Here is a 144,179-nt window from a genome sequence, read left to right on the forward strand (position 1 = left end):
GTAAAAGACGAAGGCCAGGACCCAGCAGTCCCCGCATCCACCAAACGCGGAGCGTAGAGAGGTGGCGACCTCCGGGCGGCGGAGTGGGAGGTGCGGAGACCGAAAACACTGCAGTGCGCGAGCGCGGGCAGGGCTGGGCGGCCGTGACCGCTTTCCTCGCCCGCCACGCCCAGCGGCGGCCTCTTTAAGTAGCGGAGCCGCAGGCGGGTCCCTCTGGCATTCACGTGACTCGGTGTTGCTGGCTCGCTCGCGGAAGTGGTCCTACCTTTGCGGCCGGCGCGGGGTCTCCGGGCGCCCTGCGGGGCAGGCACACTGGGCCATCCGGCTTCCGGCCGCCGGGATGGTGCAGCTGTACAACCTGCACCCGTTCGGGTCGCAGCAGGTAGTGCCCTGCAAGCTGGAGCCGGAGCGGTTCTGCGGCGGGGGGCGTGACGCGCTTTTCGTGGCGGCGGGCTGCAAGGTGGAGGCGTTCACCGTGGCCGGCCAGGAGCTGTGCCAGCCGCGGTGTGCCTTCTCCACTCTGGGCCGGGTGCTGCGCCTGGCCTACAGCGAGGCGGGTGAGTAACCGGGAGAGCCAGCGGCCGCCTGGGGCCCGGCTCGGGGCCTCCTACTAGCGGACCGAGCATCCGGGCTGCAGTTCTAGCTGGGGATGGGACTTCTTGCTTCCCGGAACGTGCCGGGTGATCTTCCTGGGTCTGGCCGCTGATTGCTTGAAGTCGCGTTGAGCTCTATGGTTGTCCTGGCAAGCACAGCGTCTGTGGGGGAGCAGACGCTGACTTCTCCTCTTCATCATCGTTTATGGCAGAAAGGCCTCTGGCTGGATTTCACTCATCTCGGATACTTAAGCAAACAACAACAGAAAACTCTTCAGTGCGGAAGATTTCAAAGACTTACAAAAAACGTAGGAATAGGGAGACTAGTGGTGTATCCTGAACCGCCAAGTACTCCCAGCTTAAACAATTATCCCAACTCATGGCTAGTCCCTTCACATCTACACCTCCATCCACTTCCGGTCGTTTTTTGAAAGCTGACATTATGTGTTGATTTTTTGTTTATTTTATTTTATTTGAGACGGAGTCTCGCTCTTGGTGCCCAGGCTGGAGTGCAATGGCGCGATTTCGGCTCACCGCAACCTTCCCCTCGCAGGTTCAAGCGATTCTCCTGTCAGCCTCCCCAGTAGCTAGCTGGGATTACAGGCATGCGCCACCACGCCCGGCTAATTCTGTATTTTTAGTAGAGACAGGGTTTGTCTATGTTGGTGAGGCTGGTCTCGAACTCCCGACCTCAGGTGATCTACCTGCCTCGGCCTCCCAAAGTGCTGGGATTACAGGCGTGAGCCACCATGCCCGGCCATGTGTTGATTTTTAAATATATATAAGTAGAACTGAAGTTTTAGACTGCCCCCCTCTCTTTCCCTAAACAGCTGTAAGAGTAACCATTACTCTTTCCCACCAGAAATGTGAAGCAATACCAAGTAAATACCATGTGGGTGAACCCTATTTTAGAAAAATCCAGTATTTAAAACTAGATGCCTTTCAGCTTACAGAACAATTTACCATAGAATTTCTGTAACTAATACACTTACCTTTGATTCATACTTTATAAGATGGGTGTAAAGTGCAGTATTTACCGTGCAAAAGCTGGTGGCTGTGGTATTAATGGACAGCTTGAACCTGGAAGATTGGAGGTCGCTCTCTAATTCCTACTTCGCAGCTGGTTCGGTGTGAGTTTATAGAAACCTTGTGGTCTGAGTTTGTGTTAAAAAAAAAAAAAGTTGAATTAATATGTCAGTGATATCCAGACACTAGGATTTTGTGGATCAATTAAAAACTGTGGGGCAGCCATACATAGATAGTGTCTGACTGTCAAATGAATACATATGCAGGCATACCTTGTTTTTTTGCACTGCACTTTGTTGTACTTTGCAGATACTGCGGGTTTTTGTTTTGTTTTGTTTTGTTTTTCTTAACAGATCGGAAGTTTGTGGCAACCCATGTGGAGCAAATCTACCAGTTCTATTTTCACACTGCATGTGCTCACTAATATCTCTGTGTCACATTTTGGTAATTCTTGGCAATAGTTCAAGCTTTTTCATTATTATATCTGTTATGGTGAACAGCAATCTTTGATGTTACTATTGTAACAGTTTTGAGATGCCATGAACTGTGCCCATGTAAGATGGTGAACTTAATTGATATGTGTTGTATGTGTTCTGACTACTGCTCTGATCGTCTCTGCCTCTCCTGGGGCTTCCCCGTTCCCTGAGACACAACAATATTGAAATCAGGCCAATTAACTACCCCGCAATGTCTTGTAAGTGTTCAAGTGAAACTTGCATGTCTCTCACTTTAAATCAAAGGCTGGAAATGGTTAAGCTTAGTGAGGAAGGAAGGCATGTCAGAAGCTGAGATAGGCCGCTCTGTAGGCCTCTTGCACCAAAAACTTAGCCAAGTTGTGACTGCAAAGGAAAAGTTCTTGAAATTAAAAGTGTTACTCCAGTGAACACAAATGATTAGAAAACCTTATTGCTGATGGGAAAAAACTTTGGTTCTTGGTAGAAGATCAAACCAGCCATAATGCTCCCTTAAGCCTGGGCTTACTCCAGAGCAAGGCCCTCTCTTCAATTCTGTGAAGGCTGAGAGAGGTAAGGAAGCTGCAGAAGAAAATTTTAAAACTAACAGAGCTCAGCTCATGATATTTAAGGGAAGAAGCTTTCTCCATAATATAAAAATGCAAGGTGAAGTAGCAAGTGATGATGTCTGCAGCAAGTTATCCAGAAGTCCAGAAGATCTAGTTAAGATGATTTGATGGAGGCAGCTATGCTAAACAACAGATTTTCAATGTAGATAAAACAGTCTTAAATTGGAAGAAGATGCCAGCTAGGTAGGACTTTCTTGGATAGAGAGGAGAAGATAATGGCTGGCTTTAAAGAACAGGCTGACTCTTGTTAGAGGGGTAATGCAGCTGGTGACTAAGTTGAGGCCAGTGCTCATTTACCATTCTGAAAATCATAGGGCCCTTTTAAAAATTATGCTAAATCTACTCTGCCTGTGCTTTAGAAGTGAAACAAATCTGGATGACAGCACAGCTGTTACAGCATTGTTTACTGAATATTTTAAGCCCACTGTTTTGATCTACTGCTCAGAAAACAAGATTCCTTTCGATTGCTGCACATTGACAATGCACCTAGTCCCCCAAGACCTCTGATGGAGATGTGGAAGAAGGAGATTCATGTTGTTTTCATACCTGCTAACACAGCATCTATTTTGCAGCCCATGGATCAAGTAGTAATTTTGACTTCCAAGTCTCATTATTAAAGAAGTGCATTTGGTAAGGCTATAACTGCCACAGATAGTGATTCTTTGGATGGATTTGGGCAAAATAAATTGAAAACCATCTGAAAAGATCTCACCCATTCTAGATGCCATTAAAACCATTCAGGGTTCATAGAAGGAGGTCAGATATCAACATTAACAGAAATTTGGAAGTAGTCGATTCCACCCCTCATGGATGATTTTGAGGGGTTCAAGACGTCAGTGGATGAAGAGGTAGGAGAAATAGCAAGAAAGCTAGAATTAGAAGTGGACTCTGAAGATGTGTTGGAATTTCTGCAATCTTATGATCAAACTTGAATGAATGAGTTGCTTCTTATGGATGAACAAAGAAAGTGGTTTCTTGAAATGGAATCTGTTTCTGTTGAAGATGCTGTGAATATTGTTGAAATGAAAACAAATGATTTAGAATATTCCATAAACTTAGTTGATAGAGCAGTTGACAAGGTCTAAGAAGATTGTCTTTAATTTTGAAGTTCTACTGTAGGTAAAATGCTATTAAATAGCATTGCATGCTACAGAGAAATATTTTGTGAATGGAAGTGTCAATTGATGGAGCAAACTTCATTGTCTTATTTTAAGGATTTGCCATAGTCATCCCAGCTTCCAGTGACCACCACCTTGATCAGTCAGCAGCCATCAGCATTGGCGCAAGACCCTTCACCAGCAAAAAGATTATGTCACTAAAGGCTTGGATGATTGCTCTCATTTTTTAGCAATAAAGTATTTTTAGTTAAGGTACATACATTGTTTTGCTTTTTGTTTGTTTTTTTTAAGGTATAATGCAATTTCACACCTAATAGACTATAACCTAGTTCAAATATAACTTTTATGTGCACTGAGAAACCAAAAAATTTATGTGATTCTTTTTATTGCATTATTTGCTTTATTGCAATGGTCTGGAAGCAATCCTCCAATATCTCTGGGATATGCCTGTGTTTAAAAGAGAAAAAAATGAAAAGCCCTGCTATTTACCGTCATCATTTATAAAAGAAAAAGAGAACTTAACATCAAACACTGGATATCTTTAGCTTTGTGAGCAACTTACTCTGCTGTCATTTTTTTGTTTGTTTGTTTGTTTGTTTGCCTAATGACAACATCAGGGGGGCCTTCACTGGGCCACAGACCTATTTGAAAACCACTCATTAACTCTTTAAGTTCCCTTTCAGCAGGAATATTCCAATTTTGGTATTTCTTATAAAATCTGTCTTTAAGAGTCATACCTGTTAGAATATTGGTAGTTTTCTCTATGCTCCCCCTTTTAAGGCATAAGAGTTCTTACTTTCAAGAGTTCTATTGAGTTGCAAACTCACCAGTTTCAAGTGTGTGTGTGTGTGTGTGTGTGTGTGTGTGTCAGAGACAGAGAGAGACAGAGACAGAGAAAGACAGACAGACAGGCATACACACAGACACAATATGTTTACATGATTTGCTTCATTCTTCCAAGTGGATGTTTATTTTAGAATTTGAAGTGGCAGGTATTATGTAAACTTCTAACTTTCTTCCCTATCAGATCTTTGGATGGCCACTACCTATGCATATGAGTTACTTGGGGAGTTTCAAAAAATCCCCGTGCCTGGGCCACACCCTCAATACAGTAAGAGTTTCCCTGCAGTGAGGCCAGCATTGGGGAGAGTCAGATATTTAGCCAGGATTGAGAACCACTGACCTAGAGCTGCACTGGCTGCAGGAGACCGTGAGTAGCACTGTAGCCTCATTAATGAGGCCTTGAAGAATAAAGATGTTTTTATAATCCAGTTGGCTGCCTTACAGCAGGTTCAGGAGTCATGTGAGATGGAATTAGCATCACGGGTCATGTAGCTCAAGGGAAAGTTTCAGTCCATAGCTTGAACTTCAACCCCTGGGTACAGCTCCAATTAATCTACCCATAAATGAACATAAATAGGGCTGACTTTGGTTATGCTGATGTCCAAATAACTTGTTTTCCACTTCTCAGCTTTTCCCTTTTGGCCCCTTCCTTCCATTCACAGTAACTGGGACATGAGGATTCCTGCTCAGTGCCCAGCATCCTCCTCTGTAGCAAGTCTCCTCATCAAAAATGGAAAGAATCTTATGTCAGCCATCTGTATTTACTAAAAATGCTTTTCAGGTCTCAAGCAGAAAACATTTTCAGGTTAAAAAAAAAATCTCAAATTAGCTGAAAGTTTTTAAAATAAAATTGGGGAGCTATTAGGGAGAAAATAGGTAGAAATTTTGAAGGATAGGGGCCCCTGATATCATCATCGATAAGGGAAAATTAGGCTTTGTGTGTGATATGGTTTGGCTGTGTCCCTACCTGAAGTCTCATCTTGAATTGTAATCCTCATAATTCCCACGTGTCAAGGGTGGGACCAGGTGGAGGTAATTTGATCATGGGAGCAGTTTCCCCCATGCTGTTCTCATGAAGATCTGATGATTTTTAAGTATCTGGCATTTCCCCAGCTCACACTTATTCTCTGTACTGCCACCCTGTGAAGAGGTGCCTTCTGCCATGATTATGAGTTTCCTGAGGTCTCCCTAGCCATGTGGAATTGTAAGTCAATTAAACCTATTTTCTTTATTACTGGTCTCAGGTATTTGCTTATAGCAATAATGTGAAAATGGACTAATGCAGTGTGTAAAGCAAAGAAGAGGAGAGACATGAGAACAGCCCACTCTTGAAAGAGAAAGACCTGATGGCCAGGGTCAAGTGCTGTGTGGGGTCCTTTGGTGGTAAACACTTGTTAATGGGGTATCTAGTGGTGGTGGGGCATAGAGGACACAAGACCACAAGGCTGTCATTGCCTGGCCTTTAGCACAAGTGTACTAAACCAGCCTCAGCCCATCTACCCTCCCCAAGCCCTACTTTCTCTCAATTTTCCTGAAGTCTTAAAACATATTTTGATACCTTATAAATTATTTCTGCCTTCTGATGTCAGTTCTGTCATAGCAGTACAACCTTTAATCTGGTATTACTGTTAGCCATGTTTGTGATCTTGCTATAAGAGGGAAAGTTTACTTATTTTTAAAAATCAATAATTCTAAGCTCAAGAATAAAAATGGGAATGATTTTTCAGTTTACTTAATAAAGAAAGAAGCTGAGCCTAGACTACATGGTGAAACCCTGTTTATACATATAAATATATACACACATATACAAAAATTAGCCAGGTGTGATGGGTCACACCTGTAGTTCCAGCTACTTGGGAGGCAGAAGTAGAAGGATCACTTAAGCCTGGGAGGTGGAGGTTGCAGTGAGCCAAGACAACTTGGGCAACAGAGCAAGACACTGTCTAAAAAAAATGTTTAAAAGGTAAAATGAGGCACTGTACACATAGTGCTTAAAAATATTTAGTTCCCTTCTCTTGTAAAGGGTTATAACTTCCACAGACTCCTGTAGACTTGTTTCTCCCTTCTATCAGTTTGGGAAATAGCATTATTGGGCAAAGAACATAAACTTTTGTGCTAAACAGATCTAGGTTTGAGTCCTAGTTTCCTAATTTGTTGGTTGTGTTGCCTTAGGCAAGTTATTTTGCTTGTATGTGCTTCAGATTCCTGATGTATAAAATGAGGAGGGAGATAAATATATCTTGAAGGGCTGTTGTGAGGATTAACTGAAGAAACTCTAAAGCTCTGATCATAAGGATTGTCAGGTAGGCACACTTAGCAAGTGCTGGATTATTTAAAGACCAAGTCATTAATCTGGAAAAACACAAGACCACATGGGCACTAGGTACAATTTGCAGACTATCAACATTAGTTAATATACGAATTTTATAGGTGAAATAGACATGTACAGGTACATGAATAAAAAGGTTTATTGTAATTAAGTATTCTTAGTTTTAAAATGTATTTAATAACTTGAATATGATACCAAAAGTATAGGCAACAGAAGAAAAATAGGTAAACTGGACTTTATCAAAATTAAAGACGTGTATCAGAAGACTCTTATGAACAGATTGAAAAGATAACATGGAATGGGAGAAAATATTTGCAAATCATATATCTCATAAGGGATTAATGTATAGAATATATATAATAAAGAACTCTTACAACTCAACAACAACCAAAAAAACTTGATTGAAGAATGGGCTAAGGACTTAAATAGACATTTCTCCAAAGAAGAAGATATGTAAATGTCAAAAAACATATGAAAAGATGCTCAACATCACTGATCATTAGGGAAATGCAAATCCAAACCACACTGAGATAGCACCTCACACTCATTAGGATGCCTGTTATCAATAAAAAAAAAAAAAAAATTAGCAAGTGTTAGGAAGAATTTGGAGAAATTGGAACCCTTGTACATTGCTGGTAGGGATCTAAAATAACACAGCCTCTGTGGAAAACAATTTGGCAATTTCTCAAAACATTAAACATAGAATTACCATATGATCCAGCAATTCCACTTCTGGGTGTATACCCAAAATAACTGAAAACAGGGACTTGAATGGATACATGTATACCAATGTTTGTAGCAACATTATTCCCAAGAGCCAAAAGGTGAAAACAGTCCAAGGATCCATTGACAGGTTAATGAGTGGGTAAATTGTATAAACATATGGTAGAGTATTATTTGGCTTTTAAAAGCAATGAAATTCTGATGCATGCCACAACCTGGATAAATCTTGTAGAAATTATTCTAAGTGATATAAGCCAGACACAAAAGGAAAAATACAGTATGGTTCAACTTATATGAGGTACCTGGAGTAGTCAAATTCATAGAGATAGAAAGTATAATGGTGGTCTCGTCCTGGGGAGAGGGAGGAATAGGAAGTTATTGTTTAATGGGTACAGAGTTTTTTAGTTGATGAAAAAGTTACAGAGATGGATGGTAGTGATGGTTACAGAGCAACGAGAAGATACCAGTGCCACTGATCTGTAGACTTAAAAATGGTGAGAATAATACATTTTGTGTTTTGTGTATTATACTACAATTTAAAAATTTTTAATTTATTTACTGGGAGAATTTTAGGAAGATGGAGGCCTCAACTTTATCCCAACGCTGTCCAAACTGCTTCTCTGTAAAAGTGAACAAACTTAGGGCACCTGTAGGATCTCTAGGCATTCTACCAAGATTCCAGGGACAGAACAGGTTCAGGCTCCATGTCTGTGGCATAAAAAGAACCATCATCGGGAGAAAGCTTGCTACCTCTAGAAGACAGGATCATTTTGGAGGAGCGGGCCTAGTCAGCCCAGTGAATGTCCACAGAAAGGGGCAGCACCTGCTTGCTTGCCTCATAAGTACATGAGAAGTAAATGTAATGGCAGCATTTCAATTTCAATTCATTGGAAAAGGGCCGATTTGCTTAATAGTGTTAATATAATAGAGTCTACATTTGGAAGAACTGAAGTTAGATCCTCTGACTTATCCCCCTTCCTTACTCACAAAATTCTGAAGATTAAAAAAATATGTTTTTTTAATCTTTAGATTTAATCCACTAAAATAGAAGGAAATGTAGGGGGCATATTTATGTAATTTGGAGGACATGGATAGGAACTCAGAAGGCAAAGAGGAAAAGATACTTATAGTACTAAATAAAAATGTTAAGGTAAAAGATGTCATCAGCAAAGTCAAAATCAGACAATAGACTACGCAAAACTATTTACTATTTATGGATGACAAAAGGTTAACATTCCTTTTAAGCAGAGAGCTACAGTTCCATGATAAGAAAAACAAATCAGCAACTTAGTAAAAATTGGACAGCATGCAGAAGAGAAACTATACATGGTTGATAAACATAGGAAAAGATGGCCAGCTTTATAAAAAGATCTGGGAAATGTAAATTATAATAACCATGAGAGTCCATGTTTCTCCCATTGTGTAGAGTCAGTCCTAGTAAGAATATGAGGAAACAGGCATGTGTAAGCAGTCCTGCTGGTGACATGAATTTCTATTATCTAATTGATAGTAATCTGACAATATTGAAATTTAAAATGCTCATGTCCTTTGGCCCAACATTCTCACTTTTGGGAATCTGTACCATTGAAATAAATCCCTCAGTAAATAAATATATAGATACAGGCCTGTGTATTACTATGAAGCATAGTGGCAAAAAAAAAAAAAAAACAAGCAAACAAACAAACAAAAAAATCCTGGACATATATTTGAATGTTTATCAGTAGGGGAATTGTTGAATAAATTATGCCTATGTATATATGGGATGTTGAACATACTGAAAAGGATGTTAGATATCCATGTGTCAGCCTGAAGGGAGAGAGTTATTAATAATTTTTTGAAGTTGCAGATTGTTAGATATATTTAATGTGATTACATTTTAGTTTTTGTTTGTTTTTAAAAAAGACAAAATAGCGCTCTGTGATCTCTGTTTATAAGAGAGAAAGGTGTTCAAAGGCACATACCAGGCTGCATGTTAACATTGGGTCCTCAAAGGGGAGATGGTTATGCTTTTCATTTTGCATCTCTTTACCACTTTACCCTTTTGACATCTCATGACCAATGTATGTTACTTTTATAAGTTAAAACTTATACAATCAACAATTTAGAGAAAATTAACTTGGATTTGTATTTTCTTTGCATTTCCAACTTTATCTTGTTTCTCAGACTTGTGATTTTTTGGAAGGAGAGGGTTTGAAGTCTAAGTTCAACTCCTGAGAGTTCCTTAATGTATACCTAATCTTAATGTCACAGTAGTAGTAAACTCTGTCAATTAGAGCTTTGTTGGAACTACAGATTTAGAGCTACAGTGAACACTTAATATAATGAATAAAATGTTATGTGGACAATTAATGGGTTGTCTTAAGACACTAAAATGGGGAAAGATTGCATTTCAGAACCTCAAAGCCTAATGTCAGTATGTCAGTTAAAAATACACCTAAGATTTTATTACTTAGGGTTTTATTCTATTCAATCTTTTTTTTTTTGTTTTTTTTGAGATGGAGTTTCGCTCTTGTTGCCCAGGCTGGAATGCAGTCGCATGATCTCTGCTCACTGCAACCTCTGCCTCCTGGTTTCAAGCGATTCTCCTGCCTCAGCCTCCCGAGTAGCTGAGATTACAGGCATATGCCAGTAATCCACACTTGACTAATTTTGTATTTTTAGTAGAGACAGGGTTTCTCTATGTTGATCAGCCTGATCTCGAACTCCTGACCTCAGATGATCTGCCTGCCTTGGCCTCCCAAAGTGCTGGGATTACAGGCGTGAGCCACTGCTCCCGGCCTCTATTCAATCTTTAATTCGACCATTTGTGTTAGAATTCATTAATAGTACTCATGTCAGCAAGGGAGGTGGTTGTATTTCTAATCACAAATTCTAAGTAAAGTCTTTATTTCTTCTCAGGAGATTATCTGGTAGCAATTGAAGAGAAAAACAAAGCTACATTTCTACGTGCTTATGTGAACTGGAGAAATAAAAGGACTGAAAACTCTCGTGTGTGTATCCGAATGATTGGGCATAATGTGGAGGGACCCTTCAGTGGAGCTTTCAGAGACCAGATGTACATTGTTGAAATGCCACTTTCAGAGGCCCCCTTGTGCATTTCCTGTTGCCCTGTGAAAGGAGACCTTCTTGTTGGCTGCACGAATAAATTAGTCTTATTTAGTTTGAAGTACCAGATCATTGATGAGGAATTCTCACTATTGGACTTTGAACGTTCTTTAGTTATACACATAGATAATATCACTCCTGTCGAGATTTCTTTTTGTGTTGGATATGTTGCTGTCATGTCAGACTTAGAAGTCTTAATCCTAAAACTGGAGTCGGGCCCTAAAAATGGAGAGAAAGTTCACCACCATCCACATAAGACCAACGATCAAATGAGACGGACAGAAGAAGGTAAATAATGAATTTGACTTGCTTTCCTTTTTAGGAATAGGGAAAGCCTTCACCTTTGGCAGTCTGAAGGGCCATGGTATATATTAGGCCTGACCATATTATTTATAGATTTCATTATTCCTATTTCATGGGAGTTGGGTTTATGATCTGGCTGTCCATGTCTTACTTTGTGGCATGTAAATATATTTGTCAGTGGAAGTAATGGAACAACCACTGCTAGATGAGGAATTTCTAGTTCTGGTCCTCATATTTACTAGTTGAATGACCTTGGGTTAATTATGCCATCTCTGAGTTTCAATATCCTCATGTGTAAAATGGGGAAGAAAGTACCTATCCTGTTGTACTTTATCAGTTGTTGTGGAGATTAAATGAGCAAGCATTAAGACTTCACAGCCATAGTGCCTTGTAAATATTTTAATATTTAAATAATTTTATAAATAAAATTATTATAGATCTATTTAATTGGTGAGAGGATGTTATGAAATCTAATTTTCATTCAAACAGAACTCTTAAATTTTGTTTTTTGAAGGCATCAGTAATGAAATTTCACAGCTTGAGTCAGATTTTGTTATCTGCCAGAAGCCCCTGGAACTTCTTGGTGAAAAAAGTGAACAGTCTGGATTATCTGTTACACTGGAGTCTACGGGATTAGCTGATGACAAAAGAAAATATTCCCACTTTCAGCACCTGCTCTATAGGTATGATAGAGCTTTTTATTTACCAGCATTTAATGTGTGTGTGTATATATATATATATATATATATGCCTGCTTAAAGTACATGGAAGTTACATTTTTCCCTTTCTCTGTCTTTTTAAACCCACAGACGTTTTGCTCCTGATATTTCATCCTATGTCTTGTCTGATGACATCAAGTTGCATTCCCTCCAGCTGCTGCCCATTTACCAGACTGGTAAGCATGACAGTGCAGGAGTGTGACAGTACAGCAAGGTGAAGATGCTCTGTCTGGGCTGGAAGTGGAGACCCATGTGGGTAATACATTTGGTTCTTCCACTGAGTCTCCCTGTGGCTTTTGACAAAGTTCTTAGCCAATACCTGGGAGTACTAGAAAGGGAAGTCATACCTGCTAGGAGAAGCCATGGAGAGGGCATGACAGACTGAACTTATTTCCCTTTTTGAAATGGCCTATGGGCCCAAAAAGTTAGAGGAGAGGTATGTCTGGGTTTTAGCTAGGTATTTGGCAAAGCTTCTTATGATGGCCTTGTGAACAAGGTGTGAAAATGTGGAATGAATGGGAAATAATTTAGAGCAGTGGTTGTCAACCCTGCTACACATTGGACTTATGCTTTTAAAAAATATCGATACACCTGAATGCTTTTAAAAAATATCGATGCTCAGGCTCTACACGCAGGATATCAGTTACAGGGCCTGGGCATTAGTATTTTTTAAAAGCTCCTGAAGAGTCTAATGAGCACCACGATTGAGAATCACTAATAGGGCCTGCACTCACTTCTGACCTGATTAACATCTTTAGATGTTACCTAGAGAAAGATACAAATATTATTCTGATTAAATGTCTTTCTAACCCTCATTTATTTTTTTCTTTCTTTTGGTAAATATTTATAGAGTACCTACTGTGTTGGGCATTGTGCTGAATACTAGGGAACTAACAGAGTGAAGCAGTTGCTGTTACTGAGCTAATTGTCTAATGGGGGAAGGGAGACAGTTGAATATTGGGAGACTCACAGTTCCACCCTGAAATGAGTGATCTGTTGTAAACCTCCTTATGAGATCCTATAACAAAAGACCCTGACCTCATCTTGAGGTCAGAGAAGGCTTCCTGAGAAAGAGGATCTGAAGAGTAAATTGGACTGACTTGGGAATAGGGGTTGGTGTAGGGAAGGGGAAGAAGTGAAGAGAGCCTTCCAGACAGAAGCAGCAGCAAAAGCTCTGTGGTAGAGGAAGAATCACGTTTGAGAAACTTAGAGAAGCAAAACTAAGGGACGGCAATGAGACAGGGCTGGAGACCAGACAGGGCCAATAACCATATTAGAGGATCAGCTAAAGATCCAGTGAGCTTCCCATAGCACTTGGAATAAAAACTCCAAATCCATTCTGTGACCTACATGACCTTAATTCTGAGCCCATCTTGTCCCAGTCACCCTGCTTACTGTTTTTCATCCATAGTGGTGTTTCCTTCTGCCTTAGGCAAGCCACATGCACTCTTATCTAAGACCTATTATTCTCACTTCTTGTGCTTAGAGTGTACTTCCCTCAGATCTTGTGTGACTGGTGCATTTAAGTCATTCAGTTCACAACTGAAGTGTAACCTCATCATGGAGGACTTCTCTGACCTCTCAATTTAAAATCCCCTTTCTCCTATCACACTGGAGTTTACTTGTTCACTCTACATCTCAATCCTCATCACTAGAATGAAGGCTCTGTGAAAGCAGTTACACTATCTTGTATACTGTTGTATCCCTAGAATCTCGAACAGCACCACTTAGTAGATACCTAATGAATATTGACTGAATAGACAAATGAATGGATGGGTGGTATGTATTTGAGCTGGGCCCTAATGGATGAGTAGAATTTTTAGAAGATGGAGATTTCTGTAGGATATTACATAATGGGAACCAACATTACATGAGTGTAAAATTATCATGTGTATTTGGAGATTAGTGAACAGTTCTCTTTGACCATACCACAGATGTGTGGGAAAAAAAAGAATAAGAAAAAAACTGGACATTTGGCTTTTAGCCAAATATGGAGAGTTCAGAATTGGACTTCTGCTGTTAATTGGTATCCCTGAAGGGTGTCAGTCAGCGTACTTGTTAAACAACTTTGGTTATGAAAAACTACACCTACATGTAGATATAAAATAGTGCAGTGAACCCCCATGTACCCATCAAACAGCTTCAGTAGTGTTATTGTATGCTGCATTATTCTGATGCGCATCCCAGAGTTCATATCATTTCATCCATAAAATAGTTTAACATATGTCTCTATATATTCTTTTACTTAAACCCAGAATGCTATTTCCCATTAAAAAAAATTTGTTGATATCACCAGATATTCAGTAAGGGTTTACATTTCTCTGCTTGACTAAAAAACTACTACAATTCATTTGTTTGAATCATATTCCAAATAAAGTTCATACATTGCAATTGATTGCTACGTCTTTTATGCTCTTTTAATATATAGACTTTCCCTCTACTCTCTTTCTTTGCATCTTATTTAACAAGAAGTTAGACTCTTTACTGTAAAATTTCCCACAATCTGAATTTTACTAATTGAATCCTTGCAGTGTCATTTAACATGTTTCTGTATCCACTGTATTTCCATGTGAGTTGGTAGATGGAAATCTGTGCTGCCCAGTATGGTAGCCATTGGTCAGATGCTGCTATTGAGCACTTGAAATATGACTAGTGTGAATTGAGATATGGCATAAGTATAAAATGCACATTTGATTTTGAAGACTTAGTACAAAAATACATACAGTATCATTAATTTTTTTGTTTATTGCTTCTTGAAATGGTAATATTTTTGGTATGTTGGGTTAATACAGTGTAATTAAAATTTTGCCTGTTCCTTTTGACTATTTAAAATGTGATTACTAGAAATCTTTAAATTACAGATGTGGCTCACATATTTCTATCGACATTGCTGGTCTATACTCAGGCTTGCTCAGATTATTTATTATTATTGTTGTTTTTTTTTTTTTTGAAACACAAGTAGTGTCGAGCTCTGCCAGTGGACTCTTTTTGTGATATTAACAGCCATTGATGATCATTACATAGATCTGTTAATTTAGTAGGGGTTGCACAATGCTGATATTCTAATTATATTACTCCTTTTTTTACTTCTTATCGGCATTCTTCTGTAAAGAGCAACTTCCCATCTGCAACTCTTTGGTTACCCGCTGATAAGAGTTTGCATAGCAAAGTCAAGATATGATTATTTCCCATTATTTACTGGTTTCATGGTGTTTTACTTCTTTCATTTTTGCATGCAGGTCCTCTTACTTCTGATGGAAAAAATTTGTCTCAGCAAAGAGAATTGCTGAGTCTCTTTTGCTTTTTCTCATTACCTCATGTGGGCTATCTCTACATGGTTGTGAAATCTGTTGAATTGATGTCGGTCTACCAGTATCCTGAGAAGTCTCAGCAGGCAGTACTCACGCCACAATTTTTGCATGTCATTACAAGGTACTGTTACAGGGTCACTTGCTGGCCTGTGAGTTGCTTATTTTTCTGTAAATTTTTGAGGTGCTGCCTAAATCTTTGAGAATTGTGTGAACTAGCATAGAGTACTATAAATTCATGAGTTACATGTCATTGTAAGTCTGTCTTTTGATGACCCATACCTGCCTTTTCAATGTCAAAATTTAGACACTGGTTTTGTCTTTGCTTTGTTTCCTTAGACTGGTTGGGGATCCCTGTAAGTTCTTCATAAAGGAAGACTTTTGTAGAGAATCTTAATGAAAAGTCAATGGGGCCAGTCAGAGCATCTCTTTAAGTTTCTTTTTAGATTTCCTATTTTTTTTTCTCACTGCTACCTTATTTTTCCAGTATAAATTGAGTTATATTATAATGGTTTAGAACTGTGAAGGGGCCAGAGAGATGATCTGATTCTCTCCTTGATTAGCACAGATGGGGAAGTAGTTACATAGAGGTTAGAATTGGCCAAAGTCATGGGCTAATTGGTGGCAGATGTGTTGAGTTGCCTTCCCTTATTATGCTGGCGTGTAAACTGGGTTCATAAGCAGTAGCTTGATCTCATTTCCTTTTAATCTCAATAGCACATGATGGTTTTGGTTTTATTTCCTCTTTTTTGAGCTTAGATTATGTTCAGGGCACTGCCTTGTGACCTCTGACCAAGCAACTGTGAATAAGATACACTAATCACTTTCTAAATCAACAATATAAGAGAAGGTTAGAGAGACGTGCAAGGGTCAGAGACACTAGGAGATTTGTGAAAAATGTCTTAAAACCTCATGAAAGTGCAGTAGGCACTGGGAGGAGGGAAATTACATCTGGCTAAGTTGTATGGGGAAGTTGTGGATAGCTGACTGTGTTTGAAGTGAAGCATGAAAGCTAGCTAGAATTTTGGTAGATGAAGATTGGAAGAGATGTGCATTACAGATTGAAGGAAGACTATAAACAAAAACTGTATCAAGTTTTTAGCAACATCCAAAAATTAATTGCACAGGACAGAGATTCCCCCCACCACTGAGTGGTGGTATCAGAATCTCTAGCAGGTGCTGGAGTTTATTTCAAACTGCATAGAACCCATCCGGAGATTCTGATGTCCACTCTTAGTGGTTGTGCTCCTCTCTCCACCTGATTTCTGGCTTAAAGAGAGATGCTGCTGATGGGATTGTGTTTCATAAGTGAACAATGTGGAGGTAGCTAGTCTTTCCAATTTCCAAAGTATTGTGTAGTGATGCTCTTTAAATATAAAGAAGCTGAAAAGTAGAGAGGTGGTGAAAATAGTGCTTGAGAGAGAGCTCAAGAATTTGAAAATTAAACTAAGGACTTTTTTAAAGTTTTGACCAGAAAAAATGATGTGATCAGAACATTGCTTTAGGAAAATTAATGGTGGCTGTTGTGGAAGATGGATTGAACATAGAAAAATAAGCTATTGGAATAGTTCAGGCAAGGATATTACGGGGTGGTATTTAGGCAGTGTAGTGGTAATGAAAGGAGAAGGGAGGATGCATAGGAGAGGCGTCAGCGGGAAAGTTAAAAGACTGGTCTGATGGGATAATGGGTATGTAGGAGGCATGAAAAATTCCACCAAGGTTTTGAGTCTGCTTTTATGAAAGAATGGAGGCTGGCGAAATGTGGAGCAAAAGAAATGTTTGGTTTAGACATTTGAGATTGAGATGCTTATAGATTATCAAGAGATAATGCTAAGTAGGCTTTTGGACACATAGAACTGTAGATTAAGATAAAGAGGAAAACTTAGAAGTTTTATTACCATCAAAAAAAAAAAGAGTTAATTATTAAAGTAGTGAACCTGACCCCAGGAGTGTATAGACAGTGAAAAGTTAAAGAACTAAACTCCGGTGAAGGTCTTGTTCAGTAAGCAAGAGTAGAAAGAGAAAGATCTTTAAGGATGCAGAAGAGTCTACGAAAATATGCCATCTCAGAAACCAAGGAAAAAGAGAGGGAGAAGGAAGAAATAAAAATACTAATTTCTGTCCCATCATATAGATATAAAAGACTATCCATCTTTTTCCCATCTTATTGAACATATGTGAAGTACACTGAGAATTTAGTGAGTAGACCTACTAAATCTATTGCCCCATCTCTCATATATAAGTTATGAACAAATTTGGAGTATAGAGTCCTGAAAGCATTATATTATGAGTTTGAATGGACTTTTAATTCATGGGTTTTGACTGCCTCCGGATAGGAAATTTTTGAGCTTTTCTTATTATCAGCACTAAAGGAGACTGACATCATTAACTTGACTGTGAAACCCTTGGACATTAGAATAGCAGTTGCTTTATGTAAATTCAGATTCTTAATAAGAATCTACACTCTTGGGCCGGGTGCGGTGACTCACGCCTGTAATCCCAGCACTTTGGGAGGCCGAGACGGGTGGATCATGAGGTCAAGAGATCGAGACCATCCTGGTCAACATGGTGAAACCCCGTCTCTACTACAAATACAAAAATTAGCTGGGCATGGTGGCGCACGCCTGTAGTCCCAGCTACTTGGGAGGCTGAGGCAGGAGAACTGCTTGAACCCAGGAGACGGAGGTTGCGGTGAGCCGAGATCGCGCCATTGCACTCCAGCCTGGGTAACAAGAGTGAAACTCCGTCTCAAAAAAAAAAAAAAAAGAATCTACACTCTTATTTTTTAAATCTTACATTCTTACATTGTTGAACTCATTTTTACATCATTTTTTTTTTTAAGACAGAGTTTCGGTCTTGTTGCCCAGGCTAGAGTGCAATGGTGTGGTCTTGGCTCACTGCAACCTCTGCCTCCCGGGTTCAAGTGATTTCCTGCCTCTGTCTCCCAAGTAGCTGGGATTACAGGCACCTGCCACCATACCTGGCTAATGTTTTTGTATTTGTAGTAGAGACAGTTTCACCATGGTGGCCAAGCTGGTCTCCAACTCCTGACCTCAGGTGATCCACCCGCCTTGGCCTCCCAAAGTGTTGGGATTACAGGTGTGAGCCACCGTGCCTGGCCCATCTTTTTTATTTTACCCAGTAGATTAATGTTTTAAAAATATCTTATCCTATAAGGTGGTCTTTGAAAGTTTCTTGAAGATTAGTGTATTTATACACCTAAAGAAAGCAATAGGGTTTTTTTTTAAGAAGCAAAGAACAAAATAAAATCATGTAAAATGCCAACTTTATGGAAATGTATAAGTTAGGAAAGCTCCCCACCATGAAATCCTATTCTTCTAGAGTTAACCACATCAAGACTTTTTTTTTTTTTTTACAATGCCTTATTTTTTACAGAAATTGATCACACTCTGTCCACTGTTCAGCAACTTGCTGTTTTATATAGCAGTATGTCGTGGACATCTTACCATGCCAGCACATTTCAGTTTACTTTATTATTTCTCTTGTATGTACTTCTGCCTAGAATTCCAACAGTAGCCAACAGGCTGGATTCCTATAGGTAAGTCAGGGAACCCTGCCTTTTTATCTCTAGAATCTACGGTCATTTGTTTTTGTGGTCATAGCTATTTCCAGCTGTTCTTCTGGTCCCGCTGCAGGTGATTTTTTGCTTCCCTGTCTCTCAGTTTACTTCCCAAGGTTGCTAACTCGACTCCAGATTTGTAAGTGGTGGTACTACTGTCCCAGTTATTATCAGGACTCCGAAGATCATTTCCTAGAACTTTTCAGAAATAGAGATGGCAGTGGGCTGCCATCCAGGCATCTGTTGTGCACTTACTGTGGAGTCCCTAGGTCCTTTTTGTATGCAGAAGCAACCTGGAGTTGTGGAAAGAGGTAGAAGAGTGTGAGGGGTCAGGAGACCTGGGATCTAATTGGCTCTGCTCTCCAGAGAGGCGGTGGACCAGTCATGAACCTTTCATGCCCCAATCTTTAAAACAAATTGCTGGACTAGTAATTCTGAAGATGCCTTCAGATGGTCTGTCATTTTCAATTTGACCATTGGATTTGAGTTTGCATAGTCTGCGTTGTCCAGTATAATCCAGGATGGATTTCATCATGAGGTGGGTGAGAAAGAACAACAGTTAAGAAATGGATTTTAATCCTGGTTTTGATAGACACTCATCTGTACCTTGGGCAGGTACTAGGGACATCATTTGTCTGTAAAATGAAGATATTGACCCAGATCCATGGTTCCTAACTAGGGATGCACATCAGAGTCACATAGGGAGTTTTGTAGAAATATATACTTCTAGATTCAGCCCTTAGAGATTGTGATTCACTAGGGGTGTTATGGGGACTAGTTATATATTTTTAAAAACACACCACAGGGATTGTGAGGCATTCCTCTTATTGAGAAGCAGATAACCTTGGCAACGTTTGACAAATATTTGAGTCTTCTGCCACCCCTGCCATTGCCCTGTTTGCCTATGAAGCCCTCTCTACTGTGGGCATGTTGGTTCTTGGCCTCACTTTGCTCAGCAGCCTATGTCTTCCTCCTCAGTAACAACCTGCAGTGTTTCACTGTGCGGTGCAGTGCGGCAGCAGCTCGTGAGGAGGACCCGTACATGGACACCACCCTGAAGGTAAGAACTGGTTTATGAAGACAGTGAAACCTTAAGATCACAAAGGAGCACATGAATGCTCGTAGATTTGCCCTCAGTCCTAAGCTAGGCAAGAACAAAAGATCTTAAGGTTGTCTAATGTATTGAATTAGAACTTTTGGATATAAAATAGAAATTCGTGGCTTAGTTGATAGTTTTTAAGATTGCTTTGCGAACATTTCACTCCGAATTGATTTAGTGCATAGTTTTTAAAGTTTGGTAAAGAATATAAAAAGTGTGAACTGAGAGCAGTTCACGACTATAGTATGCTATAATTTTATTTATTTATTTTTATTTTAACTTTTAATATTTTCGAGGCAGGGTCTTGCTCTGTCACCCAGGCTGGAGTGCAGTGGCACAGTCATGGCTCAGTGTAGCCTTGAACTCTTGGGCTCAATGATCTTCCCACCTCAGCCCCTCAAGTAGCTGGGACTAAAGGTGTGCACCACCATGCCCAGATATTTATTTATCTATCTATTTTTAGTAAGAAGTAATGTGCTTAGTCCCTTAAAAAAAAAATACTCTTGGCCACAAAATAAATGCAGACATTATTATGTTGAGATTCTGTGTTTTCTGACTTTAAATTTCTGTTCTCAGAAATGTACTGATCATTTACCTTATATTCATCTATGTTATTTTACTTCTGAAGTATAAGCTATTTGAATTGTATATTCGTTAGGAGTATACATGCTGCAAGAAGCTCCTAAATCATGATGCTCTGTATTTCAGAAGTTGGTTTATATCTGCCTGGATCCTGGAATACCTTTTTCCAAAAAAAATAAGCCTTCAATAATGATGGTTGTCTTAACAAACCAGTCCTGACCTAGTGCCTAATGTGTCTGAGGTACTCTTTCACAGTCACTGTTGCCCAGATTGTGTTATATGATAGTGTTTTATGGAAAGCATGGCCTCTGAGTTCCTAGTGACCCTTTTTAATGGCCTGCCTGTGGTTTTCTGTTGTTGACCAGGCTTATGGCCTGCTCTTAGCCTCTTGGGAAACTACAACCACAGATTTCCTGTGCCTTTGTTTGTATAAGATATACACATGGCCTTTCCAGAGATTATTTTAAAATCAGGGTTATTTCCTTTGTAAAAATAGAAAGATAACAGATTAAAAATACAAAACTTCCTTCTTTGTCCTCTTCTTTCTTTTCCTTGCCTTTTCAAACCTCAGAAAGACATAGGCTTATATAGGGGTGATGGTGCAATTTCAAGTACCTAATAGATTGAAGTAGGATCAATATGCACTTGGAAAGAAAAAAATTCCATGTATTTTCAGAGTCTTATAAATGCAGAGGGAAGGAACAAGGAAGAGACGAAGGGGAGGGATAAGGAGAGGTGGGCATCTGGTGGGGGTATGCCCCCCTTGAGGCCAGTGGAGGTAGGAGGGGGAGGGATAATCACACCTCACGGTTCCTCCTTTCTTGTGACTCCACCAGTTCTGAAGCCCTAGATGCCAGTTAAACAAGTGCACATTTAGCCCACTTGCTGACTCAAGCTTTAGAGCTGTGATGTCTGAAAAAAGTTTCACAATCTGAGAGTCTGGTTGAAAGTGCATGTGGTCTGTCTGCTTTTCCTCTGAGATTCTGGCTCCTCAGCACTAGCCAAGCCACCTTAACTATTTTTACATGGAGGTAACAATGAGTGTGACCTCAGAATCAAAACAGCATGCATGGACAAGAAGGCAGGGTCCTGGCAGCAGCTCCCAGAATAGAGCTCTTCCATTAGTTTTCTTATCCATTCTGCTTGAATTAATGGTCCTTTACAAGAGCAGAAGGCTGGCTCCTCTAGTTTTTCTGCATGCCCCAGCCTGTCAGCCATTCCAGGTACTGTTCATACCTAAGAGGCTAATAGTCAGGGGCCATTGGAACATACAAGCATTTCTTTCACACACGCATCCACAAAGAAACCATTTTATTTACTCTATAAGCAGTAGAATATCCTTTCATAGTGTCTGCTTTTGCCTAAAACCCATTTGGGCATACCCCTAACCATCCTGCTACTAATGGGGGTTTCCCTAGGTGGCCGGGTACCAGCTTCCTCTCCTGGAGGTATCTGTGGAGCCACTCTGTAGGGCACACATAGAAGTTCCTGCAGCTGTGGGACCCTCTTTCTGCATTTATTCAATCAATAAATAACTGAGTTTATTGGCTGAGTAGCTCTATAGAATACATATTGGTTACATAGGTTTGGATAACCTCCTCTATTAAGAATAGGAATTTGGCTTGGTTGTTTTTGTTGTTGTTATTTTTTTTGGGTGGGGGCGGTGGTCAGGGGATGGTGGGAGCAAAAGAGATTTTATCAATAAACTGGTTTTTGAAGATTAAATTGCATGTACCTTTATTCCTTGCTTAAATTTGTGATTTTCCTTTACTAGGCTTGCCCACCTGTTAGTATGGATGTCTGTGCTTTAAGAATACAGCTTTTCATAGGCTTGAAAGCCATCTGTCACTTTAAAAACCACATCATACTTTTGACTAAAGCAGACCCTGAGACGATTCCAGAGAGAAGAGGGTCACCCAAGAGGCTTCTGTAAGCAACCCCTTGCCCCAGGCATTCCTGCCAGTTTCTGGAATGAATTGTAACTGGTATATTTTGTGTTTACCTTTTCTTAAATCATAACTTGTAATGATCAAATGGCTTTTTGTTTGTTTGTTTGTTTTTTCAAATGGCTTTTATGTGGTAGTCTTTTTCAAGAGAAAGAAAAGAAAAAAAGGTTCTAACAACCTTTGTAATGTACTTTATAACTGACCTGGAAACTTTTAGGAGAAAATGGATTATAAAATAGTTTCAGTAAAAATCAATGATGTTTTAGATTAGTGAAAGGACATACTCTTCTGTATAATAAATGGGATTGACCGAGCCTATAATACTAATTCAAACTATGGGACTTTTTGCTGTCTTTCTTCTTTGACCCTTTCAGTAGTTACATTTTTATCCAAAAATTATTTTCTGATACTACAAAAGAAATTAATAATGTATGTCTTACCTTAAAGCACATTTATGATCTATAGATATGTGCTGATCTATCTGAAAATAAAGTTGAATTTTGATAACATTCATCTCTTGTTATCTGTTAGGTTTTCCGCTTTCCCATTGTTTAGAATAGAATGTTTAAGTCCAGACTAATTATGCTTCTATTTGATGTTTTCTTAGTGGTAGAGAATGCAATCCATTTCTCTAAGGAAAATTTAATCAAGAAAGAAATCTCTTCAGGGAGAGAAGCATATAGTGTATTTCAAATCCAACATAGGTTTTTTTTTGAGATGGAATCTTGCTCTGTAGCCCAGGCTGGAGTGCAGTGGCACGATCTAGGCTCACTGCAACCTTCACCTCCCGGGTTCCAGTTCAAGCAATTCTCCTACCTCAGCCTCCCAAGTAGCTGGGATTACAGGCATAAGCCACCATACCCAGCTAATTTTTGTATTTTTTAGTAGAGATGGGATTTCACCACGTTGGCCAGTCTGGTCTTGAACTCCTGACCTTGTGATCCGCCCACCTCGGCCTCCCAAAGTGCTGGGATTACAGGTGTGAGCCACTGTGCCCGGCCCAACATAGGTTATTTTTAACATAAATTTTTACTTTTTTAAATTGTTAGTGGCTGTGCTTTGTTGCATGAACAGGAATCAGAGGTTGACTTTGGTAACTGATCACTTTGAGTGTACACAGTGTGGTCTGGGGCTGAGTGATCCTGAAATCTTTCTGGCGAGAGGAAAAGTAGTTTGTAGTCTTGCACATTTGACATTCTAATAGTATAATTTTTAAATGATCTTTTAAAATTTCTAATTCATTTGAAAATTCATTTGATAAACAATTTTAAAAGAATATACACTAAAGAAAATGCATCACATAGTGAAAGTAAGAGATACGATATTGCTTTAAGCAGACTTCACAGTTTTATGTGTCTTCAGCATATTCTCAGCAGCCATGATGTTGCTTCTGCTTAGATTTATGGCTTAGGGCATGCTAGATACATGAAGGCCAAGTGCAGAAAAGACCTGGGCATAGGCATTTTCGCAGCCAAGGATCTTTTCTTTTTGATAGGACTTGCCTGTTCTTTGAACTTCTTGCTCATTTTAGAATACTTGTGGAGTGAATTGGAAGGAATTGGTTTATCGTTATATGATAACTACAGAATATTAAATGCAGTAAGCCTATGTAGTATTGTGAACTAATTTCCATAAAAATGAAGTGTACAGTTAATCACTGAAGAAAATAGTAAATGAAAATGATTTCAGTTATTTTATATCCAATATTTACCATTTACAACTACCATTTATTAATCATGTCATTTTAAAATTCTTGTCCTTTGTTTTGCTTTTAGTTCTAGAAAAGATGCCAGTGTTAAGATCAAAATACCTCCTGTAGCTGAGGCTGGGTGGAATTTGTATATTGTGAATACGATCTCACCAGTGCAACTATACAAAGAGATGGTACTCTTCAAACTTCTGATTCTTATTTGTAGATATTTAGAGTGAAATTATGATCAGAAAATGATTACAATTATCATACATTCAGGATGCCACAGCCATTCAGCTTCCTGGCTTTGTGTGACAGTGGAGTGTGTATCTTTCTCTGCCTCTCCATTTTTACAGCTTCTGACATCCAAGGAACCAGTAAGACTCCCTTATTCATACTCACTCTCCTAAGAGGATCGATTGGCCAATCTAAACATAGTCTTTGACCTTAATTTTGAATCCTAGCAAAGACAACTAAGAAATGGAACAAAAAAAAAAAAATCTAGGATCATCTATCCCTGTCCCACTCTTCTTACTTAGAAATACCAGCAGATTGTCCCAGGGCACTACAGCTACTTCAGCATTGTTCTGTGGGGAGGGACCCAGAGTGAGCATCCTCATTCCTGATCTAAGCAGTGATAGCTTCCTACTCATCCCTGGCAATTATTTTAACCCTTTATTTTGAAACAATTTCAAACTTACAGAAAAGTTACAAGAATAAGTATATTCTTCCTAGCACTTTAGGAGGCTGAGGCAGGTGGATTGCTTAAGGCCAGGAGTTTGAGACTAGCCTTGGTAACATAGTGAGATCCCATCTGTACAAAAAATAAAAAAATTAGCCAGTTGTGGTGGCACATACCTATAGTCCTCACTACTTGGGAAGCTAAGATGGGAAGATCACTTGAGCCCAGGAGTTTAAGGCTACAGTGAGCTGTGATTGTACCACTGGACTCCAGCTTGGGTGACACAGCAAGATCCTTACTCTTTTGACTGTTTTTTAAAAAAGAAGAATATTCTGTATATTCCCATTCCCCACACAGATTTCCCCACAATCAACATTTTACCCTATTTGCTTCTGTCTCTTTCTCTTTTATGCACTCTGTGCTTTCTGTACACATATGTACACTGTTTTCTGATTCTTCGGGAGGTAAACTGCATATGTCACAGTCTTTTGCCCCTAAGTACTTCAGTATATATTTTCTAAGAATCGGGATACTCACTTGCACTACTACAGTACAGTAGTAGGCCTCAATTAGTTTAATATCGACACAGTGCTTTATCTGATTTATGATTCATAGTCTAATTCTGTCAACTGACCCACTGGTTTAATAGCATTTCCCCTCCTCCAGTTCAAAACCTAGTCTAGGATCAGGTAGTGTGTTTAACTAGGATGTCTCTTTAGCCTCCTTGAAGCTAGAATATTTCTGTAGCCTTTCATTATATTTTATGACATGGGCATTTTTGAAAACTATATAATTTTCTCCTCTCCTTTTATTTTGAGAGTATTCCTTATTTAGGGTTTGATTTTTTTTTTAATGGTTAGATTCAGGATTATGCATTTTCAGCCAGAATATTGCATTGGTGATTTTTGTGTTAAGGGCATCACATCTGGAGGCACATGCTGTTCATCTGCCCCTCTTTGGTCATATTAATTTTGATCATCAGGTCAAGGTGTTGCCTGATTTGTCCCTGCCAGTAATTTAATGCCAATTATTATATCAGCTGTGCCCTGTCTTTTCAGTGTTGCTGAACTGAAAGTCTTCATTTAGATGATTTGACTACTAGAGTCTGAATATATTGATTGAGTCAGACTAGCTCAAGATAATTTTTACGAGCCCTCTGTGAGTTGTGGAAATAGATGTAGTAGAACCTAAACTTACCAACTGAAACTAAAATAAGGGAAGAATATTCAGGCTAAATTTGAGAAAGAATTAAATCACAACTTTTTAAACTATTTTAAATATTAATATGTTCACTAGTCTTATTGAGATCAAGTTGTTGCTAAGTTAACAGTATTATTAGTATTACAATATTATTTGGACCTCTCTAATGATTAGAGCTGTTTAACAGGGTAGTATTTATAATCCTGTATGTATTCAACTGGCTTTTAGATGGTGGGAGAAAAAGCCCTTCGGCTAAGCCCTTGTCAGAATGTTAAATAACTACTTTGTTTACTTTTAAGGTTGAGTATGTCCAAATGTTAACTTTACTAGCAAAATATATAAATGTTATTAAGAACTGAGGAACTTTTGGGAGTCTCTCTTCAGCAACATTAGTGTTTGTCTTTTTTGTTTTAGATAGACTATAGCAATACCTATAAAACTGCCAAAACCCAGAGCTGCATTCACCTTCTCAGTGAGGCTCATCTGTTAGTGCGAGCTGCCCTGATGGATGCCAGTCAACTGGAACCTGGAGAGAAAGCAGAGCTTTTGGAAGCATTTAAGGAAAGCTGTGGGCACCTTGGGGACTGTTACAGCAGGTGGGTGACACCTCTTGCAACCTTGTTACAGAAGCCATCTTGAACTTTGGGTGCACTTGTTTGCTTTTCCATCTCTGATAAATGGAGGAATGCCTGAGGTGAGGTAGTTCATTTATTCACTTCTTCCACAAGCATGTATTGAGCACATATGCTGTTAGGTACTGTGCTAGGCTTCCATACAAAAATGAATGTGACCCATTTCCTGCTTCCAGGGAGTCATGGTTTAGAAGATGAGCAGTAAGTCTCAAGTTTGTGATTTTCCCACCACTTAACTTAGGACTTTGACATTTTTCTCAGGCTTTGAAAATCCCTGATATAGCTGTATGACTAGTCTATTGTCTGTTAGCTTAAGGGAGAGGTGCCAGTTAGACAGTCTGTGATTTTAATCTTAGTAGTCAGTGCTTTTATGATGTCAGAAAGGGACACTAGTATGAATAGTGTTTTTATTTTTGAGAGTAACGTTTACAAATTTTTTTGCATATGATTGTTTTCAGACTTACTTGATCCACATGAATGATTAAAAATTAATAAAACAGACTTTTCCTCCTAGAAACACCTTTATTTTAGAGTCTGATCATGAACACTAGAAATTGTTGTTTTCATTTCTATCGTAAGCAGGCAAAAAGAAACTGCATGAATTAGAACTTTGTAAAATAAAACTTAGGAGTTTGTTTCAGTTACTAATGGCAGTAGAAAAGCATTTTGGAATTTCTGTCTTCTGGAAAGCATGATATATTCTATTATAGAATGTGTTAGATATCCAGGTTTAAAAATTACAAATTTGACTATGCGTGGTGGCTCTCACCTGGAATCCCAGCACTTTGGGAGGCTGAGGTAGGATGGTCACTTGAGGTCAGGAGTTTGAGATCAGTCTGGGCAACATAATGAGACCCTGTCTTTAAAAAAAAAAATGACAAAATTTGAGATTTAAAAAATTTCCTTCCCTTTAGGCTTGACTCCCAGCATTCTCATCTCACCTTGCCATACTATAAGATGTCTGGTTTGTCTATGGCTGAAGTTCTGGGCCGCATGGACTGGACAGTAGAAGATGGATTACAGAAATATGAGAAGGGATTAATCTTTTATATTAATCATTCACTTTATGAAAACCTGGATGAAGAATTAAGTGAAGTGATTATGGTTTTCTATTTTATATCTAATATTTTTAACTTTTCATTTTAGCGATTTATTTTATATAGTACTGTTTATAAATCAGGTTCCAAATATTTTTCTTCTTTGATATTATTCTTTTTCTAAAAAAGAAATGCACCCTTTTCTACATTAATGAAGATGGTAGTATAGCTTGGAAAAGAACTTACGGGTAATCTTCTCATGCTTTCTCATTATACAGACAGGGACATATGGTCTGTTGTAGTCTCAACACCTGCCCAGTGACAGCAGCACGTCCTCAGAAGAGGTACACAGAATGCGGGCCTTGCCTTCCATCTTCTCAGCTGTAGTGCTTCCCGAAACCCTAGTTGTCCCTTACTCCAAGTGTCCAAAACTTCACTTACAAAACTCTGGCCTTATCCCAGTGACCTTAAGATATTATTAAGGATTGTTTTTAGGACTGGGCAGAGTAGCTAATATCTGTAATTCCAACACTTTGGGAGGTTGAAGTGGGAAGATCACTTGAGACCAGAAATTTGAAACCAGCCTAGGCAATATAGCAAGACACTATCTCTACAGAGAATTAAAAAATTAGTTGGGCTTAATGGCATGCACCTGTAGTTCCACTACTCAGGAGGCTGAGGCAGGAGGATTGTTGGAGCCCAGGAGTTTGAGGCTGCAGGGAGCCACAGTTAGACCACTGCATTCCATCCTGGGCAATACAGAAAAACCCTGTCTTAGAGAGAAAAGAAAAGATTATTTTTAACCCCTCATGTATTTTAAACATAGTTGGATGCAAATATGCCAAATTGGAAATTGTGGTGTCAAATGTTGTAAGGTTTTGAGAGAAATGAAGTTTTCTCATATAAATTACTTAATTGGGTATATTTTGAACTAAGTAGTTTCTGTGATGGATTTTTGTTGTAAATTAATCAGATATTTATTTTCTTCTGAAGTGTTAAAATTAGAAATGCTGGTCATATTTTCATTGCTTTTTCTTCATTATAATCGGCAAAGAGATCACTTCAGGTTATCTCAGGCCTCTCATGTATCAGTATCAGTTTTGTCTTTTTAAAATTAAAACATAATCCTATAACTTTATCTTACTTGGAATGTTTGTATCTTGGCTTTTTGCACATATATGTTTTGTTGATTTTGTGGCTTTCTTCTGTCTGACTGACCTTTTATTCCTTTTATTTCTTCATGCTCACCAAAGGAATTAGCAGCAAAAGTGGTTCAGATGTTTTATGTGGCTGAGCCAAAGCAAGTGCCCCATATTCTCTGTAGTCCTTCTATGAAGAATATTAATCCTTTAACTGCCATGAGCTATCTAAGGAAGCTGGATACTTCTGGGTTTTCATCAATCTTATTGACATTGACCAAGGCAGCAGTGGCTCTGAAAATGGGAGATCTTGACATGCACAGAAATGAAATGAAAAGCCATTCAGAGGTATGGTGCCCTGCCCAGTGTTAACAGAAGGCTGAAATAGGACCCTGGTAATCCTGACGTGTTTAGCTGTCTTCTGGCTTCTTTCTAGTTCATATGTTCTTAGATGTAATGGAAAATAGACGGTATTAGAAACAAAGTGATCCAAGTGGGACTTTGGATCTGGCAAAATAAAAAGAAATAAGATTGATAAATGGCAGCAGTGGATATCCAAGCACTTCAGCTTAGTGTCAGGTGTGTTCAGAGCACTGAGCTTGATACTGAAGAACAGGCTCTGCTCCAAAGGGATGATGGGCATGAGGGATATGGTGTGTGTACTGAAAAAGAACCAAGTAATATATATTTAAATACAGAAAAGGGGATATTAGCCATGAGCTTTAGGAGTCTAGTAGTTGCAGGAATAGCCCCCACTTGGTAAGATCACAGATGATTTTATGTAGCATTGGACATTTGAATGCTGTACCAAGAAAGACAGGCTTTCCCTTGGAAAAGAGGTCATTTAGGGACACTACCAAAGGTGTTCATCATTTAAGGGAAGAAAATAAGAGGTAGTGTAATTGAACACTTATTATTTACCAGGGCTATGCTAAACTCCTTGCATATATTATTTAATTCTTAACAATGATGCTACAAGGTAGAAGCTGTTATACAGATGAGACACAGAGAGGTTAAGGAACTCATCAGGATCACACAGCTGGTGAGTGGTACAGCCAGAATTGAACCAGGCAGCCTGACTTCAGAACCTGTGCTCCTGCACTGTTTTGTTGCCAGATTGTGCCAAAGCCCACAGTATGACCTGGGTTGCTAAAAAAGGAAGAACATAAGTGTTTTATTGCCGAACAAATGACATGGACAGGCTTTGTTATGATGAGAGCAAATCAACATTGGGATGTCTTCTGTTTCGAAGGGTGGAATTCTAGAAAAATGAATTTGCTCTTCATAATTTTGAAAATAACTTAAGATATATTAATCATCGCTCAGAATCTGTGGGAGATTGGTTTCAGAACTCTCTACAGATACCAAAATCCGCAGAAGCTCAAGTTCCTTATATGAAGTGGCATAGTATTTGCATATTACCTATTTACCTTCTCCAGTATACTTCAGATCATCTACCTTACTTATAATACCTAATATAATGTCAACTGCTGTGAACATAGTTGTTAATACTGCATTGTTTAGGGAATAGTGAAAAAAAAATCTATACATGTTCAGAACAGAAGCAGTTTTTTTTATTTTTTTGAGATAGAGCCTCATTCTATGGCTCAGGCTGGAGCGCAATGACATGATCTCGGCTCACTGCAACCTCCGCTTCCTGGGTTCAAGCGATTCTCCTGCCTCAGCCTCCCAAGTAGCTGTGATTAGAGGCACGCACCAACATGCCTGGCTAATTTTTGTATTTTTCATAGAGACAGAGTTTCACCATATTGGCCAAGCTGGTCTTGAACTCCTGACCTCAAGTGATCTGCCTGCCTCAGCCTCCCAAAATGCTGAGATTACAGCCATGAGCTACTGTGCCCAGCCATCCTGAATATTTTTGATCTGTGGTTGGTTGACTCCATGGATGTGGAACCCACGGATACAGAGGATTGACTCTATTTTCAAATCAACTAGACCTAAATATAAAGCTCTCTACAAAAAATAGGACATCTTGAGTCTTAGTTAAATATTAGTAACTTTTGCCCCCTTTTTTTTTTGAGATGGAGTTTTGCTCTTGTTGCCCAGGCTGGAGTACAATGGTATGATCTCAGCTCCTCACAACCTCTGCCTTCTGGGTTCAAGCAATTCTCCTGCCTCAGCCTCCCCAGTAGCTGGGATTACAGGCATGTGCCACCACACCTAGCTAATTTTGTATTTTTAGTAGAGACGGAGTTTCTTCATGTTGGTCAGGCTGGTCTCGAGCTCCCGACCTCAGGTGATCCACCTGGTTTGGCATCCCAAAGTGTTGGGATTACAGGCATGAGCTACTGCACCTGACCAGTACCTTCTATAAGACAGTCAGTGGTGTCTTTGCATAAGAACTAGCCTTTAGTCAAAGGCTAAAGAAAAAATTGTGATTAAATTATTAATAGCTTAACCATGCATTGTGAATGCACTAGCATGTTTAGTATTTCTAAGAGGGACAGTCTAAATATAATGTACCTTTTGTTTCCAAATTTCTTTTTTATCTGAAGTTGAAGTTGGTATGTGGCTTCATTCTGGAACCTCGGCTGTTGATTCAACAGAAAAAGGGACAGATTGTTCCAACCGAGCTTGCACTTTACCTAAAGGAGACTCAGCCTGGATTGCTTGTGGCTTCAGTTCTGGGCTTGCAGAAGAACAACAAAATTGGAATTGAAGAAGCAGATTCCTTTTTTAAGGTTTGCCACTTTGAAAATGTGATTTTTCTGGATTGCCTCATAATATTGGTGGTGGAGAGGGACAGAATAAGAGAAGTGAGTTTTTCATTTGTTTGTTTATTGAAAAAACAGAAATACATAATCAGTTCATAAGATAAAAGTACAAATTAAAAGACTATATCTGGAGAAAGTTTATTTGTACAATCTAGAATCTGTTTCCTTTTAAAATGTCTAAATTTGCTTTTGCCATGGCACTAATGCTAATGGTAAATTATTAATTACATGACCCACGTGATAATATGATATTTATTCAGCCCAGCTGTTGCTTTATCAGTGCTATATTTGTAACATATAGGCTTCTTTTACTGTTTTCAAGGTGCTTTGTGCTAAGGATGAAGATACAATTCCTCAGCTCTTGGTAGACTTTTGGGAAGCTCAGATAGTGGCATGTCTCCCAGATGTGTTACTTCAGGAACTCTTTTTCAAGCTCACATCACAGTACATCTGGAGATTGTCTAAGAGGCAGCCTCCCGACACCACACCGTTAAGAACCTCAGAGGATCTGGTAAGATAATGGAATAATACATTAAATTTAACGCATACATTGCCCATCACAAAAACGTACCTTCTTATTTTTAATAACTTATTATAAAAATCTAACCTAGTTTTCTATTACCAGGTATCTTATTTACACAGGAGTTAAAAATACACGTAAAATTGTCTATGACTGAAGTGGCCTACATTTTAAATAATTTTGCACTCTAAAGAATGTCAGCCAGGTGCTGTGGCTCATGCCTGTAATCCCAGCACTTTGGGAGGCGAGGCAGGTGGATTACCTGAGGTCAAGAGTTTGAGACCAGCCTGGCCAACATGGTGAAACCTAAAAATATAAAAAATTAGCTGGGTATGGTGGCATGCGTCTATATAGTCCCAGCTGCTCAGAAGTTGAGGCATGAGAATTGCTTGAACCCAGGAGTTGGAGATTTCAGTGAGCCAAAATTGCGCACTGCACTCCAGCCTGGGCGACAGAATGAGACCCTGTCTCAAAAAAAAAAAAAAAAAGTAATGTCCCCTACTTATCTACTTATTAATGTCCCTCAATTACTTGCAGTGGTAGCTCAGTTGCTAAAGCATGGAGGAAGGGATTTCTTCCAGAACATCACCACATCTGTGTCCTTCCTCAGCAGAGGATAATTAAGTAGAACATAAGAGAGAAGACATCTGCAGACCTCCTTGGTAGGAGAGGAACTGCAGAAGGCTGTGGGAGGGAGACTTCCTTAGTGGGCCTCCATTTCCTGTCAGTTGCACATACGGCAGCTGTTCTGTGGCACGAGGCAGCCAGTAACAACTCTTTGTACCCTTCTTTCTATCCTTCTTGCTCCCAGCCCATTTCTCTCCCAGCTTGTTAGCCATGACTAATAAGGATTAAGTGGAAAAGTTACCAGCTTTTTGAATGAGAGGGGCTTCTTGGGAGTTGTCCTGAGAATTTATGGAAGATTTTGCCTTCTAAAGAAAGTAGTATTAATAAAAATTATTTCCAATATTCTTTTTAGGTATAACTGGCTTAAATGCAGTATTGCTCTTTTTGCTGGAAAGTGCCTCTTTGGAGTATTTAAATTTTAATGTTTAGTGTAGAAGCAAGCAAGACCAAAGTATTTTCCAGGGGAACACATTCTAAAAAAAAACTTTCCTTTCCATTCCCAGGGAAGTGTGTACCTAATTCTATGACATGGCAGAGAATGAATGATTGCTTGCTCTTTGTGGAATGGATAAGCAAGCTTTTGTTGTTGTTATATTTTGTTTATGAGAAATTCTTTTATGTTTTAGATAAATGCCTGTAGTCATTATGGCTTAATTTATCCATGGGTTCACGTCTTAATATCCTCTGATTCATTAGCTGATAAAAATTACACAGAAGATCTTTCAAAACTACAGGTAAGTAAAAATACCCATTTTTCTTGTGAAAATGCATATTACAATATAGTGTAAGATTTAAATTTGGTGAGACCCCAGGTGTCCTGTTAATCTGGAATGTAGAATTTTGGGGGACAAAATTTATAGTTAGGATTACTCAGGAGACTTGGAGGGAATTCCTGCCTCTTCCTGAAACTGATGATGGATTGGACACCTATGCGGAGCGGCGATTTCGTTGCAGGTGGATGGATGAACTTCACCAAGTCTCCTGGCTGCTTTCCTCATTTTCAGGATGTACTTGAAAACACTTTGTGAAATGAAAGTGTGGCAGATGTTTAGTAGTGTTTTTATTGCTGTGGTTTGTTTTTGTTAGCGTTGACTTACACATTTTAGGCCTTTAACCCAAGCCAGGCACTGCTATGTCTCTTATAAGAAACAGGTCAAAGTCGTCCATTTATCTAGTTCCTGAAAAGGATTTTTCAAAAATGAATGGGATGATTAGAAAATGTGGATCACCCTTTAATAATTCTGACTGCAACAGTGCTTTGACTGGCAGTGAGAAATGAAGTCCTCATTTGACTTGGTGGATCAGGCTGGGCTACATGAGCGTATGATTTTATTTAACGTACTTCCTTGGCCCAAAGACCAAATGTAATTCCCAAATCTGTTTTCTTTGGTCTTCCCAGTGTAGTTGCTAACATATAAAAATTAAGATTTCCTATTAAGAATTCTGAGTACTTGAGTTCAAGTCACTCTTGAAAAATTCAGCAGAACTGTTAACCCGAGGCCCTCATTGCTCTGACCTGAGGGTTGGGGCTGACCTGCAGCCCCTCCTTGGGCAGTGCTCACACTGTCCTCCCGCACAGTTATCATCTTTGTGTCATCCTGACCCAAATGCTGGGTGTCTGTTTTCCTTAATCACAGCTGCCCTCGTGCATCTCATCATTTAATTGGCCTCCTTAGGCTTTTGAATTTGCAATGCCTCATTTACACTATGGGAACTGGTACAAGTGTGGTTGTTACTTAATGTCAAATTGGGAAGGGGGCTTAGAGGATGGAAGCCGAAGAGGCCATATTGCTTATACTCAGCCTTCAGGTGGGGCTGTGGTGTTGCCAGAGATGGCATTTTTTATGCGCTTCTTAAAAAAATAACCAAAGAAGATTCTTCTTGTCTCTTGTCTCTAGTACCATTGTGATACAAAGGCTTCTGAGGGCCTAGCCTCAGATTTTGTTCATTTCACAAATATTGCTTGAGCATGTTCTGTAGATGTTATGGGCAGCATTGGATAAGACAGGTGGAGCCTTCCTAGAACATATATACTAATTACATATTTAAAATTGTAATTGGAATAAATGCTATTATATTTTCCCTCATAAAGCTTTAAAGCATATTTCTATTTTCTTGAAAAAGTATAATTCAGTGATCTTTTAAAATTTGTTTTAAAATATTTTAAAAGGGTACATTCTTTCTGGGAATCTTTGCTATTAAAGGAGAAACGTAGTCTGCCTAAACTTTTATAATTTTTTTTTTTTAAGAGACAGAGTCTCACTCTATTGCCCAGACGGGAGTGCTATGGCAATCATGGCTCACTGTAACCTTGAACTCCTGGGTTCAAGCAATCGTCTCACCTCGGCTTCCCAAAGTTCTGGGATTACAGGTGTAATCCACTGCACCTGACCTTATTTTCAAACTTCTTGATTACATGAATAAAACTAAGTAAAAGTTCATGGGTAGTAGAAGTTATGACTAGTTTCATTTTAGTCATGATTTGGTACACATCCCTTGCTCCTTCCTACTGCCCCTGCCCCCTCCCCCATTATCTGGATTAGTGAAGAGTTAAATATAGAGACAATCTCTTTTCTTCCATGTTGGAAGACCCTTTGAGTGAGAGATTATCACCTGATTTCATTTCTGCCATCTGATTGTCAGGAAATCATTCACATGAATAATTTATTAAATTTGCAGGAAGAAAAGGGACCAACCTTATTCTCCTGGTCATTCCTTGGTAGATATTTGGAATAAAATAATCACACTGACTGTGATTGGATAGATTACATTCCATATTCTCCTGTGAGTCTCAGAAGATGCTGTAACAGAAAGGATGCAGGGACAAGAAAATTAGGACATGACCATCTCATCTTTATCCTGGAGAAAGGGAAAGTGGAGATTATTTTGGTGGTAGAATCAAAAGTAGTATATATAGTTTAATTGCTTAAAGTAAATATTGGTAAAGTTGTAAATGCTGAGATAATACTGCTCCCTATCATTCATCTTGTGACAAAGTGGTATCGATACAAATGATTAGTTCTAAACAATCACTTCAGTGTTCTTAAATGTTAAATTTTATTTTTGGATATATATGTAGCACATGCTTATTATAGAAAATTTGGAAAATACAGGGACGGGTGTAAAGAAAACAAAGAATAGGCTTTGTTGTCCCATCTAGTATGCTGTTTCAAATTGCCATGCTCTTCCAACAGGATTTTTGTATGTGCATTTACCTATGTAGATTTTATAAAACTGGTCATGTTCAGAATATAATTTTGTATTGAATTTTTACTTATTTTGTCATAAGCATTTTTTCATTAACTAGCCTTTGAAAATAGTTTTGATGGCTGTGTAATGTTCCATTATGTGAGTGTGCCATAATGTATTTACTCATCCTTTATTAACATGTAGATTACTTCTAAATTTTCAGTATTGTGAATACTCTTGTGGTAAACATCACTGAATGTGAATCTTTCCCCACAATGTTGATTATTTCCTTAGGATAGAGTCCTAAAGAATTCCCATTGGTTTTAATTTGCAGTCCACACAAAGCAAACAAAATCATGTTATTTAAAACTATTTGCTTTCTATTAAATAGATCTTCAAACTAGAGGTAGTTTTAAGATGATATTATACTTATTCTACTTAGATTTATTAAATAAGGAGCACATGCATGTGCTCTGATATTGCATTCTTTCTATTTTATTTTTGGGAAGTGAAGTGTAGTCTTTCTTAAGAAATTGAATTCTGTATGTTGTGTTTTAGTTTTTGGAGTGCCTCATTTCATAACATTTCACTTTTCTGTTCATAGTCTCTTATATGTGGTCCTTCATTTGACATAGCTTCCATTATTCCATTCTTGGAGCCGCTTTCAGAAGACACTATTGCTGGCCTCAGTGTCCATGTTCTGTGTCGTACACGCTTGAAAGAGTATGAACAGTGCATAGACATATTGTTAGAGAGATGCCCAGAGGCAGTCATTCCATATGCTAACCATGAACTTAAAGAAGAGAACCGGGTATGCTTTTCAGATTATGTTTTTAGGCTTGATCAGTGATAATCAGATTTGATAACCTCATTTCCTTTCCTGCAAAATGGTTATAATTTATGCTAGTCCAACTTCATAGGGCAGTGTGGGTCCAGTGAGCATATATATTTACTATGTTATGTGTTTTGAGTATTATGAAATGCTGCTAAAATATATGGAGATGGTATATTACCATCATTAAAAAATCTCTTGTTTGGAGATGAAGTAGTTGATTACCTGAAGATTTGGGAAACAGTGTATGATGGGAAAATATTTTCTCTGCCATATGGTTTTTAGTTGAGAAATTAGAAGAATTTTGGACCTTAGTTCTTTTTTTTCTTCATTCCTTCCCTCTTGCCACATAAGAGATGGTAATGGGATATGTCTGTTACTTCTTGAAAATAGCCAGGTACATATGTACAATATATGTATTATTGGGTTTTCAAGTTACAAACCTGATTTTTATGTTATAGTTAAGGCAGAAGACTGGCTGCTGATATAACTTGTGTTATAACAAAATTAGTTGCCTTAACCAAAATGGTATATTTTTGCTCTGTGCTTTCCTCACAATCTTCTTATTCTCATTTGAAATCTGAGAATAAAATGCATCAAAATAAAATTTATTCTTTTTTTCCTAAGATAGACTCTGTGGTGGAAAAAACTGCTGCCTGAACTTTGTCAGAGAATAAAATGTGGTGGAGAGAAATATCAACTCTATTTGTCATCATTAAAAGGTAAAATGATTTTTTTTGCTTGATTATAAACTTAAGAGTCTCAGTTTTAAATTTGGTGAAGCCTTCTTTCTCTGGTATTTTCATGTGATTCTCAACTGAGACAGAGGACCTTACAGAACCGTCTCGGAAGCTTATTTTCAGCATTCACATACCCTCCCCTAGACATTTGATTGATATTCATTTATCTCCTAGTCACAGAACTGATGTTCTTTTAACTTAATCCTTTCAAACACTTAACAAATTATCACAGTCATAGAAAATGACAGCATCAATGTTTTTAAAATGTGAGTAATCATTAAGGCAATTAACATCTTTCATTAATGATCAGAGTACCTAATTTACTTCATGTATGAAGTTAAGATCATTACTATTAAACATAATTATAAGCAAGTATTGACGAATAACAACCTCAAGGATTTAAAAGTTGAGTATCTAAATTGTACAATATTTTACAGCATAGTAGTTACTTGAATTTTCATAATCATAAATCTTGATAGATATGTAATCCATTTCTGTACTGCTATGTGTTGATATAATTAGTTAATTGTTGTCCTGATGACAAAGGGTATGGGTATATCAATTGCAGAGCACATAAAATATAAGAAATTGACAGTGTTGAAATTGTGCTTTCCAGTCAAGACAGTTGATTTTTAAAATGTAAGGCAGAACTAGTGGCCATTGGAGATTATTTTTCTGAAGATCCCCCTTTAATTAAAGCTGTATGCTTGTGATTGGGAAGGGAAAGGGATGACTTTATTCTTTGTCCTCCCCATCTCCCTGATTGCTTTTGGTTTTCAGAAGATGGAAGTGACAGGTGTCTGATTGCTTTGCCACACTTACATACACTTTACATAATTTATCATTGACTGTTTGTGTTGGTGGAGCACTTTCTAGTGCAGACATCCCGCATCTTTACACCTCAGCATCATCATCTTAATCAGAAGACTTTCTTCCTCTTTTTCTGATCCACAGCCACACACACACCTCACCCATAATCATTCCTCCAAATGTTGCATTTTTCTCTGTCTTCAAAATATATTTGTGTGCATACACGTGTGTGTGTGTGTGTGTGTGTCCCACTTAATGGGACTAAGTGCCATGTGTGATTTACCTTTATTAGACTGTAATACCTCAAGAGCTGGCATAGTGTTTTATTCATTTTTCACATTACACCTTCCTCACCAGCAATATGCCTCTCCTATAGGAAGCATCCTGTAACTGTTCATTGATTAGAAAGGAAGACAGAGCTGAAGAACTTTAGGTTCATTTCACAGGAGGGCTTTTTCTTGATAGTTGTACACTGAGAAGAGCCCTGGATTGGGATCTGGAGAATTGGAACTGAGTTCCAGGTCTGCTACCTACTAAGTGACCTAGAGCAAGCCAGTTTTCTAATGTCATGAGACTAATGAGAAGTTCAGGACTAAATCAAAAGTTAAATGTTAGGCAAAATTGCAAGAAGATAAGGTTGGAGATGGAGTTCAGGGACTTATATGTTTAGAAGCTTGGATTTCTTATCTCTCTAATGCAGCATTTCTCAACCTTGGCACTGTTGACATTTTGGACCAGATAATTATCCGTGTGCATGGGAGTTTCCCCTATGCATTTTAGAGTATTAAACAGTATCCCTGGTCTCTACTCATTAGATGCCAATAGTACTACCCCAGTTATAACAAACAAAATCGTCTCCAGATTTTGCCAGATGTCTACTTTGGGACAAAATTGTCCTGGTTGACAACTGGCACACTAATGCAGAACCATTAAAACAGGTGTTAGTGGATGGGTTGTTTGTTTAAGGAAATATTCAGTACTGTTTTTGTAATGAACCATGCTTATTTTTAAAAATTCTAGTACTGTAGTAAATTATAAAAATAAAGTTTAAAAATCATTTAAAATCCCACCATCCAGAAATAACTATTTTCAACCTTTGACAAATATTTTTTAGACATGCTGGAGGATTTTAATTGTACAGATTTACATTTAGATAGATCATTTATACGTTACTTGTAGACTTGGGTAGCTGGCGAATGGAGTAAAGCAAGTAATTTTAACCTTCTCTTAGCCTTAATTCTTCCAACTCTAAATCAGGCGTAATACCCATTAGTTTACTCTGTTTGGGATGCGGCTTGGATTGAATAAATAAAAACCTCAAAGGATTCTAGAAGGAATTAAATAGAAGTTATATATAAAAGCACTATATTAATTTTTAAAGTACTCTATGAATTTAAGATATTGACCTTGTTCTTGGAGTGATAACCTGTATTAGCCCCTCCTTATTTGGGAGAAGAGAAGAATTGGGAAGTGGTGAGATTTTTGTTAACTCTATAACAACTCTACACTAGCTCTCCAATAATTTTTTTGTTTCTAAGATACTACTTAAAGGCTCCATATTTAGGTAAGTACACTGGTTTGATAGGAAAACATCAATAATACATATTTTCACATAGATTTTGCAAACTAGTTAGTAGTTGCTTTTTATTAAAGTCTGATTTTATGTCAGCTGTGCATTATTATATTTTAGCTTTTGAACTAAAAGCTGGAACTAAAAGGAACTGTGGAAGCTATCAGACAGTACCACCACATTATAAATGAGGAACCTAGGACTTCAGAGATTAGGTGACTTGCTTTTTTTTTTTGAGACAGAATCTTGCTGTCTCCAGGCTGGAGTGCAGTGGTGCAATCTCGGCATACTGCAACTTCTGCCTCCTGGGTTCAAGCCATTCTCCTTCCTCAGCCTCCTGAATAGCTGGGATTACAGGTGCACACCACCACACCCAGCTAATTATTGTATTTTTAGTAGAGACAGGGTTTCACCATGTTGGCCAGGATTGTCTCGATCTCTTGACCTCGTGATCTGCCCACCTCAGCCTCCCTAAGTGCTGGGATTACAGACATGAGCCACCATGCCCAGCAAGGTGACTCTCTTAAAGTCACTGAGTAGGTGGAAAAGTCTGGATCTCTTCCCAAGTGTATCTGGATTCCAGAACGAGGAATATTTTCTATGAGCCATTGCTGCTCCATTCATTAACTCTTTAGCAACAAAGGCCAGTCATTCTTTTGTGTTAAGAAAGATTTTGATTGCTGCATATTGGACAGATGACTTTGAGTGGATCTTATATTTCACTTACTCTGCAAATAGAGTAAGTGATGGGCATGCAAATATCACACAGGAAATGGCACTGACACGTGGATAGAGGTGTAAGACCAAGTGGATGTTTATTGGGACATTGTTCATAGATGTCACTCTTCTATCCCAGGAGAGGGCAGCATGTATCTGTTAAGAAGCACTAGAATCATAAAATTGCATGGTTATTTTTTTTTAATGTATGTTAAATTCCTTAATATTAAAAATGTTCATTAGAACACCTTCAGACTTTGGGCTAAAAAGAAGTAAATGGTCATGAAAACAGATTTGTGCTTATTAACAACATGAAATATTATAAAAAGGAACTAATTTGGGAAAACATTGGTGTTTCTTATCCTATCAAACAATCTTTATAAATTAGCATTAGTATAGTCTTAGAGCTAAAAAAAAAAAAGTATTCAAATGATTGAACTTTTCTTTAAAGGATAGTAGACGTTGATTGCAAAATAATACAGTAATTGAGTAATGATATGATAAATCCAAATTTCATGTGGCTGATATAAAATAAATTTCAAAGGATTCTAGTAAGGAAAAACAAGTTAAAACCATAAAGAAGCCTATGGATTTAAGAGATTGACTTTTTTTCTTTGTAGTTTTAACATTTTGTTACCTGAACTGGCTTCTAATTGTTTGATTAAGAAAGAAGAGATTGAATGTAAGACAGACTTTCAGTTCTAACTCAAGATACTTTTTTCTACCAACAGAAACATTGTCAATTGTTGCTGTGGAACTAGAACTGAAGGATTTCATGAATGTTCTCCCAGAAGATGGTACTGCAGCATTTTTCTTGCCATACCTTCTCTATTGCAGTCGAAAGAAATCATTGACTTAAAGGTATCATTTGAAAAATACCATAATGGCATTTGAGACTGAATTTCCAATAATTGAATGCCAAAGTACAAGTAGAGGCATTTTGATTACACACATATGTATATGTAATCATATATATATATATATAATATATATATCACACATGTATGATGCAGATGCTTTCAGGCTGCTTACCTTACCATATAGTGGTAACTATTCATTTCTTAATTTATGACCTCAATCATTTTTAATTGTCTAGAATGTGAAAAGTCTTCAAGACATAAGAATTCCTCAGAGAAACCATATATTTTTTTAAGGTAGAAATTGACTTTTATTCCAAGGAACAACATCAGTTCACTGTTATTGGAGACATGACAATCGTTTTCGTCCCAAGAACACTTTAAGGAAACGTTTTGCAAGTATGCTTGAAAGAATGTCACTAACTGGTCCAGAATTTTATCTTCTTGATTTTTCCAGTTTTCTCTATGCTTTTGAGAAAGATGTTAATGTTTTGCCATGGTAAAAAATTTCAAACCTCATTTTTTTTGTTACTTTTCTTGTTACCTTAAGAAAACTCATGCTCTGTTTCTCTTTGAATCAAATGAAGTAAACGTTTACAAAACTAACTTTCTTCTTGTCTAGCTATTACGTCGAATGCATGCTTTTTTCAGCCAAAGCTTTGTTTCCATTTTTTGTTGATGTGTACTCTTACTCTTTTAGCTACAGTGTATGTGAAAATAAATAAACATATCATTGTATTCACAACCATGTGTCTTCTTTTTTAACTTGTTTAAAAAATTTTAGTTCAAGTTCAGTTCATTGATGTTATCCTTTGAATGCAGTTAAGGCTGGGCAGAAATTCTACTCCTGTGACATCTGCCACAGGTGTATTTTGAAGCTTTTCTTCTAATGATGATGTTTATCCTTAACAGGATTTAAGCTATAGAATTGTCTCTCAACTGTGCTTTTCTCCAGTTCCAGATAACATCCTTTAGACTATCTCTTCAAGGGTTCACAAAACTGATTTGCATCATCCTATTTTATTTTTATTTCCTTCCCTCATACCTTGCATTCCCATTCCCTCTGAATATTAGGTGTGATGTCAACAGCATGTTAGAAGGATCGATGGGAAGGCAATGATTGAAAACATTTCAATGAACCTTAATAGTGCTCCTTTGAGGACCACCCAGGAGAATATCTGGTCATAGATCTTTTTTAAAATGCAGTTTTATAAAACCCTAATAGTGGTGATATGATGAGATTATCTGAATCAATTTTATTACCTAGTATACAGGTGTCAGTCATGTATCGTTACATAGTTTGTTGATCTTTCCATTTGCAAAAAGTTAAGAGTATTCCTCCATAAATGCACAAAGTTGTATGTTTTCAGTCTTTTTTTAATGTTTATAGTCATTCCAAAGTAACCTTCTATTTTATACTTTCACATACATTGTTATGAATCATTGGTTTTTCTCTTTTTTCCACTTATCACCAATTTATTTCATCCAGCCATACTGGTCTCTATAGAAAAAGAAATTTTAAGACCGTTATGAAAAATAATATCTATTATATGGTTTAAAAATTAGTAGATGGTTCTTTAAATGTATTCTATTTTTTTACCGTTACTTTATTCCTGATTCATTTTTATTTTTCTACTTTTTATATGTTTAAAAATTTCTCATTCTATTACTGCTTTATTTAAAGAAAGATTACTTTCCTTCCTACAAGATCTTTATTAATTGTAAAGGGAACATGAATAAATTTACAGTGGAGAAACTTGGCAGACACCACCTTAACCGAAGCCTGAAGTTAACATAACCAGTAATGGAACCAATCACTATCTTGTGCCTCCTTACATGGTATACTAAGAAAAACACAACATTATGCCATGATAGTCTTCAAAAGTGCAGAACCTAAATCTAATCATGAGGAAACATTCGACAAACTCAAATGGAAGGACATTCTACAAAGTGACTGCCCTGTATTAAGGAACTATTCAGAGTAAGGGAGACTTAAAAGACATGACAACAATGCCGTACGTGATCCGGGATTTTCTTTTTCTATAAAGAACGTGATTAGGATTATTAGTGAAATTTGAAAAAGATCTATCTTTTTTAAATCATTGTTAATTTTCTGATTTTGATCATTGTATTGTCATGTACAAGAATATTCTTGTTTTTAGGAAAGATAGTTGTATGTATCTATACATGTCTGTGTGTGTACTTATATAGGGTGAACATGAGAGGGAGATAGGAAAAAGAATGAGAAAGCCAGTGTGGCTATGCAAATCATTAACATTTGGGGAATCTGGGTGAAAGGTATATGGGAATCTGAAATTATGTCAAAAAATAGTTACAAAAGTTTCTCTTCATTGAATTAATACGTTGTTATATATTCAGCAAGCAAACTATTGTACTGGATTTGGGTACTTAGCTAGAAATACAGAATACAGAATATATAGTCCCTGCCTGTAAGAAATTTAAAGCTAAACAGGCTTTTCTAAGACTCCTAATTAATGTAAACTTGCTCAAAGCTTTATTGGACTTATGTAAAGATAATTCAGACTGATAAACATGGACTGATTTTATGGGCCAAAGAGAGTTCAAACTATCTTTTTTTATTCGTTACTGCTTCTTACAGTCTCATGCAATACCTTTTCTCTTTGCAAAAGTTAAGTTTCTCTTTAATTTTTTGTCCAGTGTCGATTTTCCCTTCATATTTGCTGTTTGTTCTGTAATTTTTCCTATAGCTTTAAAAACTATCTCCCGTTTCTTGACCAAGCAGCAATCTCCCTCTTCTTTCATGATTGTTACACAGGAGGAATCTACTCTGTGGCTGTGTGTGTACGGTTGCCCTGTAGTGTCATACAGCACATGCCAGGCATTTGCACACATGCATTCCCCAAATGCCTCCATGTTCCCTTACTCGCCATTATTTTTCTAGCAGGACCATCCTTTTGTGTGGTTTACATGGAACCACATGGAACCACATGGTTTACTAGTGTTAAAGTTTTCTTTCTCATCATATTTGGCTCTTTTCACCTTGTTCAAGTTATTGGCATTAAATTCAGTGGCTTGTCTGTGAGCCTTTGATATTCTGGTGTTATCAGTGACTGCTCTAATAAAAAGGGCATTAATGGAAATAGTTTTTCATGGTATAAGTTGTTGGTGTAAGACCCAAGAGCAGAAATTAAAACTTTTCATTTGCACTAAAGGTTAACCTTTCAGGGATTCTTAATTTTGAAATACATTTACATTTATATTTTCTTCATTTGTATGTTCCCTTTTCCCCCCATTTTGGGGAGGAAAGACATAGATTGGTTTTCTTTACATAATTTCCTCCTGTTGGGTTTGCCATTTCCAATTACAACAATGCTCAACTCAAAAGACCCAGGAATGACCAAAGCCTGCAGCCACAGTGCAGGAATCTTAGAATAATAATAATAATAATAATAATAATAATAAACTGTTGATTTTTCTTCAAGTGTATGTGTGTGTATCTACACATGGGGAAGATTATTGCAGGGTTGGGGAGCAGTATCTTCCCTGGATCTTTCACAAACAGTAATCAATAAGGTCTCTCCTCCTTGGACGCACAGAAAGACATTGCCTATTTAAAACTATATTATTTGGGGTTGTCTTGGGCCTCTCTTACACAGAGGTGCCACCTAGAAAAAGAATTCTTTTTGTTAAGAAAGAAATTAGATTCTAAATGTGTCTTATGTAAATAACGGTTTGTTTCTTGTTAAATAACTAACATAACTCCTCCCTTATATCATCTTTAGGTATAATTACACTGCATCAAATGGGTGTCAATTTGTATTAGCTTAGAAATGACAGGTGCTGTTAAAAGTACTGGCTATCAGGAAATTAGCAGTATCCTTCACCATTTAGCAGTAAAAAAAAAAACTTTTTGGAGGTAGAGAAGAAATCAGGGCAGCAGATTCACAGATGCTTCATATTGATGCTTCATGTTGGGGGAAGTATTTAGGCAAAGTAGTTCCTTTGATTATATTTGTTATATATGGCTTCTAGAATTACCACCTGGATATTCACCTTTATTTTGTAGAACGGTGTAAGTTGTTTCCATTCCAGCATGAATGTGGTCGGTCACATGGCAGTGGAGTAACCAGATTCCAGGTGTTCTTGGAAACATTTCTAAGGTTTGGTATGTTCCAGGGAAAATGTCAAAGACATCAGAACTATAAATGCCCCTGTGCTTAATTAGAAAAATGACAAATAATGTATAATATTATATACAAGAGTTCACTCATGTCATTTGTTATTGGTCAGCTCAGGGATATTGAAAGGATGGATAAATCTGTTTAAAATAATTGAGCTCGTTTCTGTGTTTAATACAAACGGTAAAATGTGGTTTTTGTATTCCTACTAAGTTCTTGGTATCCACATCAAGTGGGTGTGAAAGAAAGATGTGATGAGAATGAATTCATCAATCAGGACTACCCACAAACCTCCTGTACCTCAACTCTGGTTTGCCTGTTTGTCATAGCACTTAAGCTACACAAAAGGAACTCAGCTGTGGCCCCATTTCAGCCCTAGCCTGTCTTTTGCCTGAATCTATCCTAGCTTGTCTGTGAAGCTTTAAGTCAAGGTAAAAAATAAAGGAAGTAGCCGGGCACAGTGGCTTACGCCTGTAATCCCACCACTTTGGGAGGCCAAGGTGGGCGGATCACGAGATCAGGAATTCGAGACCAGCCTGGCCAATATGGTGAAATCCCATCTCCACTAAAAATACAAAAATTAGCTGGGCATGGTGGTGTATGCCTGTAGTCCCAGCTACTCGAGAGACTGAGGCAGGAGAATTACCTGAACCTAGGAGACAGAGGTTGCAGTGAGGCAAGATCGTGCCACTGCACTCCAGCCTGAGTGACAGAGTGAGACTCAATCTCACAAAAATAAATAAAGGAAGCAGAAAAGGAGGCTGATGAAAAAGACAAAAACCAGAGGCACTTCAAGCAGTGCCTGAAGTAGGTGACAACAGTCTGTTTCTACAAGGATAGAGTTAAAAGTCCTCTAAGAATACAATATATCTATGTAAAACAAAATGGAGATAACAAAACAGGCTTTCTGCAGTATGCTTTTTGATAACTTCTGCATTTTCTAAATTAGCCCAAAGCATAAGGAAAAAGCATTTCCAGGAGGGCCATTGGCTTCTGCTGACATCAGCACCGAGAAAGAAGAGTTGGATTGAGATGTATGGACCAATTGCTTGTCACCTAACTGATCTTGCTCATCTCGGGCCATTTGAGATATAGAACTTAGAACACACAGGGCAAAGGTTATGATAAAGTCTTGCGGTCTCTACTGTCATCCATCATTATGTGACACTCCTACCCTCTTTGTTAGCAATTCCATTCAGTTTCCTTACTCAGCAATGTGTGAGCAGAACTCCATGAAAATTCAGTTAAAAATGCAAATCCCAGGAAAAGCTCAAGGTGTAACAAAGGCTGGTGTGTCCGTTGTAATTGTTGTGCCCTATTATAGTCATCTCTCGTATCTATGGGGGATTGGTTTCAGGAATGCCCCCATACCAAAATCCATGGATGCTCAAGTCCCTTAAGTAAAATGGCATATTTCCATATAACTTATGCATATCCTTCCATATACTTTAAATCATATCTAGATTATTATAATACCTAATACAATGCCTACATATCTCTTCATTTGCATGGATTCAATGTAGTACTCAGTGCTGCAAATTCGAATTTTTCTTTTCGGAACTTTGTGGAAATTTTTTTCCTGTATATATATTTTTTCTTTTTTTTCTTTTTTCCTTTTTTTTTAGACGGAGCTTTGCTCGTCACCCAGGCTAGAGTGCAATGGCATGATCTTGTCTCAATGCAACCTCCTTCTCTTGGGTTCAAGCAGTTCTCCTGCCTCAACCTCCCGAGTAGCTGGGATTACACATGCCTGCCACCACGCCTGGCTAATTTTTGTATTTTTAGTAGAAACAGGGTTTCACCATGTTGGCCAGGCTGGTCTTGAACTCCTGACCTCAGGTGATCCACCTGCCTCGGCCTCCCAGAGTGCTGGGATTACAGGCTTGAGCCACAGCGCTTGACCTTCCTATATATTTTCAATCCATGATTGAATCCTGGATGGGGGATCCATAGATACGAAGGGCCAGCTATAGTCTTTGCAGCTTTCAATTTTTCATAAGTCTCTCTGAGGAAATATTTCCTTCACTTGTATTAAAACATTTTCAGATAGAGCAAGAGTAATTGCCATGGATGGCTCTTACCTTGTATTGGAAGCTATGGCCATGAAAATGTACAGTGTGTAAGTCTATTTCATTGCCCATTCCCATAAGATACCAGTTGATCTCATCTCCCACATGCATTGTGAGGCCTTGTAGGTTTCCAAACATTCTTCCATTAATAGCTAGGGAAAGCATATGGTTTTATATTAGTTTTCAGGATATTTTAAACCAATAGCTCTTTCAAAGAAAATATGATTATTAAGTTAATGTAAAGAATCTTTTTGATGTAATAAAATTTATTTTACTACAAATGAGGAAAATGGATACTTTAAAGTCAATAATATCACACACTGCTTTTCTAGCACTTTGTACCAAGAGCCTTAATCTTAATCGTGGATTTTTTAAAAGGAAATGAGATTTTGGAATTGGAAAATAAATTAGCAAATGATTTTGAACATAGTCCCCTTTTTGTTTTGAACAGAATTCTACCTCACATACAAAGTGAGGCAGAAGTGGTTTAAGACAAAACAAATGAGTAGTATCCAATATAATTTTATTTGAAAGACAAAAGGATAAAAAAAGTAGAAAAATGGTTTTAGAATCATGTAACATACCATGCATTTTATTGCTTTCTATGAATTCCTCATCGTCTTTGTTTACTTTCTCAGGGTGATCAGAGTATGTTTTGATGTTGTCATCTAAGTACCAAGATTCATTCTCATCAAAAACTAGAAACAGAAGGACAAATTCCAGTTTCTTCCTGGGATTGAACACTTTCAAGTAATGTTTTCGACAAACAATCAGTGGGCCAATTAATCCACTGTAGAGATCCTAGGAACAAGGAAAATCTTCAGTAACCCTTGTGATGTAGGTCAAGATTTCAGAGAACTGAGACTTTACACCCATGGCCTCGGGAATTCTGGAGCGACCGACTGAAGTAGTAGACTTTGCCCAGTGTGGTACTGCCAATTTAGTAACTTTTCACTTGAAGTAGTTAAATTGGAACAATGTTGAATAGTAGGTAGGTCATGTGGGTGATGCTGACATAACAAATATCTGCAGAGGCAAAATTGAACTCAGCTAATGAACAGTGATTTTAAAAGAATCCCAGATGAACAGTGTTGGTTTGTTCTGTAAACTCATGAACTCTTGAATGTGAACCAAGCACTATGGCAGTCCCTAAAAAATCCATAGATGAATGAAATGTATAATAATAGCACCACAAATAGCAGATTTACTCATTTGTTTGAGACAGAACTCTGAATTATCAAGGAGCTACTTCCACCTGGCTCACTCAGGCAGTTCACCCATCTATCTATAACTCATTCCATTTCTTTTATCCCTCCACACAGTAGAGGTCCTTGACACGTATTACAATGGCCTTTCAGCTTCCAATCTCTTCCCTCTCCAAGCCTTTCATCATTCCACCAGAATGAATGATCTGAAATGCAAATTATACTGCCATTCTTTGTCAATTTTTTAGTGGCTTCCTATGACCCACAAGACAAAATCTAAACTTCCCGAATATGATCTTGAAAGACCTTTGAGCTGTATCTTATTAGGAAATTTCAGATTTTTGTCTTGTGTGACATAGATAGCAGTGTATTTGCTGAAGTGGATTACACAGCAACTTATTTTTCCTAGGATTTTAACATAGAATTGGACCACAGGAAAATGCTAACCTCATCTTCCTTCAATTGTGTGTCTATTTTGGGAAGTGTCACAAAACATAAATGCTTTACATTTTACCTTAACTTGATCCACAGTTGAATAGTAAGCCCATGGAATACAAGCAGAATCATCTTCTCCAGCTCCAGATCTTTCTGGGATTTTCCATACGTAAGTTCGAGTTTCACCTAAATTCATCAAGTGTTAATGGATAACGGATCTGGTTGTATTTGGTTTACATTACACACACACACACACACACACACACACACACACCCTTGATAACTAGGACCCAGGAACTGGAAATGTCAGTGTAATTAGTTTTTTAGTTTTAAAAAAATTGTGGTACTCACAAGTTTTCAAGAATTGAGTTTTAAGACAAATGGTAAGACAAAATTTTGTCATTTTTTAGGTTAATTATAAATTAACTTTAACCCACTTACCATACCACAAAGCTAGGAGGTGCACTTCCAGTATTAAAATTTGAAAAAACTTTACAACTAATCTTTTCTTAGCTTGAAGTATGTTCTCCTAATATATTTTGTTCTCTTCAGATATCAAGCGATTTTTTTTCCCAGTGACTGGCACCTTTCCCGTAATCTTCTCAGTGTGCATCTGGACTATTTTGTGCAATTCCCTCAGCTTCAGCATGGCCTTCCTTTCCTTGTCCTCTCTCATGATCATCCTTAGTGAGCTCATGATTCCTGGCGAGGAGCCATTAGACCTCATGATCTCATGAGTCACTGACTTGCCGCAGTTCTGTTTACCTCCCCTTCGGTCCATCTCATTCTATCACACCATGTGCTGTTCTGTCACTACTCCCACGTACAGGACATAACCACACCCTGGGCCTTGGCACTTTGAAGACAACCAGTTGCATCACCCTCCTACTTTGACAATGCTCTTACCCTCTTCCTATGTGCTCTGGGCTTTTCTCCAGTCCGATCTGCATTTCCAGTCACCTCAGGACTTCCTGTGCAACTGCTCACCAGACCTCAACTTTTGACCATGCCCACTCACCAATCCCAACCACACTCACTGTCCATCCCATTTATTTAGACCACACCATTACATATGCATGCTGTCATACTAATCTGCCAGAGTCCGACAGGCATTCACTAGGGAATTAAGCAAGACAAGAGAGATAGTCCCAAGTGATGTAGATATGTTACTTTTTCTTCAAGCCTCAAGCTGAGCTGTTCCATGTCCTCGCCCTTTTTCTAAGCAGAAAATTTCACTAGAATATAAAATATGGATTCACCACCTGCACATATTACTGTCTTGCCATCAGTGCTTTTACTTATTCTCATAAGCTGCAAAATAACATGTCCTTCTCTTTTCCACACCCCTTTACAACCTGCCCTTTCACCAGCGGTCAGTGCCCAAAACCTTAGGGTCATGCTTGACTCCTCTCTTCCCTAACACTCCCTAGTGCCCATTTTCCAGCAGGCCCTTTTGACATCACCTTTAAAACAGAACCAGAATATGATAACATCTCACCACTTCAGCTGCTTCCCCCATGTTCCAAATCTCAATGATTATTATTTTTTTTACCCAGATTATTGCAGTGGTCCTTAACTGACCCCAGATTCTGTCCTTGCCTCTGTATAGTCACTTAACCACACATAAGCCAGAACAGCCCCTTAAAAAGCGTCCATCAGAACATCAGTCTTATATCTCGAGCCTGAAGTCCTCCCTACTCCATCTGGCCCCTGTTCTCCCTGGATCTCACTCTAGCATTCTGTGCTCTTAATCTAGCCTCTGGCTGCCTTGGCACTGCTCAGACACACCAGGCATGCTCCTGTCTTCAGGGCCTAGAATCTCTTCCTGCACAATTACCTGAATTGCATTACTTCTCAACCTTTAGGTGTTTTCAACAATGCCACCTCCTTAAGGAAGCCCTCCTGACCACTCTGCCTAAAATAGCACCCTTGCTGCTTACTCCCTGCTAGGTTATTGAGAAATAGTCTTTTCCTGGAAGCCATCTTTACAACTAATAGAAGAAAAATATGGTTCTTATTAAAGAAAATGTTCACCTGTTTATATAATCTGTTTAAAATTTTACTCTGTGTTTATTAAAGAAACATTTGATGACCTCCTAATACGTGCCAGATACTGGACTAAATAGGGGGAATTTAGAGTTCCACGTGGCAGCCTCTGGCCCTTAGAACCGCATGTGCTGGAGACAGATGTGGGAACATCAACCACATGCGATGTGCTGGATGTTATCTGAACTGTGTTCTAGCTGAGCGAGGTGACAGCATCTCTCTGAGTCACCCTTGAGTATTCATAAATGTCCACTATCTTCAGGTTTTTCTCTTAAGTTCTCCTGTGGACTTTTTTTTTGTATGAGCATGTGTGTACTTGGATACACCTCCTTGCATCCCCTCTTCACAACTACCTCCCTTTTCTTTCTTTCTTTTTTTTTTTTTTGAGACAGAGTCTCGCTCTGTTACCAGGCTGGAGTGCAGTGGCGTGATCTCGGCTCTCTGCAACCTCCTCTTCCCAGGTTCAAGCAATTCTCCTGCCTCAGCCTCTCGAGTAGCTGGGACTACAGGCGCACGACACCATGCCCAGCTAATTTTTGTATTTTTAGTAGAGACGGGGTTTCACCATGTTGGCCAGGATGGTCTTGATCTCTTGACCTCGGGATCTTCCCGCCTCGGCCTCCCAAAGTGCTGGGATTACAGGCATGAGCCACCGCGCCTGGCCACAACTACCTCCCTTTTCACTTTCTCAGTCCAGACTCTCTATGATGAGAGCAATCTGTGGAAAGGCTGTGCAGCCTGTTAAAATGCTTCCCTCCACCATGAGTACCTGGTAATGTTGGAATAACCGTAGAACTCTCCGTTTGTACCCCATGGGCATGTATTGAGTAGGGTCTCGTGGCCATGTTTTTAAAGATAATGTTGACTTTGTCTCTAACATCTGCATGAAGTTGTGGACCTGGCAAAAGTGAAAAGAAAGAGTGACTTCTATACCTGTCCAATTGGAAGGTCTAACTTAGTAATAAAAGCAAAGACCAGCAAAGGTAACTTGTTTATCTCCCCATGGGTTTGTGCTATAATCCTCTTGAATTTATACTGGGTCCCAGGGAATTTGGGATCAAGATGCTGGAAATAAAGATGGAGACCATTTGTTTATCTCTTAAGAGTTCTAGGGGTGGTTTGGCTTGAAAGTCCTTTGCAGAGTACTGGTCTAATTATGGTGGGTAGGATGTCCAGCCAGGAGTCATTTTGCAGCCCTTGCTGTAAGGATACCCCTCCCATTTGTACCCTTTATACAATCTTAGCTTGACTCTTGTAAGATTTTTGTGCTCCAGCAACAATGCCATTTTGCCTTGGTGTCAGTCTAGGGGTTGAGGATAACCAAGCCTCAGGGGAACTCTGACAGTATCGGAACATAGTGGGGTTGGGATGGGAGCGGGGGTCTCTGCACGTGATAGTTTTAAAGAAATGTCTCAAAACCAGTGTTGCTCAAGTTTTAGACATTCTGTCTTAAAGTTAGTCCTAAAAAATTGAAGGCAACTTTTCCCCTGCTTTGTGCATGGCACAATTTTTTCTTTTCTTTATTACCTGTTGTAATTAATTTCCTTTTATATATTCTTGTTATTAGTCATTTGTATTTTAATTTTAAAAGTAAATAGCTATAATTTGGCAGGAATAGGTTAGATAATGGGGAGAATTTGGTTAAGAATTTCATTAGGGCCAGATGTGGTGCCTCACACCTGTAATCCCAGCAGTTTGGGAGGCTGAGGTGGGCAGATCACTCGAGGCCAGGAGTTTGAGACCAGCCTGGCCAACATGGCAAAAGCTCGTCTCTACTAAAAATACAAAAATTAGCTGGGCATGGTGGCTCATGCTGTAGTCTCAGCTACTCGGGAGGCTGAAGTGTGAGACTCACTTGGGCCCAGGTGGCGGGGGTGGTTGCAGTGAGCCGAGACTGTGCCACTGTACTCCAACCTGGGCGACAGAGCGAGACTCTGTCTCAAAAGACACAGTGTCATTAGAAAATAGTTTCTGGGAACTTCACTAAAATTACAAGCATCAATTTGATAAAAACCAAATATATATACATCAGTATATGGGATAATACATTGTTTCCAAGAGAAGTAATATTTTACTATGCCATATTATTTAGTAAACATAGGTCTTATTTTATTAGATAACTAATTTTTAAATATTTATTTGAATAACTTTGATATATGAACCAAGAAAATGAAACCCATAGACATGAATTGACTGTTACTGCAGGTAGCATCACATCTTGATGCTACCTGCATTAACAGTCAATTCTACCACACGCAACAAACTGGAGCTAGTAACATACCTAGAATTCCCAGATGTTCTTCTTCTGCTTTTCTCTCCACTGGAACACTGAACGTCCTATCAGTATACTGTCGATACACAACTTTCTTGTACTTTGAGCCTATGTAAAACTCTTCCTTATCTAAAAATGCATTTGAAACACTTAAAAAGAAAAACTAAGGTTAGTATTTGTCTTAATGAAAATGGAATTTAAGTTTTAAACTTTAAATTTTAAATAAAAACATAGTTTTTATTAGAGAAATTATAGTAGTTTTTAATCATCACTCTCCTATCCAAGTAAGAAAGAATAATAAGACTTAAAAGTATGTGTGGGAGAAAGCACACCCAGCCATTTGAGTGTAGCCATCTGAGTCCTGGTCTCTACCCTGCCACTAGCGAAAATTTCCTCCAGCTAGTCACTGCCTGTTGGAACCTCAGTTTTTTCATCCCTAAAATGAGATATTTGAACAGATCATCTCTACGATTTCTTTATAGCTCTAAAATTTGATAAGTCCAATATTTCTGATTTATAGGAACTGAAATGGGCATCTTTTCCGAGGCATTCCCTTTTCCTGAAGTTTTCACTTACTTCTAATGGCAACTGTAGCCTTTTAACCATTTTACCCCAATTACAAAATAAACTTTTACTTCTTCACACTGGAAACCACACTCAGTACTGCTATAAAACTAACCAGGTAGCCACTTCCTAGCCACAGGTCACCAGTTGTGCTGTGCACCCTGGTCCTGAACACCTGCCCATCCCAATCCCTCAGATCATCTCCATGCGGTCAGTGCACAATGTAAGTGAGATGAGGAGGAGGAAAGTGCCTGGAAAAGTATGAAGAAAGGACTAACTAGGAGTAATGAGTGACGCTGTTCTAAGCCAATGTTTCTGAAGCTCTAACAGTTACTTACATCTATTCATACAGAATTTATTTTGTAGTTTTTCATAATGCACATGTTACTGGTAATTTTGTGCCATTTTTTCCTGTAAGTTCTTAGAGCGTAGAGAACCATATCTGCTACATCACGTTCAAGCATTTAAAATATTCCATACATAACAAGTTTTAAGAATGTGAAATGACTGATTGTTAGACTAACAATGAAATCTTTGAAGAAAAAATAAATGGTAAGGGGAATAATGTTTCTTCTCTGAATTTGGGCATTAATTTTTGTTAAGTTTGAAAATAAATGGCAAGAAGAAGGCACATGAATGTGAGAAGACACTCCAATAGAAAAGAAAGCAAGACTCCAAAGGATCAAAGGAGATACATGGAAATTTTCCCTTGAGGAAATTGAGAGAGGCAGAAATGAATGAGGACAAGTTCCTAGGAAGTGTTTTGTTGTTATTTTGGTTGTTATTGTTTAATGCAACTGGTTTTTTTTTTTCCTTTTTTTAGAAAATTTGGTGTAATTCTTACTTCTCTGAAAAGGAAACTTAAAATTACAACAGAAATTGGGAATCAGAGTCTGGATAATTACTTTTGCTCTTGTAAATGATGCAGCTCCTTTTCCCACTTCCTTTGTGGGGAATAATCCCATTCTACCTCCACTGCTGCAATATAGTATGTCTTCTCTCCCAGGTAGAAGGTAGAATCCTCAGACTGCTGTCTGCATTTTTTCACAGTATATGTTTGCTTCATGCCGCCTGTGTAGTGATCAGTTGTAAGGCATTCAACATTAAAAGTCCCTGGAGTGGTAAATAAGAAAACATGTCACTTCTTTGCTAGTGCCCTCTGGGACTCCCCACCTGCCTTAGAATTAATACTGAAGTCCTTATTGTGGCCTCAGTTAGATGATCTAGCTTTTCCACACCTCTGGTTACATCCCCTCCCGCTCACCCTGCTCCATCTACATAGGCCTTTTGCTGTTCTTAGAACAGGTCAAATGTGTGCCTGCCTCGGGACTTTTGCCCTTGCTGTTTCCTCTGCCCGAACCACTTCTCCCCAAAATATCCTCATGGATCATGCCCTCATTTTATTCTGGTCTCTCCTCCTGAGAGAATCTTGACCCTTTCCCCTCTCAGTCACCATCTCATTCCCTGCCTTGTTTTTCTTTGTGTACTTATAATCATTTGACATACATGTATTAAAATACTTGCTTGTTGTTTGTCTCCCTGCATTAGAATTTCAGCAGCATGAGACATCTTATCTCTCTTGTTCATTGTTATATTTACATTTGTTGAAGGAAGGAGTGACACTAGATTGATCTTAAGTTTCAGTGGCATATAATAAACCAAATAAAGCCTGAAACAAGTTAGCATATTTTCACATTTTGATCAAAATTCTTTCTCTTGTTTTAGTTTGTTTTACTCATTTAGAGCTAGGTCTGTAGATGTCTCTCAATTCGCATGGCTACAATTCTAGAATAGAATATTCACTTGCAACCAACAAGCCAACACTACGTCTAGGCCACAGAGACATGATAAAAAGTTTAGATGCAGAATATTTAGGGAGTCATTCCCCTTCTTGACTGATTTTCCAGCTATCTTTAAAAGACCATAATTTAGAAAGGGATCATCTTGGCCAGGTGCGATGGCTCACGCCTGTAATCCCAGTACTTTGGGAGGTCAAGGCGGGAGGATCACGAGGTCAGGAGATCGAGACCATTCAGGCCAACATGGTGAAACCCCGTCTCTACTAAAAATACAAAAAATTTAGCTGGGCAAGGCGCCTGTAGTCCCAGCTACTCGGGAGGCTGAGGCAGGAGAATTCCTTGAACCCTGGAGGCACAGATTGCAGTAAGCCGAGATCACACCCCAGCATTACAGCCTGGGCAACAGTGCTAGACTCCATCTCGAAAAAAAAAAGGGATCATCTTGAGGAGCCTGTGGTGGAAACAGAAAACCACAGCCTGTTACTTTCTTACTCCACATTCTCCTCAGTAACTAGGAAACAGACCTCTCTGGTACACACTTGAGCTGATAGCGGGCCAGACTTGCTCTTTCTTTCTTTTTTTGTTTTTTGTTTTTTGTTTTTTGTTTCTGAGACAGAGTATTATTCTGTTACCCAGGCTGGAGTGCAATGGCATGATCTCGGCTCACTGCAACCTCAATCCCCCAGGTTCAAGCGATTCTCCTGCCTCAGCCTCATGGGTAGCTGGAACTATAGGTGCGTGACACCATACCCAACTAATTTTTTTATTTTTAGTAAAGATGGGGTTTCACTATGTTGGCCAGGCTGGTCTCGAACTCCTGACCTCGTGATCTGTCCACCTCGGCCTCCCAAAGTGCTGGGATTACAGGTGTGACCCATCACGCCCTCGGCCTTCCTCTTTCCACGATAGGAAGAGCACTGGGAGGTTTGGGGAAGGGATAAGTTTATCACCTAACACATTCTGCTACAGGATTTTAAACTAAAACTACACAAATCCATCCAATAGAGACTTGGCTTTAAATAAATATACCCTCTGTGTCAGGCCACATGAGGAGCGTAAGACTTGTTTGAGGGAAGAGGTTTGCTGTGTCTCTCTGTTCTCCTCTCCACAGATATGTGTTTCCGGAAAAGTATATCCCATGTACATCGGCCTCATTTCCAGCGCTGAATAAGTACCACACGACTGAATCTCCTTTGCACATACTGAGACCAGGCTGATTCCCATACATGAATCCATTCATGGCTGTAAAAGTTGGAAAATAACATTTTGGAAGTGGTTTAGGTTCTACTACCATGACAACCTCTCAGACTTTCCAGACCAACTTTGTTTTTTTTTTTTAATTTTCAATTTAAGACCTAGGGAAATAACATTTTGGAAGTGGTTTAGGTTCTACTATGTGACAACCTCCGAGACTTTCCAGACCAACTTTGTTTTTTTTTTTTTAATTTTTAATTTAAGACCTATTCAGGCCTGCCTACGCTTTATATGTCAGGAGTGTCCCTGCAACTCCCTGCCGTTCCTGGCACCTTCCGAGCGGCCCCTGGCTGAAAGGAGCAGAGCTGAATGCATAGTTCTTGAAGTTCTATACTAGTGGCCCTAGCAATCTGGGAATCTCACTGTTTTTCCTGGCTAAAACAGTGATTCTGTTATTTCCAGTTATTTAAGTGGTTATATTTGTGAACACCCAAATCTGTGAATAATAACAGCGTTTCCTGGGCACCATATGCTGGAAGTGTGTTGCTGTTCCAGGTGAAAAAGTCTCTGATTCATCTTGAATAACAGGAAAGGTCATATATAGGAAGTTTTTTCCTTGCTTACCTTGCATATTTAATTATTTCCGAAGAATAATATTCTCAGTGCCTCCAAATATACAAAAATGCAGAATCAAAAGAAGTATTTTAAAGATTGTGGGTAGCATGACTAGTACTGGTCTAACTTTAAAAAATCAGTTTGTAATACAACTTTACATGTTTTTCTTCTACTAGCTACAATAACTTGTCCTGTTGTCCATCAGTGGTGTAGGCCTTTTGAATAATGAGCTCACTGTCTCACTGTCTCTGAGCTCTAACCACTTTTAAGAATTACAATGGGTATTTTAAAAAATCTGATCTTAGATTTAAATAAAAATCTCTGGGAGTATTCCAGGGCACTGGTCATTTTTTAAAAGCTCCCGGGTAATTCTAACATGCAGTCAAGGGTTAGAATCATTGAGGGCCGAGATCATATCTTTCTGCATATTGAATAATCAAATGAGCCTGTCATCACTGAGCCACAGATGAGAAAAGCATTTAATCCAGTAGTTTTCAAACTGTAGTGTTCATCAGGATCACCAGCAGAGTTTGTTTAAAACAGATGGCCAGGATCCATCTCCAGCGTTCCAAGGTCAGGGTAGGGATCCAATAATTTGCATTTCTAATAAGTCCCTCGGTGATGCTAAGGCTGCTGATCTAGGGACCACACTTTAAGGACCATTCATGTAATTGACATATCTTGAATTAAGTGAAATAATGAGTAACTGACTGACACATCAAATAACCAATGATATTACCTTCAGGGCACTATTGTAATTATTTATTGAAAAATAATCAATGAGCAAAGCTATTCACATTTTGGTTTAGTTAAAAGCATTACATATGTAGTACTAAAATAACTTGGTAGGTTGATGGATGATGCAGTACTTACAGTGCATCTTATTAGATTCCTGAAAGTCTTCGTCTTCCTTATCCACCTGATCAGGTGCAGCTGTAAACATTCTAATATTATCCTCCAGGAGTAAACTCTCATTCTCATCAAATACTGTAGGAAACAAATAGAACTCCTTGTCTACATCTTTCTGTAAATCAAAACAAAATGAGATGGAGACAGAATGAGTAAAGCAGAAGACTTCCATGTGCACAATACTGTTTGTGCACACACTCGCCTAAAGGAAGGAATGAGAACAGAAGTTTCTGTTGCTCTTTGTAAACTAGAGTTCGTGAAATACCTCAGATCACCACCAGAGCTTTCTTTGGTATCTGTTTAGTGCATTTACGGTTCAATATGGTAATCTGAGCCTCTCTCTGCATCTAAAAGTTCTAACTCTACCTTCCTGCCCGTGTTGCACATACCAATTGAAGCCACCAAAAAAAAAAAAAGATTGTTAAAACAGGGGAGAATATGGGTCTGTGCTGCAAATCAGGGAAGATGCCATCCACATTCATGAAAACTGGAAGAATTCCTGTAAGGCAGAACAGGATGGAAGCAGATTGAGGAAGAAATCATCCTAGATGAATTTGAACAGAGATTCATACAATCTCCATCCAGCTGTACAAACATTCTCACCTCCTCCCACTTCTCCCAGTGGAAAAAACGAAGCAGAAATGCTATCTGGTCTATGAAATGATTCAGTAGTTCAGAAGAAGGCAGTCAAAGAAATCAAAGCAAATGAGCCCCTCCCTGAGAATGAGTGACTCTCAAAGGAGAGAATAGAGTTTATTGCCTGTCTTTCCCTTGAGATCAGTCCTTCAGATACATGATAAGGTGATTATTAAATTAAAAAAAAAATCGAACTAAAACAAAGACCTGAAGGTTAGACCCTGCAGGGAACTGAATCAATGATAAAAGTGATCTAAAGAAAGCTCCCATAAATCAGAGGAGAGCATTCCAAGATGAAAAATATATACATTGTAACAGTTTTAGGAAGAAGTTATAAAAGAAGGAGGCACAAACACAAGAAATACTAGTGAATGTGTTTGCCACCACAAAGGGAAAAGACTAGAGGATTCAGATTCAAAAGCTTCATTGAAAACAAGACAAAATTAGTAATAGAGATTGATACCTAAAAATGTCCTGGGAAATTTTCCGTTTTAAAAATGTTATCATGAAACAAAAAAATCAAGTTGACATTGAGGTTATCAAGTACAATAAATGCCAGAAGAAGGTGAAGTAGCATTTATCTTTTTGAGAAGAAAACATGCTACAAAAATGTAATACCAGGTAAAGAACAACAAATGTCATTTTCGGATGTCTAAGCATTCCAACAGGGACTGATACAATCACTTATATACTAATTGACAGAGAAAACTTCAATGAAATGTTTTCAGGTCATATTTTATGATCATAATGCAATAAAATTAAAAATTACTAGTCAAAGACAAAAAGTAAAAAAAAAAAAAAATGTCGGTTTTGATCCAAATAACTCTTAGATCAAAGAAGAAATAGAAATAAAATACTGAGATTTGGTAAGTAATTTCTGTGAGAACACTGTAAAGCAAAATGTATGAAATATAACTAAACATATAAACTAAGAATTGAAAAGCTTTTTGTCTTAAACAAAACCAAATGAAAATAAATGTAAATATCTAAAAATTTTTAAAAATTAGTTATGGAGAAAAATTAATAAAGACAAAAGCATAAATTAACAAATTTAACACAGGTAAAATAATTAAACCCAAAACCATATTATTTGAAAAGACCAGAGAAATATATGAATCTCTGGCAAGTCTAATTTTAAAAATGGAGAGAACCAAAAAATGCATTAGAAATGAGAAGAGAATATAACCACATATATAGGGGTGAAAAATTTAAACCATTATATGCAATCAATGTGATCAACTGACTTAGAAAGAAGTGCCTGACTAGACCAGTACTCATGAATGAAATAAAACAGTGATTAAAAACATAAACAGGCTGGGCATGGTGGGTCACACCTGTAGTCCCAGCACTTTGGGAGGCCGAGGCAGGCAGATCACTTGAGGTCAGGATTTTGTGACCCGCCTGGCTAACATGGTGAAACCACATCTCTACTAAAAATACAAAAATTAGCAGGATGTGGTGGTGCATGCCTGTAATCCCAGCTACTCTGGAGGCTGAAGCAGGAGAATCGCTTGAACCCAGGAGTCGGAGGTTTCAGTGAGCTGAGATCGTGCCACCACACTCCACCCTGGGTGACAGAGCAAGACTCAATCTCAAAAAAAAAAGGAATCCAAAAGTAGAAAACCTTTTTTATTTCAGTTACATATTTAAAAAAAAAATTTTTTTTGAGACAGAGTCTCGCTTTGTTGCCCAGGCTAGAGTGCAGTGGTGCAGTCTCAGCTCATATCAACCTCCACCTTCTGGGTTCAAGCAATTCTCATGCTTCTGCCTCCTGAGTAGCTGGGATTACAGACGTGGGCAACCACACTTAGCTAATTTTTGTAATGTTAGCAGAGATGAGGTTTTACCATGTTGGCCAGTCTGGTCTGAACCCTTGACCTCAGGTGATCCACTGGCCTCCCTCCCCTAAACTGCTGAGATAATAGGTGTGAACCACTGCACCCGGCCACATATTTAAAATTTTAAATAATGGTGTTACCATTTACAAAGGCCAAATAAAAATAAAATATCTTGGCATAATCTTAAAAAAATATCCAAGATTGTATAAGAGGAACTATACTCTTGAAAAACACAAAAGTAGACTTGAACAAATGGAAAGACATCTGTTCTTATGTAGGATGATTCAACTTCATAGTTATGTCTGTTCTCTCTAGTTTAACTTACACATTTGAGACAATCCCAGTAAAACACTATCAAGTCTTTTTTCCAGATCTAGATAAATTTTTCTAAGGTTCAGTAGAAAGAATAAGCAAAAATAGCCATTAAAATAATGGAAAAGAAGAGCAGTGAGACATAGCTACTAGCCATTAAACATATTAAAGGGCTCTCTAATTAAAGCAGTACATTACTGGTGTGTGAATAGATAAAGACCAGCAGAACAGCATAGAAAATCGAGAAATAGACTCACTTATGTATAAATATTTTAGTAGATGATAAAGGCGGCATTTCAATCAATGCGGGAAAGTTTAGCTTTTTTGTGAATTATGTTGAAATAACTGATAGCCACTAGAAAAAGATAAATTCGATCCACTCCTCAACTGTACCATTTATTTCCTATCAGATTGGTGAAAATCCCCAAATTTGACAATATGGTTTGTAATAATGCTGTGGAAACACAGATAATCTCACATATACCTTCTAAAAATACAAACTGGCACAACTACAGACAGAGATTTGGCAATATTTCACAAAACTGTTTAAGCATTTACCTTTTGTCCCTACAATACAACTTACAGGAATTTATCACAAAGGTATGCCAGCAAAAATACAGAGAGATATGAACAAGGCTAACAAGGCTGTACATTGTTTTCTATTTGTGTACATATTTTGTATTTCTAGTAAAGACTAGAAACAACCCAAACACTTATCAAATAAGGGACTGATTGTATAAACTGTAGCATGTCCACACATCAGAGTAATATACACTTTGCAAAGAAATGAGGAATGAGCAATATTTTCATACATTACCATGAAGAGATATTCGGATTCTATTGTAAAGTGAAAAAAGCAAAGATATGAATATACAAACTTGTTTATTTAAAATTGGAAGAATAAACTATAAAGTGAAAAAAAAAAAGCTTACCTATAGTTAGGAGGCAGAGAATAGGTGGGAGGGGAGAGGGATGGAAGCTAGACTTATTTGAATATACCCTTTTTATGGATTTGGTGTTAATGCCATGTGAATATTTTACATAAAATAATATTATAGTTTTCAAAGCAATTTCTTAAAAAAGATAAGTAAAATGAATTAAATAAATCCGCATATCCAGTGGTAGCAAAACTATGTAGAGAAGAACTATCCCAAGTGACTTTAAATATGTAATTTGGCTAAAAATCTCTAGTAGGATCTACCCTAAGGACAAAGTGGCGAACAAATCTTAAACTGTTTTCAGTTATCATATTGTTGATTGTAGTATTGTAATTGGGATTCTGAGACTGTTGTGTGTATATTATGGGATGAATCAAGTGAATGTGTTCGTGTTATTAAAAAAATAAGGTTTTTCAGTGCAGTTTAAGGCAGAAACAAATATAAGATTGATGCAGTCAATAATGAAAAGATCTGTAGACTGAAATTCAAATAGAAAGAACTCATATGAAATCATGATGAATTTATCTGAAAAGTTTTTTTCCCATTTCTTTCCACTGCAAAGGCTCAGAAATAATAGTTTCCCCAATAGCAACAAGCACTTCTAGTGCCCACATTGTGGTTCTAGAAATGATGCCTCACCAAAAGAAAAACAAAAAACAAAAAAATGGCTTTTGGTAACAAATGGCTAGTTCCAGTTCTGTCTCAGAAAACGTACAAAATGAGCCTGATGTCTCATTATACTAGAAAGCAGAGAATCTTCAAAGACTACGATGAAGTAAGAATAAGGGAGTCAACCTGAACAAGTCCTTCAGTGTCAAAAAGGATACTTTGAACATTAGTAAGGATAATGGCAGTGAATTGTAACACACCAAATATGCTTAAATCCATGAGTGCACAATGCTACTTAAAAGGAAAAAAATTGAGAAGCTTTTGAAGAATGCTAGAGGAGAGTAATTAATTTGAAAACTGGTAAATACAGGGAATGAATCAAGTATTTGTCATATCCTTTCTATATACGGTGTACCTCAGGGTAACCAAATAGTCCATTAAGAAGCTTCTGTTTGTAGAGAAGTATGCCAGCTAATAAAGAAAGGAAGATGGAATTAGAATAGTACTATTCTGCAACCCTGATTAGTTTATGAATCTAGGAAACCATCATCAGTAGCTGATAACATCCCCAATTAAGGGACAACTATAAATTAAGTACTCCCTGGTAGAAGTGCTCAGTACCATATTTGAAGTAGTCTTGAAAGAAAAAAAAAATCTGTATTAGGTCAAACTTTTGATCTAACTACTAGTTACAGGAAATAGAAGCAGAGAGAAAGAAACATGTATTAGTAATCCCCAACATTTTTGGCACCAAGGACTAGTTTCGTGGAAGACAATTTTTCTACAAAAACGCTGGGAGACAGGGAGGTTTCTGGATAAAACTATTCTACCTCAGATCATCAGGCCTAGATTCTGATAAGGAACGTGCAACCTAGATCCCTCACATGCATAGTTCACACTAAGGTTTGCGCTTCTATGACAATCTAATGCAGCCACTGATTTGACAGGAGGTGAGCTCAGGTGATAATGCCTGCTGCTGACTTCCTGCTGTGTGGCCCAGTTCCTAACAGACCATCTAACAGGCTCACCTCCTGCTGTGTGGCCCACAGGTGTGTGTGTCGGGGGGAGGGTGGTTGGGGACCCCTGTGTTAAATGATACTGCAGGGATAAAATAAGTAAAATCATGACATAGGAAACTTCTACAGGACTGATGACTCTAGCAACAGAAAAATTTCAAGTAAACAATCTTAGCAAACATATAAATTCATTGTAATACGTGTAATTGTTCGGATACTGATTCAAACAACAGACTTAATAAATCAGTTGGGGAAATGCGAGTGTTGATTGGCTATTTGATAACTTTAAGGAGTTATGATGTGTGTGGTTATTATTTTAAGGTGTGGTACTTATGGGCATTTTTAAAGACGTCCTTATCTTTTAAAGGTGTATACTAAAGTATTTTTGGAGATAATGATAAGGTTAGATATTTCTATTTCTATGTCAAATGATCATTTTCAAAGAGACTGAACAATTGTTCATCTCATGTGTTTTTTCCCCAATTGGACTTACCTGTCTCCCATTTGCATGTAAACTTCCTTTCTTGCATATTTTCATTGGCCCAATAAGCCCAGTGAATATATCTTTAGTGGGATCCACAGCAGAATAATACATCTTAGCTAGACATACAGGATCTGCATAAGTGGGTCCTACTTCTTCAGGGACAGTCCATTCATAGGTGAATGTTCCTGTGGGTGCCACACGGGAGGCTGAAGAAGGCACACCTAAGAAAGGTCGCATTAGAGAGGTTAAGTGTGCTTTCTAATGTGGTCATTTCAGCCACAAAGTAGACTAAGTTTAGTCTAGAATCGCCTACTTCTGAGTTCTTAGTTAAAAATTAGAATGGAATCCCACTTATGCTCTAGTGTCAGATAACAGACCCATGTGATTGCATCCAGATAGACTCTTTTTTTTTTTTTTTTTTTTTTTGAGGTGGAGTCTTGATACTGTCACTGGGCTAAAGGGCAGTGACTCAATCTTGGCTCACTGCAATCTCCGCCTCCCAGGTTCAATTGGTTCTTCTGTCTCAACCTCCCAAGCAGCTGGGACTATAGGCACACTCCAGCACACACAGTAAATTTTTGTATTTTTAGTAGAGACAGGGTTTCACCATGTTGGCCAGAATGGTCTTGATCTCTTGACCACGTGATCTGCCCACCTCGGCCTCCCACAGTGCTGGGATTACAGGCGTGAGACACTGCACCAGGCCCCAGATAGATTCTTCTAAACCTCCTGGGATTGGTTTCCCTCTTGGTGCTCACACATCTTCCAGGAATGTCCTTAGCACCTTTCATGTTATATTGTGTGTATTTCTCTTGAACAGAACTTAACTTTCTTGAAGGCAAGCACTGTATCCACATTTCTATCAACTAGAACAATGCCTGGCAATACAGTGTAATCAATGCACTTTCTATTGAATAAAATGGAAGTGAAAATAATTGTAGAATTGAAAGGAACTTTGTAGATAATCCTATTTAAATCTCTCAAATTTATGCCTGAGAGAACTGAGGCCAGAAAGATTGAGTAACCTGCCCACAGTCCTACTGTAGGTGACAGCAAAGTCACCGGTCTTCACTGGTCATCCTTGATATGTAAAAATAGTCAAAAACATCCACATGATGCAATATTTTATATCATTAAAATTATGTTTATAAAACCCTTATAATGCTAAGAGAACACACTGATTATGAAATTAAAATAACGTGCTATGATATCAACCACATTTAAAAAATATATATGTATACAGATGAAAGTGGAAGAATTATATAAAAATATAATAGTGATTATTTATAGAACTATGGACAACTAATATTTTGGCTACACTTTTCTATATTTTCAAATACTCTAAAGTGAACATCGAACATTCTTATAAGAACTTTTTTAAAAATTAAAATCACCCAGAATACTCCAGAAATGTAAAATCGATACAACCCAACTAAATTACTATCAGCATTGTCAATAATCATCCAATTAAGGCAGGACAAAATTCCATAAACCAATTGGAGGCAGGAGAAGGGGCTTATTTGTTTCCTGGCATGATGCCTAGAAATGATATATGAGCAGTTTCCTTGGGAGTTCCTGCCTTCAGTTTTTGCAGGACACTGTAAGTGACCAGTACAGTGGGTTATTAAACGTTGTTGAATGGTTACAGAGTGCCATACTCACTTCCACTCTGGGTATTGTAATGTGAGGAATAGTATGTGCCCTCGTTGTCCTTATTGAATCTCACCCCAATTGGCTCAATACTCAGGGGATATGCCCCTTTGTTATGGAAGGTTACTCTGATCGTGTCTCCCACCTCTGCCCAAATGACAGGACCTGGGAACAAAGAGAATTATTATCCTTCCTTAGTAGATAACAGGCAGAACATATAAGACAGTTATCTTCTTTGACTGTGTCCTCTGGCAAGAACTACTAGGAGCAACATGCCTATTTGTGGTGAATGGAAAGCTTGGTTTTCAAAAAGTCCATAATCAATCTGATATGTTGAGGTTTGAAGGAGGGAAGGGCTTTTTAGTCCAACTTCAGATTAATGAAATTGATTATCATTTTTGTACAAGTCAGTTAGTAAGCTTTACACATCTACAAAAACTATCCAGAATGTTGACACTCCTCAGCCTAATCATCTGTTGGCTAGAGGTGTGTCCTTTGTCCCAAGAGTTAGGTACTATAAACTTTGATCACCCAAAGCAGGTAAGTTGAATTATTTTGGATGTGAAGGATAACACTGTTTTGGATTTTCCATGACCAAAATTAGTGATTACCAATTATAGAATAAAAACATATATTTCACATAAATATTTTATGTAATATACAAAATGACGTTTAACGAGAGCTTCCTATCTGTTCTTCTGAGTGTTTATATGTATTAATTCATTTAATCCCTATAACAACTTTAGTAACGATTGCTCCCATTTTACAGAAGGGAACAGACACAGATAATGAATAATTCTCTTTTTTTCTTTCTTTCTCTCTTTTTTTTTGAGACAGAGTCTCACTCTATTGCCCAAGCTGGAGTACAGTGGCATGATCTCAGCTCACTGCAACCTCTGCCTCCTGGGTTCAAGCAATTCTCCTGCCTTAGCCTACCGAGTAGCTGGGATTATGTGCCCAGCTAATTTTTGTATTTTTTTTTTTTTAAGTAGAGACGGAGTTTTGCCATGTTGGCCAGGCTGGTCTTAAACTCCTGACCTAAGTGATCTGCCTGCCTCGGCCTCCCAAAGTGCTGGGAATACAAGCATGAGCCACTGCGCTCGGCCAAGTTGAGTAACTTTCAAAAGTCACACAGCTAATGTATACATTGCATACTCACAAAAAGCAGCTTTTTATAAGAGCCTCCAATTCTTGTAATATCTTGTTGAAAAGTATTATACCTCTGAATCACCGCCAGGAAAAAAAAGTGAAGAGCCAGGACAATCTGAATCCATACTCTACTCACCCACTAGGCTATTCTGCCTGAGTGCCTCGGAAAGAACAGGTCTCTGGACTCTGCTGGGGGCAGCCTGCAGAGGGCTCTAGGATAATTGGGCTGGTCTCATTAATGGCCTGGGTTTTCTTTCCTTGTTTCTTTGTTTTTTTAGATGGAGTCTTGCTCTGTTGCCAGGCTAGAGTGCAGTGGTGCTATCTCAGCTCACTATAACCTCTGCCTCCTGGGTTCAAGCAAGCCTCCTGGGTTCAAGCAATTCTCCTGCCTCAGCCTCCCGAGTAGCTGGGACTACAGGTGCATACCATCACGCCCTGCTAATTTTTGTATTTTTAGTAAAGATGGGGTTTTACCATGTTGGCCAGGCTGGTCTCAAACTCCTGACCTCAGGTGATGCACCGCCTCGGCTCCCTAAAGTGCTGGGATTACAGGCGTGAGCTACCACTCTCAGTCATCAGCATGGCTTTTAATGATGAAAATTTACTATTGATGATTTACATTTGGAAAAGTAATTAGCTGCTGCATTTTATTGTTTTATCTTCCACACACCTGCTTTACACATAGAAACCATGCAGTAGGTCCTGAAGTTACTATTCTTTCTGAGGTTGGTGTAGACCGTGGGAAGAGTACACCAGCCATATATATTCTGCATGGACTCACCCAGGATGCCAAGATGCTCTTCTTCAGGGCCTCTCACCTTTCGATTTGTGAAGGAGGCATCTGTGTACTCACGATAAACCAGCTTTTTATAAGAGCCTCCAATTCTTGTAGGACCTTGTTCAAAAAACACCTTTGAGTCACTGCCAGGGGGAAAAAGTGTTTAATGCTGCGGTTGAAATAGAACAGAAAACAGGTATTCACATAGGGTAAATGAAGAGAATAATTCTGACCAGTGCTTAGAGATGAATATTACCCATGATTTACAGCAATCATATCAGTTACTCAAACAGAGCAGGCAGTGCCAGGCCACTCATACAGGGATGGCAAGTTAAGAAGTAGAGAATCATGGAGGATGTTTATATTTTCAAGTGAAGAAAAAATTTTCAGGCGGGCCCTTGTCAATCCCTTGACAAAGGGTTCTACCACAGAATTTTTTTTTTTTTTTGAGATTCTTGCTCTGTTGCCCAGGTTTTTGGAGTGCAGTGGCATGATCTTGGCTCACTGCAACCTCCGCCTCCTGGGTTCAAGTGATCTTCTGCCTTAGCCTCCCAAGTAGCTGGGATTACAGGTGCCTACCACCACACCTGGCTAATTTTTGCATTTTTAGTAGAGATGGGGATTTCACCATCTTAGCCAGGCTGGTCTTGAACTCCTTACCTTGTGATCCGCCATGTCTGGCCAGAATCTTTTTATTAAATTGTGAAATGTTTAAAACACAGTGTCTACTCTTTATTGTGTATTAACACTGGCCAGCTGCTCAGGAGCATTGATTGATTGATTGATTTTTGAGACGGAGTCTCACTCTGTTGCCCAAGCTGGAGTTCAGTGGTGCAATCTTGGCTCACTGCAACCCCTGCCTCCCTGGTTCAAGTGATTCTCATTCCACAGCCTCCTGAACAACTGAAATTACAGTCTGCACCACCATGCCCAGCTAATTTTTTCTGTTTTTAATAGAGACGGGGCTTCACTATGTTGGCCAGACTGGTCTCACAACCTGGCCCCAAGTGATCCACCTGCTTTGGCATCCCAAAGTTCTGGGATTACAGGCATGAGCCACTGCGCCTGGCCAGGAGCTTTTATTTATTAGCTGAAACTCACATGACATTGAGACAAAGTCAGTACTATTCTCCATATTTTGCAAATGAAAAAATTAAATTTCAGAAAGGTATTTATTTGACTTGCACAATGCCAGCTCATTCATCATTTCTTTCATTTGACAAATGTATTGAACACCTTGCTCTTTTCTGGGAATCCTGGTATGTGTTGATGACTTAACCACAAGCAAAGTGGACTCATCCCTGTCCATATGGACCTTACATCTGGCAGAGAAGACATGCTATGAACCCATCAATATAATGCAGTATAATAAGCACAGAGTGTTATGGCGCATTTCTTTGAGGTTGGGGAAAGTGCAGGGAAGAAGCCACAAAGATGTTTCAGAGGAAGTAATTACTTAAAACTAAAGGGGAAGTAGAGTTAGCAAGATGAAGTGAAGACAGGGGTAGGTGTATACAAAGAGAAAACTGCCTGTGAGAAGCCTGAGATAAAAGAGCGAACATGCCATATTCTAGATAATATTCTAGATAATATGGCATAAGCATATTTTCTAGAAGGATAGCATGCAGGGCAGGGCAGAGGAGTGATGAATGAGGTTTAGATAGATGGAAGATAGGTAGGAGGACGTAGTTGAGGTTTCAGCCTTCCATCCCAGGGCAGTGAGAAGCATTTGGAAGAATTACGCATTCAGGATTAGCGTTTTAGGAGGATCCCTGTGGCAGCTGTTGGGAGAATGTGTTGGAAAATACAAGACTGCAGTAGGGAGACCAGTCAGGAGTGTGCTTTTCTAATTTCAGTGAGAGGCAGAGATGATTTCATAGTTATTGGCAAAGAAAATGGAGAGAAGTAGATAGCTTTCAGAGAAAGTTACTATAAAATGAGGCAGTACTTGATGAGGACAGAATTGTGAACAGCCTCATCCAAGGAGGGGTGTCACTGAGAAGTTTGAAATGCAAATCTGAAATTCACAAGAGCCTTCTGAGTTGGAGATGCAGCTTTGGGAGTTATCACATTTAGGTGTCAGTAGAGCCTGTGACTTACATCTCTGCTTCAGGAGTCACAGTTCTGGGCTGAGCAAGGCCTAGCTATCCATTTATTGTGTGATGTTGAACGAATTACTTAACCTTTCCAAGGAGGGCATTTTTAATATGGATGGCAAACAGACCTTCTCTGAGGAAGTGATATATGAATAAAGACTTGGGGCAGGGGAGTGGCATCATCTCATTGACATTTCTGAAAGATCACAGTACTGCTTTGTAAAAAATTGATAGTAGGAAAGGAAGACAAACAGATGGCTGGGAGGCTGTGGAAGTCATTCAGACATGTACAAAGAGTCGCTTCTGTACATCAAAGGACACTATCAAGAGAGTGAAAGACAACTGATAGAGTGCCAGAAAATATTTGCAAATATTTGATAAGGAATTAACATCCTAAATAAATAAAGAACTCCTACAAGACAACAACAACAAAAAACCCACTTCAAAAATGGCTGAAGGACTTAAATAGACATTTCTCTGATGAAGATACACAAATGACCAAAAAGTACATGAAAAGATCCTCAATATTACTAGTCATTAAGAAAATGCAAATCAAAACCACTATGAAACATGATCTCATGCTCATTAGGATGGTCATTATTAAAAAGAAAGAAAGAAAGAAACAGAAAATAACAAGTGTTGATGAAAATGTGAAGAAATTGGAACCCCTGTACATTGCTGATGAGCCTGTAAAATGGAGCAGTTGCTATGAAAAACAGTAATGTGATTCCTAAGATAATTAAAAGTAGAGTTACCATATGGTCCAGCGATTCCACTTCTAGCTGCATATGCAAAAGAATTAACAGCATAGGCTTGAACAGTGATATTTGTATAACAATTGTTCATAACAACATTATTCGCAATAGCCAAAAGGTGGAAACAACCCAAATGTTTATGAAAAGATGAATGAATACAGAAAATGTGGTACATATATACAATGAAGACAATGAAGTATTATTCAGCCTTAAAGAGGAGTGGAATTTGGATGCATGCTACAACATGAACAAATCTTAAAACATTAAGCTAAGTGATATAAAAGACACAAAAGGACCAATATTGTATGATTCCACTTGTATGAGTTGCCTACAATAGGAAAACTCATAGAGACAGAAAGCAGAATTGAGTTTATCAGAGGTGGAGACAGAGTGGAAGAAAGTGGTTATTCTTTGAAGGGTTCAGAGTTTCTATTTGGAGTGATAAAAAAAAAGATCTGGAAATGGATAGTGGTAATGGCTATACAGCATTGAAAATGTACTTAATGCTGCTGAATTGTACAATGCTATGTTTTCTAAATGAAAAGCATATTAATTGATTTATCTAATTGTATTCAATGTTTTCTTAGGACTTTGTCAAGCATTTAATAACTTTTGAACCCATCTTTTTTCATGAACTCAAAACTCATAGTTCTCAAGCTCAGACTCTTACACCAAATACCTTAATAAATATTTAGCAGTCTAAATACTAAATTTCAGATGCCAATTAAAATTATAATTGCTGAAGTAGCCTTTTGTGGTTCTTTTGTGTGGGGAAGAGCATATTTTGAAATAGTACTCTTTTTTGTGAATTACCTTCCAGGTGCTGTTAAGTTTTCTTTGGTGAAGATGTCTATACCAGAGGGAGCATAGTTCCAGATGATTTCCTCAGCGGCAATGTAGTAGTGTCTAACATGGTTCCCACGGGTATTATCCTTTGGTGAAGACTTGTTACACTCCTGGACCTGGAAAAAGGCTTGCAAACCAGCTGAAATGAAACAGAAAGAGGCATCGATTAATGGAGCCAATGTTTCTCTTTCCTATTGCCCTGTAAACACTGCTTATGAGATGACAAGTGGAAATTGGAGGGATAGATAGATAGAAACAGTACTATAAACTAGGGCAAACAGCTGTAAATAAATTAGTGATGGAAAACTCAAATTTAAAACAGACATACTTTGTTTTTTATGTACATATAGCACAGAGATATTAAGCACGTGTGTTTTCAAAATATGGTACCAGTTTCTGTGGGGTTTCACTTGGTAGTTCTTTTGATGAGAGATAAAGAACAAGTTTATAGATAAACAGAGAAGAGAGGCTTTGACATATTTTAAAGGGTTGCATTGGGTTGGAGGAGGAGAAACCAAATGAGCATGTATTATTGCTCTCTTGCACAAGATGGTTGTGCATCTGCTGTGCGGGTCCTTCTGTGGCCCAGAGCATATTTGACAAAAGCGATTATATTTGCTTTTATCAAAGTAAAATATCTAAACTCCTATGTTAAACTTAATTTCCTTCAGTAGACCAATATTAAAAACTAATATTTTTCAAGAACAAGGAATATTTTTATTGCCCAAGTTAAAGAGATAAAGGAAGGATTTATTGAATTAAACTAAAAGATGGCCAGGCTCAAATAAAGAACAAAGTTGGTTATACTTGATGGAAATAAGTTGAAAAACAGGGTACTTTCCAGTGCAACATACAGTTTTTCTGGATTTTACAATACTGCATATTTTACAAAGTCGAGTAAATATATACAGTATTATACTTTCAGGGCGAGTTGTTCTTTTCCAAAAACTAATTTATTTTCAGATCTCATTACTTTATAATATTCCTGTCTTACAGTCTTTTTTATTACATTATTATGTACACCATCATAGGAATAAAACTAAGATGCCAGTTCAAACCTCAGATTATTTCAAAGATATTTAGCTTTTAGATTCTGATTCCCAGTCATCACCTTTTTCAGTTGACAGCTAACTTCAGGTAAAGATGTCCTACCTTTCAGATGGTTTAGATTCTGACAGCTGAGCATCCATTCTCCAGGGTTCTGAGCCACCATAAAAGCATCAAACAGGGTAGCAGGAAAGAGGTTGACTGTGTCAATACGGTAGTTTTTGTTGGTCAATGCTTGCCCGTGAAAGAAAGCTGCGTGCACATCAATTTCATTACCCATACCAAAAAGGTACCATTTCACTCTGTCTTCAATGCACATGGAGAGTCCTGGGAGACTTCCAAAAGTGTATCCATTCACAGCTGTAAGCCAAGAGCAGAGTTTGTGACTAATAGTCATTAATGCTTGAGATAATGAGAGTTACCTCTATATAAATAGAATCAATTTGGAATGGAAAATATCTTGCACACATACATGCTGGTATTCCTCCCTCCCATACCCGTGTCAGACATTGCTAATCAATCACAGCAGTCTTTCATTTTGAAACTGAATCAGCCTGAGGATTCTTATCAATACCATATTAACAGATGAACACAATACTGGAGATAAAACCTATTTGCTGTCTTTGTTATAAACTGTACACATTGTGTGTGTTTGTGTGTGTGTGTAAATACAGATGTTGCATATATATACACAAATAAACAAAACACATAGAGTTAATAGAAAAAAGATTGAAGATTATTTAGTATTCAGTTATTAATCATGTTGGTAGTAGCAGTATGGATATTTTATATATATATTTTTTGCTTATCAGAAATTTTCCAATTTTCTACCATAAATTTCTTTTGTAAAAAGAACATAAGAATAGCTTTTTCTAAAGATTGCAAGACAAAATTTTTAAGATTGGAAAAGATACAAAGGAGGGAAAAAATGTAGGACAGCAGGAACAGAGTCACCAAGACCTAAAAGTTCATATGCAAGGTGGCCTGAAACCCTTAGAAGAAACCTACAATTATTGGCCGGGCGCAGTGGCTCACACCTGTAATCCCAGCATTTTGGGAGGTCGAGGGGGGTGGATTGCAAGGTCAGGAGGTCAAGACCAGCCAGGCCGGCCAACATGGTGAAACCCCGTCTCTACTAAAAATACAAAAAATTAGCTGGGCATGGTGGCGGATGCCTGTAATCCCAGCTACTTGGGAGGCTGAGACAGAATTGCTTGAACCCAGGAGGCAGCTGTTGCGGTGAGCAGAGATCGTGCCATTGCACTCCAGCCTGGGCAACAGAGCAAGATTCCATCTCAAAAAAAAAAGAAAAGAAAAGAAACTTACGGTCATTGTTCAAACTGGGTGGGCGTAAACATTTCCCAGGTGGAAATTAGTTCTGGGAAGAATCCTGAGTGCACCATATGTGACACTGGAACCAAACCAACTGCTCAGGCTAGAATTTTGACTATGTTTTTATAACATCTATTTTTGTTAGTACCCAACAAAGGATTAAAGTATGGAAAGATGACTTTCCACCCAGATATAAGTAAAAGTTGGAAACAAAATCTGTACTTTGTTCATTGGTTTAATACTTTGGTGGTATAGTTATTTTTGTGCTCTCGGTTTCTGAGTGTAGGTTATTTTGAAGAAGTTAAACACAAACAAATGAAAAATCTCTACTTATTGGTTTAGTTGTTGTTAAGCGATTCTGTTTCTCATGCAAATTATGAAATAGATAATCTTACTGAGCTCATTATTTTGTGTCTGAGAATTAAGAAAAAGTCTAAACTGTAAAAAAGGCATTTCCAGAAAAGTAAAATTAACTGAAATGTAGAAAAGAATGATGCAGACTACGGGGCCCAGTGAGGCAACATAGTATGTAAAATGAATACCTTTCAGAACTCGTGGTTCGAACTATTTTCTTAAATATAGTTAGTTTAAAATATAAGTATAGTTTTAAGCATTTAGTTTAATAGTTTTAGGCTGCCTCAAATAATTTTTGGAATGAGTCTAGTGGATAAATAAATATATAAATACCACATACATATGCACTAAACCATAATTGCTGTTTTATCCTTACCAGTTTGGGAACAAGTTTCGTATATCTGGATTTACCTGGTTGAGAGTTTTTAGTTTGACTTACTTAGCCAAATATCAAATTGCACATCCAATATGCTTTCTTATAAGGACCACAGACTAATACACACTACTTACTTATGTGAGGGAATAAGCTTAGCAGAATTAATGGATCAAGGGAAAAAAAAGTAAAGTTAACATGTCTTCTGCAATCTTACAATACATTCTGTTACTCTCCTGGAAGTCTTCATTGTCTTTGTCAACCTTCTCTGGTTCTAAGCAGTAGGTTTTAATGTTGTCTTCTAGGTACCAGCTGAGATTTTCATCCACCACAGAAAACATCACCACAAATTCCCGGTCAATATTTTTTTCTTTTTCTTTGTCTAGAGAATCTGGAATTAAAATTACTATTTTAGTAGGACTAAACTTTTAGCATGTATTTTGATTTATGTTTTCAGGTGATTTATAGTTTTTAAAAATTTTAGTATTTATTTTTTCTAATAAACCACAAATCTGGACCAGTCACTCCTGTTTTACAGACAGAAACACTCAGGGAATTTTATATTCAGTGTCTAGTGCTTGGAAGACACTCCTGTATCTGGATATTGACTGACCACGTAACTGTTAAATGCTTTTTGGCAAATGGGAAGATTGGAATTCAAAGTTGTGTGTCTATTTTCTGATGCATATAGCCACATGCTGAGACAAGTCTTTAGAGGTAACTATTGTTCACGTTAGAGTTATATTTCAGACTCTTGAGACATGTTGTCTTTTTCACAACATTAGAAATAAATACTATGGTGTTATATTTACCAATATAATATGAGTAACTACAGATCTATCACCATGGAGTGCCTTTTTGGGAGTCACATTTGGTAAAGTCATATTCTCTTTAGCACCACTGTTGGAAGTCAGACACAGCAAACTGATCCCAGGGGAGAATACATTTCTTTCAGCTTAGCTTCATTGGCATTTTCCCCATATGAATGCTTGTTCCATTTATCCCTTCTTCTCTTAGTCCTGCCTGGCTCTTCCCTTCCTGTTTTTCTACTCACCACCTCTCTACCTTACCTACTTGATCTCAACACAGAAGACGACTTATTTTTAAAAGACAAACTGCCCTTCCCCTGTCGTTTGGTAGTATAGTGAGTGCAATAATGAGAAAATGTACCTTTTTTACAGATTATTAAAGGTCCGATGAGACCTGAGGCAATATCTTTAGGAGCATCAATGTGGGAATGGTAAATCCTGGTCACGCAATTGCCATCTCCCTCACCAGGACTTTGTTCTTCAGTGGCAAGCAACGTGTATGTATACTGCTCTCCTGGAAATACTTTGTCGTCTGCTCTTTGAAAATCTGTGGTGTTATCAGGGTAGATGGCCCCTAGGAAGCAACATGCAATGAAGGTGCGAAGTGAATGTGTTTGAACTTAAATGAGAGAAAGATAGTCCATTAATTCATTCAGCAAACATTTATTAAACATCTACTATGTGATCCTTGGGGAGATGATATCCTATTTGGACACAGGAAAATGAGAGCCTAATGGCTAGGGTGTTTAGAAGCTTCACAGACATTTTTATTATTTTTTATATTTGATTGGGTTTTCAGAGACCATAATGACTTTTTGTTTGCAATGTACAGAACTTGGGTCATGGTATGGAAGTCTGAGCAAAATGGCTGCCCTCTTCTAAATTCAAAACTTCTTATATGATCTCAGATTTTTGCCCATGAAGTAACTATAGAATTTAACAAATTTCTACTATTAATTTCAGAAATTTTCAAACATACACAAAGGTTGAGAGAAGAATATACTGAACCTCCATGTAACCGTCAAACCAGCTTTAACAATGACTGACTGAAGGCCAATCTTGTTTCATCTGTACCCCCACACATGATTATCCCCAGTGCCATCAAAGTATTTTAAAGCAAATCTCAGGCATCATATTCCATTCATAAATACTTGAGTATGTATCTCTGAAAGTTAGGAACTCTTTTTTTCTTTTAACAAAGCCACAGTACCATTACCATGCCTTTAAAATGGATGCTAATTCCCTAATCAGCCATGAAATCATTAAGAAGAAATGGATGGCAGTCAGCCTTTTATGCCATGAATGTAATTTAGCTCTAAACAACAACAACAACAACAACAAGCCAGCACATTCACCTTCTAAAACAATATCTCTTTTAAAAAGACAGCTAATAATCAATCAAATCTAATTTTAAATTATTTTCCCTGCTTGATCATCACAATTTCAATGAACTGTAGCATGACTTCAGCATTTTTGCTTCTGATAACAGCTGATATTTATTGAGCTATTACTATGTATTCTCATTGTCTCTATTTTATACATGAGGAAACTGAAGCTGAAACAATTTAGATAATTTGTCCAAGGTCACTCAACCTGTAAGAGACAAGGCTGGAGCTCAGAACGTGGTCTATTAATTTCAAAGCCCTTGCTTTTCATCACTACAAAATACCACCTGTTTCATCATCATTGTTAAGGACTAAGAATGAGACCACAGGCACCAAACCTTATCTTTGTTTTTCAGGTACTATTTTCAAGCCTTCCAAGTCCTATATTCAAGTGACTTTTTCAGTTAATTGTGTCTCATTAACTGTGTCTCGTTGTGACTTGAATCATCCAGCACATGTACAACTTGATTGACATAGGAGACTACTTACGCCACCTTGGCTGGGGCAGCGTTTGTCTCAAGTTAGGATGGGAGGTAACAACAGCCATAGCATGCTTACAGGTAGGAACTTCAAAGATAAGGCAGTCCACATCTTGAGTCCCTCTTACTCTTCCCTCTGGATTTTTGCCTCTTCTAGGCTTTAATGCACATTGTCCATTTCTCTTATTCTGACTATTTGGCCAGAAAGGATTGGGCGCTGGGAAAGAAGCTCCAGCTGTCTCTGCCTATCACTGAGTCCACCTAGAAATTCTACCACATTCACACTTTCCGTAAACCAGCACAATAAAGAAAAACATGCCATTATTATGTGGAAACAAAGTACCTATTAATAAAATAGTTTAGAGCTAAACGGCAGTTATAGGTCTTATCCAGAAGAGAAGTCTACAATTTTAGAAGCTAAAAGGCACTTCTACTGAAAAGTAGGAGCAAATTCCAGCTGCATGAGCTGAACTTACCCTCATGTTCCTTATAGTAAGTTATTCCATGTGAATGAAAGGTGTAGGGCCTAGAGGCAAGGTTTTTTAAGTGTACATAAACTTTATCTCCAGTTTCAGTTTTGATAATAGGGCCTAAAAACCCGAGCCAGAGCGGTTTTTCTATAGTCGTCCTGAAGGTTTCATCTGTGTACTGAAGATAAATGGCCTTCTTATATACTTTGCCGATTCTATCTGGGCCATTTTGAAGATAGATATTGGAATGTTCCCTGCAAAGAAAAAGAAGACAACTCTATCAGAAGCCGTCATTTCTAGGGATGATGTTATAATTATAATTTAATAACATCGTAACTAGAGAAATTAATGACCACAGCACATTAAATGTTTGCCTGTTGTAGGGATGCCTCCAAATTTGAAGTGGAGAGCTGGCAGTTAGCCCTGTTATTTCACTTATGTGAGGCTTTCCATATCAGGTATATGTCAGAGAATCGTCTGTAAAGTCATCATAGAAATACAGTGCATCTTACTAAAGTATTTTGTCCATGATTTTTATGTTAAAACTCAGAGATATTATATAATGGAGTAGTATGTAAAATTAAGCTGAAACATTGAGATAAAACAGTTAAGACATTTTTTCACTTATACCTCTCAGCTATCGGAAAAATTTAAGTATACAATTAATCAATCTTGATATTTGAGACTTCAAAGTAGGTGTGTGTGTATATATATATAATTTTTTTCCTTAAAGTAAAATTAATGAAGCTAAATTAATTCTTTTTAATCTCTTTCAACAGCACTAAATCAAAGCTAGAGTTATTGATGCATGCAATGTGTGTGGTTTTTAAATTACTTTTGAATTTAAATTATCCCTGGGTTTTTTAATCCCACCCTGGTATAGATACTTAACATTGAATGTTTGTATTCTAGTGAATGCCCATTAATAGTTGCTGAAAACTTTCTTAAAAATGTCAGTGAAGTAAACAGTAACCTGGAAAAGAAAAGATGAAAAGAAAGTAAATTTGGTTTGAACCAATTTCTTGCCTTATCAACCTTAACTGAAGGCTGTGTATAGCCCAGTGGGATCTATTCGTGGGCAGTATCATGCAGCCATTTGGCAGGACCCACTTAAATTCTGGCGTTTGGCAAGACCCTCCACAACCAAGATCTCTTCCATTTGAATAAAAACTGCTCATCATCCCGTGTGTGTGTGTGTGTGTGTGTGTGTTTCCTCCTTTCATCTTAGTTATCTTTGATACTTCACTGTTTTCTACTCAACATTTGTGAGGTTTAGTAACCTGACTGAGGAATAAATTTTTTCTTGTTACCTCAGCTTATTGGTAAAAATGAGATATATTTTTCTTTCCCTTCTTCAAGACAAGAGCAGAACTTGTCCGAGAACTCTGGACTTTCACTGCTACAGAATTTAAAGATATGGTTTTTCAAAAGGCCTGGTGTTTCTTAAGTTTGAATATGCACAGGAATCTACTGATAAACTTAGTGAAATGCAAATTCCTGGGACACAACTCCATTGATTCTGATTCTGTGGGTCTGGGGCAGGGCTCAGGCATCTGCATTATTAACCAACACGCTGGTGTGTTTCGGTGAGACAGGCTGCTCTGGGCCCCTGGGTAACTTGTGTTGAAGAGGCTTCAGGGTTGAAGATTAAGAGAGCTGCCCAATCCCAGAGGCAGTGGGATTCCTAATACCATGAGATAGAAAGGCAGAAAGCTTTGTTTCCAGGTCACACCTGGTGATGGCAGGACGTTTGCTGGTGGTGGCTATATAGATTAAGCCTGAGTGCTGGGGCCAGGTAACATGGCTGGTTGGCAATGGTCCTGGTGGCTGAGTTTGGGCAGAGTGAGCAGGTGTTGGAAATAAGAGCCACCATTCTCTGGATTGATCAAGGAGTTTCTATGATGAGTATTTCCTCTTAGTCACTACCATACACCAACACCTGGGTGTGCTAGTTTTCCTGGATTGTATAAAAATGGATTCCCAAAGAAGATAAAATTATTCACTAAAAAAATGACTGAGTTGATGTTTCCTTGCCTGTCCCCCAGCCTGGTGGGAGGGCTAAGCTGGAAATTAGAAAAATAAAGTGCCGTTACCTGCAGCCTATGTGGAGCAGCAAAACCATGGGTATACCCTCATTTTTCCTGTTTGTGTTTATCTTCGAATTGTTTGTTACCATTTCCCAACTTGTTAAAGCAAAATAGGAAAAGATTGGGAAGGCTAAGAGAGACTTCATGGGCACAGGTAGGCATGAGAAAAGGGCAAAACACAAGTATGAACTCTGCCTCTAAACCCATAGCAAGGAGTGCACAGAAAGAGTCTGAATAAATATATGCCTTAACAACAGCAAAACTGTTGTATTGAAGACCACTGAGATTAAAAGCGGAGTCATTTAGCCCGTATGACTGAGAGGAGGTCAACAAGAGCGCTATTTCAGTTAGGTACACAACTGTAGCTGCAAAGTCTATGGTACAAAGGTACGATTCCACTCTGGTCTCACCAGAACCCTGGACCAATCAATCTCACAGAGACTTATCTAAGCCCAGAGTAAATTTTCTTAAGGGTCTGGACATACTTTTATTTCTGAGAGATAAATTTGATAATATTTGGAGACTTTTACTCTGTGCTTTACCATGCCCTATTGATACACATCTTATATAGGCCAAAGTTAAAAGTTAGCCCTCAAATTCTTAAAGCTTCATTTAAATAAAATGTGTATTTATATTTTCAGAATGTACATACACTTTGGCATACATCACATCCTATTTTGATAAGCAGGCTTTGTCAAAACGCTTTTATTGCATTGAAATGCTCCTGTATTAATCATTTCCTAAAATAGGAAGAGCATTGCCATAAACCAATACCTAATACCAAGACCAAGACCTACATTGCCTAGGCTTTGTAACTAATTTTGCTAGGCAAAGATGTTTTTAGGGGGTGAAAAATGCTTTTAAAATTGATCTGAAGGTAAAACATATCTAGGTGTTTTAACATTTGAAATTCCTTTTATACACATTGCAATATACAAACTTTTTTGCATCTAGCCTTTTATTGTGGAAAAAAAACTGTCTTAACCAAATTGAAAAATATTTTACACTGTGGGACACTTTGGGAGAAGTCTATTTGTTTATGCTTTGTCTCCAAATAAACATTAAAAGGTCATTAGGGACTGTCTATTTAATTTCGACAGTACGGCTTGGGGACAAAGGGCCAGTTACTGGAAGCTTGCAGGAAGTTTGCCAGTCAGTTATTCAGTTACAAGAATCTATTATAGCTGTTCTTTGAACCAAATAATTCACATTTAATTGTAGTTCTTCCTGTTGACAATTATAATGTGTTCCTTTCTACAGTAGACATGTCTCCCCTCCAGTAATCACATTCCCTCTTTTTAAGCACCTTATTTTAAAAAGGGGGCTTAAAAAAAGAAAAGCCAGCTCCTATAATTTCTGGTAGTCTTAGATCCAGAAATGAGTTTTTAATAGTAGGATAATTAATTTTTAATATTGCTTTATTAAGATATTAATAATGCTATTCTCTCCCTTAAATTTAGAATTCACTCAGGTGATCTTGGTTTATGTTTAGACATGGTTCCCAAAACTTGGATATTATAGGTGAAAAATTTCTGGATTTTTGACTTCATTAATTGAGACATAATATATTAGTTTTCTTTGCTGCATAACAAATTATCACAAAGTAGGTTAAAACAGCACCCATTTATAATCTCACAATTCTATGGGTCAGAATTGTGGCTGGGTTCTCTGCTCCAGGCATCACCAAGCTGAAATCAAGCTGCGCTGAGTTCTTGTTTGAGGCTCTGTGGAGTGATCTGCCTAGCTCATTTGGGTTATTGCCACAATTCAGTTCAATGGGGTCATAGGATTAAAATCGCTGTTTGCTTGCTGGCTATGGGCCAGGAGCCTCTCCCAGTTTCTTAAGGTCACCTTTATGCTTTCTTAGGTGGCCCCTTTCATCGTCAAGTCAGCTTCAGTGTGTGGAATTTCCAGATAATCTCATTGACTAAAACATAAATCATTTGACTGTCTCTTCCTGTTCACAGGTTTTGGAGATTTAGGATAGGATATCTTTTGGGGGCCACTTTAGAAATGCTGCCTACCTTAAACAAGAGTCATAAGGAAAACAATCAAAAATTAACTGGTGCAAGAAGTTGGCAGAGACTCAATCTAGGTATATGTAACACAAATTCGAGTGATTTGCCGGTTCTAACTAGCCTTCCTCCACTGGCACAACATGAATGCGGTACTTAGTGATGAATTTTCTTTCATTTGTGTTCTCAGGAGAAATAGAAACTGTGATAATAAATGGAGCTTGGTAAGTGTGAAATGTTAGTCACTTAATTAGCTGTTTCATACACGCTGTCTTGTGTGAAATGTTTGTACTGCACTAGCTATTGCTTGCTACTTTTTTTTTTTTTTTTGAGACAGAATCTTGCTCTGTTGCCCAGCCTAGAGTACACTGGCATGATCTTGACTCATTACAACCTCTGCCTTCCAAATTCAAGTAACTCTCCTGCCTCAGCCTCCCAAGTAGCTGGGACTACTTGTGCATGCCACCACACCCAACTAATATTTTTCTTTTTTTTTTGGAGACAGAGTCTCACTGTGTCGCCAGGCTGGAGTGCAGTGGCGTGATCTCTGTTCACTGCAACCTCCGCCTCGGTGTTCAAGTGATTCTCCTGCCTCAGCCTCCTAAGTAGTTGGGACTACAGGTGCACGCCACCATGACCTGCTATTATTTTATTTTATTTTATTTTTTTGTATTTTAGTAGAGGTGGGAATTCACCAAGTTGGCCAGGATGATCTCGATCTCTTGACCTCGTGATCTACATGCCTCAGCCTCCCAAAGTGCTGGGATTATAGGCATGAGCCACCACGCCCGGGCTTATTGCTTGCTATTTTTTTATTTGCAACCTTGGAGAATGAGTCATCTAAAGTAAAGTTTCCAGAAAATTTTAGCTAGTAATTGTATCTATTTAAGAATCATTAAAAAATTCAAAAATCATTTTTGAAGGAATGTTAATAAATTGGGAGGCCATTAGGCTGAGACAACTTCAGTGCCTTGGGTTCCTACCTAAGCAAACCAAAACCCAATTCAATGTAATAAACCATGAAATGAAACTTCTAATCTGTAACTGGAGACTTTATCAATCAGAAGCCACCAACTAACCTCTAACTAGGGACTCTCCACTTTAACCAGTTTAACATCCATTTCATAGTCTTTCTTCTGAGATACCTTATAAAAGTTTCCTTCCTACCCAGAGAAGCTCTGACTGAACTGCTTGTTGTCCTAGGGCACCCAATTGATGTGGCTGAAGCCTTGAATAAACTTGTTAAAATGTCAATATGCCCAAGTTTATCTTTTAATAGGGGTAAAAGGAATGCCTTTAGTGCAAGCTTTTTCTTTAAAAATATTGTATTTGCTTCCCTGTTTTTCTAAACAGAGGATATACTGGAAAAAGGCAATTTTTTGATAATAGTGAAATGAACACTTATTGAATACTTATTATATCCTGATCACTCAAGATCATAATTATAATAACTATGACTACCATAGGGTGCAATGTTCTTTGTTGGCAAGTTTTTTGGTCAGGATTTGAGCTGTTATTTATTCTTGGTCATTGGGCCTCTTTATAGTGACATCTGTACTGTACCATTTGTTTTGGAAATCTACAATGGAATTAAATCCCGGTAACAATGTAAGAGTTTTGTGATGACTGTTCTTATGCTTTAAAAATTTTTCACTTATTTCCAGCTTTCTAGAGGTCATCAGAAAAAAAAGTAATCTAAAGATAACAGAAGAATATAATTTTTGCTATTAGTCAATTGATTCAATAAATAATTAATTAATGCCTACTATGGGCCCAGAACACGCTATTGTGTTTACTGTTGTTTTTATATGTATGCCATTTATTTTTATTTGAATATATATAACTTAGGATCAGGAATTATATCTTATAAAGCCTTTAACTATTTATTGATGTGTTCAAGTGACAGGTAAGGCACTAACCCAAGTAAATGGCAGTACTAAGAAAATTATTTTCCACTTCACCCTTTTAGAAATAAAAATTATTGGCATTAACACCAGAAATAAACTCTATTTTCCTAGTACCTCCCGAAACCTATATATTCTTCTCTTTTAATATCTGCCAATGTTTTCAATTGCACTAGCCCTGCATATAATCCTCTAAAGTGACTTTTCTATTTTATTCTGTTGCCTGATTTGTTCTATAGCATGAACCTCTCCACATGGGGAGCAAGAAAAAGTTTTTACAATACAGTCTATGATTTCTTCTGTCTTCCTATGTATCTTTTGTTTAATTTAAACTTATTCACAAATATTTATTTAGTGTCTCCTATATTCTAGGTACTAGTTACCAAGCACTAGTTCCTGTCATCTCAGTGCATATTTTCCTGTTCATCATCCCAGACCTTCAAGGTCAACATTCAGCTTAAACTCAATTCATTACATAAAACTCATATTGCACTCTTTCACATCTTATTCAGCAGCCTGTTTATTTCCTCTCCTTTTTAGTCATCACACAATAAGGAGTACCAACCATGTCTTGTGATACTCCACCATCCTTCACTGACTGGGATCAACATTCTGCAAATTTGGGACAAAGAAGGGACCAAAAAGTTGCTATCTGCACACATGTATGCAAAAAATTTAGCATAGTGTTGGCAAAATTGTTGAAGCTATATTCAAAATTCACTGGTCAGATATATGGGGAAGAAAATTACAGAGCAAGCAGTCCCACCTAGAGTTTGCCCAGCTGTAGCATATTGTTGAAGCCAATAGAGATGTTAAAGCCACAGAACAATGACACAAAGAGAGGTGGACTTTGCAACTAGAAGATGCTCCATTTTTCCTTTTAAGGATCCTTAAGTATCACTATTAAGTATACCTTTTAAGTAACTGATATGGTTTGGCTGTGTTCCCATTCAAATCTCACCTTGAATTGTAATAATCCCTGCATGTCAAGGGTGGGGCCAGGTAGAGATAATTGAATCATGGGAGTGGTTTCCCCCATACTGTTCTCATGGTAGTGAATAAGTCTCCTGAGATCTGACGGTTTTATAAATGAGAGTTCCCCTCCACAAGCTCTCTCTTGCCTGCTGCCATATAAGATGTGCCTTTGCTTCTCCTTTGCCTTCTGTCATGATTGTGAGGCCTTCCCAGCCATGTGGAACTGTGAGTCCACTAAACCTCTTTGTCTTTAAAAATTACCCAGTCTTGGGCCGGGCGTGGTGGCTCACGCCTGTAATCCCAGCACTTTGGGAGGCCAAGGCGGGTGGATCACGAGGTCAAGAGATCGAGACCGTCCTGGTCAACATGGTGAAACCCCGTCTCTACTAAAAATACAAAAAATTAGCTGGGCATGGTGGCACGTGCCTATAATCCCAGCTACTCGGGAGGCTGAGGCAGGAGAATTGCCTGAACCTAGGAGGCGGAGGTTGCGGTGAGCCGAGATGCACCATTGCACTCCAGCCTGGGTAACAAGAGTGAAACTCCGTCTCAAAAAAAATAAATAAATAAAATTACCCAGTCTTGAGTGTGTTTTTATTAGCAGCATAAAAACAGGCTAATACAGTAAATTGGTACCTGAAGTGGGGAACTACTGTAAAGGTACCTGAAAATATGAAAGTAACTTTGGAATTGGATAGCAGGCAGAGGTTGGAATAGTTTGGAGGGCTCAGAAGAAGATAAGAAATTGTGGGAAAGTTTGGAACTACCTAGAGATGTGTTGAATGGCTTTGACCAAAATGCTGATAGTGATATGAACAATAAAGTCCAGGCTGATGTGTTCTCAGAGGGAGATGAGGAACTTGCTGGGAACTGGAGCAAAGGTGACTCTTGCTGTGCTTTAGCAAAGAGACTGGCAGCTTTTTGCCCCTGCCCTAGAGATATGTGAAACATTGAACTTGAGAGAGATGATTTGGGCTACCTGGCAGAAGACATTTCTAAGTGGCAAAGCATTCATAAAAGTTTGGAAAATTTGCAGCCTGATGATGTGATAGGAAAAAAAAGAAACACTTTCTGGGGAGAAATTCAAGCTGTCTGAAGAAATTTGCATAAGTAATAAGGAGCAGAATGTTAATCACCAAGACAATGGGGAAAATGTCTCCCGATCATGTCAGAGACTTCCAAGGTAACCCCTCCTGTCACAGGCCTCGAGGCCTAAGAGGAAAAAATGGTCTTCTGGGCTGGACCCAGTCTCCCCCTGCTCTATGCAGCCTAGGGACTTGGTGCCCTGTGTCCCAGCTGCTCCAGCCATGGCTAAAAGGGGCCAAGGTGCAGCATGGGCCATGGCTTCAGAGGGTGCAAGCCCCAAGCCTTGGCAGCTTCCATGTGGTGTTGAGCCTGAGGGTGCACAAAAGTGAAGAATTAAAGTTTGGGAACCTCCACCTAGATTTCAGAGGATGTATGGAAACACCTGGATGTCCAGGCAGAAGTTTGCTGCAGGGGTAGGGCCCTCATGGAGAACCTCTGCTAGGACAGTGCAGAATGGAAATGTGAGATTGGAGTCTCCACATAGAATCCCCACTAGGACACTGCCTAGTGGAGCTATGAGAAGAGGGTCACCATCCTCCAGACTTCAGAATGGTAGATCCACTGATAGCTTGCACCGTGCACCTAGAAAAGCCACAGACATTAAGACTACCCCATGAAAGCAGCTGGGAGTGGGTCTGTACTCTGCGAAGCCACAGGGGCAGAGCTGCCCAAGGCTGTGGGAGCTCACCTCTTGCATCAGTGTGACCTGGACATGAGACATGGAGTCAAAGGAGATCATTTTGGAACTTTAAGATTTGACTGCCCCATTGGATTTAGGACTTGCATGGCTATAGCCCCTTTGTTTTGGCCAGTTTCTCCAATTTGGAACAGTTGTATTTACCCAATGCCTATACCCCATTGTATCTAGGAAGTAACTAACTTGCTCTTGATTTTACAGGCTCATAGGTGGAAGGGATTTGCCTTGTCTCAGATAAGACTTTGGACTGTGAACATTTGAATTAATGCTGAAATGAGTTAAGACTTTAGGGAACTGTTGGGAAGGCATGATTGGTTTTCTAATGTGAGAACATGAGATTTGAGAGGGTCCAGGGATGGAATGACATGGTTTCGCTGTGTCCCCAACCAAATCTTACCTTGAATTATAATAATCCCCACATGTCAAGGGTGAGGCTAGGTGGAAATAATTGAATCATGGAGGCAGTTTCCCCCATCATGTTCTTTTGGTAGTGAGTAAGTCTCATGAGACCTGGTGGCTTTTAAAAGGGGAGTTCCCCTGCGCAAGCTCTCTCTTGCCTGCTGGAATGTAAGATGTACCTTTGCTCCTCCTTTGCCTTCTGCCATGATTGTGAGACCTCCCCAGGCATGTGGAACTGTGAGTTCATTAAACCTCTTTTTCTTTGTAAATTGCCCAGTCTAGGTTATGTCTCTATTAGAAGCATAAAAAGAGACTAATACAGTCACAATGGGGTAAACAAGCTTATACTCATTGTATAGCTTCCCTGGCACAGATAGGCCATGGGAGTAATTAAAAACAAAGGAAATTTCCTCTGCCCCCATTTATCAAATTCTAAACAAACTCTTCAGACTTCTACTCCCTGATTTCTAGAATTAAAGTTTTTTTGTTTTTTTTTTTAATTGAAGCATAGTCAGTGCAATGTCTTGCACTTAGTTTATGCCTGATAAAGCTGATTTGATTTTTGACCATGAACAATGGCAGAATAGTGGTGGGTGGGGGCATGGAGAAAGATAGTATTTTTATTTTTTTAATGTGTCTTTTTCCTTGGAAATAAAAACCATGTATAATTTATATTATATTTAATCAAGAAAATACTGAATCCATGCAAAATAATGTTTTTGGTGAAGCTGTAAAAACATGTCATATTCCTAAGAAGATAATACCATCTTAAAACCAGGTTAAAAAAAGAAATAATTGCAAGATATACTAGTTTTACTTACAACCAGTTATCTTCAGGTCAGAAACTTTCCTTACTGTATATTATTAAATTAATAATATAATAATTGGATATTATTATCAGTTATGCATTTATTTTTATGGTGAAAAATTTCAACCTTATGTAACATTAAAGACAATAGTATATATTCATCAATAAGATCCAAAAATTATAAACTTTGGCATCCTTATTTAGCTATTTTTTAAAAATACAATCTTAGCAGCTGAAGGTCATTGGGCTTGTGTTTTATTTCCACTGAAATACATTTTAATGTAGTGAATATTGATTTTGAATTCCAAGTTCCCATTTGGTGGTTAATGTTCAATTAACATAATTAAAGGTGAAGACCTCAGTATAGATAAACTACCATAACAAAATACATCATGGAGAAGTAAATGTTTTTGTTTTTCTGTGCAGTGAATATTGCTTTCAATAGGGGATTTTACAACTAAAATATGAAGATATTTAAGTTACATGGAGCTTTGTGAGGACCATCGTAATAAGTGCCTGACATTTTTGTGCTCTTATGTGCCAAGCATTGTCCTAAGAGCTTTACATGCACCCACTCTTTAAACAACCCTATGAGCTGTGCTTATTATCCTCATTTTACAAATTAGAACTCTGAAGCTGTGAAGATTAACCTACTTAACTGTCCAAAGTCTCTAAATAAATATCAGGCAGAATCATATTTGCTAAAATTGTATTTTATTTCTATAAGTGATGTTTTTGAAAGATTTAAAAATTTTTTATCCCTACCATGAATAATCATTAAATGGTGTGATAAATATAACATTTTATACAGTCATTGTTTAAATTAAAGAACTTCTGCATAAACAGACAAAAAGACTGAATCCTAATCAGAGATGCAGTAACGACCATGGGAGGTTAATAAGAGATGAACACAGAACCCCAGGAACAAAGCGAAAGAAGCAGGACAGTCCCTCAAATAAAAAATATACAGGAATGTAAGGAGACTGATTGAAGTATCCTGGGTTTCAAGCCTACATTTTGCAGTTTCTGCATATAAAAAATTTTAAAAATATTTCAGCTTACTAGATCTATTTTCTAAAAATAATTTTAAATTTTGGTCTATAAACAATAAAAATAATGACTTACGTGTCAACAGAAATTAGTTTCTTTTCCCCGTGGTCAGAGGCATAATTCCAAGCCGTTTCAATAATTCCAATGTAATAATGCTTTTCTTTCGCCCAGGCTGGGGTACTATATAAAAACAGAAAAATACCAAGTATCAAAATCTTCATTTTTCTTTCCCCTTCTTGGAGCCTGAGAAGCAATGAAGTAAAATCAGGAGCAGGCAATTTATAAATAAGACTTTCTTCCTTATTTGCTTGATTGACACAATTTAGTGTTGCACAAGAGTAAATTGTTTCATTAAAGTAAATATTTTCCAATTCAGTTAAGTTCTTGTAAATCACCAAAAAAACAGTTCTTGGTTGCCAGGCTTCTCTGACTGAAAATAAAAAGTCAACAGTTATTGTTGGAGGCCTTAGCGTGTACATAACTCTGCGCCTTTTTCCATTCATCGTGTAAATTCCAGGAGGGCAGAGAACATGTTTAAATGCTCCCTTTGTTCCTCTGACAATATGTCATAGCACAGTATCCTGCAAACAGTGCACTTTCAATAAATCAGGATAAGGATTATATAAAACGAATCAAAACATGTAGCTTTTTAGTACAGTCGTTCTTAATGCAGGGATACATTCTGAGAAATGCATTGTTAGGCTATTTCGTCATTGTGTGACTATCATAGAGTGTACTTACACAAACCCAGATGATACAGCCTACTATACATCTAAGCTGTATGGTATAACCTATTGCTCTTAGGCTACAAACCTGTACAGTATATAACTATGCTGAATACTGTAGACAATTGTAACACAATGACATTTGTGTATCTATACATATATAAACATAGAAAAGGTATAGTAAAAATATGGTGATTATAATCTTAATGGGACCACCATCACATACGCAGTTTGTCATTGACTGAAACATTATTATGTGGTACATGACTATTTCTAAAAGTCTAACAAATGATTAATTGCAGCTTTACAATATGAAACATGATATCTAGCATGCAAAATTTAAGTAAACAAAAATAAGAATTTTATTTGGAAGAATTTATCTATTTTATGATCTTGGACCACATCTGCATAAAAACTTTACCAGATCATTCTGTATTGCTATATGCAAATAACTAGCAGAGCCTAGCAGGAGCTGATAATTTTGTTTTAGTCATTAAAGAACCAATCATAACTAAACCTGTCTTCTGAGGCAAAGATTGGTCTTAGCAAATAGAAAGTACCCCAGTTTATTATTAGACTGAGATTTCTCTCTTTGAAGTAGACATGAATTTAAGGTGGGAGGCTTTTTATTAAAACCCTGTTTTTAGTTAGGAAGTATATGTCTAAAGGTATGAAGTGGCTTTTTTTTAGCTGAAGAAAATCCTGGTAACAGTTGACACTTTGTGTTAGCACAATTTTTTTCTCTCAAATATCTCCAAATATTGTGTATTTGCTAAAAAGCCACTTGTTAAAATAGGCTGGTATAGAATAAAGCATCCTGATATTTGAACAATTCATTCATTTAGAAAATATTATCAAACAAGCCTCATTGTGTGCCAAGTTCTGTTCTAGGCACTGGGAATACAGCAATAAATAAAACACCTACCATCATGGAAATTACATTCTGCTTGGGGGAAACTGACAGTATAAAAACGGAAAATGAAATACACAGTATTGGTGTAAGTGCCATGGAGAAAAATAAATCAGAGAAGGAGAATAATGAGTACCAGGGAAAACAGCAGGGTGAAGAGCAAACTCTGATGCTACCACATGACCTCAAGTAAGATGCTTCAGCTCAGCCTCAGTTTCCTCATCCAAAAATCTCAGGTTAATTGAAATGATCCATGTTAAGGCAGACAGTGGAGGAGCTTCTCTTACCAGCTGGTAATAATCTTAACTAAATGACCTGATACAGAAAACTGAATCATGGTGCCCGGGATGCTCCAAGGCCTTCTTCTAGGACTGCCTTGAACAATTGCGCCCTCGTGTCGATGAGAGGACCGGCAAGGGACTAAAATCTTGCCCAGATGCCACTGGCCAAACCCTGTGCCTTGCAAGAAACTGCTTTTCCCCTAATGGTTCACACAGATGGGGGGCATCTTTCAGCCATTTGTTCTCCCCAGGGCATAGGGAAGGGAGACAGTTTTTTTCTAATCGGCATGAAGGCACTATGTGAACCTGCAACTGTCCCAGCCATTTGCTTCTCATTTTTAACTCAGTGCTCAAACTCAGCTTCAGTCTTGTGGATGGAAGGATAGTGATCAGAGCACAATAACCTTGCCCAAAGTCACTTGTTTCAGCAAATTGTACCAACCAACCACCCAACAAACAAACCTGTTCAAATAGTTGCTGAGGGTTCCAGAATGTATGCACAGCACACCCTTCATATTGGTGGTGAAATGAAATGGTTAAACAGTAACACTGTGACCAGTGCCCTTACGAATATTTTATGGTGTAATGCAAGAAAGGTCATGCAGTCCGTATTGCTGTTCTGTTTTGTGGTAGTTACTCTTCTCATCAAAAGGCATGTGGCATGTGGCAGGAAGTGGGGAGAATTCTCTGAGCCTCAGGACTATTTAAGTAAGAGGGAAAAGCCACTGGGAGCTAATAAACTCAGCCATTGGCAGAGTCATTTTGCACTGCAAACCTCATTACAGTGATTCCAGAGATAGTACTTAAAAATGAACTTTGGGTAATGTTGCAATTGAGAGTTTTCTGCACTCAAGAAATGCACCACAACAGCACAGACTGGGGTAAGACAAGAAGGAGCAGAGGAGCACCAGAAGAAGCCTAGGAAACTTAGAGCATTGCAGGAAAGAGAGAACTAGACTGCCAAACAGCCTGTCTTCTTAGTTGTGCTTGTCAAAAGGTTTTTACCTCAGAATCCCAGGGTATATCTTTGTTATAAACAACTAGTATATGTCTAAGTTAACAGCTTAGTAACCTGAGTACAGTTACTTAGCAGAAGTTTTAATCATTTTCCACTTTTTTGTTGTTGTTGTTGCCTTAAGGATTTCTGGACTGGGTGAATCTTATCTGCATTTAGCAATCACAACTCTGGGACTGAGGATGGCTAACATCAAGGAAGTAGCCTCCTTTACAGAATATCCCTTCTGTTTATTTCTGTCTAGCAGGATGCAATCTCTCTTTACTGAAACTATTCCTGTATGTATCGTCTAGTCTCATTTTTTTGACCCATGAGAACTGGCTCCTAATCTCTACTGCATGCCAACAGAATTATCAGGAAACCATCAAGAACTGTCCTTCAGTTTGTGACAGCAGGAGACTCTAAGTATAAAATAGCAGGTCATTCTGACTGTGACCAATCGGACGGACAACGATGCTGCTTTCTTTTTCACAGGAAATTGTGTAACTCTGGAATTTTAGAGGTGAGTAAGGTCACGTAAAGACTTTGCTAATGAGTACACTGACTTGCCCTAGCACAGTGTGTGCAGTGCTGATCCTATTCTCCCCTGTCAGTCAGGTCATGACTGTTTAGGAAATGATCTCTCAGGTAGGTCTTCAGTCATGCCATCATCCCCCTTTGGCTGCCCAGTAATGGGTCATGGCCCTACTCATCAGCTCCTGGGATGTAAAGTGGTTCCAGCCAAGGGAAGAGAGAAAGCCCAGACTCTAACATAGCGAAAGCCTTAACATACAATCGTACTATGGGAAAGAGGCTTTAAAAAAAAAGGTATAAGAATTTTGAATAATTCTTCATTCTTGTTCTCTCATTACCTTGACTGTTACAGAAATCAAAGCATGTGATTTATCAGAAATGAAATAGAACTACAATAATATAATTACATATTTTTAAAAAGATTAAAGAACATCTCTTTTTAAAGGCATAACTTAATTGACTACTTTGACTACATAGAACTTTAATGCATGACTTTTTTGAAACGTTCTCCTCTGATAACACCCCTGGCCCATTTCCTCTTGCTTTGACACCAGGTGAGAGTTACATGCATTGCATAGCTCTTAACACTCTGATTTGTGTCTGGGTCTTAATTTACAAAAGGTGACTGAGTGACAATTGTGAGAGGCCAATGCCATTGAGAGAACAGCGTACTGCTACTGATGGCCCCCAGAAGCAGGAGACACACCATGCCATAGAAGGCCATGTGGGAAAGCACCGAAGTCGCTCCAGGCCGGGCTTCCCAGTCTCTCTGCACTCTGAAAGGCGTTTGCCTGGGTTCTGGTTGTCACTTGGTAGATTCCAAACCTTCATTTTGTCAGTTTACTTACAGGTGACTGGGTTTAAAGGGGCTGATTGATTGTAAATAACTTGGAGAATAAATCAATATTCATTCATAAAGTTAAATAATTCATGTAAAATTAAAGGGTAATGGGCGTAATTTATATTATTGGTCTTTTTTCAATTTAGGGGCATTCCCTCTTTGTTTATAGATCTACTCAGAAAATCGTATTATGGAACATAGTTTTCTTTGTAAGTATAGAATTTGAGCAGAAGGGCAGATATTCTTTTTTTACAATTAATTTTTATTTTTATTTTAAGTTCCAGGTACATGTGCAGGATGTGCAGGTTTGTTACATAGATAAACATGTACCGTGGTGGTTTGTTGTACCTATCAACCCATCATCTAGGTATTAAGCCCAGCGTGCATTAGCTGTTTTTCCCATTGCTCTTCCTTCTCCCTACCCCACCTCTGCCCCAGCCCCAGGGTGTGTCATTCTCCTCCCTGTGCCCATGTATTCTCATTGTTCAGCTCCCACTCATAAGTGAGAACATGCAGTGTTTGGTTTTCTGTTCCTGCATTAGTTTGCTGAGGATAATGGTTTCCAGCTCCATGCATGTCCCTGCAAAGGACATGATCTTGTTTGCAAAAGGGTAGATACTCTTAAAGCGTATTTCTTTTCTTTTTTCTTTGACATTTCAAAACATTAACATAATTTCTGTCTAAATACTGGGTACTCATTAGAATAAGAGCACCTTCCAACATCTGTGCAGGTGACACATTCCAGGGACATATTCTTAGTCTTTGACTCTCTCCTGTTAAGAATTCATACAGATCACTATTCTTCCATTCAATTCTATTTACTAAATCATACTTCACCCAACTGTTAAGTCAAATTTGGAACTGTGTTCTTAAATGAATAAATGAATTAGTTAATTAAGCATTATTCTTGGTGAAATTTGGGCAATATCTTTTGCAATTTCTTAAAGAATGTTCTAGTTTTATCAGGAGCTTTAAAAGTCTCAGACTTGGATGTTTCTATGGAGGGAACTAGTTGCACACATATTTTGTAAGTTCTTAATAGTTTTAATATCAAATAATGAGGTATTATTGCTAATTTTGTCTGATGTTATAGCAGCATTATTACTATATTACTTTTATTTATTTATTTATTTTTGAGATGGAGTCTTGCTCTATCACCAGGCTAGAGTGCAGTGGTGCGATCTCAGCTCACTGCAGCCTCTACCTCCTGGGTTCAAGTGATTCTCCTGACTCAGCCTCCTGAGTAGCTGGGACTACAGGTGTGTGCCACCACGCCCAGCTAATTTTTGCATTTTTAGTAGAGACGGGGTTTCACAATGGTGGCCAGGCTAGTCTCGATCTCTTGACCTTGTGATCTGCCTGCCTCAGCCTCCCAAAGTGTTGGGGTTACAGGTGTGAGCCACTGCACCCAGCCACTATATTACCTTTTCAAGTTCTTTTATGCTGGAGATACATATTGGAATATTTTGGAGTGAAGTGATATAATGTCAGGAATTTGCTTAATGACACTCCAAGTTTTTATGTACCACCTACACAGCTAAGAAGTTAGAAAGTAAAAAGCTGAACCCTTTTGTATAACCAATCTCTGATTTCAAATATTCTTACTTATTGTCTAAAGCAAAGGCTGTTAGCCAACCCACAAGACATTTCTAACCCAGTCTCCCTTGTTCCTTTCATGATAGAAGCTACGAAAGTTCTTTTTCAGTCTCCCTTGCAGTTAGGAGTAGCTAGATAATAATGCTTTTGACCAATAAGACAAATGTAGAAATTGGCTGGTGTCTCCTTAGATGTGATTGATGCTCCCCCTTTCTTCATCTTCTCTGCTTTCAATGTGAATGTAATATCTGGAGCTGCAGCAACCAGTTTGCAACCATGAGGCAACAATAATGAGGGAAAGGCCAAGGAAATTAAAGACATTGGCCCTCATATCATCACATTGCTAAACCAGCTGGGTGTGGTGGCTCATGCCTGTAACCTCAGCACTTTGGGAGGCTGAGGCAGGTGGATCACTTGAGACCAGGAGTTTGAGACCAGCCTGGCCAACATGATGAAACCCTGTCTCTACTAAAAATACAAAAATTAGCCAGGTGTGATGGTGCACGCCTGTAGTCCCAGCTACTGGGGAGGCTTAGGCAGGAGAACTGCTTGAACCTGGGAGGTGGAGATTACAGTGAGGCAAGATTGTGCCAGTGCACTCCAGCCTGGGCAACAGAGCGAGACTCTGTCTTAAAAAATATATAGCTAAACCAATCTTAGCAGCCACCTATCTCCAAACTTTTTTTTGTTATATAGGACAAATAGCACTGATAATTCTCTCTTAGCTAGGTTTTCTGTTGCTTATATAGAACAACACATCCTAACTTGTTAGTTTTGCCAGGTACCAGCTCAGAGATGAGTCCCCTCCACTTTTTTTTTTTGTTTTTTTGGTTCTGGAAAACTGAAATTTATGTATTCTGTAATCTTTCATTTTCCAATCCTAAGGTACAATTAAATATATAGATTTACATTTTAAGATTGATTTAAATGCTTACCCATGCTATGATAATTTCATTTTTTGAAGGTTTGCAAATATTGCAGTCTGGGGCAAAGTCTTGGACTGCATACATTTGGTGCTTTTTACAACTGAGCAAGACTTCGCTCTTGCTCTCTCCGTCTCTCCTACCTACCCCCATTGCATTTGTTAAAAGCTTTATTACATTACTTACAGGCACAATGCAGACACCACTTCAGGGTCAATTTACGAAAATAAGAAGCAGCTCTCACACAAAACTTACTAAGAAAACTTTTATTTCAAACTAGTTTTCCCTAGTACATTGTCATGAAAGTCTTTAGCTGGATCCTCCCAGGCTCCTTGGTCCCTGGAGTTTTCCTTGTTTGGCAGCTTTACCTTGGCTTGTAAGCTTGTCAATATTCATATTATATCAAATATTTATGCTGTAGAAAAGAAAGTTTCAAAAGTCGACAATATTGTATAATAGCATGAAGTTCTAAGTTAGAATATTAAACTAAAATGATTACATACATTTAAGGAATAAATACAAAATTTATATTAGCCTTAGAAACATCCTTAAAATGATTACCATCATTTTTGCCACAAAAAGTTTACTTATTACGTTAATAGCAATATCAATGTCACCCTTCTGTGGGAAAAGATGACCTGTAGACCCAATCAAGTTTGACTTTATTTTCTTTGAAAAGCAAAATCTAGTTTCCCAAAGAATGAATATTAGCAATGGGGAATTTATTTCATGGACAGCACACCAAAGTCTCTTTTGCTAAGAATGTGTGTGAATACTGATAGGAATAAGAGTAATGATTATTAGAATTGTATCAATAATGATATTATTGATATTAATAGGATGCTATAGGTGAAAATTATATTGGTGGCTAATCAGTTTTTGGTTTTGTCAACAAATGTAGTATTGATATTGAGAGAAGATTCTGAGAAACTGTTCATGCAGACTCTCCTTTCTCTGCTTCACAGGCTCTGTTCCATCAGCCCTGCAAGGAGCCCCACAGAGAAAATATTGACATAACTCAAGAGCTGCATAGTATATTTTAAATAGTGGATGATATATATGTTTAATAGTTTTCCTAATTTTGAAAGTAATTTAAACTTTACAAAAACCTTGGAAGAAACAGGTTATTAGTGAGGTGTATTATTTTCTTCATAAATATTTTCTTAATAAACGTCATTAATAATTTCACTGCCTAGAGAGAACCATCAGTTATAGTTCAGTAAATTTCTATTCAGTCTTCATATATATTTCAGATGCTATTTTGTAGACTGCTTTTTTTGCCACTTAATATAGTAGTATAAGCATTTATTCATTAAAAATTTTAAGACATGATTTTTAAAGTTGGATATTTTAGATGACAAATTGCAGTTTTTACACACATTTACAGTATATCATTTGTTTGTTTTCAGTTTTCCATTAGCATAAAATAATGTGGTAACACATATTTGTCTGCATTGTTGATAACTTTCTGAGATGAAATGCCAGGTGGAAACACTGAGTCAGACTATCGGGATCATAATTCAGATTCCTGCAAGATCTGCAGAACCAATTTACACACCCACCAAAGTATATGCAATGCACCCTATCACACCACACTGTTGTCGATGCTATCATTAAAAAGAGATAAATATTTGCCAAAATATACTCAAAAAGGTATCTTATTGTTGCTTAAATGTGATTTTGAAGTGATTTGATTATTGGCAAGTTTGGGTATTTTTATTTGTTTTTGATCTATGAATTGTCTGTTTACACCTTATATGTATGTCTTATGTGAATGTGGAAATTACATTTAACTCTAGAGTATCTTTTATCAGATTATGAAAAGTTATCTAAGTTTTGCAAAGAAAATAAAACTAGAGTATCTTGGTCATCTCAAAATAGTAATCTTTGAATGAATGAATGAATGGCACATCACATTATGTAATGTACAATGCATTAAATATCCTTATATAAATACTGCATTTGTTTAAATATCACTTCTAATTAATTTGGCCAATGGATCTTACCTTTTCTTTCAAGTACCGTGTAAGTGCTTTCCATTCCAGCACTAATGTGCTCACTGACATGGCAATGAAATAACCAGGTTCCAACATCTCTGGGATACATTTTTACAGTTCGATAGACCCCAGGAGGAAGGTCGATAACATCAGATCTATACACTCCCCAATTCTTAACAAAGAGATAAAACACCATTACATGGCTTATAAAAGGTATCAGTCATTTACACATCTTACCACTTGCTATAATTCCCAAATTCTAATATACCTAATTAGGTGGCAATTAGAAAGCATTAGGTGCTGGACTGGGCATGATGGCTTGTGCCTGTGATCCCAGTTACTTGGGAGGCTAGGGAAGGAGGATGACTTGAGCTCAAGAGTTCAAGACTAGCCTGAGCAACATAGCAAGCTCCTCATCTCTAAAAAAATTTATTCAAAAAATTCGCCAGATGATGGTGTGTGCCGGTAGTCCCAGCTACTTGGGAGGCTGAGGTGGAAAGATCGCTTGAGCCCAGTTCAAGGCTGCAGTGAACTCTGATCATGCCACTGTACTGCAGTATTCCAGCCTGGGTGACAGAGCAAGATCCCATCTGAAAAGGGAAGGGGAGGGAAAGGGAAGGGGAAAGGAAGGGAAGGGGAGGAGGAAAGGAAGGGAAGGGAAGGGGGAAATGAAAGGAAAGAAAAGGAAAGGATAGGATAGGATTAAGCCATTAAAGCTATTTTGTTCTCTTCTCTGAATACAGTTGAGGGTTTGGAGGAGAAGTAAGCCCCAGAACATTCCAGTGTTAGATAGAATGCAAAGAAAATATTTCACTCTACAGTACCTGTAGTTAATATTGGTGTTAGAAACTTGCCAGTGTCTCACACCACTGAGCGCTCTAGATTTCAGAGAACTTCTAGTCTCAAATCCCAAAGGTTCTAACTGACATATTTTTAACTCGGGATGTTGTTGATGTGAAGGATTGTCGTTTCTTGAGATGCAGCTAATCAGGAAAACTCAATTGTTACCAGAAAGAGAAAGGGAGAGGAAGGAGAAGGGAGGAGGAGCTCCCTTGGCATCTGCAACCAAGTCTGCCTCCTGGAGATTGGGGCTGAGGGCTGAAGGTACTTTTTAGCTAATTTCTCTCCTAAGCAGAGAACCCAATATTTAGGAAACTACCTCTGTAGGCTGCTTAGAGTTTTAGCGATGAAGTCCTAAGGGCTAGTCTAGGTGGATTGGAAGAGACTAAGAGGAAGGTGAATTGCTCTACAAAATAAAATGAGAGGTATTTGGAGGATGGTGGTGGTCGGGGCGAGGGGTGGTTTGGGAAACTGCAGCTCAAGAGTTCTAAATAATTTGAAGAGAAATGAGATGTCAGAGAGTCTAGAGAGTAAAAATGTGGAGAAACAAGTCCTGAGGGTGAGAGTAAAAGGCAGATGCTAGAGGCTTTCAGTGATGCATGGTAAAAGGGTAATTGGGGGTGGGGTATCTAATGTCAAATGGTTAAGTGCTTTCATTATGTAGTACTGAAAAAAAAAACTTCATTTAACCCTACTCTTTCACTTAAAGTCTATGACTCACAATGGCCTTGATTTTGTGGTTGCTTAAGAGTATCAAAGGAAATGGCTTGTGCTCCACTTTTGGAATTTCACACAGATATGAAAAAATACCAACCATAGGAGTTGATGAGCAAGGGAGATGAGCAGAAGCAGGAAGTTAGAGTTGGGGTGAATAGAAGAAGACATTCAAGCTCTCAAGACTCCCTGCAGATATCGGAAGGCAGACAGGAGGAAGACTGAACTGTCTCTTACTGGATGCAGAATTGGAGCTCAAGCCATTGTTGTTTAGGAACATTAATTTTGCAACTAAAGTGAAAATAATACAGATGACATACTGTACATTTTTTCGAAATCAAAAAATGTAGAGAACAGCAAGAAAAAAGTTTAATTACAAATTGACAATGTCCAAAGTACCAGTAAATGTGGAAAATATACCTAGAGCCCTGGCACCCAGGAATCTGTAGCTTTAGGGAACAAGCCAGGACTGGTTGGCTTGTCCCAGGACTAGGTTAGTAACCACAGAGGGCTGCTTCGCTGCCCCCAGGAGTTTCAGGGAGTAAAGCCCAGTGTCTGCATAGATGCTGGAGTGATAACATTCTGTCTCAAGGTGGGAGACTAGACATATCCTGCAGTGGGTTTAGAATGAGTGGTTAAAGTTGAGAGCTGGTGATACTAGGCTCTATGGTATAAATAGGGTTATACTTAAGGGAGGTGGTTTTGTGAAGCGCTAGAGTTCAGACTCTAAAGTTAGAGCCAGGGATTAAATCCAGCTTCTATCAGTTTCTGCCTGTAGGAAAGTTCCTTATTTTGTTAGTGCTTCATATCTTTCCCCTGCAATTGTCCCTGAAAAAAATTCTGATTTCCTTTCAGCTACGTGCAGCACTTAGCATGGTTTTGGGCATGTTAGAGGCATCTGCTGGACTGAACTATTATATTTGACAACATCAAATAAATTGTAAAACACAATGACCAGATTTTAACAGTTATGAACTGAATAATCCTAATATGTAGGCTTTTACTTTAAAAAAATGAGGAGTATAGATTAAAGTGTAGTGGGGCCATGGGTGGTTAGATTTGGTTAATAGGGGTTTGTTTCATTATTCTGTTTTTTTATATAACATTCTCCATAATGAAGAGTTTTTATGCTAAAAAATAAATTTAAGAGGAACAAATTTGTTCATTAAATGGTGAGAAAGAAAGCAGCACACCAATAAGGCTTTGTGCAAACCAAGTCATGCATGCTTATCTAATTTATTTCTATAATAGACACTGCATTAAAGAAGTTATTAATATAATATATCTGGAATTCAGGAAAGCTTTATCTGAAACTTTTATCCATGTGGAAAAGGTAAATTGTACTAAAAGGTAATTGATCCTAAAATATACATTAATGTTTATATAAGGAATTAGGAAAAAGAAATAAAAAGCTCTTTAAGTAAATGTTAATAAATGATACAAACTTGGAAACTAAAAGCGGAAAGATATAATTTAAAATACTTATCATCAAGAAATGATGAGTAAAAAGTGGTCATGATAACAATGGTAAATAAGTATGGGGGAGGGGCCAAGATAACTGATTAGAAGCAGCTGTGGAATGAAAGAAGTAAGTGAATTCAGCAACTTCAACTGAAATATCCAGGTTCTTGCATTGGGACTGACTAGGCAAACCACTCAGACCCACGGAGAATGAAGAAAAGCAGGATGGGGCAACAGCTCACGTGGGAGTGGCATAGAGCCAAAGGAACTCCCAACCCCAGCTAAAGAAAGTGGTGAGTGATTATGTGACCCCACCCGGGAAACCATACTTCTCCCATGAATCTTTGCAACCTGAGGATTAGGAGATCCCTTCATGAGCCCATGCCACCAGGGCCTTGGGTCCCATACATAGAGGTGTATGGACTCTCAGCAGAGCAGCTATTAAGTCACACACAGAGACCCAGGAGTTTCACATACTGCGGCCCCAGGAATCCTGGCAAGTCAGGAGATCCATCCATACTTTCCCCAAGAAAGGGGACTGAATCCAGGGAGCCAAGCAACATTGTTCTGCAAGCCCCACTTCCGTGGCACCTCACAAGTTAAGACCCACTGGCTTAGAATTCCAAGCCAATGGCAACAGGCTGGAAACTGCCTGGGACAGGACCAAATTCCTGGGGGGAGGGATAGTCACCATTTCTGTGATGCAGTCAACTCAGCTGTTTCAGCCTGCCAGCTTTGGAAAGCCCAGGCAGTCTGGATGAGGAGGGGTCCCCTATGACATAAAACAGTTGCCGTGCCAGATCATGCATGGCCAGACTGCTTCTTTAAGTGGAACCCTGATCCATTCTTGCTTACTGGGCAGGGCCTCCCTGAAGGCTTTCAGCAACTCTAGTCAGGGTTATACAGACAAAACTGATCTCTCCCAGAGACAGAGCTCCCAGGGAAAGGGGAGGCTACCGTCTCTGCAGTTCAGTTGACTCTGCCATTCCACCTTGCCAGCTTGGAAGAGTTCAGGTGGTCCGGACAAGGAAGGGTCCCCTCCAATGCGGCACTGTCCTACCAAAAAGCAGCCAGATTGCTGCTTTAAGCAGGTTCCCAATCCTGTTCCTTCTAGCTGGGCAAGACCTCCCAACAGGGGTCTCCAGACACCTCCTACAGGAAAATCAGGCCAGCAACAGATTAGTACCCCTCTGGGATGGAGCTTCCAGAGGAAGTATCAGGCTGTCATCTTCGCTGTTTTGCAACCTTCACTGTTGATCTCTTCAGGTACAGGAAAAACCAAGGCAACTAGGGTCTGAAGCAGACCCCCAGCAAACCACAGCAGTCCTATGGAAAAGTGGCCTGACTGTTAAAAATAAACAGAAAACAACAGCAAGAGACCCCATAAAACCCCATTCAAAGGTCAGCAACCTCAAAGATCAAAGGTAAATAAACCCACAAAGATGAGGAAAAAAAATCAATGTGAAAATTCTGAATACTCAAAAAGCCAGAATGCCTCTTCTCCTCCAATTGAGCACAATACCTCTCCAGAAAGGGCACAGAACTGGGCTGAGGCTGAGATGCCTGAATTGACAGTGTAGGCTTCAGAAGGTGGATAATAACAAACTTCACTGAGCTTAAGGAGCATGTTGTAACCCAATGCAAAGAAGCTAAGAACATGATTTAAAAAATACAGGAGCTGAAAATCAGAATAGCCAGTTTAGAGAGGAACATAAGCAATTTGATGGAGCTGAAAAACAACATGAGAACTTCACAATGCAATCACAAGTACCAATAGTGAATAGACCAAGTGGAGGAAAGAATCTCAGAGCTTGAAGACTATCTTTCTGAAATAAGACAAGCAGACAAGAAGAGGGACTAAAGAATAAAGTGGAATGAACAAAATCTTCGAGAAATATGGGATTATGTAAAAAGAATGAACCTATGACTGATTGGGGTACCTGAAAAAGATGGGAAAATTGGAACCAAGTTGGAAAACATACTTCAGGATATCATCCAGAAGAACTTCCCTAATCTAGAAAGACAGGCCAACATTCAAATTCTGGAAATGCAGAGAACCCCAGTAAGATACTCCATGAGAAGATCAACACCAAGACACATAATCATCAGATTCTCCAATATTGAAATGAAAGAAAAAATGTTAAGGGCAGCTAGAGAGAAAGGCCAGATTACCTACAAAGGTAAACTCATCAGACTAACAGTGGACTTCTCAGTGGAAACCCTACAAGCCAGAAGAGATTGGGGACCAATATTCAACATTTAAAGAAAAAAATTTCCAACCCAGAATTTCATATCTGGCCAAACTAAGCTTCTTCACAAGTGAAGGAAAAATAAGATTCTTTTCAGACAAGCAAGTGCAGAAGGAATTTGTCACCACCACCCTAACTTGCAAGAGCTCCTGAAGGAAGCACTAAATATGGAAAGACAAAAGCATTACCAGCCACTACAAAAACACAGTGAAGTACAGAGACAAGTGACACTATGAAGCAACCACATAAACAAGTCGGCAAAATAACCAGCTAGCATCATGATGACAGAATCAAATTCACACATAATAATACTAACCTTAAATGTAAATGGGCTAAATGCCCCAATTAAAGGACACAGAATAGCATACTGTCTTCAAGACCCATCTCACATGCAGTGACACCCATAGGCTAGAGATAAAGAGATGGAGGAAAATTTACCAAGCAAATGGAAAACAGAAAAAAGCAATCCTACTTTCTGACAAAACAGACTTTAAACCAACAAAGATCGAAAAAGGCAAAGAAGGGCATTATATAATGGTAAATGGTTTAATTCAATAAGAAGCACTAACTATTCTAAATATATATGCACCCAATACAGAGCACTCAGATTCATCATGCAAGTTCTCGGAGACCTACAAAGAGACTTAGACTTCCACACAACAATAGTGGGAGACTTTAACACCCCCTGACAATATTAGACCATCAAGACAGAAACTTAACAAAGATATTCAGGACCTAAACTCAGTTCTGGATCAAGCGGACCTGCTAGATATCTGCAGAACTCTCCCCCCAAAAACAAAAGAATATACGTTCTTCTCATCACCACATGTTACTTACTCTGAAATTGATCACATAATTGAAAGCAAAATACTCCTAAGCAAATGCAAAATAATTAAAACCACAACAGTCTCTCAGACCACAGCACAAAGAAAGTAATTTTAAGAAATTCACTCAAAATCACACAACTACATGGAAATTATTCAATTTCCATGAACAATTTGAACAATCCTGAGTGACTCCTAGGTAAATAGTGAAATTAAGGCAGAAATCAGGAAATTATTTGAAACTAATGAGAACAAACAGACAATGTACCAGAATATCTGGGATACAGAGACAGGTCTCAGTCAATTTAGAAGTTTATTTTTCCAAGCTTAAGGACATGCCCATGACACAGCCTCAAGAAGTCCTGAAAACTTGTTCCTAAGGTGGTTGGGCTACAGCTTGGTTTTATATGTTTTAGGGAGAAATAGGACATCAATCAGTATATGTAACATGTACATTGGTTCGTTCTGGAAAGGTGGGACAACTGGAGGAGGTGAGGCTTCCAGGTCATAGGTAGATTCAAAGATTTCTGGATTGACAGTTGATTGAAAGAGTTTATCTAAAGACCTAGAATCAATAGAAGGGAATTTCTGGGTTAAGATAAGGGGTTGTGGAGGCCAAGGTTTGTATAATGCAGATGAAGCCTCCAGGTAGCAGGCTTCAGAGAGAATAGATTATAAATGTTTCTTATCAGATTTTAAAAGTGCCAGACCCTTAGTTCATTCTCTCCTGGATCAGGAAAAAGACCTGGAAAGGGATGAGGATTCTCTACAGAATGTAGATTTTCCCCATAAGAGATAGTTTCACAGGGCCATTTCAAAAATGTCAAAGAAATATATTTTGGGGTAAAATACTTTGATTTCCTTTAGAGCCTGCTATCCATCATGTTGGTATCTTATTACTACAAAGAGTCTGTTCCATCAGTCTTAAGGTCTCCATTTTAATGTTAATGCTGGTCAGCTGTGCCTGAATTCCAAAGGGAGGAGAGTGTACTGAGGCATATGCAACCGTCACTTCCCATCATGGCCTGAATTAGTTTTTCAGGTTAGCTTAGGAATGTGCTTGGTCTAGAGGGGGCTTAGAATTTTATTCAATTTTTCAAGTGTTTGCGGGGGCACTTAGAATTTTGCTTTTGGTTTATCATGAGGATTGATCACAAGAAAGACCAAGGCAGGATTAGAGGATTGGGAATGTCAGCCCTACCCCTTAGCCTCTGGGGAGGGAAGAGAGGTCAAAGGTTCATGCCTATGTAAAGAAGCCTCCATAAAAATCCAAATGGACAGGATTGAGAGAGACTCCAGATAGCCAAACACATGGTTCCTGGAGAGTAGCTCACTTGGAGGAAGCATGCAAGCTCCATGTGCTCCTTCTCCCATACCTTACTCTAGCATCTCTTCATCTGATATTCATTAATACAATTTATAGTATCTTTTTTGATAAACCAGTAAATGTAAGCAAGTGTTTCTCTGCATTCTGTAAGTCACTCTAGGGAATTAATTGAATTCGAGGAGGGGGTCATAGGAATCCCAATGTATAGCCTGCTGCTCAGAAGCATATGAAAACAATCTGGAGTTTGTGGTTGGCATTGGAAGTGGAGGGCAGCCTTGTAGAACTGAGCTCTCAACCTGTGGGATCTGACATGTATCCAGTATCAAAATTGAATTTGAGGACATCTAGCTGGTGTCCAATGCAGAACTGATTGGTTGCTGGTGGAGGAAAATCTCCACACACTTACTTGTGACCAGAGTCAAAAAGTCTGTGTAACTGGTTGTGAGTGAGAATCACTTTGATATGGTTTTTATTCCTATATTCTCAGAATCACCTTAATCAAGTTATCAAACTTAGCCTCAGCAATATGAGGACCTATAGCCATCATGTATCACTTGATGTGATGTGTGGGGAGCATACAAAATCACCCGTGTAGTGTTCTTGCTAAATTTGTTAAACGTGTATCCAATCATAAGGAAACTATCAGACCAATGCAGAATATGGAACATTCTACAAAACAACTGGCCTGGACCCTTCAAAAATGAAATGTTATGAAATTGGGGGTGTGATAATTTTATTGCAGTTGGGGTGAAGACTGTCCTAATTCTTAGGGATGATTCAGTATTTAGGGGTAAAGAGTCATAAGGCTTACAATTTACTTTGAATTGAGTTCAGAAAAAAACAGAAGAGAAAGCTAATGTGGCAAAATGCATATGAGCATTCAGAGTGTTTTTCTTTATGTTACTGAGGGCATGAAAAAGAATTTTTTTAAGTTGGGATAGAAAGTGTGAAACTAGAAATGACTATAAAAGTCTTATTTACCTATTAACTAACAATAGATCAGAGTGAGAAATCCACTTCATTCTTTGGTTTATTATAATTATTTACATGTGCCTGATATATTATAGATGATGTGGATTAAATTTCTGACTTAGTCATTTTCTTTCTAGCCTTGTTATCTTGCCATGCTACCCCATAACTGGTTTACAAGCCATCACAGTAATTAGATGGACCCACTGAAGGCTCTTACCTTGTATTCAAAGCTGTGGCCATGAAAGTGAACTGTGTGCAGGTCAATGTCATCCCCCATGCCAATCAGATACCAATTCACTACATCCCCAACATGAAACGTCAGACCTTGGTTATTTCCAAATAGTCTTCCATTAATTGCTGCGGGGGGCAGGGAAAGGCACAGTTTATTATATTCAACAAAAATTTAAAATAATGTAGGCTTTTAAAAAATAACCGCTTTAAAAAAGTATAATCTTCCTTATAGAAAATAGCCTGGGTGTTTTCAGAAGCAGTGGGGACATCATTTTATTTTATTTTATTTTTTAGAGACAGGGTTTCACCATATTGGCCAGACTGATCTTGAACTCGTGACCTCATGTGATCCACCTGCCTCGGCCTCCCAAAGTGCTGGGATAACAGGCGTGAACCACCACCTGCAGCCAGCAGTGGGTATGCCAGCCTAAGGAAGTTGTTAAATGTGACCAAGCCATCCATTTATGGATATGTCTAATTCTAAGGAGTTTTTCTTGCCCAAAGAAATGAGGCACTGACTTTGTGTTAATACAATTGGGTTGAACTTGACTATTTCACAACTAAAGATACTTATATTGGTGAACTGTGTATTTAAAATTATCACAAGAGACTTAGAACATTAGGAATGACCAGGCATGGTGGCTCACGCTTACAATCTTAGCACTTCGGAAGACTGAGGTGGGAGGATCACTTGAGTTCAGGAGTCGAAGACCAGAGTGGGCAACATAGTGAGACCTTGTCTCCATAAGATAAAAAGAAGAATATTAGAAGCATCCATTCTTATTTAGCTGCCCTAAGTCAGAGCTTTGTGATCTGCCACTTGTATTTCTGGAATGGCCATTTACGAGGTCCAGGCACACTTTTATCCTCTACAGGTATGGTCTCCAAGGGGTAATATGAAGATTTAAAATATATCTATGTACACACACACACATATCCTCTTATTACTTTGCTATTTTGTGTGCATCTTTAAAATGTATAAAATGCATTGGTACAGTGGTGCAAGTATATAATCTATAATTATCTATCTACGGAGGCTGGGCGCTAATGCTTTCAGCTGATGGAGGGATGTAATGGAAGAAACTAGAAGACACTGCTCTACACTAGTGCTTCTTACACTTAAATGTGAATATGGATTGGGAATTTTGTTAAAATTCAGATTCTGACTTAGGTTTGTGAAACCTGAAATTCTGCGTTTTTAACAAGTTCCCAAGTGATGCTGATGCATCCTGGGGCCACACTTGGAGTACAAGTGCCTGGATGAGTGCCAGAGTTATTTCTAAAACACGCATCTATCCCCACCACGCCCTAGCTAGTGTTCTTGGTGTTTTAGCACAGTGGCTCTCTACAGGAGGCGATTTTCTCTACAGGAGGTGATTTTGTCCCCCGGGAGACATTTGGCAATGCCTAGAGGTATTTTTGATTGTCATAACTTGTGGGGACATGCTACTGGCATCTAGTAGGTGGAGGATATAGATGCTGATAAACATGTACAATGCACTGGATAGCTCCCTACAACAAAGAGTTATCTAACCTAAAAGGTCAGAAAGTTAAGAAATCCTGGTTAGATCAAGCCTAAATTCTTAACAAGGTGTTTGAGGTCTTCCACAATTCTGTTGGCTCTTTCTTCCCAAGTGCTATGTGATTTAGATCACATTCTTCCATCTACCTGGAATGCCATTTCCCTCCTTTTCTAACTGGACAGACTTCTATACAACCTTAAAAAATCAACCTGAATGTCTCTTCCCTAGAATGAAGCCTTTCCACATCTTCCAAATAAGAATTTAAAGTACTACACTGTGTTTAAATTTGTGACAGCATCCCACACACCGTCGTCCTCCTTGGATTGTAGCAATGTGCAAGTCTGGCATCCCTTAGACTGTAAACAACATGAGGGCAGATGACCCATATTATGGACTTTGTATGTCTTTAGGGCCTCGCAAGGTGCTTTGTGCCCTCCTCTGTGACACTTATTAAAAGTCTACTGGTAAAATGGATGTTACCCTTGAATTAACTTTAAATTTACATAAATTTCTAAAAGGGAATAAAAAACAACCTTAGAAGTGGGAAATTACATTTGAATTTGCCTTAGTTAAGGATCTTTTACCCAATCATACTTATGAGCCCTGTCAGCTGAGGGGCTTAAGACCAGAAGTTTCCCTGGCCAAGCAAGTAAGTGAGATTGTTTATGTGCTTTCTATTGGAATAATTATCTTGTTACTGTGATTCCAGATGGAAAGAGGTCATCTGGATGTACCTAGTTGCACCTAATCACAATCAACATAGTAAATAATTTTGGTTGATGAGCACGAAGTTTTCAAAATTTCTGCCTGTGAAGGTAATGCGACGAGGAAGGGTTGGTGGGGCCATGTTCACTTTGGTTTGCCCCAAGCTCCACCTCTCCTTGTGTTCATCCAGGTAAAATACTTAGAAAATTATGGAAGTAAAGCCCTCCTGAAATGACAGCTGATGTTCCTAGTTTTACATTGTCTGCATAGCTCTAGAAAACACTAGCATTGGCTGTACTTGCTAAGTCAGTGGTCTGTGGTCTATGGGCAAGATCCAGCCCACTGCCTGTTACTGTGGCCCATGAGCTAAGAATGGTTTTAAAATTTCTAAATAATTGAAAAAAATTTAAGAATATTATTTCTTGACATGTGAAAAATTACATGAGATACAAATGTTGGCGTCCATAAATGAAGTTTTTGGCTCTCAGTCACTTTCATTTGTTTTCCTGTTGTCTGCGACTACTGTCATTCTACAGTGGGAGAGTGAGTATGGCTTATGACAGAAACCATGTGGCCTGTAAGCCCAGCTTCTTTACTAACCGGCCCTTGGCAGAAAAAAATTTGCCAACCCCTGGTCTGCATGGTCTATACCAGTTCTATGTGGTTGAATTCTATAAACCGTGCCGAACGAGGCAATTTTATCTGTTTCATTTGCACAGAGCAACCTGTGGGCTACCATTGGTGAGTCAGCGAGTGAATGTTACCGTGCATTTTGTTGCTGAGCTCAAAATCATCATCTTCCCTGTCCACTTTGTTTGGTTCTGAAGCATAGGTGTTGATATTGTCTTCAAAGTACCAGGATTTGTTCTCATTAAAAATCATGACGTGGAGAACACGGTGAACTATGTTGGGGTTGGTGTCTTTGCGGCACACGATCAGAGGGCCTACCAGTCCACTGTGAAGGTCCTGAGGAGGCAAAGCAAGAACATTCACTGTGGCCACAACTAACATTTCCCCCCACAAAGCAAAAGAGGTAGAATCAAGTTTTAGTTTTTAGTGAGGTCAGATCCTGAGTTTTTAATTATCAGGATTTTGAGAGTGAGGAACAAAATGTTTGACATGCTCAGTCCTTGATCAAAGAAAAATTGTAGCCTCATTCATTAGAGTTGAAGTCCAAAGAGAACAACAAAGCTCTGAAAAGGATTTTAGATACATTTTTCAGTGGATTTAGCTCTATTTTTGACATTATAATTAAAAAAAAATTTGGTTTTAGTTAGAATTCCTGGCATTGACGTTGGTTGGCAGGAAGTTTAAAGGAGTTAGTCCCTTCACCTTTGTGCTTCTCCCCCCTGCAGCAGCTTTTAGTTGAGAGTCTTGGTTTGTTTGTCTTCATTTTGTTTTTTAATTAAATCTCTGTGTAGATTCTTGTTCCAGGCAGAATGGGCCAAGGTAAGTAAGAGTTCAAATAGAATACTTGCACCGTTTTGTTTTTTAGTGCAAATAAACTTGAACCTTATGGTTGAGGGTTTTAAATATAAACACACCCACACAATATGATATATTTATTTCCTATTAATCATACAATGATACCATTATTTATTTATTACTTAATGGTGTGATCATAGCTCAGCATAATCATGAACTCCTGGACTCAAGCAATCCTCCTACCTCAGCCTCCCATACCTAGGACTACATGCACCACTGTGCCTAGCTAATTTTTTAATATTTTTGTATAGACATCAGCTACTATATCCAACTGAATTTTAAAATTATTTAGAGTATGTTGTTTTCTGTCATTCAAATACCATTCAATGGAACAAAGTATAGTCTATTATTGTGTAATTAGATATGACTTTCAATTCACTGTGAGATTTTATAAAGAATCATAAGCCTAAGTAATCATAATGTAATAATTTATTTTGCTCTTGAAAAATGCAGACCCATGTAGGAATAAAAGCTGAACAATAGTTAAGTTACTTAAAAGAAAGTTTACATAGAACTAATATTTTTAAAAACAATGATAGACACCTTCTTCCTTCCATTATAATTTCTAGGAGGAGATAGGATAAAAGCTGTTATTTGATTTAAAGTTTACCTTAGCCACAGACACAGTTGAATAGTAAAACCAAGGTATGCATTCGAAGTCTAGTGAGGTAGGACCAGTTCTGTCAGGTATCTGCCAAGTATATATTTGAATCTCTCCTGAAATAGACAAGTAAAGTGTATTTAAATGGAGCCTTTAAAATCAGACTTCTTTATGGAGAACCAGACAATGAGCAAACACTAAAGCTATAAAAATACTAGGCAGCATAGTCCTCGCTTTCACTTCTGGTTCCACTTCTTGCTTTGTGATCTTAGTCAATGTGGTAATTAGTCAATGTGACAAAGCCTTGAATCCCAGCTCTGAACCTTCCCACATGTGGATCACAAGCAGCTCCTCCCTGCCTTCAAGGCTGTGCATATTAGTCCTATTGGATCTTAATTCCATATTCTTGCAGTAAACTTCTTTTGCTTCCTCCCCACCATAATCCTATATCTCCCACTTCCAAAGCTTCCATGGGTGTCATAGTCCTGTGACACTAACCAACCCCACCCCCAGCTCCCAAGTCTTTAACAATCTGCTTAGCACTAACCCTTGCTTTCCAGTACATCAACACAGTGCCTGGCATACAGCAGACAAGTACTCAGAAGTATTTGTGGAACGCATGTAGCAGATCCTTTCCTGACTAATCAGAACAGAGGGCTGACTTGCTAACTCCCTTGATAGGAGATTCAACAGACTATAGATAGTATTGTTTTTAAAAACAAAAAGAAATCTTTTGCCTGACATCAAAGTCTATCGTCAGTCCCTCGGCTTTACAAATCTTTTCTTTCTGAATTTGGCTTTCACTGATACGCTGAATTCCAAAACTACTTGTTTTGGTGAGCAACTATAGTAGGCATTCTGATGCCATCCTATATCCTCGAGCAAGAATGAAGCACACGTTGCTCCAGTAGGTATCAGGAGAGAGCCTTGGCTGAAGAAAGCCACCTTGCTCAAGATTGCATCTAATGACTGGTGCAGGGATACAACAACCCAGCTCTCTCACTCCAGCTTAGGACTGCTGAGGGTCACCCTATCTTCAGAACTGGGTTGGTTGTGACTTCTGTTGAGGTTGCATCTCTGCTTAACCTCACTCCTTGCAATCCTATTCATGTCTTTCTCTTTCCATATTAGTTGATCCCACGAGCACTACCTGCACACAAACCCTCATGTCAGAGTCTGCTTACTAGGCATTTTTTGTTAAAAAATATTAATGTTCAGCTGGGCACGGTGGCTCACGCCTATAATCCCAGCACTTTGGGAAGCTTAGTTGTTTGGATCAGTTGAGGTCGGGAGTTTGAGACCAGTCTGACCAACATGGAGAAACCCCGTCTCTACTAAAAGTAAAAAATTAGCTGACTGTTGTGGCACATGTCTGTAATCCCAGCTACTCCGGAGGCTGAGACAGGAGAATGGCATGAACCTGGGAGGCAGAGGTTGTGGTGAGCCAAGATCACACCACTGCACTCCAGCCTGGGCAACAAGAGCAAAACTCCGTCTGAAAAAAAAAAGTAATGTTCTTCCAAGTTAATTACGCTGAATGGTATGCTGTGTGGCAGTGATTCCATTCCATAGAAATGTTAATACATGGGGTTCATCATTTCCTCTTATTGGCTCAATCCTCTCCTGCTTCCTCACATACTGCATCGTGTACTCAACTCCAACTTTAGCTCTTGAGTTCGAGAGATTGAATATAGTATAAGAATACCTGTCAGCTAAACAGGTACAGAGGTGGGAGGGAGGGTGGCCCTAGAGGACAAGTTCATACCCTGGAGAGGTGGTCCCTGAAGACCAAACCTTCACTTCACCGTTTTGCCCATGGCGCCCCAAACTAAAAGTAAACTTGACTTGCAGAAGGAACTCCCATCCCAAATGCTTTCTTCGGGCCCATCTTATTAGCCCACTGGTCTCTCTCATCTGGAACTGCACCCGTATATTTAAAAGAACATTAACCCCGTAGTCCTGCATGAAAGCTTTTGGGGATTTTTTTTCTCCCAAAGTAGTTACCTGGCTGAGCTGGAACAACAGTGGAATTATTTGTTTTCACTCCATGAGCATGAATAGAATATGGTCTTGAGGCTTTATTTTTAAAGATAATTTGAATTTTTTGACCAGGGTTGACCATTATTAATGGACCTAGGGAATATAAAAAGGAAAATATATGGGTAATTATTTATTTTAAATTATGAGTCATCTGTCTTCTTAAGTATTTACACAGTGACTTATTCTTAACCTTTTACTTAACATGCAGCCAAATGAAATGAAAACATTTAACAAGTAGATCATTGCTGATTTATGAAACATGATTTTTGCCTGAAGACTTTAAATCATTTAGAATTTTATGAGGTTTTTTTTTTTTTTTGCCAGAAAACTTACTTTAATGAACATCAGTTTATGCCTAGGGAAACATACAATTTAAAAATGAAACCCTTTCTTTTCTTTCTTGATCAATCTCAACTTTTAAGCCTTTTATTCTCTTGCTCCTTATTCTACTGGAGGATTGTGAGGAGGTACAAGGCCTGTTAGAGTGATTTTCTCCCTCACAGACTGAAAACCTTTACTCTCTCTCCTTTCATCCTAAGCCAAGAACTACAAGTGTAAAATTCATTTTAAATCTTCTTTCTATTTGGAAGCAGATTGAATCAGTGGCTCTGAAAAATTCTGAAACACAGATGGTTTTGAGGTGAGATAAGCAGCAAGAACTCTCTGCAGACTTGTGCTGTAATTACTAAAATTAGAGCCCTGAAGATGTCTGGTGGATGCTAGATGCTAGCTGAAGACAAGGCCTCTTTGCTCCCTGTGACCATTTCACCTCCCCAAACAATATGCATGTTTTATCTTTATAATAAAGTGTTTTCCTTTTTGCATAAATAATAATAGAATCTTGAGGGTCAGATTGCATTATTTATCTTCATGAATTCAGCCAGAATCCTAGAGAAAACAAACATCCTGTGGTTACTAAAGATAGGGGCCCACTCAAAAGCAGCACAACAGGATAACACAGGCTTCCCCTCGGCTCACAAATAGACAAGCTCTAGAGACTGATGGAGAGCCAAGAAGAGCAAAAGTTCCTCTTCATCAGCATGTAAATCCATCTTCTCAGGGTCTTACGTCATAAAATAACCTCTGATATACACATAGATATCAAGGCTGAAACAGTTGGGTGTGTGGAAATATTGCATATAGGTACCTGGGGTGACTCAGAGGTTTCCTAGTTGATCTATCAAGGGTGGAAGAAACAGTTATCATTTTCCTCACTCAGAGATAAGACACTTTAATTTACATAAAGAAGTTCCTTTCCTCACTATACTAGGGTCCCCTGGGCTTTGTTTCCATCTTATGGAAATGATCCCTAAATGCGACTTCTAAACTCCTTTCTAGAATTTTTTAATACTGAGAGCAAGAATCCAGGTAATCTGAAACTGAGCACAATTACTTTTCTACATTGTCTTTATTTTTTAGGAAACAATACTTGAATCTTTTTTTCCAATAAAAATGCCTATCAGCAAACAAATTAGAATTACAGGCACTTTCCTCTGTCAAGGTAGAGGCTGACAATGTCCTCCATGTGTACAACAATCTCGAATGGCTGAAGACAAGAAAAATTCAAAAACCAATCTTATGGTATATCAATACCTAGTATATCCAGATGTTTTTCATCTTCACTCCTTTTTGTTTGATTTTCGAATGCTCTATCATCATATTGACGATATAAGACTTTCTTATATTTGGACCCAAGATATGTTCCATTTCTATCCACAAACATGCTCGTTTGTCTTTAAGAAAATAAAAACAAAAACAACAACTAAACTCCCCCACAAAGTTAGTTAATTTAACCAATAATTTAGACAAAGAACTCATATGGAAGAACTTATATCTAGAAGCTGTTTTACCTGGAAACATAAGCCATCTTTTAAAAAAATATATTAATTCTGGCAAGATAGTTAGATATTCATTCTGCACTTTAAAGCATCTTTTCTGGATACAACTTTAGTTTTGCTAAATAAATAAATAGTAAGAGAGAAAACCAGAGAAAGAAATCAAATTGTACAAAAAGAGAAAAATAGGTGTCTTTAAGGTGAAGTTATCAGAATAGACGTAGAAGAAAATGAAGACAAAAGAAATTTCTGATTGACTGTAGATATTGAATGTAGCTGAAGTTATGTTACTCTTCCTGTGGTGAGATTAAATAGTAATGTATGTCCAGGAAGGATGCAAGAAGTGAAAAAACAGGCAGGAAGAACTAGAGCCCATAAGTAAGTTATATAGATATTTAGAAAGATTTGAAGCCCTCTGCAGTTGAATATGTCACACACACACACAAATTTTGAAGTGATTTATAATTGAGAGTATCCTAAACACACAAATACCACAACCACATACACATTATGCACACACACACCATACCAAACACAAATAAATGCACCACACACACACACACACACCATACCAAACACAAATAAATGCACCACACACACATACACACACCATACCAAACACAAATAAATACAACACACACACAGACACAGACACACACACAGACACAGACAGAAAGAAAAGAGAGGAAGACTCAGAAAAAACCCTTGGAACCCTTCCCATTTAGAGACTGGAGCTATCAGGGTACTTCTCTCTTTGTAAGCGGTGCAGTTCATTCTCCCACTTTCTGCTAGGAGAATAATCCCATTCCATTTCATCGGCTGCAATGTAAATAATTTTCTCCTCCTGGTATTGTGTTTGATCAGGGTTTGGCTTCCCACATTGCCTCACATGATATTTATTTTTCATGCCTCCTAGATTATGCTTTATTGTTATGCAAACCAAATCAAAAGTTCCTACAGATGAATAAGAAAGGAATGGTTAAAGCTTTGCCTTCAGATTTCTTTCCTTTGTAAAATTAGTCATAAGCTGCAACCCTCAAAAGAAATATAGTAAAATCTTTCATTCATTCTTTCATTAATTCAACAAATATTTATTGATCACCTTCTTGTGTCAAACGTATTTCTAGGCACTCGGGAAATATCAGAGAACAAAACAGTTAAAAATTCTTGTTCTCAGAGTTTATATTGCAGGGTGTTGTGAAGACAGACAATAAACATGTTAAGCAACCTGCATGTGTGCTGGAAAGGGATAAGAACTATGATTAAAGAAAAAAGGAAAACAGTGTAAGGAGGACTGAGAATTCTGGCTGTGTGTTGGGAGGGGCTCAAGAGAGCAGTGAGCAGCATAGACCTTGATGGGAGGGTGACGTCTGGGCAAAGATTTATAAGAGGTGAGGTGGATCTGGAGGAAATGTGTGTTCTTTCCAGGCAGAGGAAACAGGTGGCAAAGGGCCCAGTTCAGAAGCCTGTTTGCTACGTGTGAAGAACACCCAAGAGGCTGGTGTATCTGAAGGGAGGGAGCAAGGGTGAGTGTACTAGGGTGTAGAGGGCCAGGTCATGGAGCCCTTGTGGGCCACTGAATACAAGATAGATTTTACTGAGTGAAATGGAGAGCCATTGCGGGATTTTAAGTTAATGAAGGGCTTAAGGACACTCTAGCAGCTGTGCTGAGAATAGACTGGTGTGTACAATGGTGGAAGAAAGAAGATCTGTTGAGAGGCTATTAAAAATAATTGATGAGCCGGGTGCTATGGCTCATGCCTGTAATCCCAGCTCTTAGGGAGGCAGAGGCGGGAGGATAGCTTGAGCCCAGGAATTTGAGACCTGCCTGGGCAATATAGCGAGACCCCGTTCTCCACAGAAAGGAAAAAAACAAAAAGACAAAATAATAATAATAATAATAATTGATGAGAGATGATGGCTTTGAACAGACTGGTAGGTAGCAGAGAAGTGAGTGAAAAAAAGTTGAATACATTAAAAATCCAAAACAATGACAAAAAACAAAAACACACCACCATAACAAAAAAACTCCAGCCTGATTCTGACCAGAACATTCCACCTGAATTCTAGTTTTCTTTCTTTTACCTTGGTAATTTTAGGCCCACCACGTGCTGGCACTGCTTCTTGACGAATACTCTTTCAACTCTACATACTTCTGTTGTTGCTGTTACTTTTGTGGAGGGTAAGGTTTAAGAATATGCACAAGGAAGCGAAACCTTCAGACTCAGAGAGTTTGAGAAAAAGAATTTGTTTAAATTGAAACGATCCCTGTATAGTCTTTAGTACAGTGCTTAACACATGGTGTACATGTCTCCACACGTTTGCTACAGTTGATATGGCTTGGGAAAGAGAATGAGACGTGGTAGTGTTTAAATTCAGAAAAACACCTGCAGGGAAAAGGAGAGGAAGGACTGGGGCAGGAAAAAGCAGTAAGTTGTTCCTGAATGAGCATGCAGGGACATCCTCTAACAAAGAGGAGAGAAAAAGCACCAGAGAAAGTGCTTTTTTTCCCCTCCAATCAGTCTCAATCACAACTTTTGTTTGTTTGAAAAGTAAAAGTTTACATTTTGAGATGAAGAAAATGTAGTCAAATGAATATTTGGCATCACAAAGAGTCAAGATACCGATTCATGGCATTTACACAGTAGTTTATCATATAGCCAGTTTTTGGTTGGTATCTGTCATTTTTGACCAAGATAGATGGATTTTTTGGGGGGCAGGTATGTGGGATGAAGGTGGATCTACTGGATTAAAGAAGAAACTAGCATTTATTGACAGTCTAATGTACGCCAGCACTTTACTATAATTTACCTCTCTCATCTGATCATTGTCTATTCCTTTTTGCAAATTACAAGTTTTTGCAATTCCTATTTTACGAATGCGGAAACTAGGTTCAGAAGGAAGGCTGGTTTTCTTTGATCCCCACGTAGTTCTTTGATATGGGGTGCCTTCTTTAAAAAAAGAGAAATGTTACCAGGACGGATCAACCTCACTGAAGCTAAAACATTTACCTAGAGAGCAAAGCTAGCAAGGAGGATAGAAAGAAGAAGGGAGAAGGCAGTAGGGTAAGGGCAAAGCAGGAGGAAGGCCTGGGAAACAAATGGACAGAAGAGTAGGAAATGCAGAAGGCAATAGAGTGAAAATGAGTTTAAAGGATTTAAAATATCTTCATCGTTTTTGAAGCGCATTGGGATGGTTTAAAGCGTAAAGGCCTAGGAAGAAGGCCCGAAAAAACTGAGGGGATTTATGTGTATAGGAAATACTAAGGCTCCTATAAATGAAGTGGAGCAGGACAAAGGTTTCTCAAGCACTGTTTGTATCAGTTCAATTATTTTTTCTTGTACAGCATATTCAGTGCATATAAAGATAGTACTTCTGCATACTTTGATGTTTCAGGCTGAATGAGAAGACCCACCTGCTTACCTATAGAATCAGGTGTCATCAAAAGTGTCTTAGAAATATGAGGAAACACAGTTTCTGTATCCTTTCTTGCTCCTAAAGAAGTGAAGGTATTTCCTGAAAAATATATCCCGTGTAAATTTTCCTCTGCTCCCACACTAAAAATGTGCCATGAAATGGTGTCTCCTAAGCACATATCCAGTCCAGGCAGATTTCCATACATGTATCCATTTATGGCTGCAAGGCATTTGTAACAGAGAAAAGAGTATTTAATTTACTGGTACTCGATATCTTTTGAAATCCAACAAAGCACTAATCATAAAGCAGCTCATTCATGTAAAAACAGCAAAGCAATTTTTTTCAACTTCCCTTTCCTTTATCATTATTTAATCACTTCATGGGGGCTAAAATGACATTATAGAATTAGAGAATGACAGAACTCCATGAAACGTTCATTGGATTACTCCAGTCAACCCCTTCCTTTTAGAGTTGAGGAAATCAAGGCCAGACAAGTAGTTACTTGTCTAATGTCATATGGCTAATGAATGAAACTGTTAAGACCAAAGTCCAAGTCTCCAGATTCCAGATCAACCCTTTCCTCACTACACTGTACAGTCTTCACAAACCAACAACCGACCAACCAGCCACCCACTCGCCCACCCAGCCAGCTCAACAAACACCCTACTCCACTCTACAAATTTGGCAGTAGAGAAGTACATGACTTTTCACATTTAGCTGTAGATAAAATACATTGCACGAAGAGGTGGTAGTAAATGTTTGGTAAATTAAATTCAAAATAATCACCCTAATAAACAATATTCGTCTTGGGAAATGATATTTACTTACTATTTATCTATTTATTTATTTTCTTGAGACGGAGTTTCACTTTGTCCCCCAGGCTCAAGTGCAATGGCATGATCTCGGCTCACTGCAACCTCTGTCTCCTGGGTTCAAGTGATTCTTCTGCCTCAGCCTCCCAAGTAACTGGGATTACAGGCATGTGCCACCACACCCAGCTAATCTTTGTATTTTTAGTAGAAACGGGGTTTCACCATTTTGGCCAGACTGGTCTCAAACTCCTGACCTCAGGTGATCCACCCGCCTTGGCCTCCCAAAGTGGTGGGATTATAGGTGTGGGCCACTGCACCTGTCTGGGAAATGGTATTTATAGGAAATACAAGTGTATTAGCCAACCATTGTGGGAAAAACCTAAGTCTCTTTTAATCTGTAATTCTTTAGCAAAACAAATTTAAGTAAGTGTTTAATACATTTATCTTGTAAGTTTTTTTTTTTTCTTACAGGATATCTTATTTGAGGCTTGGAAGTCTGGATCTTCTTTATCTACATTTTCAGGCTCTGCAATAAATGTTCTGATATTTTCATCCAAGAGATAACTTTTATTTTCATCAAATATTGTGGCAAGTAGGTAAAACTCTTTGTCTACACCTTTCTGTGGATGAGAATTAAAAAAGGAATAGACATGGTATAGATGGTCCATACTCAAATCCAGCCAAATGGTTGATCTACATACAAGATTTCCCACACGGGAGATTGTGTATTGTGAAAAATTTGATCAATTGACTTCCTGATTTTGGATAGTCCCTAGAAAGGAACAAGTCACAGTGAATGAATTATCATAGAACTAAGAAGTTGGGAGAAATCTCTATGGCTTTTTACATAACGAAGCGTTTACTCCAGGGATTCCTACATCTAAACTTCATAAACTAAACCATAAGATATTTATAGTGGTTTTTAACATAATGTACTCTATGGAAAGTAAGTTAAATACATAGTTTTCAATTCTAGAAAGTCTGAATTTTAAGGGCTTTTGAACAAATTAAATATATACATATTTCTAGATTAAATAGAAAAATTATATGTATTATAAGAATTATGACACTATAAATATGACTCATTATATAGATAAATATAAATATATATTTATAATTTTGAATAATATATCCATTGTTATACACATATATATGGATTTTAAAGCTTCATTACCTATACTTTTTTATATAAATGTAGAAAATAACTAGATATTAGTTCACTTCTGAGTGAGAAAAAAGGGAAATTCATTTAACAAACATTTATTGAGCACCTATTATATGCCCAAGGGGAGCTGTGGTTATTATAAAAAATTAATAAAATCTTGTGTATACTTTCTAGAAACTTTCTAGAAAGTCTTGTGTATACCTCTACTAGAAACAGTCTAGTGGAAGAAACAGGCCAATAAAAACAATTGCGTGGATAAATACTCTGATAGAAACATACCTAAAGGACTATGGTAACCTGCAGGAGCTTCAACTAACTTTAGTTAAGGAACATTGTCCAAAGGAAGGTATTCTCAGTCTGTGTTTCAAAAATGTCTCCCCCTTTTGGCAGATCAAACAGTGAGGAAAGGCCATTCCAGATGGAGAAAAGAGGGAAAAGTCAGAGATGTGAAATACCTTCCTTACTCAGGGTCTAATGAGCTAATTCCACCACACTGCAGAATTCTACTTTGCCAATTAGAAGAAGCTAATTCTGCAACATAGGGGTGGGAGGGGACATGAATCTGAAGGAGTTGTCAGGATCTGATGTGTTGGCTTCTGAGCCAGCAAAGTGTGGGGAGATTTTTATTGCAGGGAGTGCTATAACCAGATTCCTTAGGAAGGGATGTGGACTAGCTGTATCAAAGCAAGATAAGAGTGGAGACAGAAGGTAAGAATGAAAGGAATTCAGAAAGAGATGATAGTGCCTAAAATAATGCAGAGGTATTGGAGACTTAGTGATAAATGTGGAGGTGAGACAGAAGGAGTTGTTGATGAAACGCCGGGATTTGGTGATATTAACTAAGTGATAGAATGGAGGAAGAAAAGAGGCTGATTTCGGGAATCAGAGGGACAGTAAAGGTCTGTCCAGAAGGACGAGATGTCTGTGGGACATGCCAGGGTGCAGTTTTGTTGGGCAGAGGAAAATACAGGTGTTTAGTTGAGGAAAGAATAGAATTGGGAGACACCAGTACACAGAAATTGAAGCTGCTGATTCCTCTGGCCCTGAGACATTGCCATTCCTCTGCAGTTCTGTCTTAGGCAGCTCTCACCAAGACTTACCTGGCCATACGCCTCAGGACTCACCTGTTTGCCATCCTCTCCAAGACTTCCATTTCTACATACGAGGAGAGGGCCCAGAAGGCCACTGTTGGTGTCTCTTGTCCCATTTACTGAAGAGTAATAGAACCAGGTCAAGCAGTTGGGATCCGTGGAGGTGGGGCCTACATAGTTTGGAACTTCCCATGTATAGACAAATATTGTGCCAGGATTTACATGTGAGGAAGGTGAAGGGGTACCTAGCAAGAAATAAACATTTATAGAATAGAACCTAAGACCATACGTACACTAGTCTAGACTGTGAGATCTCTGAGAGCAAGGACAGATCTCTCTCTTCGGGCGACAGTCAAATAGGAACTGAAGTAATAACTCTGCCACAATAAGAACACGGAGCTGTTACACTGTGACAGTTTGGCTGCACAATAGGAGCTATATTACTTGCTGACATTATATGGCAGTATGGCTCACTTGGACCTCCCTGGAGCACTACTTACTTCCTCCAGGTGTTTCGTAGAATGAGCCTTCATTGCTCTTGTTGTAATGCAGTCCATGAGGCTGAATGCTGAGTGGCAGGGAAGCATTGTTATAGAAAGTGACTTTGATGATCTCTCCCACCTCTGCCTTAATAACAGGGCCTAGAAACCAACAGAGTTTGTAGTTATCCTTGAATTTCATAAAGATAATTGTCAGGTTGCATTACTTGAGTAAAGTTTTTTTTTTTTGGTATTTTTTTTGAGACAGAGTTTCACCTGTTGCCCAGACTGGAGTGCAATGGCACAATCTTGGCTTACAGCAACCTCCGCCTCCCGAGTTCAAGCGATTCTCCTGCCTCAGCCTCCCGAGTAGCTGGGATTACAGGCATGTGCCACCTCACCAGTCTCAATTTTTTGTATTTTTAGTAGAGACGGAGTTTCCCCATGTTGGTCAGGCTGGTCTCAAACTCCCGACCTCAGGTAATCCACCTGTCTCGGCCTCCCAAAGAGCTGGGATTACAGGCCTGAGCCACAGTAAAGTTCTTTTAGGAAGAAATTAAAGGGATGATGCCATGAACCCAGAAAAGGGTGCAACTGCAAGAAGTCTAGATGATTCAAGGTCTTATAAAGTCACTTTGGATCAAAGATACTAGATATTAGATGAATATATTAGTCTTTTTGGATTTATAGGAACAAAGAGTGTAGTTAAAATCACTGAGTGGGCTGGGCTCAGTGGCTCACATTTGTAATCCCAGCACTTTGGGAGGCCAAGATGGGAAGATGGCTTGAGCCCAGAAGTTTGAGACCAACTGGGGCAACATGGTGAAACCTTGTCTCTACAACATACAACAGTTATCCAGGTGTGGTGGTGTGTGCCTGTGGTCCCAGCTACATGGGAGGCTGAGGCATGAGAATCACTTGAACCTGTGAACCTGAGAGGCGGAGGTTGCAGTGAGCTGAGATTGTGCGACTGCACTCTAGCCTGGGCGACAGTGAGACCCTGTCTCAAAAAACAAAACAAAACAAAACAAAAACACCACAAAAATTAGCTGGGTATGATGTTGCATTCCTGTAGTCCCAGCTACTCTGGAGACTGAGGTGAGAGGATCACTTGAGCCTGAGAGGTGGAGGTTGCAGAAAACAGAGATGACACCACTGCACTCCAGCCTGGTTAACAGAACAAGATTGTCTAAAATAAAACAAAACAAAATAAAATAAGTCATTGGGTGAATCAATGTATTATTTTCATAAGGCTGTAGATTACAGCTGAAATCTATAACTGTGAATTGGTGAATACTGTTTTGATTGCAGAATATTAACAAATAATGTTTATAACCCCACGAGCTACGAATAGAATTTCACCAAGGATTCCAAGATGTTCTTCTCCTGCCTTCTGTGTTTGGAAGGAAGCATCTGTGTATTCACGGTAAACCAGTTTTTTGTAAGTTCCTCCAATTCTGGTTGGACTTTGTTCAAAAAATAGCCGGGATTCACTGTGCAGAGAAAGTAGATACACAAAGAACTTTTATATTTACAGTTATTGTGTGAAAAGAAAGAAAGAATCCAAACACATCTGTTTAAAATATTTGCAATTTATTTCTGATTCTAAAAGTAATGCATGTTCATTGTCTAAAATTGGAAAAGAAAGAAAAACACAGCAAAGAAAACAGAAATCTCCATAATCCCATCATCTATATATTACCACAGTCAATATTTTCTGTAAATATCCTTTCTGTTTTTTGTCTATGCACGTATATATAGTTATCTATATGTATCTACCTAGTTATTTGCCTGCAAACTTCCTTTTGGGATAAAAAGATATTATATCTGACTTTTTTCAAGCAGGTAATAACAAATATTGCTATTAAAACAACTATTTGCAGAGATGTTATAATATAAAACAGAGAGATGTTATTATTTTTTAAATTATTATAATAAAAAGGAGCCTCTGAGAAAAAGTATTTCCTAATAAAGAAGTAACTTGCTGTGCCAAAAACATCATAGAATTTTACAGCCAGAAGAATCAGGCAGAATGAATCTATTAATTCATACTTATTTCAGTCAGTATAAAATGAGAGTAAGCCCTAAAGCTAAATCTAGTTTTTTGCTCTAAGCCCAGTTATGTTTCTGACATTTAATACGAAATTTCCATTACACAGATTGAGTAATTTATTGATGAGCTTAAAATGTAAGAAAAAGACTACAGACACCCAGCACTCACACTCACAAGGATCAAATCACTGAGTAGATAATCACAAGCTGGACAGAGCATCTAAGAGAGAACACTGGAATTTGGCAGGAAAATGTCAAAGAACATCTGAGGCACAGAAGGAGAGGGAAGCAAGGCAGCCGTCACTGCTCAGATTGGCTGGGAGCTGGGAGAGGCTCCCCAGTGTGGGAAAAGGGTAAGTGAGAGATCCCCAGGAGTCCACACTTCTACTGTGGATTCCTGTAATCCTAGCCACAGGAGAGCCCCTCAGCCCTTGCAGGCTGTGAGACTAGTAGAGAGAGTGGCTTGGAGTTGATACAATGGCATCATTCCAGAGATGGAGTTCATTCTGGGTCCTATACAACCCCCGAGACCCAAATAGCTATAGCATGGAACCATTTTGAGAGCCTAGCCCCCACCAGACTGTATCCTGCCCCAGGGCCCAACAGCCCTTGTATCTCCACATCCCTAGAACTTCACTGACATTCCCCTGTGTCCACTCAGAGCGCTGAAGCACTGTGACATTAGCTGGATCCAGTAGCGTGGCTGGGTCCCCAGCACTCTAGCGCATATGGTGTTCTACGTTGTGGGGGATGGGCCGTGCAGTGCACCAGGGAGGCTGCCCCAGAACAAAGAAAGCTGTGCGTGCCCTCTCCAGAGCCTGAGAGCCACCTGCCTGGAGCAACTGCCACTGATAGCAAACACTGCCCTTTCAGGAGCAGGGCTACCACACACCTGAATGCACCTTTAGTAGACATGAGACCAGACCATCTAGATGTTTTCCTGGAGTCTGAGGATAGGCACACCTGTCTACTGCTGCTTTTACCCAAGTGTGCCATCTTGGGTACTGGGGATCGACTTGCCCTGCCTTCCACAGCTGTTGCTCATGTGCATCTGCCTGAATATACCACTGTGGGGGTGGTGGTGGGGAGGAATGGATGGTGAAGAGAGGTTGGTTAATGGGTACACACATACAATTAATTGGAAGAAATATGCCCTAGTGTTCAACAGCTCAGTGGGGTGACTATGGTTAACAATAATAAATCGTGTATTTCAAAATAGCCACAAGAAAAAATTTGAAATGTTTCCACCACAGAGAAATGATGGATGTTTGAGGCGATGAATATCCTAAATTCTCTGATGTAGGTATCATACACTGTATGCACATATCACAATATCACTGTACCCCATAAATCTGTACATATACCATGTATCAATAAATAATTTTAAAAAAGAAGAGAAACTGTCTACTTGACATAGTATTCTTTGCTTTCTAAAATTCCTGTGAGTGAATTAGAGAAAAATAAACATAGTAAAGAACATTATTTTCTGGTGGTTTTAGAACTTTGTTCTAACATGCATCTTCATTCAATAGGCCAGAAGAATTAAATCTCCTGTTGTCCTCAATCTGGTAAATATACTTAGCAGCTGGACTATCAGAAAAACTTTTTGCCCACTTTTAAATGCTAATGCCAGAGTAATGTATTTTAGTGTTAGTTTTGGTTATTAAGATAGTAATTGCTAATATATTCTTAGGTGTTATTGTTAATAATATTTATAGAATATAGTTAGAGGATATCACATTTGATGATTTAATTATGCCTTCAGATATTAGCAGGAGTGTATAAGTTGCATATAAATAATAAAGAATGTTTAAAAATTTTTATAAAATGTTATTGATGACATTGTCTTATGCTGTTAAATGTTTCAGAAGTATAACATAAATCCATTTTAAAGTTTCATACTAGGAAAAAGATGAGCAGTATGTTTTCCTTTACATTGTCTGCCAGGGATTTAGAGAAGAATTTTGTCTAGCAATGCTCCTTGGTTTCAAAATTTTCCAATTATTTTTTCATATTTATTTTATCAATATATTTTAATTAGATGCCTAAATCCTTTTTAGAAGTAACTATGAAAGATTTCAATTATGTTAATTATTTATCAATATTTTAACCAGTGAATCATTACCTTCCAGCTGCTGTTAAATTTTTTTCAGTGAAGAAATCTATACCAAATGGAGCATAGTTCCAGAGAATTTCCATAGCAGCAATATAGTAATGTATAACATGTGTCCCAGTAACATCTGTTGAAGGTTTCTGGCAATTACTTACATTGAAAAATGCCTGCATACTCTCTGAAAAACAGTAAACCCAGAAAGAGAATGTTATGAAAACATTCAGATAATTTTCTTGGTCAAGATGTATTTTCAATTTTAGCCAACAATATTGAGACTTTCTATTTCTTTGAGAAATACGATGTATGCAATCTATGGAAAAGCATAAAATGTATGAAATAAGTACAAAAGTCAGGATGCAAAAGTGAATATTAAAGGGATATATATTATTAGAGAATAATAACCAACTTTGGACCAAGTCTTATGTGAAGATGGTACCTATATACTGAGAAGAATTTGAGAGTCCAAGAATATCTTCCCTCATGAATATAAAATTTCTACTAGTAGCCACTAATGAGTTAGTCAGTTTATTTGATTAGCTAGTTGGCAGGAAGAAAGAAACTCAAGGCATGAGAAGATCAGTCCTGTGTTCTAATTTCAGAGCACTGTTGATGGGAATGTTAATTAGTAGAGACTTTCTGAAAGACAATTTGGTAAAATTTGTTAAAATTAAAAGCAGGCAGTGGCTCACATGTGTAATCTCAGCACTTTGAGAGGTCGAGGCAAGCGGCCTCACTTGAGCCCAGGAGTTTCAGAATAGCCTGGCAACATGACAAAACCCCATCTCTACAAAAAATGTTTAAAAAATCAGTTATGTGTGGTGGTGTGTGCCTGTAATGCTAACTACTCCAGAGGCTGAGGTGGGAAGATTGCTGGAGCCCAGGAGATCGAGGTTGCAGTAAGCCATAAACTCTAGCCTGGGCAACAGAGCAAGACTCTATCTCAAAAAAAAAAAGCTCTCTGCTATTATATAGTTTCACTTCTTGATAGTCATGAGAAATATTTGCACATACATGAAAGGACATATGAAAAGGTATTAACTAAGTCCGGGCATGGTGGCTCACGACTGTAATCCCAGCACTTTGGGAGGCCGAGGCAAGTGGATCATCTGAGGCTGGGAGTTCAAGACCAGCCTGACCAACACAGAGAAACCCCATCTCCACTAAAAATGCAAAATTAGCTGGTCATGGTGGCACATGCCTGTAATCCCAGCTACTCAGGAGGCTCACTGAGGCAGGAGAATTGCTTGAACCCAGGAGGCAGAAGGCAGAGGTTGTAGTGAGCCGAGTCGGGCCACTGCACTCGAGTCTAGGCAACAAGAGCAAAACTCCGTCTCAAAAAAAAAAAAAAAAAAGGTATTAACTATAACGTTGTAATAAAGCAAAAAAGCAGTAGGAATTTAAACATCTATCAGTAGGCAAATGGTTAAATAAATCACAGTACAACCAAAATATGGAAAACTATGCAACAGTTAAAAACAATGAGTTAAATGTATTGGAAATACATGAAAAGAGACTTCAAGACTTTGATATGAGTGATGAAAACAACAGAATATTATGTGCAGTGTGATCTACTTACATAAAACAAAACACAAAACATAGCTGTGTATCGTTTCTATATGTTCGTGTTGATGTTGCGTGAAAGTGTAGAGTAAACAGGTTTTCTAGTACTTGCATGAATTTATTACAGTGGTTAAGATGGTGATGGGGTGGAGTTGGACTAGTGGTATGTCCTTAAAGCAGCTCTCCAAAACCAAACACTGACTCTGATATGTGCGCTATTTTTCTGTGGTGTAAGCACGCCCATAGTGACCACTTTGAAGCTACCAATAGTTTAACGGCTGGATTATTTAACTCTCGGCTCTTATGAGCTGGTATGAACAGGCTAATATATATCGCGTTAGACTTCTTTCACTTTTTCTGCCTGCCTCCCTCTACCTACTTTTCTACCTCTTTTCTTCCCTCCCTCCTTCCATTCTCCCTCTTTTTTGCCTCCATTCTTTCCTTCCTACCTTTCTTTCCAGCAAAGGTCTATTGATATATCCTTGTAATTATCACAAAAGAAAAACAAACAAAAAAACCAAAAGGAGTAAATTAAAAAGCAAAAAAGCTGCAGAAGGACACAGAAAGAGAAGACACACAGGAGAAAGTGATGGGATCCCATCAGCCAACTAGGCTTTGAGGCACTTTCTCACTTGGTCTGGGGCTGACACTAGTCTTTCTGCAGAGCTGAGGTGGAAAGACTGGCTTGAGGGCATGATCTGAGAATAAGGTAGATGGGAGGTATTGGTGGAGCTGAGTGTACATTTTAATCTGAAATTGATCATCGTTTCTAAGTGACAGCTTTTTGTCCCTAAACCCAGTCCTTGAGTTATAATAGCCATGAGTGGTTCTTCTTTTTCTCACAGCCCGGGGAGGGATGCAGCACAGAGAAAATCCTGATAAATACTTGTCATTTAGTGGTTTGAATAATTAATTGAAATGATACTAACCGAAGTTCAGGACTTACAAAAAGAAAGGTTTTTCATCAGAGAAGTAAACTCCATTTTTCTACCAAAAAAATAAAGTTAAATTCTTTAATTCTAATGAAAATTGTGTTTTCTGATTGAAAAATAACACAGAACATTTACATGATTATATATAGAGTTTGGTCATATTCAAGAATAGAAAAGATCAATAACTTCATAACTGACCATTCTGTCATTAAATGGCAAATGTGATTGGAGAGGGAAATAAACAAAAATAAGGAGGATTACTTGAGTAATGAATTAGAAGTGTTGGGTTCTGCATAATTTCTTGCTCTGCTTCCCATAGGATTTTCATACTTGTCTCCTTAATTAAAGAACAAACTGTAATAATATCTGCTCTGTCTGACACTCAGGGTTCTCACTCAGGGTTTATGTTCTTACAATGGATATGAAAGTTTTTGTGAAAACGCAACCCAATCCTATACACTTAAAAGGATGTATAGTAATCAAGTGAAAAGGTGTCAGGGACCTGGGCTCCATCACTGACTGTTTCCAAAAGGAATGTTGGATATCAGTTTCTTCATTTGTAAGGTAAGACATTGTAATGGGTTGTGACCTTGTAAGTTTTCCGACTCTGTATTTATTATACAAAAGTTATAAATCCCTACCATATATCTGGCATCCCAGCATCCACTCTCCGGGGCCCTTGGCCACCATGAAGGCATCTTCCAGTGAGGAGGGGAAGACCATAATGGTGTCCTTTCTGTGATTCCGAGAGATCAGAGTTTGTCCGTGGAGGTAGATGGAGTGTATGTCAGCCCCGCCACCCATGCCAACAAAATACCACTTGACCCTATCTTCAGCACACATGGTGAGATTTGGCAGATTTCCATAAACGTATCCGTTTATTGCTGAAAATAAATGTATATTAATCCATGAGGCATGATAGATCAGTGCCACGTGATAAAAATTCGATTTATTTCCTTATTACATTAATATAAACTTCCCAGTGTCAACGTTGTTCTCACACATAATCTACAACATCCGATTTGTGTTTCAGGGAAAAGGAGGTTGTATACATTTTGTATTGTGAGAAGTTGGGGGAGCACAAAGGCTTAAAGGTAAGAGGAAAAAAACCTGAAAGGCAGGAAGCAGTGAAAAAGGAAAATAATAGAGATTAAGTTCATGAAAGAAGAAAGCAAGGATAAAGGTGATGGATTATGAAAACATCATTTCTGAAAAAAATACTATGTTGGATAAAAACACATATTTATAAATATTTGGTCAATTATGTCTTCGTTATTCCATATTTTATGACTTAAAGTTACATCTTTCTTATGTTTTTATCATCTATTTTTAATCAATATCAGACTTCAGAAAACAAATATGGATCAAACTTGCTATCGGACTTAGGAAATGAGCAGGCTTCAGTAGTGACTTTCATTTGCATGTCAGCCAGTATACTCAGAGTGAAACGTTGAAAAATATAAACTCAATTAAACAAACTTAAACAAAGGGAAATGACTAAATATAATCATAGAAGTTAGATTTATAAGATAATATGTATGAGAAAGTTCTTTTTAATCTTACATTGCATACGCATGCTCTCCTCAAAACCGGGATCACTAGTATTAATTTTGGCAGATTCAGTAAATGCACGAATATTTTCATCACTATACCAGCTACTTTTTTCATCAGTTGTAGAAAACATCAGAAAATAAGACCTGTCAATATCTTTTTCAGCGTCTCCATTCAGTGTCCCTGAAACAAAAAACACATTTCTTACTTTTCATGCAGACATTAATTAGAACCATTGTCAAAGATAAAACTGCTTTTACAATATACAGTTTTGTTAATTGTTAGGGCACATGAAAAAGGTAAATGTTTGCCATGTGTTTGTCAGTTTTTGTGAAGTTTACAACAAACTTTAAAAACCATATTATATATATGAAGCCAAATTTAAAGAATCTATACTCATCTTTACTTCAAATCAGTAACTTTCTGCAGTATCTATCTGCATCTGATGACCATTATCGAGTGAGATTGTTCAAAGTCTCAAAATTTGTGCCTCCTCAAATGAAGGATAACTTGTTCATACCAATTCATTTATTCTTCTGTGTGTATATTTAACAAATGTTTATTGAATATTTGTAATGTGTCAGGCACTATGGCAAGTATTGGGTTCATAAAAGTGAACAAAACAGCTATCTACCCTTGCAGGGCATATAATCAAGGGTGGAATTCATCAACAAATAAGATACTAACTATAGTGTGTAAAGTTCTATAGTTGAGAAGACTCAGTGTTTGGGAGCTGATTAATTGAATCTTGGGTATGGAAACCTCTGAAGGCAGTGACACTTCAGTTGATACTTAAAGGATGAGGAGTTTGCTGGGGTATACCTGTAGAGAAGATTCCAGGCAGCAATTAAGATAAAAGGAATTTGCACTTTATCATCAGAACAATTAGCAGTCATTAAAGGAGTTTAAGCAAAGGAGTGACAGAATCAGAATCATCCTCCCACCTCCACCTCACAGACAGAAAGCCAAGTAGAGATCAATTGAAAGGGGAAGCGCTAGAGACTGGTGGGCAGTTAAGAGGCTGTTGCTGGTATCTGGCAAAAGGATGGCAGTGGCCTGAACTAGGTTAGAGCTGAAGAAGAACTCGGTTAGAGCTCTTCATGGAGCTGAAGAGGAGTGAGCTGATCTAGTGATGTGTAGGAAGTACAGGTAGCGGGATTTGACTGATGTATTTAGCAAGTAGTGAGGGAGAGGGCAGTATCAGGAATGATACCCAGAGTTTTGTCTCCAGTGACTAATTGGAACATACCGGAGCCATTCCCCAAGGCAGGGAACACAGAAGGAAAGGAGAGATTCAGGGCAGGAAAAAATGATGGGTTTTGGAATATGATGTATTTAGGTACCAATGAAACACCCAAATAGAGATGTCAAGTTGCCAGGCCTGACCATCAGTAAAGGAGTTTGAACCAAAGTTATAGATTTCAGATTCATTAACACACAGATGGAAACAAATGACTTAGAATGGATAAGATCACTCTGTGAGCTTAGAGTGAACAAAAGAGAAAAGTGCCTGGGACAGTGGGAATAAAATTGTTATAATATATATAAACACAACATATAAAAATATGATATATGAATTATCAGTCCCAAATATTTTATATCAGCCTTATATTTGAAACCATAGGGCATAAATCAACATAACTGTAAATGAGAAACTCTCTTTCTTTCTTCTTTCTTCTTTCTTTCTTTCCTTCTTTCTCTCTTTTTTTGTAGAGATGCAATTTCACTATGTTGCCCAGGCTGGTCTCGAAATCCTGGCCTTAAGCAGTCCTCCCACCCTGGCCTCCCAAAGTACTGGGATTACAGGCATGAGCCACTGCACCCAACCAAAGATCTCTTGATGGCAGTTCACATACTTGCCTTTGAGAATGCAAATCATTAAGTTATCTTACTGTTTAAAAAGAAAAGGGAGAAAGTTTGGAGATGTTCAGACTAGATAGCCTAGATAGACTAGATAGTGCTTAAGTTAAATATAACAAACACTTATTCTTCATCTTGCCATTATGCAACTGAGTTTCTTACAAGCTTGAGAAGGGCAAAAAGCTCTTCCAAAGTTGGTTTAAAAAGGTATACCCCAAGGAATGTGATTTGTAACCATGAGACTATGTGTGTTTGCTATAGGAAACTGCAATTGTTAAAATATTTATTGTAAAAAACTCTGTTTACCTAAAATTTAAACTTTGATTGTCACAGGAAGTTAAATTCATTCATTAGCTTCATAAAAATCAAGTGCTATCACTTTGTTGATCTTGTTTTAATGAACCAAATCAGAATTTTCCAAACTCTATATTCCCTTGCAAGTTAGAAACCAATCAGTAAAACTTCCTCCTGGCAAGAATTATTAATAAACTGATGATTCTAACTGATTTACCTTAAAACATAAACATAAAAACATAAACTTAAAACAAAAAAATAAATCAACAATACAACAGACCTTCCTTTTGCAGGCCTGTCGTATTATCAGGATACATAGCACCTAGAAAACATACTCTGCTAAGTTTGAATGAAGATGGCTGAAGTGAAGTTTATTGGGTTGGACTACCATCTAGTGATCAACCTACATTATTGGTTGAACTGAGAGTTGGACTTGAGATCGCCATCTAGTGCTCAGAGTTCAAGATGGCAAGTTTTCATTCTTGACTGGAAAATCAAAGTTAAGGCAGGAAAATGGAGCACCTTGGATAGTAAAATTCCTCTAGGAGAGCAGAGGACAGCCTACGCATTCCGGTTTACTCTTTTACTGCAATGAGATTTAAAAAAAAAAAAACTTACCTCTTTTACAAGTCAGAATTGGTCCAATAAGTCCCGAAGGCACATCTTTTACAGTGTCTACATGGGAGTGGTAAATCCTTGTTACACAATTACTGTCATTGGGGCCAGGTCCCTGCTTTTCTTCTACATACCACTTGTAGGTATACTGTTTCCCAGGCTCCAGATAGTCATCTTCCTTTTGCAGGCCTGTCGTATTATCAGGATACATAGCACCTAGAAAACATATTCTGCACTGTGGTTACAGTAAATATTGGATAACACTATTTTGAATATGACTCAGGCTTCCTCCATTAAGCTATGAATGTATGATAATTTGTATTTCTAAAAAAGTGTGCATTTCTCCCCACCGTTTCCCAGATTCCTACCTCCCTAAATCCCCCTTAGTTGGCTTCTACCTGAATGCTCAGCTTGGCTGCAGTTTTTAAACCAAATTGGAATGAGGCAGGCAGTATATTAACAGACTATCATCACCTTTACTGATGGATCCAACAAATATTTATTTTGCGCCTACCATGTGCCTAGACCTCAGATGCACAGGTAACCTCTGGATTCCCGAGTTGCCCTCCATGTTTTCTTCATTGCTAATCAGACTTGGGACCCCGGGCACCCAAGGGTGTACCTGTTACTTCCAAGTAGCCCACTGCCAAGGTGGCCTTTGGCATTACTCTGAACTATTACCTCAGTTCTGATTTTGGACCCTTGCGTTCTTTCCTTTCTTCTTCTCTGCCTAAAATTTTGCCTCAGATCCTTACCCCTTGTGGCTGGGATCCTGCTAACTATGGATAAAATTCCTTTATTCAATAAAAGACTTTGAAGCATGAGCAGCTTCCAATTCTCTATTCATCTTTTTGGACCCTCCTGCTCCACACTGAACATGAAGAGATTACGACTGACTGACTTTTGTACTTTCTTCCTGCCCAGCGGCCCATCTGGAGCTGCCTCCAGTCAGGGTCTGGTTTCCTGAGTCTGTTTCAGTCCAGAGGATTAATTCAAGGCCTGTTTCTATTTCTTCGTGCTTCTCTGAGAGAATCATCAAACCTCAGTTTAAGTTCTGAGAGTTGATTTAAAAATAAACAAATAAAGCAAATCCTTGTTAATATTTTTCGCATTATATGTCTATAATATAGACTATTTTTCTCTTATTATTTTTTCATGGAATATATTTAAAGAGCAATAATCATTGCAAGATGGTTGTATAAGTTGTATAACATGGCAAAATGATGATGGTAGATGAATGGAATGGCATATGGGATCTCCACGGCCCTGCATTATCATAGAGCCTCTGTCGGAGGGAGCACTCATTCTATAGGTGGTACTCTTATCAAGTTGGCCTAGAGTTCCAATTTTCTAAAGATTTATGCCAGGCCTTTAAAAAAAAACGTATTTCAAACACTGGGAAAAAATATCTATGTTCTACTAAAGACAAGTCCAAACTCTCTTTTCCTAGCTTTCCTTGCTGTTTTCCAAAAACTCGCAAAACCCCATTTGTTGGCTTTCTCTTCCCCTCCTTTTTTTCAAAATTAGGATGTATCTGTGACTGTAGATAAGTAGGAGAGAAGATTCTGTCTGGAAAGTAGCGATTTCTCTTGACACTTATATCTTCCCAGAGGGTGATCCTCATCTACTAGGAAATGGAAATGAGGTGGGGGCAGTATAGGATTTCTGCCAACCTAACATTTAGCTCATGAGTGTTTCCTACAAAACAAAACAAAAAAATGCCTTTTTTATTTTCTTATCTGGTGAGGAAAAAGTGTTTTATTTACTAGGAATTGCATAAGGGCTGTTACTCAATTAAGATGAGAAACTGAAAAGGGACTGTCTTGGGTATAAACATTAAATACATCGGAAGTAGAGTCTGCATCACTGTAAATCCCACGTAGCTCATAATGCTGATCAGTCCATGATCACCCGGCTTTTTCTAATGTGATGTGCTCATACTCCCCATAAGCAAAAGCATGAATGTCAGGAAAGAGGATCTGCTTACCTTCACTTTCTTTGGAGTAGGTGAGTCCATGAGGATGAAAACTATAAGGTCTTGAAGCATTATTTTTTGCATGTACATAAATGACGTCTCCAGTCTCTGCCTTAATCATTGGACCTAAAAATCCCAACCACGATGGTTTTTCAATGATCCTTTGAAATGTATTATCAGTATATTGAAAATACAAAGCCTTTTTATAAACAAAGCTCTTTCTCGCTTGACCTCCTTGTAGAAATTCTCTATAAACAAACAAAAAAGATGGAATTTTAACTACTTTTGACTGGAAAGAAACAAAATGTTAAACAAATTAAAATGAGAAGTCAGAAGCTCCACAGCTAATTTTGGCAGATAAAACCTGGAGGCAAGAGAACATGTGAAGGGAGTCAAAACTAGGTGTAATTGGTGAGAAGAATGTTGAAATACTGAATGAAGAAATCAAATACAAATGTAGCAAGTAAAACATGTGGCATTTTTGTTTAAAAGACATACCAAATTCTTTAAACTGAACTGCCTATAGGTTTCTAACCCCACTTTAAAGTTACTTTAGCATTCAAATAGTAGGTCAATTTCCATGATACAGGACTGTTGACACATTTAAATGGATTTGTGGATTTGCTGGTAGCACTAGGGTGTTTTGCCCCTAAACCGTGGTAAATCAGAACCCCACTCATGTCCTCTATATTTTCCTCTCTCAAATATCTGAAGAGAAAAATTAAGAAAGTGGCTTCACACATATCAAAAGGAAAGTGTTTCATACCTTATCATGTGAACAAAAGTAATGATAAATAGAAGTAGCTATGATCTGCAAAATAATGTGTCAGGAGGGCAAAAGTGGCAAGAATTACAGGAAAGAGCAATTTTGGATTTATATTTCTACCTCTTTTCCATACCATATTTACACTAAACAAATGAAATGGTTCTAATGGCATATGTGCCCTGAAAGTGTCAATCATGAGAAAGTCTTCATCAACATTTCATCAATGATCAACAATTACCAACTTTTGCTTTAGATAGTAACTTTTAAAATGCAAAGGATTACTTACAGGTCTTCAGAAAAAGGCTTTCCATTGAGCATATTTTTACCAGAAGGAGCATAGTTCCAGATGATTTCTTCAATGCCTATGTAGTAGTGCCTGTCTATTGCCCAACCTGGAGAACTAATAACAAACAGAAAAGTCAATGGTAAAAGCATCCTCATTTTCAAATTCTGAGCCTGGAGAAGCTAACTGAGTAGGGCTTGCCTATCTTTTATAATTCAGGCTTTCGTCTTTCATTTGTGTTTATTTGTATACATCAAGTTACATAAGAGCTCATTATCTGTCTTCATTAACATATAGGTCATTTGCATTCCAAGTGGTTTTGGATTTCATTGTCAAGTGAGGTGAAATGTTGCACAACACACTGGATCGTTAGGCTGCCCATCATCCATTGTCCCTTGATAAATTATCTATTCCTAAATTATAGAAATATCCTCCTGTCTAGTCTCCAGTCTCCACTTGCTTACTATTTAGTCCATTCTATGTACCATTCCCAGAAAATTCTTGAAATGCTACCTTTATCAAGTTTTCCTACTGAATGATAATTTAAAATTTCTTGTCATTTAAGACTTTCATTAAGTTATTCTCAAATTTCTTAGCATTTAAGCCTATTCATATAATCTAGGTCCGAATCTGGTATCTCTGATACTCCAAATTTGTTCTCAAAATTCACTTACGGGATCCCTTCCTATTGGGGAGTTGTCTTACTAGGAACACAGTGCGAGGCAGGAAAGAATGCAGAAAACCTGGATTCAGACAGCCTAAGTTTGACTCTTAGCTCCGCCACTTTTCAGCAATGTGTAATTAGGTAACTTCATTTCTTCAGTTATAAAACAATAATATTACTTACCCAGTTAGGAAGTTGTGTAAATTCAATGACAGCATCTTGTGGAGGAGCTTGGGGGCACACAAGGAAGCTGGTGCATAGTCAACATTTAACGTGTTATTTACAATACTTCCGTTTCGTTTTTTTGTTATAATATGCTTTCTGAACTTATTTGTGCCCATTTCCCAGCCTGATCTTCCCTCCCTCAGCCTCTCTTTTTTTCGGCTAATCCAAATTTTTCCCATTCTCATTCTTTAAGATTCAACTGAAACTTCACCTTCTCAGTGAAGACTTCCCTGACCATTTCAGCTCACTAACATGCCCCTCTCTGAATTCAGCAGCTGTAACACAGACTGCCAACCAACTACTTAAATGTCCATGTAGCATTTACTTTACTCCAATAGGCTGTAACTCCTATAGATTAGTAAGCATTTATTCTATTTCCTGGGGATATCAAGAAATGTTATTTAAAGGTTACATTTATTGAACAAATAGAGTGACTTGGCAGAGGCTACAATAAGTAAGGAAAGAGCAGGAGTGTTTATAAGCCGTTGATCTGATCTGGGTATTATCATGTATTGTAGTATCTATTACTGTTAGGTATTGTTTGAGATTTTAGAATTAGAAAGCTACAATGTGTTTCAAAAGTTAGGCTCTGATTTAGATTTAGAAACCCATGGTTAGAAATATTAAGGTAGCACAATCATATGGTATATGGGTAAGATCTACTGTTTGATAGCACAACAGGGTGACTGTAGTCAATAGTAGCAACTATATATAAAATAACACAAAGAATGTAATTGGACTGTTTGAAACTCAATGGATAAATGCTTGAAGGGATGGATACTCCATTCTTCATGATATGTTTATTTCACATTGTGTGACTGTATCAAAACATTCTATGTACCCCATAAATACATACACCTACTATATACCCATAAAATTGTTTAAAAATTTAAAAAGAATATGGTATGTATCATTCTGTAGCTTGCTTTTATTCATCAACTATATGTCTTAGATGTCTTTTATGTCAACTCTTAGAAGTCTAGTTCTTTCATTTTAACTACAGCATAGCTTTTCCTATTTTCAATATAAAAATATAATTAATATAAAAATATACATAATTAAAAATTAATATAAGAATGCTATAATTTATTATTAATTATAAAAATGTACTATAATTTATTTGTTTATTTAGACAGAGTTTTGCTCTGTTACCCAAGCTGGAATACAGTGGTGCAATCTCAGCTCACTGCAACCTCTGCCTCCTGGGTTCAAGTGATTCGTATGCCTCAGACTCCAAGTAGCTGAGATTACAGGTATGGGCAACCACACCAGGCTAATTTTTTTGTTTTTAATAGAGACAGCATTTTACCATGTTGGCTAGGCTGGTTTCAAACTCCTGGCCTCAAGTAATCCACCTGCCTAGGCCTCCTAAAGTGGTGGGATTACAGACGTTAGCCACCACACCCAACCTGTTTTCCAAAACACACAAAAATCAAAGTATATTTTTCCCATGAGTATATATAGATATCTATTTTAAGAAAATGCCACATACCCCAAACGTCAATACTCCAAGAAGTGTTGGAGTATTGGATGAAGAGATAAAATATAAATGTAGCAAGTAATAGATGTGGCATTTTGGTTTAAAAGACATACCAAATTCTTTGGGCTGAACCATATATAAGTTTCTAGCCTCACTTTAAGGTTACTTTAGCTCTCAAGGAGTAGATCACGTTCCATGACTTAGGATTGTTTACACAGTTAATTACATGAACAGCCCAGGCTTTGGCAGATTTTAAGTCACCTGCAGATCTTGAAAGGAATTCAGAAAAGCTGGGTCTCCTGGAGGGACCTTGGCACTGGGAGAAACCGCCCACAGGAGAATCAAGAGAAGAGATTCACATCCCACACCTTTTGGGAAACAGTTGAAAGGGCTGGCAAGAAGATCCCAGCCAAACACAACGTGTCACAGGAGAAAAGGATTATACATGGGCTCTCTGTGTCAAGGAAGAAACTCAACTGGATTTGAATAGTTGGAAGCTGAAGGCCCACAGATTTAGCTCTGTATATGGAAGAACCTTAAAATCTTCCCTGTCACTGTGGCCTGAACTAGCAGCTGTAAAAGGACCTACCCACCAGGTAGGAATGGGATTCCTTAAATGGGCTTTCAAAGACCCCTTCCTCCCAACATTTTATGACTTCTACCTCATTCTCATAGGAACATTAATTTTACTCCAGAATGTAGATAACAAAGGATTGATTCAGTTAGCATTTTTTTTCTGCAGAAGGTACCCCAAAAAGTGCAAAAAAGTCTTGCATATCCAATTCAAGTAGATCTACCTCCAGTTCAACTCCACCATTTACTACCTGACTCAGAGTCCTGTTATCTGTAACACAGGGCAATAATAATTAAAGTTCAGGGCTCCTGTGAGCACCTAGCCTCTACTCTGACACAGAGCAGGCACATGGAGAAGTCAGCTCTCGGCTCCCGGACAACGAAAAAGGTAGAGCATGGTATTGGTAAATATCTGTTGTCTTGGTTCTTCTCAACAGATGACTAGGAAAGTTGGCTGCTATTTTTTTTTTTTTCTCTTGGTTGAAGGGTGAAGGGTCAAGCACTCTTTCTTAGGTCAAGTGATTGCTTGTCAAGATGAAATACTTGTTGCAGTCCTTTCTGTCCCTCCCTGCATAGCCCTAAGCAGATCAGTCTTTTGGTACAACAGTGTTTAAAGTTGGTCACTATCATTTGACTATATTCTACAGCTCAAGAACATAACTCACTTTATTTAAGTTTACTTAGCTAAACTTTGTTGAATTTAGCCTGAAGGTGTGAGGCTAAATACCTTGGAGGAAATTTAGATTCCTTCCTGGTTTTTCCATTCTAGAACTGTAAATAGATTTAAGAAATAAATAGAGCAAATAAAAATGTACATAAGGGACTCGTGATAATAGCATCTTATGTTTGTAAAAACTTTGCTATATAGAAAATATTTTATAAATAAAAATTATTACCTTATGTAATTTTCCCAACAGTTTCTCCCTTAACCCGATCCCTTCCTTATACCTGTTTTGTAGATAAGAGATCAAAAACTCAAAAGGTCAAGTAACTTACTGTAGAATGCACATTTCCAAATTGGAATTTGAATTATGGGATTCCAAATCAAATTTTCTATTCCTTTCATGCTACCTGTAATAGCATTGACTTTAATAGTTTAAGTGTGTAGACTTCTATATTATCTACAAATGCTCAGTTTTTCTCAGAATATATGGCTATAATTATATCTTCCAACAAGGCTGATAGATTAGATATAAATGATGTTGGGGCAAGATGGGGAGTTTGAAGACGCTGTGGAGGATGTCAGTCACGGGTAGAGCCATTTCTATTCTTTGTCTTACTTCCACCATTAACCACCATTTGTTGAAAGTCAGCTCTTCCTTAGCCCCTTTGTAAATACTAGCTCTAATTGTGCCAGCAACCCTGAAAGGGAAGCTTATTAAGCTCTCTTTTATAGATAAGGAAACTGGAACTTGGCGGTTTTAAACAACTAGCCAAAACAATAAAGTGTTACTACCAGAATTTGAACCAGGGCCCTAAGGCCTGGTGGATGCTGTATTATTAAACTCCTTGCCTTGTAATCAAAGTTATTCCATGAAAAACTATCAACCAGGTAAGAAAAACATAAGTAAGTAGAGCAGCTAGCAGCTGGGACAGAAAGTTCCTCTTCAACTGGAGCTCCGAGTCCTTCACAGTTTAAGGCTATGCACATCACAAGCTTTTGCAATATGGGGTAGACGATACAAGGGACTTGAGGCCTACAAAGCAAGGAATAGAAGGGAATAGTGGGAAGATACTGAAGAACAACAAGAAAGAGAAAAGCAGCCCCCGACATCCAGGAGCTGTCCTGGTCCTAGTGGCTAAGTTTTGCCCAACTGAGAGCTGCCCTGGCACTCACAGCTAGGCCCTGGTGTCCTCTGCTTGGGCAAAAACCATTTCCCAGAATGTCAACATCAGACAGCACCACTCTGTGACTTTGATGGAGCCAGAAAAAAACAATACCACTCCAGAAAAATGTCTGAATATTATTGATGAAAAGAGTCAAGCTCTAAAATATTTGAAAACATTTATTCTGAACCATGAGTGACCGTGGCCCATGACACAGCCTTTGGGAAGTCCTGAGAACACATGCCCAAGTTAGGGTGCAGCTTGGTTTTATACCATTTTATGGAGGCATGAGACATCAATCAAATATATTTAAGAAATACATTGGTTTGGACAGAAAGTCAGGACAACTAGAAATGGGGGTTTCCAGGCTATAAGTAAATTTAAACATTTTCTGGTTGACAATTGGTTGAGTTTGTCTAAAGCCCTGGGATCAACAGAAAGACATGCCTAGGATAAGATAAAGAATTGTGGAGACCCAAGTTCTTATGTGCAAAGGAAGCCTTTAGGTAGTAGGCTTCAGAGACAACAGATTGTAAAATGTTTCTTATCAGACTTAAAGTCTGTGTTGATATTAATACTGAGAGGTATAATGAGGCATGTCCAACCCCCCGCTGCCCGTCGAGTCCTGAAACAGTCTCCAGGTAAAATTTTAAAAGATCCCTGGCTAAGGAGGAAGTCCCTTCAGATAGTTAGGGGGGGCCTTACAATTTTCTTTTTGGCTTACAATATACATGAGAAACATCAACATTGTCCAAATCTCATAAATAACCAAGCATTCCCTGACTACATTTTATGGCTCTAGCTTTGTTTTATTCTTTACCAATTATAGCTTTAGCTTTGTTTCATTCTTCTTGGGTTCAAGTAATCTTCCCACCTCAGCCTCCCAAGTAGCTGAGAATACAAACATGTACCACCACACCCAGCTAACTTTTTTTGTAGAGACAAGGTCTTGTTGTGTTGCCCAGGCTGACTGTGAACTCCTTACTTCAAGTGAACCTCCTGCCTTGGTCTCCCAAAGTGCTGAATGTGTTTCTATTGAAAACATCTACAGTATGTCGTAATCATAACTTTTCAGCATACTGTTAACTTAAAAAGAAAAATATAGTTTGACTGCAAAAATTTATTTGCAATTCATCATTTGGACCTCAGAATGACTTTTTTCCATTGAAGCAATGTTGCAAGTGGTTGGTGAATTTCATTTTTGCCTTCCAATGCCATTGTAAATACAAATGTAGATAAAAATAACCAAAGATAATTGCTATCAAAAGATACCCATTTAAAAAGAATCCATTGGAAACTGGAAGCAAATCAAAATATTGTGTTAGGATTTTATCTTGAGAAATGAAACCAATAAAAAAAAAAAGCTTATTTTATCTTATGTTAAATCTTACTGTTTAAAATTTATTAAAAATGGCAGTTATTGTGGCTCAAACTAATATTTAACACAATTTTGATTAGATTTGTAAGTCTTGGCCAAATCTTAGGATGAACCAAGAATGGACAATCCAAAGTGTTTGGCTTTGAATGTTACAATTTTTGTTGACAAAGCTGTAAGAGAGCACAACATCAAGTCCTTTATTTCACTGTTGATTTTTGCAGTACCTTTACAAATAGGGTCATTTTGCCTAAATATTAGAGGGCACTTCACTTTTTCCAAGGGCATCTCTTAATCTATGCTATTCAAATCATTCTTTTGATACACATAACCTGTCATTACCCTCTTTGCTTTGCTTTTCTTCAAATGTTTACCAGATTCTTGTCAAATATTTATGTGTGATTCACGTAGTTCTTCATCACATCCAGTCACTTTTAAATTCTGCAATTTGCATTTAACTGGATTCTGTTTCCTCCATGACAGCAACAAATATATTCACACAATTAATATGGAAATATATTTGTATCACATGGGAAGAAATGTTTAAATGGAGACTATCGTAAGTGGTCACTTCTAATGCTCTGGAAAATCTTACCTGACAAGAAACCCAAGTGGTAATCAGGGGACCAGAGGAATACACTTTATTACACTGGTGGCCCAGAAGGGTTCATACCCAAAAGTCTGGATCTCGGCTTAGAACAGTCTAAAGTTTTTTATAGGTAAGGGGCAGGGGAAGTAACTCAAGGCTTTAGACAACACAGCAGGTTTTAGACAACGTGGCAGTTTCTCTCAAGGGTTTTCCAGTTAGTAAGCAATAAACTGATGTACAGAAGCAGGAAGAGTCAGTTACTAACAAAAATAGGGACGGTTGCTGACTACAGGCTGACAAAAAAGACTTGATGTTTGTAGATATTTTTCAGTGGTTGGGCTCTGCAGAGTTAGATATTTACTGTAGTCTTTTGCAGTCTGGGCTTGTTTGTACCTGTCCTTGGGAAGGTTTTTCAAGTATTTGAAGGGATTGGGTGTCGTGATCTAACTGTATCAGCGTTAGGGAGCACCCGAAGCTTCATAATGCTGTAGTTCCTGCAGGCTTGTAGAGAAACTGCCTTGGTGGTCTTGAATAAGATCGGGAAAAATTGCCTGGATTACCAAGCAGAGACTCTTGGTCTCTTCCCTTACTTTCTCCCAAACAAATGGAATCTCCCTCTGTACTGAGCTTCCTAGAGCTAGAAGTGGGATGACACAAGGACCTTTGTGTTTAGCACTACTGGGACTGTACTGAGTCAGACCTGAAACCAGTGCAGCACTGGATGTAGCCCCAGGCTCACTGTAACTACTACCTGGCTACTGCCTGTGTTCACTTAAGACTTCTAGGGCTCTACAAGCAGCAGGCGGTGAGGCCAACCAAGCTGTGTCCTTCCCTTCAGAGTGGCAAGTTCCCCCAGACCCTGAGTGAGTCCAGAGATCCTGTCTGAGAACCAGGAATGCAAGTTAAAAACCTTAGAAATCTACCTGGTACTTTTTCTGTTGCAACTAAGCTGGCACTCAAACACTGATACAAAGTCCTTTCCACTCTTCCCTCCTCTTTCCTCAGGCAGAGGAGCCTCTCCCTATGGCCACCACCATCATAAACCCTTGCAGACTACTGCCGGGCTACTAATGACGTTCATGTAAGGTCCAAGGGCTCTTCTGTCAACTTATGGTGAATGCTGCCAGGCCTGGGTCTTAGCATAGTGGGCTCCCCTCTGGGCCAGGGTAGATCCAGAAAGGCCACCCAAGTGTCAAGGCCTAGAACTGGGGACTCCAAGAGCCTTCTTGGTGTTCTACTTTACTGTTATTGAGCTGGTACCTAACATGCAAGACAAAGCTCCCTTTAGTTTTCTTTCTGCTTTTCTCAAGCAGGAGTCTTTCCCCTTAGCCACTATCCGGGAATGTGCTGGGTCTCACTTGAAGCCAGCACATCTCAGAGTCTCACCCAAGGTGCATGGTGTCTTGCTGGTGGTTATTCAGGGCCTGAGGGCTCTTTGGTCAGCAGGTAATAAATCCTGGCAGGACTGGGTCCTTATCCTCAAGGCAGCTGGTAAATCATCACCCTGGAGCTGAGGCCTGGAATGAGGGCCTCATGACTCTTCCCAGTGCCCTATCCTACTGTGGCTGAGCTGGTATCCAAGATACAAGACAAAGTCTACTTTACTCATCTCTCCTCTCCTTAAGCAGAAGAAAGGAGTCACTTTCATTGCTGCAAGCTGTGCTGCTTGAAGTTGGGGGAGGGGTGGCACCATCATTCTCTTAGCCACCCTGAATGGTGTCTCACTAGGTTACATGCTGCCCAAGTCCACTGGCTTCCAGCTCAGCACAGCACTACTACTTGCCTAGGAGTTGCAATCCTTGTGGCCTAGACTGCCTTTCATTCATTTGGGATCCCAGAGCACTTTAGCCCATGGTGGCAAGGCCTGCCCAAACTCAAGTTCTGACCACTGGGATG

At 38.4% G+C, this 144,179-nt stretch overlaps 3 protein-coding genes across 15 annotated transcripts in view; 1 reads left to right on the forward strand and 2 right to left on the reverse strand.

Moving 5' to 3' along the window:
• The first annotated feature begins 251 nt into the window (after positions 1 to 251).
• HPS3 (HPS3 biogenesis of lysosomal organelles complex 2 subunit 1) lies at positions 252 to 42,077 on the forward strand. 6 transcript variants are annotated; one of them, XM_012437031.2, is made up of 17 exons: positions 252 to 557; positions 10,612 to 11,106; positions 11,636 to 11,804; positions 11,931 to 12,016; positions 15,080 to 15,272; positions 19,707 to 19,788; positions 22,184 to 22,338; positions 24,131 to 24,239; positions 26,342 to 26,523; positions 27,474 to 27,654; positions 28,850 to 29,083; positions 31,252 to 31,437; positions 31,793 to 31,981; positions 33,244 to 33,351; positions 36,411 to 36,617; positions 37,270 to 37,360; positions 41,207 to 42,077. In XM_012437031.2, the coding sequence occupies exons 1-17, from the start codon at positions 341 to 343 to the stop codon at positions 41,332 to 41,334; spliced, it is 3,012 nt and encodes a 1,003-aa protein (XP_012292454.2). In that variant the 5' UTR covers positions 252 to 340; the 3' UTR covers positions 41,335 to 42,077. The 6 variants fall into 6 exon arrangements, 4 of the variants coding, with proteins under 4 accessions (XP_012292454.2, XP_012292455.2, XP_064234857.1 ...); XR_001104853.2 differs by having other exon boundaries at positions 341 to 557; positions 37,266 to 37,360; positions 41,207 to 41,294; XM_012437033.2 differs by lacking the exon at positions 252 to 557 and adding an exon at positions 1,191 to 6,964.
• LOC105706556 (ceruloplasmin) lies at positions 31,514 to 89,516 on the reverse strand. Of its 4 annotated transcripts, XR_002478341.2 has the most exons (21): positions 89,053 to 89,516; positions 77,963 to 78,210; positions 75,984 to 76,196; positions 75,031 to 75,204; positions 72,860 to 73,114; positions 71,675 to 71,846; positions 68,014 to 68,153; positions 66,096 to 66,248; positions 64,443 to 64,654; positions 58,565 to 58,715; positions 56,912 to 57,124; positions 54,989 to 55,196; positions 53,529 to 53,668; positions 52,017 to 52,145; positions 49,281 to 49,387; positions 48,146 to 48,362; positions 47,574 to 47,713; positions 45,368 to 45,530; positions 35,314 to 35,418; positions 33,715 to 33,795; positions 31,514 to 31,978 (listed from the first exon to the last, which is right to left on the reverse strand). XR_002478341.2 is itself a non-coding variant. In XM_021669556.2 (20 exons), exons 1-19 carry the CDS (start codon positions 89,478 to 89,480, stop codon positions 35,327 to 35,329), a joined length of 3,555 nt encoding a protein of 1,184 aa, XP_021525231.2. In that variant the 5' UTR covers positions 89,481 to 89,516; the 3' UTR covers positions 31,514 to 31,978; positions 35,314 to 35,326. The 4 variants fall into 4 exon arrangements, 3 of the variants coding, with proteins under 3 accessions (XP_021525231.2, XP_021525232.2, XP_021525233.2); XM_021669556.2 differs by lacking the exon at positions 33,715 to 33,795; XM_021669557.2 differs by lacking the exons at positions 31,514 to 31,978; positions 33,715 to 33,795; positions 35,314 to 35,418 and adding an exon at positions 40,591 to 40,631.
• A 6,522-nt stretch (positions 89,517 to 96,038) lies between these two features.
• LOC105706531 (ceruloplasmin-like) overlaps positions 96,039 to 144,179 on the reverse strand; it is a 60,845-nt gene continuing 12,704 nt past the window's right edge. Inside the window, exons 3-22 of one of the 5 annotated variants that reach the window (XM_064378789.1) lie at positions 136,398 to 136,464; positions 135,554 to 135,667; positions 134,514 to 134,749; positions 132,530 to 132,742; positions 129,770 to 129,940; positions 128,848 to 129,090; positions 125,727 to 125,892; positions 122,912 to 123,042; positions 121,571 to 121,711; positions 121,104 to 121,315; positions 119,284 to 119,434; positions 118,009 to 118,221; positions 115,332 to 115,539; positions 114,344 to 114,483; positions 112,715 to 112,843; positions 110,720 to 110,826; positions 109,389 to 109,590; positions 106,383 to 106,522; positions 97,788 to 97,950; positions 96,039 to 96,196 (exon numbers count right to left, since the gene is read on the reverse strand). In XM_064378789.1, coding sequence (XP_064234859.1) covers positions 96,192 to 96,196; positions 97,788 to 97,950; positions 106,383 to 106,522; positions 109,389 to 109,590; positions 110,720 to 110,826; positions 112,715 to 112,843; positions 114,344 to 114,483; positions 115,332 to 115,539; positions 118,009 to 118,221; positions 119,284 to 119,434; positions 121,104 to 121,315; positions 121,571 to 121,711; positions 122,912 to 123,042; positions 125,727 to 125,892; positions 128,848 to 129,090; positions 129,770 to 129,940; positions 132,530 to 132,742; positions 134,514 to 134,749; positions 135,554 to 135,667; positions 136,398 to 136,464 — 3,152 coding nt within the window. In that variant the 3' untranslated portion in view covers positions 96,039 to 96,191. The other 4 variants (XM_021669551.2, XM_021669552.2, XM_021669553.2 and 1 more) reach the window with 4 other exon arrangements.

Source organism: Aotus nancymaae, unplaced genomic scaffold (assembly GCF_030222135.1).
Source record: "Aotus nancymaae isolate 86718 unplaced genomic scaffold, 86718_ANA_hifiasm-v0.15.2.pri h1tg000019l, whole genome shotgun sequence".
Taxonomy (NCBI): domain Eukaryota; kingdom Metazoa; phylum Chordata; class Mammalia; order Primates; family Aotidae; genus Aotus; species Aotus nancymaae.

Coding starts and splice junctions, on each gene's coding strand:
- LOC105706556 (XM_021669556.2), bottom strand. CDS start 89,480: ATGAATGGAAAAAGGCGCAGAGTTATGTACACGCTAAGGCCTCCAACA. Junction 73,115..75,030: donor GGAGAGTAACAGAATGTATT/GTAAGATTGCAG, acceptor CTTGGCTTACAG/CTGTGAATGGATACACTTTT. Junction 35,419..45,367: donor CACCGTTCTACAAAATAAAG/GTGAATATCCAG, acceptor TTTCTGTTACAG/CATCTTCTGAGACTCACAGG.
- HPS3 (XM_012437031.2), top strand. CDS start 341: ATGGTGCAGCTGTACAACCTGCACCCGTTCGGGTCGCAGCAGGTAGTG. Junction 15,273..19,706: donor TTTTTGCATGTCATTACAAG/GTACTGTTACAG, acceptor CTTCCTCCTCAG/TAACAACCTGCAGTGTTTCA. Junction 24,240..26,341: donor TGCAACTATACAAAGAGATG/GTACTCTTCAAA, acceptor TTTTTGTTTTAG/ATAGACTATAGCAATACCTA.